This window comes from Cydia pomonella, unplaced genomic scaffold, assembly GCF_033807575.1.
Source record: "Cydia pomonella isolate Wapato2018A unplaced genomic scaffold, ilCydPomo1 PGA_scaffold_188, whole genome shotgun sequence".
Classification (NCBI taxonomy): domain Eukaryota; kingdom Metazoa; phylum Arthropoda; class Insecta; order Lepidoptera; family Tortricidae; genus Cydia; species Cydia pomonella.
Window position 1 is genome coordinate 505 of NW_026907829.1, and position 119,288 is coordinate 119,792.

General features: G+C 36.0%; 6 protein-coding genes and 1 long non-coding RNA gene across 10 annotated transcripts; 5 read left to right on the top strand and 2 right to left on the bottom strand.

Moving 5' to 3' along the window:
- Positions 1-9,216: 9,216 nt before the first annotated feature.
- LOC133533645 (D-beta-hydroxybutyrate dehydrogenase, mitochondrial-like) lies at positions 9,217-67,457 on the top strand. The gene is made up of 5 exons (XM_061872675.1): positions 9,217-10,015; positions 39,830-39,983; positions 46,402-46,589; positions 54,672-54,845; positions 63,255-67,457. The coding sequence occupies exons 1-5, from the start codon at positions 9,806-9,808 to the stop codon at positions 63,411-63,413; spliced, it is 885 nt and encodes a 294-aa protein (XP_061728659.1). The 5' UTR covers positions 9,217-9,805; the 3' UTR covers positions 63,414-67,457.
- On the bottom strand, positions 21,591-26,549 carry LOC133533648 (uncharacterized). 2 transcript variants are annotated; one of them, XR_009801912.1, is made up of 6 exons: positions 25,247-26,549; positions 24,709-24,821; positions 24,224-24,353; positions 23,927-24,017; positions 23,256-23,458; positions 21,591-21,815 (listed from the first exon to the last, which is right to left on the bottom strand). It is a non-coding gene; the product is annotated as an uncharacterized LOC133533648 (long non-coding RNA). The 2 variants fall into 2 exon arrangements; XR_009801911.1 differs by having other exon boundaries at positions 24,709-24,824; positions 25,247-26,548.
- Positions 67,458-87,750: 20,293 nt separating the features above from the next.
- LOC133533647 (DNA fragmentation factor subunit alpha-like) lies at positions 87,751-91,860 on the top strand. The gene is made up of 2 exons (XM_061872677.1): positions 87,751-88,400; positions 89,208-91,860. The coding sequence occupies exons 1-2, from the start codon at positions 87,922-87,924 to the stop codon at positions 89,320-89,322; spliced, it is 594 nt and encodes a 197-aa protein (XP_061728661.1). The 5' UTR covers positions 87,751-87,921; the 3' UTR covers positions 89,323-91,860.
- Positions 91,861-92,851: 991 nt separating this feature from the next.
- LOC133533650 (guanine nucleotide-binding protein subunit gamma-1-like) lies at positions 92,852-93,609 on the bottom strand. The gene is made up of 2 exons (XM_061872679.1): positions 93,464-93,609; positions 92,852-93,379 (listed from the first exon to the last, which is right to left on the bottom strand). Exon 2 carries the CDS (start codon positions 93,282-93,284, stop codon positions 93,072-93,074), a length of 213 nt encoding a protein of 70 aa, XP_061728663.1. The 5' UTR covers positions 93,285-93,379; positions 93,464-93,609; the 3' UTR covers positions 92,852-93,071.
- Positions 93,610-95,489: 1,880 nt separating this feature from the next.
- On the top strand, positions 95,490-99,821 carry LOC133533642 (uncharacterized). The gene is made up of 3 exons (XM_061872670.1): positions 95,490-95,661; positions 96,445-98,981; positions 99,631-99,821. The coding sequence occupies exons 2-3, from the start codon at positions 96,639-96,641 to the stop codon at positions 99,703-99,705; spliced, it is 2,418 nt and encodes an 805-aa protein (XP_061728654.1). The 5' UTR covers positions 95,490-95,661; positions 96,445-96,638; the 3' UTR covers positions 99,706-99,821.
- Positions 99,822-102,502: 2,681 nt separating this feature from the next.
- On the top strand, positions 102,503-110,453 carry LOC133533643 (uncharacterized). The gene is made up of 7 exons (XM_061872671.1): positions 102,503-103,019; positions 103,314-103,930; positions 104,611-105,170; positions 108,094-108,216; positions 108,587-108,649; positions 109,033-109,155; positions 109,919-110,453. The coding sequence occupies exons 1-7, from the start codon at positions 103,006-103,008 to the stop codon at positions 110,108-110,110; spliced, it is 1,692 nt and encodes a 563-aa protein (XP_061728655.1). The 5' UTR covers positions 102,503-103,005; the 3' UTR covers positions 110,111-110,453.
- Positions 110,454-111,839: 1,386 nt separating this feature from the next.
- Positions 111,840-116,074, top strand: LOC133533644 (uncharacterized). Of its 3 annotated transcripts, none has more exons than XM_061872674.1 (4): positions 111,840-112,445; positions 112,682-112,856; positions 113,720-113,887; positions 115,441-116,074. In XM_061872674.1, the coding sequence occupies exons 1-4, from the start codon at positions 112,366-112,368 to the stop codon at positions 115,876-115,878; spliced, it is 861 nt and encodes a 286-aa protein (XP_061728658.1). In that variant the 5' UTR covers positions 111,840-112,365; the 3' UTR covers positions 115,879-116,074. The 3 variants fall into 3 exon arrangements, 2 of the variants coding, with proteins under 2 accessions (XP_061728658.1, XP_061728656.1); XM_061872672.1 differs by having other exon boundaries at positions 111,843-112,578; XR_009801910.1 differs by having other exon boundaries at positions 111,846-112,598.
- The last annotated feature ends 3,214 nt before the right edge of the window (positions 116,075-119,288 follow it).

Here is a 119,288-nt window from a genome sequence, read left to right on the forward strand (position 1 = left end):
GAACAGCCTTATATTTAAGAACACCTGTACCTGCTATGTGATATGCAATAAATGATTTCAATTTCAATTCAATTTCAACATTGCGTGAGCGGCTCAGGGTGTGGAGAGGTGTACGCCGCTTTCTACCCAGTGGCTGTAAGCAGCCACTGTGCCAACTCGCGTCTTATGCAAATTTCACTTCCACCCTGCGAGCATATAGCTCTGACACCCCACTCTGGACGGCCGGTAAAGGCAAGCCAGAGGTGAGAGTCCTGCGGCCCCTGCTCAGTGTTCATTCCAGCCGGCCAATCAAGGCAAGCCGGAGAGAGGGGCCTGACCGACTCTCGGGGGTATGGGACCCAAGGGACGTCACTTCCCATTCAGCTCGCCACAAGCTGCCCTGGGGGCTTATTATTATTATTATTATTCATTTAGCAATGATGATTTGATGAAAAATTGTCTTAGAGGCACCTATGAAATAATGCGAGGTTAACACGGCTATATCTGTCAATTTATTTCCAATGACCCTAGGTATAACGGCCAATCAAATTAGATAAAAAAGAAAGCGTTTTGAGGAATTATTTTCCAACAAGCTGCGATTAGGCTACGCGCATCACACCTTAGTAGGTACGTATGTTTATATATATCTGGCAAGCATGTCTAGTATAACTATAAGCCCCTCTCAAAATAGCTGCGCATAGGACCGGGTAAGTGCTGCCTTGTAAGTATGTCAGAACAGTTGATTCAGTGGGTGGGTACTACCCCTGATATTCTTGAAATTAAATGCATGGCCTGCGGCGAGCGTGCAACCTTTTACCTTTCTAGGACGGGTCTCTGCCATTTTACAGGCATTACAAGATATTGTACTATGCATACATAAAAGATAATGAAGCCTTAAGATTATATTTATAAGGGATTTTTAAAATAAACTTCGTGAATAATTTTGAACTTAACTTGACCTTTTTGCTTTGTCAAGTTCATTTGTTTTTAGTTGAAGATATATTTGGGTCAACTCCGTAGATTGCGTAGTTTATGAGGTTTAGTTAAACTTCTAATTTTTACTGCAATGTATGTGACTATTACACCGACACGGTTTCCACGACCGGTCTGGCGCAGTGACCCTGCCTATGAAGCCGATGGTCCTGGGTTCGAATCCCAGTAAGGGCATTTATTTGTGTGATGAGCACAGATATTAAATATTTGTTCCTGAGTCATGGGTGTTTTCTATGTATTTAAGTATTTGTATACATATTACATATATTATATCGTTGTCTGAGTACACACAAGCTTTTTGAACTTACCGTGGGACTGAGTCAATTTGTGTAATAATGTCCTATAATATTTATTTCTTTTATTTATTATATCTACTTTATTTCGTTTATTTCATGTATTTTATTAATTTTGTTTATTTTATTTATTTTACTTACTTTATTTCATTTATAATCTTCATTTAATTATTTATGTATTTATTTATTCATTCAATATTATTTATTTATATAAGTATGACGGGTAATTTATCTAGATATTGTAAGGTGACATTTGGATGGCAACTGCAGCTGCATTACTGATACGACATTACTGCTGCTGCTTTGACGCGGCAGCTGCATCTGTCAATTTCCTTAATGAAGATTAGGGACAGATTGATTGATCATAATCAATTAAATAGAGCGATACAGAAACAGAATGCAGTTGTCACAACAGTAATGCAGCTGCAGTTGCCATCCGAAAGTCACTCTAATAGTTAAACCCTAACAGTGGCCTTACTAAAGAGCTAAACTAAGTTAGCCGTGTGGGTTTCAAAACCAGACGTCATGGGTCAAAACCCCAGTTTGTACGGTTTCACTTAACGTACGAAATACAGGCGCAACTGCACTTCGGCAAATGAAAATATTGTTATGTAACTGCAGGAATAATGTAATAAGATCTAGTTTAAAGAGCTTAGATGGCAATTCTAGGAATTAGGTTGCCACGAAAAATTGCAGACCCCAGACTTCTTTTGGATGCAACCGAGATGTTCGGTGTAATTCCTCGGTGAAACGCTTTGTATCTCTGTATCACTCTTCCATATCAGTGCAACAGTGACAGTTACGTTTGGTTCGCTACGGAGCGTAAGCGATTGACATGTTGGCTACACACCAGAGGCAACACGTCGAACGTGGTTCGCGGTAGGCCCTCTGGTATCGTAACGATACGAGTACGCGTCAAACTTCAGGGCGTAGTACGTATGTATGTACGTACGATTGTACTATACATATATCACATTAATATCTCAAACGATCACCTAGCGTAACGCTCAGACCAAGATTACACCCCTCAGGAGACTTCACTGGCTTCTTTATTATTTTTAATATCAGAAGGTCGACTGTTGCGGTAAGGAGCTTGTCTTTTTACTACCATAAAACGGTTTTATAAATACACCAATATTACGAGAGTTGGCACCAAAAATATTTATGTAAGTTTTAAAGAATTATTAAAAAAGTTGTGTCAGCTTCCACTTTGCTTTTTCACAGTTCAAATTCAAAGGAATAACGAAATGTTACGTAAAGTGGTTGTGTGCTAAAAAAATTTGGCATTATAACCGTCGGATAAAAATGAAATACTTACGACTGTTATGTATTTATAAAATGAAGACCTATTTGATCCCACGCACATCATGAACATGCGGTAAATTCGACTAAAACACAGATTGTACGGAGCACTAAATATTGAAAGATTCATAAAATTTAAACAAAAAAAGTACCTTGGTGCAGGAATATTCAGCTTTTTAATAATATTTGGAAAGTTCTTCTTAATTCAGAGCACATATGCGAAAGTAATTCTCTCTCTTTCTGTATGTCACTTACTTATTTCAATAAGTTTAAAGGCCTTGTGTTCATTTAGTAGATCGTATATTCTACAATATTATTAATATAGTCATCCTGAGGCTGAAGCGACTTACATGAGGTAAAATAAATATATAATTTAATTACTGTTTAAAAGCTTCAACTCGAGAAAAGTGAGCTCCACCTTCTTGTTCCCGTATAGTATGGTTGGCAAATTCTCCTCTCCTTGGAATTTTAAATAATAGTGCAGTGCCCAACAGGGTTCAGTGCAGTGCCCAAAGACCTAGCTTATAAGTTTACCACCTGTACAACTTTGTGAATTTGCAATAAAATATTGAGTATGTTGGGTATGGTGGAAATCATTCATAATACCATTACATACATACATAACATTTTCGTAATGAGAATTAATCATTTGTTGCTGTGTATTTACAGTGTGTAACTAGCGCAGGAACAGCGCATATTTGAGCATATATGCGTATTTAATTCAGAAAATCCCAGGTTAGATAATTATGTGACGTTCCCGAAGCCTGCCAATTTCAACCCTCCCACGCTCAGTACTTAATTAAAATGTTACTGTATTTAATGTCGCAATTTATATCAATAAACCTGCTTCTGTTTATTATATTTGTCTCCTATCTTTACTATACCACTTCCAATTAAGTGCTACAATTAAATTGTAATGGTTATTGTTTATTCAGGCACCACTTATATATAATTACAATCTTTATTGCACAAAAGAACGCCTTAATAATGAAAAAAGCAACCTTTAACAGAGAACGTAATCTCTTTGTGAGTCATAATTGCTTCTATATTTGGCGGTCTAAAATTATTTCATATTTTATTTACGTCCATAGAGGTAGTTAAACTAATTATCGATAGTTTTCAGAAGTACAAGGTGTACAGTGCTTAGTGGAATTTGCCTCATATGAATTTATATAGCTTTTATATTTTTTATTTATTAAGTGTAAAGAAAACAATATTTATTTTCTATCCTAAATCCATGATGGATACAAACATCTACCTATGGTCGGAATTCAAGCATCTTTGCATCTGACTGTACTGACATTTTTCTCGAGGTAGAGTAGGTCACTCTCTTAGGAGGCCACTTTCGAGTTAAGCCTCGTTCTGACGTCACTTTCGAAGTCACTTTCTGAGTTCGTCACTTTCTGAGCTCGTCACTTTCTGAGTTAATGACTTTTTTGGCAACCAGATTCGCTACTCTGGTTGCTGGTCCATTGTTTGTGCAAGTACATATACGGTGAAATCTTACTCTGCCAAAAAGTGACGAACTCGGAAACCAGATTAGCTAATCTGTTTGTTGGTATCCATACAAGTGCTAGTACATACACCTGAATGACATACGATCGCTTTTATGTCCGACATACTTTTTTTTTGTGGACATTGAAGGGAAATCCGTATCTACAAACGATATAGAAATCTCAGAATCCCTTATTTTGTATGGATTCTGGAGATCTCTAATGACAAATCTGAGGTCAAAATGTAAAAAACGGCCATCATCTTGAATTTATGCATTTTGAGTACCTAGACGAAGAGCCACAATACCCATAAATATTAACGCTTCAATAACTGTCCCTCGCTTTCGCTACTGGGGGCCTACCGCGAAAATTGAAATTCGCAAATTGCGGGGATCTTTTTCTTTTACTCTCACTAAGAAGCAATTACAGCGACAGAAAAAAATGCCCGTAATTGACGAACTTCGGTTTTCGCGGTAATAGCCCGCCTGACATGATCGATAAGTCCGTGCATGACAGGTAAAATGTATAGAGCCATCCATTTCCGATGTCGCGTAGACGTGACAGAGTTAGGTTGATGGTGTATGTCATGTACTCGTAATGCACCGACTGTAAAAGTGTTAATAGGCTTTAATTACATTGTGATTACAAGTTTGCCAGTTCAAAATTAGTTCCTCTACTGAAGCTACATACGTATGTCTCTTTATAATTAATTGGTCAAATTATTGATGTATTAATAATAATGCCCCGTGACCTTTCATTGATTTAGACCAAGGCACGCAGAGTTATCCCATGTTAACTATCGGTATTCGTAATCGTGTAAGCTTGTGACCTTTTCAGATACCTTTTATCGAGGTTATCGAAATTTGTTCCAATCCGACTTAATTTTTCAATGACTTTTTTAGGATTCCATACCTCAAGAAGAAAAAAATGGTCAAGTGCGAGTTCCGAGGGTATCGTACAAAATGTTGAGTATCTCACACGTACTCGTATCTCATGATAAGGAGAAAAGATTGTTGAAGTACATATACTAAGCATAATTGTGTCATCTATCGGCCAATTGCCTAACTAATTTGAGCGACGTGTATGTATGTTGGTTTTTGAAGAATAATTCTTTATCATTTGAACCGATTTCAACATTTTAAGTGTTATTACAAAGAAAATTGGAAAATATTTTTTGGTAATTATAAAAAAGTTATCAAGATAAAGGTGTGATTATATTATTCCTGTAATATTGATAATAATGTTATGTAAAAATTTCATAACTTTTCGTCAAAAATGTTTTGAAATATTCCATTCGAGCTCTATCAAATAATACCCCACTTGACTTGACTATCTATTGAGTGTCTAGACTTTGAAATTTTGCCCCCAAATTAGAAAATAAACAAAAAAGTGCTAACTGTATCGTGTGATGCAGTCGTGGTGTGATGTACAAGACGCCAAGTTGTTAAACGTTGAGTTGTTTTCTATCGGCCTAGGCGACTAATTAGCTGGCTAACTAACAAGATGGGTGCGTCATATATATTATGTTTTTTTTTTTTACCAAACTAATATTTATTGACAATAACAATATACATAATGGATATATACAGATGATTACTATAACTAGCTTATATCTAAAAAAGGCCCTTGAGGCGATACAACGAGGAAATGCCGCCAGCATCCTTGGTACAATGCCTCAAGGGCCTATTTTAGATATAAGCTAGTTATAGTAATCATCTGTATATATCCATTTTATTATGATTAAAATATTGGTAATTTTAAAGTTATTTAAGAAAATATGCGAAAATTTACCATCTCGCCCCTGTCTCTTCTCATTATCTGCTAAACTGCTAGTCGAACGTGACATCCTAAAGAAACAAAATATTTGTAAAAAGAATTGTGTGATTACGGAACCTTTGAAGCGCGAGACCTATACTCAAAATTGCCCGTGTTTTTTGCAGCCCTTCGAGACGCGTAGCAGTATCTATCAGCAATTATCGTTAGAGTAATTGTTTCAGTTCAGGCCTTAAATAGGTTAAATTTAATAGACAGTTTTTCCTGCTAATGATCTAATGAATTGGGTAATTCCACCCAATCTAGCTTAGTGCTTTGGATTCATCACTACATAGTCTTGCCATAAATTCTTTCTTAAAGTTAATTCTCCCTAGAGATTATGATTTCAAAGTTAGTTAATTGAGTTTTTTACTCTTAAGAAAGGAAATAATAACGACCATTACATAACTTAATTTTAAACTGTCGCGTTTTGTACACATATTTAATGTCATTAACGATTTTATCCGACGTTTCAGCCAGGTTGTACTAGCTGTAGTCACTGTGATAGCTGTGGTGTGATGGCTGGCTGAAACGTCGGATAAAAGATAAAATAATTAAATTTAATCGCGTTAGACCCGTAAATGATATTAAATACAAAGATCAAAAGCCTAATAATTACTCAAAGATATTGTCCCTCGCCTCAATACCTCTTGTTAAAGAGCAAGCGATTCGTCCCTCGCCATCGTCCAATAGTTGCCTGAAAATAATGAAATATGTTTTGTTCAGCAATATGACATTCGTGTTTTTGTAATTTTTTATTAAGTTACCCATATTTGTGCCATCGTTCATACATTTTTTGTCTGCATAAAAAGCTAAAAAAGCGGCAGACGTAGTTCACAAAGTTCTATAAGGCTGTCATCCCCGTTTAGCTATTTTATGGTTTTGTGAGAAAACCACGATGAAAGGGTAAATTGAACCCTAGGAAAAAGTGTTCCTGCCAGAATGTTAAAAATACCTTATCAAACGCTTATGTTTAAACTTTTTACCACATTTTATTCCAGGATTAAAATTGGAGATTTCAATGAAGGTCACATCGAGAATATGAAAATCCTAATCTTCCAACCTAATGATATCATATCATATATCCAAAGTTTATTGGGGCAATTCACATGATCCCGGCAAGCCAATATTACATTCTCTGGATAAAAAGTATCATGTACTTGTAAGGATCTTAGAGAACAAGGTCTGTTTTACGCGACACATTTTGTTATTGTGACACATTTTGCGACAGTTTGTTATAAAAATCTTTAAAGGCTAGAAATTCCCGACGGAAGTGGTGAAAAAGTTGACCCTACGTGTTTTTGAGGCATGTCGCTCGATCGCTCGCAGAAGATGGCAATATCGCAGAATCATTGGGTATTTTTTAATTTATTAAATACGAGAGTGACCCGTTGTAACATTTAATATGTTTGTGTCTCATGAAAGTTTTGTTATTTTTTATTTTACTTATCAAATAATTTACTTGATATGTACAATTGGATTCAATAACTTGTATTTGATAATTTTTCTGTACAGTTCACGAAGGGACATTTATGGCTAGACTAGGTAAACAATAGGTTACGTAAATTAAATTAACCTCTAGGACATTTTACATATGTGGTCAAGATTGCCGAACGAGATTTTAAAATGTATTTATTATATCAACCGGCAAGCACAAAGCGCTTAATGCGGAGAAGGTTTTCTATCAAACCGTTACAGTAGTTACTTTTTTATTGTAATCCGAGAATATATGGACCGCGAGCCATGGCCAACTCGTCAAGTACTTTTAAGGGAGATGCATCACAAAGCCGTCGTGTCAACGACCAACGTGATACTTATAAATTAGCAAGAGTTTATTTATACAGCTTATAAGATAGTCACTTTCCATCTGGCTTGCCGACCGAACGACGTACAGTCAATTGTAAAAATATGGAGGCACATAAGTTGTCGGTAAGTGGTCGGTCGTATGTCGGTGAATTAAGATCTATGGGACATATTTTTGAGCAAGTTGTGTGGACCCATATTTTACACTTGACTGTACATTAAATATAAGAATAATTCCAGGCTGTTCTTATCGTGCGAGTTCAGAAAAGTAATTTTCGCGGGAGTTTAATCTCTAGCTACATCAATATTTTGTCTCCGTAAACATCTATAACATAAATGCCATCAAAATCGTTGGAGCCGCCTGTAACTCGAAAAATAATTTACAAAATACATTTTACAAAAAAAAACTCCTTATTAAATCGAACATCAAACGATGGCCGTTTTCTGTTTTATCATAAAGCGAGGGTTATTTTTATAAAAAGTAAAAAAAAAAATTATCCATGAGATCTATATGGGTGCCAATGCCACGTTTTAGTTCACTTGGTATGTAATTAAGGTTATGATTTGCACTGGGTAGTTTTTACGTATCTACAGGCTATTTTATATTTGTTTATGTTACTCTTCTAGTATTAAGATTGTTGGTATAAGAACTAGCCAAGACAAATCCTAAACTTTAATTACATAGGTACCAAGTGAGCTAGAACTAGGCATCCATATTAGATCTTAGAAATAATCTGAATAGACCTCAGCGTAACCCAGTAGATAAATAGCTACGAAGGCTATTAAAAGTTGGCTCGATATAAAAACATCACACTGCATACCTTGGCATCTGACGAGCAAAATTTAAAACATACGTACCTAAGTATATTTTCACAGTAATTGAGATAAAATTTCACGTGGTTCGCCATATCTTTTGTTCCCTTGTATTTTCCTGGTTTTAAGACCCCCTCCTCAAAGACATCTTGCAGAGAACGGTAATTAATCTAGGTATGCTAGTAAAACAATGCAGCAGATTAAGAACTAACTTCTGCATGTAATAAAAAATATTTATTTAAATTTGAACTTTATTGGCTGTCAATAGAGTTGAATATCATATCAGCATGTATGGTTTTGTATGCGGTAAAGGGTTAAGATCGCGGTCATGGAATAGTTTAACCTCTAACGTTCCCGCGTCACGCATTACATCAAATGCCGTATAAAATATTCATTCAGCAGTTACCGGGAGGTCGATTCTCGAATAACAATTACGGCCCGATTCGAACTTTAAGATACGTCAAATATTAGGTCTAGATACGATATGGATCGGATATGTCAGTGTCACTTTTGACATCGACATATCCGTTTCGTCGTTTCTTCAAACAAAAACGTCACTTTTTACACTGACATATCTGATTCATATCGTGTCTAGACACGGTCTAGGTCTAGACCTAATATCTGATGTATCTTAAAATCCAAATCGGACCGTTAGGCTTATATTAATTTCTGCAGGACTGAAACCGCAAGAAATTAATCGCAATGCGTTCTAAGACTTAAAGGGATTGGCATCCGATTGGGTTCGCTTTAGATCGTTGGTGCGCATCGTTTCAGCTATTTCCGTGTTCTAATTGAAACGTCAAACGGCAGAAATGTCAGACCAACTATAAGATAGCTCGAAAGTGTTTGGAGATCTGAACAAGGATTCTTGTTTTGTCAAGGGACAATATAGGCTTCTTAAGATATTTGTACGCACCTTTTAGTTGTCGACTGCACCAAAAACGTTAGCCGGTACTGTTCCGTAAACTTTATTTTCGTGTTTAAGTAAATCTGTTATTAGATGCAACGTAACCTCGATCAATTCGATCGATTTTATGTGGCATTTTGCTGTCGACACAATGATGTCGATGTTTTGTCTTCGGAGGGTATACAAATCGTTATTTTTATAATCATAATTTTTTCTATAATTTGCTAGAATCTAGAACTGTTATTGGCTTATTATGTGTTACCTATAGACATAAGAGAGGACGGTAAAAACCCGCGCGACGGCAATATTTTCTGTCGTAAGTTTCGCGCGTCATCATTTGTTTCCTTCTTATTTCCTGTCAGTTCACCCTTAAGAGTGTTGCTGTTAGTAAATAAATCGCTTTAATTGTTATGCAGGTGACAGCAGCCGGTAAAGCGGTGTTGGTGACAGGCTGCGACAACGTCCTAGGCAACGCCGTGGCGAGAAGACTGGACGACCTGGGCTACCACGTGTTCGCCGGCTTCCAGAGCAAGGCTGGGAATATCGACGCGGACATGCTGAAGGAAGACTGCTCCGGGCGGCTGCATACTCTGCAGTTAGACATCACTTCTGAGACCCAGGTATTTACCCCGGCCATCCAACAGCAATTGCTAACAGCTGTGAGATGCCGCTTCTATCGCTTTCAATTCCACTTCGGCCTGCTGTTTTACATACTCGATTTTCTGTACCTTTCTAGGATTTTCTATATGTCTACTGGTTGCTTGCTTAACTGAGACGATTGAAAAGAAGTTATTTTTCCAGTCCAGCTGCCGTTATGTAGAAGGGATGAAGTTGATTTGAATTATGTTAAGTAGTAAAGCTAAAGAATCTTTAGTAAAGATTAGCTTTAGCCATAACGAGTCTACATCTTTACTGAAGACGTTGAAGAAATGTACTAGACATAGACACAGACATAGAAAAGTTTTATTTAACATCACAAATATCGCATTGGTACATTTGAACATAAAATCTTAAAACTACTAAAACAATTTAATACTAAGATGCGTTGGCTGACATATAAACAGCGTGATGTTAAAAAGGGGCTCGACTCAGCATAAAGTTGCAGTAAATGTACTGCAACGCTGGTTTTCAGTCGGACCCTAGTAATAAAAACAAAACATAAGAAAACAAATTTCAAAACAAAAATTATCATTAGCAAACGAGCAGACAACCCGCCTGATTGCAAGCGGTGATCGTCACCCATGGATATAAGCAACATGACAGGAGCCACTTAAGCGTTGCTGACCCTTGAGAACCCTAAATATCCGCTTAAGTTGCACTCAATCGCTTGAGATAAGTAGGTAATTGACAATTAATTACGGGGTCATACTTAAGTGTAACTTATAAAAACTTCTTAATTAACGATTACATGGATAGATTCTATATCCGGTTTAATTGATCGTGAGTATTGGATTAACACACTCTATAAGATATTAATGTCTGGATTTCTAAGGGATAAACGTCATCTGCGAGCGTAAGTGCGAACGTCTTGAATTAGAACAGGGTGATGTACGCCAAATATACCTTCCCCAGCCACGAAATATTACATTACAAGTAATCAATTCAGACTAAACTAAGTCTTATCCTCAATTATAATCTTCATCGTCATAGCGCTATTACGTCACAATCTATACGCTTTAAACCTACTGACTTCCCATCTTTATTTTATTAGGTATACTGAACAGATATCATATAATATCACGAGAAACATACAATTGCATATCATGGCTTAAAAACTAGCACGAGATCTAAAACGAAATGTTACAAATTAATTGAACACCATATCATAGCTACAGTGAAAAATATCAGAGAACAAATAACTATCTAAACATTCCAATATAAGAGAGTAATAAACTTTACATTATAGAGATTAAACCTCACAAATGAGACAAACTTAGAGAGTCAATGCAGATGTCATCAGTCAATGAGAGCAGAGAAGAAGAGGATGTCAGCCAAGCATTTCTTAAACCTAGCAATGTGGGGGTCAAAAATATCAAAGCCCCTACCGCCCTAATCCGGCTATTAAATCATTATATTGGCGACATATTCTTGTATTGTATTATAGAATGAAGTATTGATTTTATATACTCTAAGACCGAAAAGTTTAGTGTTACGATCTCTAAATGTAAGTGAGTTAAAGGTAATGGATGATAACAGTGCTGCCAAATCAATTCTAGAGTGTATAATTTACATCGTACTTAGTTACACGATTATTCGTTTTAGTTAAAAGGTTACTCTGCTACTTTTATATGAATGTCAATCGAGATATATACAACTTTGGGCTTAATGCGCCTATTTCGATATTTCTCTAATACGATTGGTCGGAACGCCCGCTTTATTACGTTCTGTTCTCCAAGATCGCTATATCCAAGTAGCTCAGGCTTTTATCACTAGATGACGGGAACTCTTGTAATTCACGTTGTTAAAAGAAAGACGCAACATAACGTGCCTTCCAATTTGCGGAAGTGATCTCTTAGTAATCTCACTGCACTATTGTATGATATTTTTACTCTGGTCACGTTTCTTTACTTTTGTTTTGTGACTTAAAGGAGGCTACTGTAGTAACTTACTTCAGCCATAGAATAAATAACAGTACTACCATACAGAAAGGAAACTTCCTACAAAACCAAAGTTTGACAGCGATTCAGGGCCGAAACATGTTGTCCCATTCTAATGTATGGATCTATCCCTTTCGGCTAATTAGGGTTGTCAAAGTTCATGTAATTATCTTATCTGTGGTTGTGCACGCAAAGGAATGTCAATAGTCACTGGACGGCAAATGTATAAGACTTTGTAAGGAGGAAATTCAAGGGGTTGGTGATGAAAACGGCACTACTTTTCATCCCTCATCATCAAGTTTCTTGAATCCTAGGAGAACCACTACAAGAATCGGATGATACTGAAGTCAAACTGCGGCTTAATAATTATACATATAGAATTTTTCTAGAGAATTTCGTCTATATTATAAGAGAAACGAAAAATATATTATACAAGCCTAGCTAGCCCCACAGTATAAGCTCAATAAGGCCTCTGTTATGGCCACTAGACGACGACATAGTTATATATAATACTTATAAACATAGAAAACATCCATAACTCAGGAACAAATATTTATGATAACACACACAAATAAGTAAATGCTCTTAGTTTACACTAACCACCAGCCACCACTCAGGCCTTACACTTACTCGTTGCTCCTGCTTCGTAGGCAGGGTCACAACTGCGACTAGGAGGCCGTTTAAAAGAGTATCGTCATCAGAAACTAAAACAGAGTTCGAATTTTGAATTAATTACGCTAGAACACGATAAACAATTGAATGAGTTTCCTAATGGCAATAACAATTACAGCCGTTATGCATGGTAGAAAGGTAGAAAAGGCTGGGATGCTATGCTATTTCAGCTCATATTATTTTTCACTATTTTAAGCTTAGAAATGTGGCCGTGGTCGATACTTTAAATTTAAAGCTGTCTTGAGCCACACTAACACTAAATAAATCATACGGTTTAACTCGCGTATTTTTATTAACTTCCGTGACATGATTTAGAGAGCCTAGTTCTCCCTTTTAAGAATAGAATCGAATAGTATAGAATTAAAAATCACGAACATAGGTCTAAACAGTACCTTGAAACTTGTATAAAAAAAACTCCTATAAATGCCCAGTTTTATTTTTTTAACTCATTGATTACTTTTTTTTGTTAAAACTCACTAAAAACATAAATTTAAAAACAGGCACGCACTCTCGCTGACGCTCACACTCACTTATCACTGAGAGACAAACCTGAACCTACGAGGCCTTAAATTGATTGAATTGATCAATTACTATGAAATTAACATGAGACTCACGCTATGACGTCACAAAATGTTATGATAATATCCCCTTATTTTGAGTTGAAGTTTTGATTATATTCTGGATGGATGACACACATCTCTAGAAACTCATAAATAGGAAATATAATAAAAACTCCAACTCAAAATAAGGGGATATTATCGAGTAAATATTGAGTATTTACTCGGTAATTACTGAAAGTACCCGATAAATACCCGTATTGACTCTTTTAGGTGGGTAAAATCGATTGCTAATATAATATTTAAACACATGAGATTTAAGAACTAAATTGATTTTTATAAAGGTGCAAAATTCAAATTTTCTATGGGACAATAACCCTTTGCACCTACATTTTTAAATTTGCCGCTTTTTTCTACTAGCGGAAATGGCTTGATAGACTATAAAAAGCATATAGGATGCTTAATTTTTGGAAAAAAAGGTTTTTGGAAAATTTGTTATAATGCGTAGTTAACAATTTTATTTATTAATAAGAAGGTATTTACTTTAAAAATATGGGACTTAAGCTATATCGATCTTCTCGATAGCTGTATTCGCTATGTGCACGACTGTCGCGCAACCTAGCGTCCGCAAGTCTAGGGGAAAACGTCAATGCACTACATCTTATAAAACTACTCCAAAACTAAAAACTACTGAACGGATTTTCATACGACTTTCATCTATCAATAGAGTGATTCTTGAGGAAGGCTTAAGTATATAACTTGTTAAGGTTTTGTGTTAATTGATTGAAATATAACGATGTTGCTCTAAGTATTTTTAGGGCTCTATTCTAAAGCTAATTTCCCGATATTTTTTCATATTTTTAGGGTTCCGTACCAAAAAGGTAGAAAAGGAACCCTTATGGTGCGACTCTGTCCGTCCGTCTGTCACATTGCTAAATATCTCGAGAAGTACTTAAGCTATCGATGTGAAATTTTGAATGGTAATGAATAACGTTAACCCAAACATATTGGATGTGTAATTTTTTTATTTTTTAAGTTCCCAATATAAGGAGGGGGCAAAATTTTAAAGTTTAGTTACTAGGTCAAGTGGGGTATCATTTGAAAGAGCTCAAATTGAACATTACAAAACAATTTTTTTTTTCATAGTGAAAAAAAAATTACTTATGAAGGAAAATGTTAAAAAAAATACCATTCCCCCCTTATGTCCGAAGTTTACGAATTATGAAATTTTACATAATAATAACATTATCATAAAGATTGTAGGAAAAATAAAATCAGACCTCTATCTTGATAACTTTTTTTTATTAAGAAAATAACATTTTGTAATTTAGTTTGCTACTTAATCCCATTTGCGGGTGTTTATTATACCTAGTTGATGAGATTACACTAAAGGCACCATCTTTCAAATAAAATAAAAATTATTGAAATCGGTTCACATGATAAACAATTATGCCTGAAAAACCAACATACATAGAGATCGCACAAATTAGTTAGCCAATTCGCCCATAGATGGCGCTGTACACAATTATATTAGTAGTATACTTCTGGTCAAAACTCTTTCATGAGAAAATTAAAAGTTTGTACGGAACCGGTGCGCGAGGTAAACGAACTCGTACTTGACTAGTTTTTTTTTTAACTTTGGTTCGAAAGCTATAGAGGGATAAACATTATTTCGGCCTTTAAAAACGGTTTTATTCCAAATATATTCAATTTACTACCGGACTGGCGGGATCTTGCTCAGCACAGGGAGGATTGGAAAGCTAGAGGGGAGGCCTTTGCCCAGCAGTGGGACACACAAATAGGCTAATAAAAAAATATATATATTCAATTTATTCAAAAAAGTTTTTAGAAAGATTTAAGTTATTTTTAAAGACGTGCAACACGTTGGTGGTTTCTGATTTTTTTTTGTGACATTTAGTTACATGTGCCCCCCTTAAAAATATATTTCTTACAATTTTGAGTACTTAATTCAGTAGCGGCTTACAAAATACACCTTTATTTCAAATGTATATGCCCCTTTCAGCACTTTAAATAGTTTATACCTGGGTATAAACGAGTAAATACTAATTTGGGCATAAACGATATTGGGTATTTACTGGGTATTTACTCGGTAAACGGGTAAGTACCCGTGAGTATTTATTCATTACCCATCATCGATGATTGATTGTGTGTCATGATTGAATGTGGTATAAATAGTATAGGTATAGTTAGAGCTGTAGTATGTAATGTAGCTGTGAGAAAGGAGCCAGTTTATTCGAGCAGTAGTAAACGGACCATTCTTTACCCCTCACCTCATGTTAATAATTATAGGCAATGTTTTTTTTTTTCAATAACCTTGGTAGTAAGTCTTGAGGCATTAAGTCGGCCATATGTGCAGTTTTATATCGTACAATTAAGTTTATATAAATAAAAGGAAAGAAAGTAGGAAGTGTAATTTCTGTACGGTAGTACTATTATTTATTCTGTGATGATGCCTTCAAAATCTGTAAATAATAGCCAACATTACGATAAACAGTTTTGTTACTATAAATAAAATTTCCTCGCTATATTGTTGACAGTCGCTACAGAAGCTGCCAGCTCTTCGATCTCCTGTGGCGTCTTACCCCCTTATTCATAAAATTTAACGGGCCTGGTTTAGTTAAATTATGTTTTATCCCTTTCTGATAAATACAGAAGTCAAAATAACAGACAAGACAAACGATTCATAGCTAATTCAGGCCAGCAACGCGTTCATGAATAACGCCGTAAGTCTTTTCGAAAGATATTTGGAGAGGCTCAGAGCGCCAGGGCCCCGTATTTTTCTACCCTGCGCTCTCCGCCGGCTCTGCCGCTGCCGCTGTATACACACGTTGAATCTCAAACCAGCACCGGTCCCATACTCTACGGTACATCCCATCCGGTCTCTTGCTGTCCGTTCTTGATTGTTCTGATCCTAAAGGGGCCTGAGGCCCGGAACTATAACTTCAAGTTCCGGGCCTCAGGCCCCTTTAGGATGCAAAGCGCTAAGTTAATCTTATAAATAATTTTAAAACCATAAGAGATAACGTTTGTATTTTTATTAGTTCAATTGGTAATATTAACCTTAATAGGTACCGATAATACGATCTTTAACAACACTTTCTCAGGAATAGTATAAATCAATACATCACCATCAGATACGATTCAAATTAAGAAAACACTCCTTATGCCAAAGGTCATCTGCGCCAACACAAGCGTTTCATTCGTATTAATCTCCCACGCAGTTTAAGGGGAGGGCTGACGCAAAATTGAAGTTTTTATATTAAATTGTTAACCATGAAAAAAGTCACAATAATCTAGACTATACTTGAAAGGGCAGACTCTAATCAAAACCTTAAAATTGTCTCGATAGAAGAAAAACACGATATTACGTCTAATTTTCGTTTATTTTGAATTGTATATCGTTACCCTGCATTCCAAAGCAATATAGTTTTAGTATAAAATATCTAGTGATATAGCTGAGGAATTTAACTATCAAAATATTAAACAGAAGCATACTTTAGAAGTTATTAAGGTAAAACATTAAAACCCGCGCGATCACCAAATCTTCCGTCTCAAGTTTTGCGCGGCGAATATGTTTTGTTTCTTTCAATATCCTGGCATTACGCCCCTTCTTGATTCTTGATTCTATTTGCATCCCTACTCGATGCGTCGAATGTCTGCACAAAGTCTTAAATTTTTGGCATATAGTCTTCCAAGGATGTCCACAACGAGCGGTTTCGTGCCGCCCTACTCAATAACGGCTATTCACGTCAGCGGCAGCACACAAACTACTGCCTTTCCTATCTTATTTATTTCAATAGGTATAGGTATAGCCTGTCCGATTTGTAAGATCAAGTTCGCCACACATTTACTATGGCGTACTTGATCTAAGAAAAACGGACAGACTATACGTCAAAATGGGGCCGGTACAGCCGTGTCTTGCACACGAATCGAGCCAATAGTGCAGTCTAACGCCACAAAGGTTGATAAAAGCGACCGGGCCGTTATCCCCTTCGATGGGTTTTTGAAGGGGTATTTCGTAAGGCTTTGCTTACCAAAGCCGTTGCTAACTAAAACTCTTTTATTTGGCTAAGCGCTGCATAATACGGGTAAGCTGATACCCGTTCCTAAGCGCTAACCCGTTGAAAGGGTATTGATTATAAATTATAACGCTTATGGCATTTTCAACTTTCTCTTGATAAAAATATAATCATCAAATATTGCTTATTTATTTTTAAAGACTAGGATTAGGTGTCTAGGGCGTTGACAGCACAGGCGTCATATATTTTGAATTAGGAAAGGCGATTCCTATTCATTTAGCGGTATCTCTGAAAGGAAAATCCCTTCCTAGAGCTAAATCAAATGAACGGGTAAGCCATTCAACGGGAAAGCCAATCGTTGGGGCTATTCGATGAACGGCTAAGCCATTTAAAGGCTTTTTCTGGGAAGCGGTGGACGGGTCCCTGATTGATGAGTTAGTATCACGCGCGTGATGGTCGCAACTAGTTTTTTTTTTTTTAATACTACGTCGGTGGCAAACAAGCATACGGCCCGCCTGATGGTAAGCAGCCTCCGTAGCCTATGTACGCCTGCAACTCCAGAGGAGTTACATGCGCGTTGCCGACCCTAAACCCGCCCCCCCTCATTGAGCTCTGGCAACCTTACTCACCGGCAGGAACACAACACTATGAGTAGGGTCTAGTGTTATTTGGCTGCTGTTTTTTGTAAGGTGTGTGACTAGCCATATGCCTATTTCGTAATATTGGCCTTGGTTTTATATTAAAACACATAGAAAATAATGAAAAACTACAGTACTCTTCGTTTGCATCTTTCAGTCATGATTTCACTCCGTATTCTAACAATTACAACTTGAAGGACACGTTTCCGTATTTTACCACTTGTGATTTCGATTAAATACATAACACTCAGTGAATTTTCATTTTTTTATTTATTTTAAAATGCTGCGAAGAATGATAATAATCAATTGAAGTTAACCTAGAATAAATGCATAATTATTGGTGTAATAAAGAACATTGAGTTACTAACTTAATAATAAACGTAAAATATTACAATACAGACGTTATTTTCAGAAAACAAAACTATAATACCTGAAGGTAAATAATAATGTTGGCATATTCATGCTTGATAGGTTTTGAAACGTTTCATTTTATCATTTTTTTGGTCTACTTAAACTGACTACTAAGCGAATACTGTCATTGTGTGCGTAAAAGTCGCTATTATGTCGCCGTTGTGTCGCTATTATGTCGCCGTTATGTCGCCATTATGTCGCTACTATGTCGCCGTTATGTCGCTACTATGTCGCCGTTATGTCGCTATTATGTCGCCGTTATGTCGCTATTATGTCGCCGTTATGTCGCTACTATGTCGCCGTTATGTCGCTACTATGTCGCCGTTATGTCGCTACTATGTCGCCGTTATGTCGCTATTATGTCGCCGTTATGTCGCTATTATGTCGCCGTTATGTCGCCGATATGTCGCTATTATGTCGCCGTTATGTCGCCAATATGTCGCTAGTCGCCAATATGTCGCTGTTATGTCGCTATTATGTCGCTAGTCGCCGTTATGTCGCCGTTATGTCGCTACTAAAGTATATAAAAGGGCCGTAAAGTACGGAGGATGGGCATTAATTTTTCACCCGTCGGACTAGCAGTATCTCTGGCTTTTGGTAAGTGAAGTGCCTCTACCATTCTTTCTATTTGTTTGTGTTTGCTGGGAATTATCCTGGTAAATTTAAACTTGTAAATTGTGTCTGTGTTTGGTTTTGCGGGGACAATGTCGTCGTAACGCTAAACTTAGGCTATGGTGGAGATACTTTACTTCCAGTTTGTGTTATTTTTATTGTGAAGTTTTCTGCACTGTGTCTTGCTGAGTGTTGCGGAAAGTAATTTCCGAGACATTGGGCTTGGATAATGGTGTCAGGAGGAGCTTCATTTTATGTTTGATTTACTAGTAAAATTTAACTTAGTTATTTTACTACCTTTCTATGGTGTTCGTTTGATATTTTATAAAGCCAGATCACTGTTTGGACTAACAGTTTGTCTATCTAAGCAGCTTCTCCCTAACGGTGGCAAATTGCAGCTGTTTAGAAGTCTTTTGTTCCAAGTTGAGAGGGCTTGGCGTCTCTTCTTTACCAACATAAGAGGCGAACATACTCTCCCTGGTCTCAAGGTCCAGCTGTTAGATGAATGTGAGGGCATCACGTGCGTGCCATTGAGAGTAATCTCTGCTCACTGAAGTCTGCAGTAATTGAGGCTAGGTCTCGTATTAAATATATTTATATATTTCGGTACTCTGGCTCATGCTAGTGCTGATCGCGGGAGAGCTTCTGTCATGATTGGTAACAAACACAGATAAAGTTTTAATCATGGCGGGGTATCCCATGTGACTGGTACGGGTGTGTGTGCTAGTGTGCTGATTACCTATAGACATGCTAGGGCGGTCTATTCTCATCCACCGTGCCCACGTGGCGATGAGGAGGGGGCCAATCACACAGACACTAGGGTTTGCTATACCTCGGTTTTGTCGGCCGAATGCTTACAGCTTAGACTTAGGGATACACTTGTGTATGTTCCAAATCACTAGATCAATGGTAAGTACGATCTGTGTTCTGGACATACTAGATTAGGGTCTAAGGGTAGGAATAGGGTAGAGTCACACACACTGTTATAGGGTCTCTCTTAGGTTTGATCTAGAAATTCGATTGGTTGGTGTATGTATGTATATATATATATATCTTTCAAAAGGTTCTAACGACGTGAAGCTATGGTTTTATAACGTGTACTAATGATAATATTAGTGAAATACTGGTAATGGGTTTTAATTACCTAAATCTTCCAGACTGTTACTCTGAGTGGAAAGTTGAGGGTTATCTGTAACATCTTATATCTATTTATTTTCTTTTCTGGGTTTTTGGTGTAGAGACGAAGTACTGAGTATTACGATCAGGTCCTAAGGTATTTATATATTCAATCCTTAAATATCAAGTTGGGTTTAGGAACACAGACTATTCTGGGATTAAAGAATGGTTTGTTTTAGAGACCCTTTGGCAGGCGAGCGCAGTCCATTGGAATCTTTGAGTGGAATAATACTCATCTTGATAGTTCGATCTCATAAAGTACAGTAATGAGTTGAACGTGTACTTCGTTTATACATTTAAAAGGCCTAGGAATTCAGCCTACTTTTAGCTATGGGGACTGGGATAATGGCTTAGTAGCCTTAGCTTTTGGATATAAAAAGATAAGTAAATGGTGTCTGACGAATACTTATCGCTTCTTTTCGTCAGTCCTTAGGTTTGCTTAGGGTTGCGAAGCGTTGGTCATAGCCCGTCTGGCTGGAGTAGGTGGCCCGATTGATATTGCTGATCGGAGTAAGAGTCTTCAGACCTGCATCTAGCATTAGAGGCAGCACGTGTGATCCATTCACACCTCGTTTAGAAGATGATAGGATCGATAGGTAATAATATTTAATCTTAATATAAGTGTGTAAATGGGCTTAACCCAGGAGTGCTGCTTCAATGTTACCCCGAAGACTTAATAGGAGTAGCAGGATTTTACCAAAAATATTTTTATATTTATATAATCATATATGCTGCAATAACTAAATATCTTCCTAATAAATTAATAAAAATATATCTTACATTACATCAAAAATCATCGAGTTTCTGTAACTTAAGGCTACACTTGTCGTCTACGACCTTGAGCATGTGGGCGGAGCCTATATTCTTTACCACAACACTGCTCATACCTTGTCGATTGTTATATATTTTCATTCTACTTATAAGGCGTCATATTTAATATAGAAAAAGGTTTGGAATAACTTAGTCTTACGGTATTTTGCTGAAGGTTGAATCTTAACATTAAATCCTATCGATTACTTCCTATCAACATAATAATTTATTTAGTATAGTAAATTTCTGAGTCTTAACATCTAGGTAATACTTAATCAGGTAGAATCAGAGTCCAAGATTTAGTTGTTACTCATTAAAGAATCTAGGGAACCGCGGTTCACTTCGAGGGGTCCTAACCTTTAACTAGACGATCACTTGGCCAAATAATTGTTAAGGTAAAATTATTGTTGGGGTAAATTTTAGGGGTAATTTTAAAGGTGGGATTGTTAACGATTAGGTACAGTATTTTATTAGGTCCGGGGTTTAATAGATGGGGTAGATTTGGGGTGTGGGTAGGGGAGGTTACATTTTGGTGCCGTGACCGAGGGATCTAAAGTGTACCACTTTTGGGGCACATTTTGGATACCAAGGTTTCTAAAATAAAGGAAAGTAAAAGTAGCCATTCAGGCTACATTTTGTTGCCGTGAGAGCGGAGTGGGTACACTGAATTTTGGACTCTGTTTTTATTGTGTTTTGAATAAAAGCCATGAAACCTAACGTTTATTTCTGAAACTGTTACTATGTACAAAAAAAAAAATCCTTAGAGTTATTGTCTAATTAATAAGTTTATCAATCTTCTTTACTCGTTCTTTTCTCGCTGTTGTTAGGGATTCTTTTCATATTCCTCAGCTAAGAATTGTCATCACATAATAATCAATTATAAATTCACCTTCTTGCGCCTTGATACCTGAAAAAAGAAATTTAAAACCCATGTAGTATAACTTTAATACATAAAACGATTACCTTAAGCGAAAATAATTATATTTGTTTCTCTCGCGTCATAGATTTGTTAAGAAATTATATTTATAGCAGGGACCAATAACAATAATGAAATAAATAAATAAATATCTTCAAGTCAGTCTTTCATATACTCGTATCGACCTATTCTTAGAGTAGGCAAAGTTTGTGCTATGGGTGCTAGGCAGCGTAGTGCATACTTCTATGGATAAGTATATACTTAGAACCTAGATAAATAGATAATATCCATGACTTAGGGAACGCATATTCGTGGTAGACCCGCAGCGCTTATGCGTGGTAGACGCGCAAGTGGCTGCTTTTGCCAGACAGCATTCATAGGCATGGTCGTTACTTAGTAGGCTAGGAGGCTGTTGCCAATAGTCTAGATATAAGAAAATATTACCTAAGACAATCTAGTATGTAGTTAGGTATAGCTTAGATAAGAGACAGCTACGTTAGAACTTATGCTTTAGTAAAAAAATCTTGGGGGCGTAAAATAGTTCCATTTCACGTAGATTTTCTTGAAATACTAAGGAACAGGGGGCGTATTCCGCATCTTTCTTACTTTTCTATCTTAAATGCCGGAACGCATTTACAACCCCTCACCATCGGGCGACTCGTTTGCCTTTTTGCTTTCTATATCATATAAATAGCTACTCGTGTGTGATAGTATAAGAGTTCGATCTATGTTACAGATAAAACATCTCTCACTAGGCTATGGAATGGATAGTAAAGTTCATACATTTTCTGCCGCTTAAGAAAAGTTTTGTCATTCATAGAGTAGTAGCAACAAACAGTTAATTCTGTTAGGTACAATTAATCGCCTAAGCGTAGATCTAAATGACAACTACATATGTTTGGACTATGTTTGGTTTGATTGTTGTATATAAAAATCATACATTTGTTATTGTAGGATAATCATGTATGTATGAACTAGGATCTGCTTGAGTTCATCTGACAAACAGAGATATTTAACACACATGTTAGGACATTTAGTCTAGGAAAGTAAACAGTCATAGTACGTCATAAAGGCATTATTAGTGGATTAGTAGAACATACACATATGTAAGAGAATTTAGCTACATAGGTATTCTTCAGAACTCCCGCTGTATTTATTAAAAATAGCACTGAAATATGTGCATAGTTACCATCTACAGTCATTGCTATTATTTACTAGTCTCTATGAGTGCTTTATCTTTCAAAAATCGACTGAGATTTGTAACGTGTTGTTGCCCTGATTAACGACACACATACAAAAGCATACTTATTTGTAGTACTAGACGTAGGTTGACTTAGGATTACAGTACTGATCTACTGACGGTACTTTTTATCGTATTCCGATTACGGTTGAATTATAGTACAAAATTGGTTAAGGTAGCATACTAAGCACCTAATATAAAGGAAGATCTTGAGTGAAATTTTCCCTATAAGTAGTATTCAATGTAGACCACTGCTGATGTAGGAGCAGTTTTCTTGTACTAGAGCCGTTGAACGGGAGCTTTCAAGTGTCAGAAGACAGCAGCCATTGTTGCAGCAAAAGTCGTGAAATAAAGTCATTGAACAGGAGTCTGGAGTGGTCTGCTTCTTCATAATCTGAAATGAAATAGGCAAGCATTACAAGAATTCAGTTAAATAGGTAACTTTTGATTTCTTAAAGGTCAGTTTTAGTTGGGCAATATATCAACAATTTTCTTAAGACATCCATTCGCGGGGGCGTGTTATTATTTTCAATTCATTATGAAAGGATATATTAACACATCCTATGGAAATATTAGTATTCATAATGTAAAAATAGTGGTACAAAATTTTTTGAAAATAATAATACAAAAAAGTTTGAGAACCTTTGCCTTGCAGGACATATTTCCATGAGTTAGGTCATAAATATACTAGAGTAAATTAAATGAGCCAACAGGATTAGAATAAGATAGGCTAAGAACATTTTTCATCTTTTGTTCATTCCTCCGGGAACGATTTAACAAATTTTTTAAGTTTTTCAAATAAAGGTGTTATTTATGACATCAGTTAATATTTAATACAATTAACTACAATAAAATAAAGTACCTTTCATAAATAGAAGCAGTCAGCAGGAGAAAGATTGAGGTCAGGTGGATGATAGACTCGCTGTGTGGCTCGGACAATGTCCCAAATAGCACTATAATAGGAATTATTTAGTTAAAATTAGCTTGAAATTGTTATAAGAGTTTATTTTAAACTAGAAAGGTCCTAACATTTAATAAATAAATAAATAAAAGAATTCAAAAAAATTTGAAAGCGAGAAAGGTTTTCCTAAGATTTATGGTTCTAAGTAGGATTAAGACTAAAACTTATGCTGTCCAGTGACATAGTTGTTATACTTACTTGGAGATTATCGAGAGACTCGGAAAAGCCCATGAAAACAGCAAATGGAAGTTTGCTCCACTCCGCATAAATATCACAAGATCGCTAGGTATAGGTATATATAGGCAGCCATCAGAGTTGACTCTGTTTGCTGAAAGATTAGACATATATTGTAAGGTTAATCGCAAGAAGAGGAATATTTATGACGGGTTCAAGTTTAGGTTCAGTTTTTTGAATGATCGGATAACTGCCGGGTTCTTTTTAGAAAGGAAAATACCAATTCACTAACAGATCTTCAGTAGCGCAAGAAATCCTGTTTATATTTAGCTGGCGTGATCACATAATTTTGATTTTCATAACATATTGCATTACCAAGTTCGAAAAGCTCGTATTTAAAAAAAAATATCACTCATGTCATCATATAGAACGATAACAGTTTTCAAATTTCAAGTATAGTATGGACAAGCATAAAAATAACTGCCCAGTAACAGAGGTGTTATACTTACTCTTAAAGCTCAGGAAAGATTCATCAAAATCAGTAAACGGAGTCTCACAGTGTAATTTCAACTTATTTTTCTTCAGTAATGACTTGTCCACACCACATTCAATAGTTGTCAGCCTGCTGAAAAGATACACATCGCTTGTAAGTCTTATTGCAATAAGAAATGAGTAGTGAAGGTTCAAAATAACATTAAATAGGCAGTATAAAACAAAGTTAGAAATGTCATCTTGTCAGCACTTTGATCGCATTCAATTTTATTTGAAAATAAATGTTTTTATGTTGCTGAACTGAGCCATAAAAATAGGGAAAGACAATACACTAGGCCTGACACTACATTAGACGTAAGCTTTTTAAGTAGAATAATAATAAATTTGGAAATTTTTTATTAGGTTATGATGGACAGGATCAATTAGAAAAGTAGATTTAATGCTAGATAGGTCAATTTGTGGCTAATTATTTTCTGATTGCTAACGTTTAAGTATATTTAACAAGATCTCAATAGCCTTGACTTTTCTAAAGCAGGAAAACGAACATAATCTTACCTTGCTTGTAGGAACAGTTTCCATATTTTAAGTTTATTTCACTCGCACTGTCAGTAGCACTGGCATATTAGTGAAACATCCGTGGTTCTAGATAGTTTAAACATAAGGTCATAGGTCATCTTACGGCACTAGATTCAATGAACATTTATAAATTTCTTGATGAAAGTAATAAACACATGGTCGTGGTTGAATCTGCAACTCTACTTCATTGTCTCGTGCAGTTATTGCAATATGTTACGGGTAGGATATTAAGAGAATCATAAAAAGCGCACTCGACTCGAAGACAACCTTTTCCAGTTCAGTTTAAACTTCTGTCATGGTAATGGTAATTATTATTTGTCAACTTTCTCTATGCAACTTGATGAATTACAATATGGTGGTTGGATATTTGTCACTTGTCTGCTTATTAAGGTGTTAAAAGAATTAGACACTGGTAGTTGAGGTAACTTTGGTATTTTTTACTTTAATTAATAATTTTGGGATTTAATAACAAATTTTAGGCAAGGAAAATGAATGCTGTATAAAAAAACTACTAATATGAATCTAAAAGAACGGAAGTAAATAAAGTGACAGAGCCTAGAGCTGCCAGGGGCAAAATTCCTTTGTAAGATTTGACACAGTCTAGAATGATATGATGTGACGTGACGTGATTGAATCAATTATTTTAATTTACTAATTGATTAAATGTGTCTTTATTATTCAAATTAATATAAAATATATATATTTAAGACCTCAAAACTAAATTTTTTGCTTTCTATTAAATTAATTTGATTCTAGTTAGTCATGCCATCTATGGGGAACCTTAACAAAGTTAGCCACAAGCCGACTAAATCGCGTAGGCTGCGTTATGCATGTTGTTAGGGTTCGTAGGACGTATTTTCAATTTTGTTGCATTATACGAGCGCACGCACATAGATCAACCTTAGAAAAGATATTGTCTATGACAAAAAGGCATGTTTACACGATCGATTTCATTCAGCATTAAAAATAATTAATAAGTATATTGCAAATTATATATTTTTAAGCATAAATAAATACGGATAAAATGTAGGATAGAAAATAAAGTAATATGCCAAACAAGCGCTAGTGAAACCATCTAGGGACGAGTAGGGGTACTTAGACGATCTATAAATTTCCGAAAAGCAAAGTAATTTAGGGATTATAGGCAATAGATTTCTCTCTTTAATAAATTTCACTCTTCTTATTATGTAATATATAATTATAAACATATAGTCGTAGTTTTTCGGGTCGTAAAATGAAATTTTCTAAAATATCATTACGACGCCATCTAACGGTAAATAGTAGCACTGACAGACATGATGTCGCTGCTCGGCACTAGATGGAGTTAAGATGAAGTTTCTAGTTTATAAAACATACGCTGGCGATTCGCTATGTCAAGGAAAGAACGCGCGAAATTCCCTTTCACGTACATTTTTAAAATTTACCACCTTTTCTAATGACAGAAAGGGTTAACAGACTACGAATGTCCTAAATAGTTTTGAAATAGATCATAGATCAATATTCTTCACTTTTAAGCTTTGTTTTGACAATTTAGTTTGACGTTTTCGAAATAAATAAAGAGCGATCTTACGGATTAATTATCGTTTTTGAAAGAAAGTAAAGTGATATTTGGTCAAAATTATATGGAAAATAAGTTTATGACCACTAGTAATCATCATTTTCATTTTGAAATCACAAGAAACGTAAGGCGGATGAATAAACAAAGTACAAATATGCTTGCTGTGGTTTCGTTCACGAAAAGAAAATTAGTTCATGCAGTAAATTTATATTGAAACAGTTATTATAGTGTACATTAGTGAGGTGTGATAGTGATGAAAAATTGCTTAATTTACAAGAAATGTGCATTGAACGTGAGTACAAAGTTTGACAAGCCGGAATATTTATAGGTTATGTTTGTATATGATGTAATTTTTAAAATCTCCTACTTTACAAACTCAAATCCATTGAACATTCCGGATTTTTAATTCTCTATCTACATGGATTTCGATTTATAGTGCGTTTCCAAAAAAAATCTGCATGATTTATTTTGCGTAGGTATTAACATTGTTTTTTCTTATAATTAGCCATTATGTGTAACTGCATTTCTCAGGGTAATGCATAAACTGCTCCTTCCAGTAGCAAACACAAATCTGCAAATGTCACTGTTTCCCTACTTAATCGCAGTATCCGTTGATCAATCAATAAACTGTTCTTATCAGAACAACGTCATTGTTTCTCGACAAAACATGCCATTTGTTGTACACATCTCTATGTATGTATGTTCCCACAAACTCATTGTTAAATTTGTCTGGTTTCTTAACACTCTCATAGCATACCAGTCTCGAAGGTAGACTAAGGTATATAGCATAAACGTTTCAGATCAAAGTTTGAATCCCAATGAGTGAATAAGTGAATAACAAACCGGGGCCATAAATAAAATTATGCTTAGTAAATTAGGAACCCTATGTATTTAATATTAGATTTTGTTTTATTGAGTCAAACGGAGTGTGTGTTTTAGTGCGAGTAAAAGTGTAAAATCGTTTCAAATGAAGTAAAAGCTGACTTCTAATTGAGTGAGTTAACATGTGTTTGTGTCAAAATGTGTGATATTTAATAGTGTTAAAGTGTTTTCAAGTGCTTTGTGAAAGCTGTAATACCGGATAATCTCGACAAGTTATTCATGCTGGACAAGTCAGAAGAGGAGATAAGACACCATCATCAGTTTACAAGCTGCTAGTATGATCAAGTAGCAACGAACACAGGCCTTCCTGTTGCAACTGTCCTGAGGTCTACTGAGCATCATGGTAGATGAAGAAAATTAATGCATGAAATCGTAAGCAACTTGCGTTAGTCCAGAAGAGATACTGTGAGTCTTAAAAAAATATATATATTGTTATAAAATTCTTTTCCTTTGCTATTAAACAATTTATACATGGGACTTTTATTCTTGCCATTATTTATTTATTTTGAATTTTACTAAGAAATACCTAAAATAAGAGGCAGATTTAAGCGGATATTTTTGTGTAAAGCACATTGTTGTTTCGAATCTTGTTTAATATAATTGCTGTAATTTGGATGTAATAATTACATATGTATAGGTATATTTGGTGTGATAAGTCAATAACTTATGTAAAATGCATTGTGTGGTAAAACGTTTTTAATTCAAGTCATTATTTAAATGATCAATTTTTTTATTTATTTATTATTTATCATCATCATCATCTCAAATGCTATTTGAGAAATGTTCGGAATTGTACAGGGAAAAAAAAAATCTAATTTCTGATACATTTTATGACACGGATTGTACAACGTTGGTTTTAATTTTTTTAATGATTCACTCTTGAGCATATTTTGAAATGTTGAAATGAGAAATGGCCTAACCATATAAAGGCAGATTACATCTAGAGTCAATTTAAAGTTTTATTGCAATAGCATTCCAATTTAGGCCAAGTTTTGTAGATGAATGGCTTTTGCCCGATGTGACAATTTTCCCAGTATCAAGTTAATGAAAACAAAATTGTATGACATTTAGCTGATATATAAATGTTGCATAATAGAGCGTGGTTTTGGGCTCTTGGTAGGGCAATAGTTAGACATTACAATTAGGCGCATTTCGGGATTACTTTTTCATTATTTGTAAGCAGTACTATTCACTTGTTTTCATTCTCGACTCTTCGGCTGAGGGTCGAGGCTACATGAGGTCGTTATTTCGCACACTCAAGCTTTCTATTCTTTTCAAATGCTTTCATTAGAGTAGGCAATGTGTTGATCACTATACTCAATTCTTCCATAATTGCTTAGGATTCTAACATGCAAACTTCTATACAGGGTGGGATACTTTTTTTTTTGTCAGCTAATTGTATATATCCACGGTGCGATGGTCTACTATATAATGGGTAGACAACACTGCATTGTTGAACGGTATTAGTGAGTAAAGGACATGGAGATTAGTTGCTGAGCGTTATCATAAAAAAATATTTTGGGTTTTCTCTCCGTGTGTCAGTTGAATTAAATATTTATTAAAAATATATATATGTATTCAAGTAGTAAATATTAAATAAATAAAAAGGGGTATTGGGCTAGTATTAGTGTTTTCGGAACCGGTATTCTTTTTGAGAACCGGGAATTTCGGTACTTTTGTATTACGGAACCGGGATTTCCCGGTTTTTTCGGTATTTTCGGTTCTTGCTAGTTTTTGTCATAGAAAACAAGGGTTATGCTTCAAAAGTAAACTAAAATTCTGTATTCAAGTAACTTTAATTCGAAATTTTTTCTTCTATTTTCTGTTCTCATACCTAGTAGTATATAAATCAGACTATAATTAATCATAGTGTTATGTTATTGTTAGGTACTAAAGTAAGTATTTACTGTCAATTAAAGGGTAAAAATAAGGCAGTCATCTTAGATTCCTTAACATTTAGAATTATCTTAAACATTTTTAAAGAAAACAAAATTAAACTATTTTCTATTCTCATACCTAGTAGTAAGTAATTATATATAAATCAGACTATTGTCAATCACAGTGTTATTCTTAGGATCTTAAGTTTTTAGAATAGAATAGAATAGAATAGAAAAACGTTTATTGCAAAACCATCTACAAACAGCACCACATTAGAAAACAAAAAAAAAGTAAGAAAGAAGATCTAATACACTAAACAGTTATAACTACTTGTAACTTATACTAACATGCAATAGTTACAGTGATGATGCTGTAATAGAGGCTACAATTGGACACCACTCAGCATATGCTCTAACATATATATGCTACATCGCTGGTCTTCCGTGGAGCCCAGGGCAAGAAGATAGCTCGGAACAGTAAAGGCAGTGTCAGACAGTGATTTAGCAAGTATTAATATTTAACACAAGTTAGAAACTAATGCACGGAAAAATTTCAAAGCGGAAGTGAGTGGGTTGGGAATATCTAAAAATATATAAAAATATAAACAGGTAAAGTCAGACATGTATTTAGTTTAATATATAGTAGAGCATATATACATAAAAAGGCAACTCGTTAAAAATAGATAAATAATTCAATTTATAACATAAAATAATCATAATCTAACTAAGGTGCATGGAACGCGAAGAACACGGCAGTTGGAAGCTGAAAAGATATTGTTTAAATTTAAGTTTAAAAGTGAGTAATGTTTTAGAGTTACGTATTGGAGGGGGTATGTTGTTCCAGCATTTCGTAGCAGAGTAGCGAAAACTGCCACGAAATGCTGCTGAACTGCCGTGTCTCGGACAGAGAAGTCGAATGCCATCTCTCATTGGACGGGAGGAGAACGACAACTTACTGTCAATAAAATGGTCAAAATTAGGTAGTCATTTTAAATTCCTTAAACATTTAGAATTATCTTAAACATTTTTCAAAAGCAACAAAATTAAACTATTTTCTATTCTCATACCTAGTAGTAAGTTATTATATATAAATCAGACTATAATCAATCACAGTGTTTTTGTTAGGTTCTTAAGTGTTAACTGTCAATAAAATGGTAAAAATTAGCCAGTCACCTGAGATTCCTTAAATACTTATTTATAAATATCTTAAACATTTTTCAAAGAAAACAAAATTAAAATTAAAATATTTAAATATTTCACCTCGTTTTGTCAGAAATTAACAACAAAATCTACTAAAAGCCTTTGAGGTTATCATCAAAATCACACACGCGCGCAATGCAATCCGAAAACTGAGTGAGTGAACGAAAGATCGCGGCGCGCGAGCGGGGCATGCGCGGCAGGCGCGGGGAAGCTTGACTTACTATATACTTACTTTCCTTCCTAGCAACAGTGAGCGAGTGTAGGTAGTTATTGGTAATATCGAGCGCACCATTAATTTCGCGCGTTATTTATTTTAACGCTGAATTATTCACGTTAGTTTTGAATGTTTGAATAGTAGAAAGTGTGGAAAATTAAAGTAAGAGTAAATAAGTAAATAGTAGTGTGAATCGCTTAATAAAAATAAAATTCCCGAAAGTACCGAAAGAACCGGGAATCAAATTTGGTTTCCCGGTTCCATTTTACTGACAAAAGAACCGGGAATTCCCGGTACTTTCGAGACCGGGATTTCCCGGTTCTGAACCCTAGCTAGTATGGGGCTAGGACATAATGAGATTTTTTTATTTCTTTCAATTGAAAGTACAATAGTAAATTTTGTTTGATTTTTTATTTTTGATTGCATCTCAAGAGTCTTGGCTGTCTGTAAAAATCGTACGAATGCGTAACTGAGGAGGAATGGATATGTGCAATGAGTGCTTATAATTATGAATATGTGAGGTTTTATGAATGAGATGTATGAATATCAGATGATGGACGTGTAGTAGACGGATGTACCTTTTTTAGAAAAAATGGATTGATACAGATAGACAACGGCTGGAGTGCAATCGAACTAGATTTGTCGGTGTTTGCAGGGGAACAAAAAGGGGGGGAAGGGGAAACACAACTAACTGGAAAAGTCTTATCAGTAGGTTAAAATCCATTGGATTAGACCCATTTAAAAGGGTAGATTTTTCTAGTTAGTACTCTACAAGGTATGAAGACACTTACGAAATCCACACACTCATCTTGGATGGGATATATCCGACATTCGACAAATTTTATGGGCCGTGAGCGTCTAGAACCGACGAGGCTCTTCTCAAGAATTGATTAAACATAATTATAAGGTTGTTTTATTGGTATAAGGTCTAAGGTTTAATAATTAGAAAAAAAAAAATTGATTCTTTAGTTTAGACAAAAATATTTTTACTGTACCATGTTGAGGTACTCTCTAGTGTCAACTAATGTCAATTTTAAGTTTGTTTAAAAACAAAAAAAAACACACCCAAACAAACTTAAAGGTCGGTGTATCTTATTTAAGTATGAGACACGCGCCAAGAACACGTGGCTGAGAGTGATAAGGCAGTGAAATTTGGTTTGAATTTTGGCAATGGAACTTGAAAGCTTCGTACTTATAAAAATTAAAGGTTTCTTCGTTTTGCATGGGGAGTTTTTGCTGTCTCATTAGATGCTCTTCTACGGAAGTGTACGGTCCACAGAGAAAAAGATCTCGCCGAGACCGGGGTGAGCTGGCAAGAACGGGTTAATAGGACCTATCGGACTCACAATCTGGTATCTCTGGCAGAGCGAGGTTTCTGGGGAAAAAGTTGTCTTGGATCATTGACGGAGTTCTGATGAACTGATTTCAACGCCAAGTCGTTAACAGTCACTTAGTATTGGAATACACACTACACGTTTAAAAAAGGGGGGGAAATTTTCCGACTAAATCTAGAGGAAATTGAAGTTTTTTATAAATTCCTGTGGTAATTCATAAAAACCTTAAATTTGGGGGCGGATGTGACTAGCCATATGCCTATTTCGTAATATTGGCCTTGGTTTTATATTAAAACACATAGAAAATAATGAAAAACTACAGTACTCTTCGTTTGCATCTTTCAGTCATGATTTCACTCCGTATTCTAACAATTACAACTTGAAGGACACGTTTCCGTATTTTACCACTTGTGATTTCGATTAAATACATAACACTCAGTGAATTTTCATTTTTTTATTTATTTTAAAATGCTGCGAAGAATGATAATAATCAATTGAAGTTAACCTAGAATAAATGCATAATTATTGGTGTAATAAAGAACATTGAGTTACTAACTTAATAATAAACGTAAAATATTACAATACAGACGTTATTTTCAGAAAACAAAACTATAATACCTGAAGGTAAATAATAATGTTGGCATATTCATGCTTGATAGGTTTTGAAACGTTTCATTTTATCATTTTTTTGGTCTACTTAAACTGACTACTAAGCGAATACTGTCGTTGTGTGCGTAAAAGTCGCTATTATGTCGCCGTTGTGTCGCTATTATGTCGCCGTTATGTCGCCATTATGTCGCTACTATGTCGCCGTTATGTCGCTACTATGTCGCCGTTATGTCGCTATTATGTCGCCGTTATGTCGCTATTATGTCGCCGTTATGTCGCTACTATGTCGCCGTTATGTCGCTACTATGTCGCCGTTATGTCGCTACTATGTCGCCGTTATGTCGCTATTATGTCGCCGTTATGTCGCTATTATGTCGCCGTTATGTCGCTATTATGTCGCCGATATGTCGCTATTATGTCGCCGTTATGTCGCCAATATGTCGCTAGTCGCCAATATGTCGCTGTTATGTCGCTATTATGTCGCTAGTCGCCGTTATGTCGCCGTTATGTCGCTGTTATGTCGCTACTAAAGTATATAAAAGGGCCGTAAAGTACGGAGGATGGGCATTAATTTTTCACCCGTCGGACTAGCAGTATCTCTGGCTTTTGGTAAGTGAAGTGCCTCTACCATTCTTTCTATTTGTTTGTGTTTGCTGGGAATTATCCTGGTAAATTTAAACTTGTAAATTGTGTCTGTGTTTGGTTTTGCGGGGACAATGTCGTCGTAACGCTAAACTTAGGCTATGGTGGAGATACTTTACTTCCAGTTTGTGTTATTTTTATTGTGAAGTTTTCTGCACTGTGTCTTGCTGAGTGTTGCGGAAAGTAATTTCCGAGACATTGGGCTTGGATAATGGTGTCAGGAGGAGCTTCATTTTATGTTTGATTTACTAGTAAAATTTAACTTAGTTATTTTACTACCTTTCTATGGTGTTCGTTTGATATTTTATAAAGCCAGATCACTGTTTGGACTAACAGTTTGTCTATCTAAGCAGCTTCTCCCTAACGGTGGCAAATTGCAGCTGTTTAGAAGTCTTTTGTTCCAAGTTGAGAGGGCTTGGCGTCTCTTCTTTACCAACATAAGAGGCGAACATACTCTCCCTGGTCTCAAGGTCCAGCTGTTAGATGAATGTGAGGGCATCACGTGCGTGCCATTGAGAGTAATCTCTGCTCACTGAAGTCTGCAGTAATTGAGGCTAGGTCTCGTATTAAATATATTTATATATTTCGGTACTCTGGCTCATGCTAGTGCTGATCGCGGGAGAGCTTCTGTCATGATTGGTAACAAACACAGATAAAGTTTTAATCATGGCGGGGTATCCCATGTGACTGGTACGGGTGTGTGTGCTAGTGTGCTGATTACCTATAGACATGCTAGGGCGGTCTATTCTCATCCACCGTGCCCACGTGGCGATGAGGAGGGGGCCAATCACACAGACACTAGGGTTTGCTATACCTCGGTTTTGTCGGCCGAATGCTTACAGCTTAGACTTAGGGATACACTTGTGTATGTTCCAAATCACTAGATCAATGGTAAGTACGATCTGTGTTCTGGACATACTAGATTAGGGTCTAAGGGTAGGAATAGGGTAGAGTCACACACACTGTTATAGGGTCTCTCTTAGGTTTGATCTAGAAATTCGATTGGTTGGTGTATGTATGTATATATATATATATCTTTCAAAAGGTTCTAACGACGTGAAGCTATGGTTTTATAACGTGTACTAATGATAATATTAGTGAAATACTGGTAATGGGTTTTAATTACCTAAATCTTCCAGACTGTTACTCTGAGTGGAAAGTTGAGGGTTATCTGTAACATCTTATATCTATTTATTTTCTTTTCTGGGTTTTTGGTGTAGAGACGAAGTACTGAGTATTACGATCAGGTCCTAAGGTATTTATATATTCAATCCTTAAATATCAAGTTGGGTTTAGGAACACAGACTATTCTGGGATTAAAGAATGGTTTGTTTTAGAGACCCTTTGGCAGGCGAGCGCAGTCCATTGGAATCTTTGAGTGGAATAATACTCATCTTGATAGTTCGATCTCATAAAGTACAGTAATGAGTTGAACGTGTACTTCGTTTATACATTTAAAAGGCCTAGGAATTCAGCCTACTTTTAGCTATGGGGACTGGGATAATGGCTTAGTAGCCTTAGCTTTTGGATATAAAAAGATAAGTAAATGGTGTCTGACGAATACTTATCGCTTCTTTTCGTCAGTCCTTAGGTTTGCTTAGGGTTGCGAAGCGTTGGTCATAGCCCGTCTGGCTGGAGTAGGTGACCCGATTGATATTGCTGATCGGAGTAAGAGTCTTCAGACCTGCATCTAGCATTAGAGGCAGCACGTGTGATCCATTCACACCTCGTTTAGAAGATGATAGGATCGATAGGTAATAATATTTAATCTTAATATAAGTGTGTAAATGGGCTTAACCCAGGAGTGCTGCTTCAATGTTACCCCGAAGACTTAATAGGAGTAGCAGGATTTTACCAAAAATATTTTTATATTTATATAATCATATATGCTGCAATAACTAAATATCTTCCTAATAAATTAATAAAAATATATCTTACATTACATCAAAAATCATCGAGTTTCTGTAACTTAAGGCTACACTTGTCGTCTACGACCTTGAGCATGTGGGCGGAGCCTATATTCTTTACCACAACACTGCTCATACCTTGTCGATTGTTATATATTTTCATTCTACTTATAAGGCGTCATATTTAATATAGAAAAAGGTTTGGAATAACTTAGTCTTACGGTATTTTGCTGAAGGTTGAATCTTAACATTAAATCCTATCGATTACTTCCTATCAACATAATAATTTATTTAGTATAGTAAATTTCTGAGTCTTAACATCTAGGTAATACTTAATCAGGTAGAATCAGAGTCCAAGATTTAGTTGTTACTCATTAAAGAATCTAGGGAACCGCGGTTCACTTCGAGGGGTCCTAACCTTTAACTAGACGATCACTTGGCCAAATAATTGTTAAGGTAAAATTATTGTTGGGGTAAATTTTAGGGGTAATTTTAAAGGTGGGATTGTTAACGATTAGGTACAGTATTTTATTAGGTCCGGGGTTTAATAGATGGGGTAGATTTGGGGTGTGGGTAGGGGAGGTTACAGGTGGAGGTACTTCTCCAGTTGGGCTCTGCTCTAGATCTGGAATGACATCCACTGGCTGTGCCCTACCTCACAAAGCGAGATGACATTCACAATGCCCATACCTCTCTTAAAAGAGTTGCGTTAGACTGCGCGATTGGCTCGAATTCGTTAGTGACACCACTGAACTAGTACCATTCTTAAATAGTGCCCGTAAGGTCAGTCTCTAAATATATGTCAATGGTTTCCGCTACAACTAAGCCCTCTCATTATTCCTTTTTAAAGTCAAAGATTTACGACACCTTGACAGCAGGTCAACGCGCTAGACACACAGTGCTTCATTTTAAACATAAATTTGCAATGTTAATCCTTTTTTTATGGATAGAAAAATCTAAATGGCATAAGCTTTGTAAGGTGTACCCCTTCAAGAGGCTGCCTTTAAGAAACGGTTTTTAAGCGATCAGGAGGAACGGGTATTAGACATTCGAAAAAAGAACTGCTTATCCGTAAGAAGCGCTTTAAAAGCTAAATGAAAGGGTTTTAGAAAGCAACGGCTGTGATAAGTAAAGCCTTACGAAAAACCCTTTCCAAAACCCTCGGAGGGGATACCGGACCGGTCCCTGCTTTTATACAAACACTACAATAGGTATTAAGCTAAAAGGTGAGCAGTTAAACAGTATTGTCAGAGATTACACAAGAGCAGATATAGCAGTTTCGAAAACTTGAGATAACCAAAGAGTGGCTATCAATTATACACTGGCAAACCCACTTTGCCAGTAGAAAAAAGAGTGAAATTCAATTTTTTTAAGCAAAAACCTTCCTTCCTAAAAAAATTTCGTGCTTCGCGCCTACATTCTTTTTCATTTTCAGCCGTTTTTTGCTGACGGAAATGGCTTGGTAAACTGTATAATTATTGTTATTTATTCCTCATGACACTAAACTGTCAGACCTCTCATCTTAACGTTTAACCGGTTGCATCCCCAGCTTACTGCTTCTGAGGCCCATACCACGCACAAACAGGTTCAGCATCTTCTGTTGTGAAAAGATTTAGCCTTCACTTCTTTTGAGGTTCACTCTTGTTTTTCAGGTTTGAGGTTTTGATGACCGGTCTGACCTTGGTCTTGGTGGGTAGTGACCTTGCCTATGAAGCCGATGGTCCGGGGTTTTGTGTGATGAGCACAAATAATTGTTCCTGAATCATGGGTGTTTATATATTATACATATCGTTGTCTGCGTACCCACAACACAAGCCTTCTTGAGTTTACTGTGTGGCTTAGTCAATCTGTGTAAGAAGGTCCAGTAATATTTATTTATTTATTTATTATTCTCCGTTTTGGCAAAGTGTTCCTCAGATAGCTTATTAATGAATGAGAAGGAAGGAGAATTCATGTCCATGCTGTAACATACCTTCTGTTGCTGTTGATGCTAATGGAAGCTTTAATAAAATGTAACGATAGTTTACTCGACGTAAAAGACTGTTCGCAAATCAAACCCCATGATATGGAGTAGGTACTGCTGTTGTCTGCGGCAACTGAATACCAATTAAGCCCATGTTCGCCGATTGGCGACAACCAAACTAACAAGCGATGCGTGTTCTATTTCTTGTTTTTAAATGCCTCGTACAGTCGCCATCAGATATATCGGAGTGGCCAAGGTGCTCACGAATATTTGAACATGTCTCTATTGTCAAGGCGTTAGAGAAAATTAGCTAACGTTTCAATCGTTTGCGCTCCGTAGCGAACGAAACGCAACTGTCTCCGTCGCATTAATATGAAAGAGTGATAGTGAGAGATCACTACGCTACGCTACGGAACGTAAACGATTATCACGCAACGGCGAATCTACATTTCATAAAGTTTAATCTGTAATTTTGTATACAACACAGAGGCTTTGATCTTAATAATTCTGCCGAGAGCGCGGCACTAATTTATCTCATTTAGTTGCGCCAATTTGAAACCTTCCATCTTTGTGTTGGTTCTTTATTGTAATATAGACATTAAAGCGTTTGTCCCTGGCTTTGAACTTCTGTTAAATAACTGAGTTTACGCAAATGTCAATGTACGAAAAATAGCTTGACTTATTTTACCATTTTATACCACTTGCGACTTCGTTTCTATTATAGAAAAATTTCATCATGTAATATTATCTTGAATAGGATTTAAATATGTAGGTATTTTAGGAAATATTTTTTTAAATAAACTGTATAATGTTTCTCATAGCGATAACAAAGTTATTTAGAGTACGTAGTGCTATAATTAGAAGAAGCGAAGACTTAACTTAGAAATTAGGCATATACCTACGAACTCAACAATATTTAGAATTGAGTGGCAAAGTTATGCATGTCGAAGATTTAATTGGTTCTTGGTAACACTAGTTAAATATATTGGTAAAGTATTACAAGGAAACACAGTACCAATAAGTAATATAAGTAATAAAAATCAAAACAGAAGTTACATACTTATTTACTAAGAAATTAACGATTTACGATTTAGAACAGTTTAACAGAAATGTGCTGTTTTTATAGTCCGGGAGCTAGCCGCTCCAAACCCTACCTTATCGTATTACCGGCAATAAGGATTTTACAGATAAAGTAGACCATTAGTGGTCCTAAAATAAATTGGTTTGCCGTGGCGCAACCAGGCACGTTTTGAACAAGATTTTTTTTAACACCCTTTTTTTATAAAATATTTTACACACTTACCGAATAAAACTAATATGCTGAGATAGAGACTATTAAGTAGAACGTTAATCAGCAAGTCTGCCACGTCAAATACTGGCGGGTGTTGCAGGCAGACCACATTTAGCAGTCAGCTGACAGCCATATGGCCCCTAAAGATTCTTAGGTATTCAAAAACTTACGGTATATAAGTAATTGACAAAACCACTCATATGAAAAACTGCCAGGCTGCGTACTGGCAGACCAAAATTTATGTATGCAGTTTTACTTGATCCAATGTAAAAAATTGGTTTCACTCGGTCGTCGATAAGGTAAAATATGGCTGTCAGGAGACTGCTAAATGTGGGCTGCCTGCAACACCCGCCAACATTTGACGAGGCAGACTTGCTGATTCACGTTCTACTTAATAGTCTCTATCTCTGCATATGAGTTTTATTCGGTAAAACTCTGCTTAAAAAAAATCTTGTTCAAAACGTGCCAGGTTGCACCACGGCAGACCAATTTATTTTAGGACCACTAATGGTCTACTTTATCTGCAAAATCCTTATTGCCGGTAATACGATGAGTTAGGGTTTGGAGCGGCCAGCTTCCGATCTATCACATAAAAGGGCACATTTCTGCTTAAATGGTATATAATAGTTATGCTATATTTGTTAATTGTTCAAAGGGACTGATAGTATGGAATCATTTATTCGTGGTAATTTGGTACTAACAGGTCATGCTTTGACTTCAAACTGATAATTATAATGATACTGGAATCATATCAGTTAGCTTCAATTCGCGCGGGCGTCTCGCTTGCACGAATACTTGTACGGAACGGTTTAATGTCAGTGCACGTTCGAATTGGCCAGTATATCTGTAAAAAAAATTGAAAAAATTTCCTTTTCATTTCATTAAATAAATATTATTGGTACCGCATCGCATTCCTGACAAGTAACTCTACTATACGTGCAATTTCAGCTCATGGGCTAAGGTCAAATTCCCTGTCCCGTATTCCGATTTGTTGAAATTGGATCTGTAATAAATTTAATTATGAAGGTTGATGTTATTATTTTGCCGTCGTAACGCACCCTATGAGCGGAACCTCTGTTCTTCAGATCCTGTCTGCGTCGCTGTACATCGTGGACCACCTACCAGAGGGCGCGCAGGGCCTGTGGGCGATCGTGAACTGCGAGTCGTGGTGCGCGCTTGGCGAGCTCGAGTGGGTGCCGTTCTCGGTCATCCGGCGCGCGATGGAGGTGAATCTGTTAGGTGAGTAAGCTACGCTAGGTGGTTGCTGATGTGATTACTTGCGGAGAGATGGCGCTAGTAACAATATTTTTATATTACCCATGATAGAAAACACGAAAAATCGGCATGACATGGCTATTTCCATCGTTCTTAGTTTCCAAGATACACTAATAAAAAACCTTATTTTAAGTTTTTGTACGCTTTTCACTCAGGTTTTAGGCATAAAGAAAGAGATCAAATTTCGTTTTTTACATACTCATGCTTCACTTTTACAGCTATTTCGTAGTTAGCAGAAAAAACGTTCGCTTCACATCTGCGAAAACTTATGAATAATAAAATCTGAAGCCACTTAACATTGCGTGAAAATAATGTGCAAAAAACGTTAATATTATAAAATAAACGCTGGGCACAGTAAAAGCCGCCCTCTTTTACCCGCCAGAATGTCATCAATCTAATTTAATTTTCCTCATAATTTCCCAACTAGCGGTGTTGACATCGCACGCACGATTTTGTAATCGCGGCCAAGAATTAAAATATGATTAGATCTGAACACGCTACGTATAGCGATTTTGTTCTTCAGGATTCGTTGACAATCGTTATTAATTTTATTTTTGCATACTTCATTAATTTTAAGAACAAAAACCACTTAGCAGTATTATTATATTACAGTTTCCCAATGAAATAATATATCCAGAACCTTAATATTCGCGGTGTTCAGTTTAAAATAATGTAGTGCAACAGTATGTCGGTTTCACAAAACTTTAGAAATAAATGAGTTTTAATGATTGCTGATTTTTTATAATATCACATTATGTTTGACGACTGTTTGATGTTATTCGTGTAAAATTAAATGTTTATTTGAGCTGTCTGCGTGTTTTAGATGATGTCACGGTCGGTTTAAATTCTCGAAAACGACTACTTAGCTTTTATGACAATGTGCAATAAAGAAAATATTTTGACGGGTTTTATGTCGTCAAATAAATAAGTATAGCTAACGATGAGACCAGACCTCGTATGAATATTTAGGGTTTTCAGATTCCCGCAATATTTTAATTCCGAGTGCCGCAATTGAGCTCTTCAGAAAATTGAAGACACTAGAGTCAATAATTATCTGGTTTACTATACTTACTTAGTCCTACAGTCACGTTAAATTATCAATTATAATGTAGATGTCGTAACAAGGATTCCACATAACGGATACATATTCGAGGATAGATCGCACAAACGAGCAGTATAATACTTTTATAGGCTTTACTATTTTAAATTTTGATGTTGATCTCATGATTATAGAGATCTGGTAGCTTTCTGTACTATTTTCTTTATATGGTTATCAAATAGAAGCTTTGGGTAATCAAATTGAACAACTAAATCTCTGGTTGAATATGAATTGACGATGCCAGTTAAGTTAAGTGTGTATTTGATTAAGATTGGGCTGGGTTTACGAGTAAACAACATGGAATGACACTTTTCAACATTAAGGTCTAATCTGTTTTCGACTCAGTATTTAGAGAATCTATTTACGAGTAGGTTATCCTATAATAAAAAACAGTCGTTAACATTCTTAACAGCTCTATATATTTTAGTGTCATCAGCATAAAGAGAAAAATTAGAGTGTTTAAAAATACAGTGGATATCGTTGATGAAAATGGCAAATAGCAAAGGACCTAACAAAGATCCTTGCGGCACACCGAAAGGAATGCCAACCAAGATGAAGTAAAACCGTTAACTGCAAGCGCTTCAGATTGTATTGATCCTAAATAGGCATATAACCGCTTCAAGTCTGCCGACGATTGTTTTTGTAAGTTAGGTTGTCTCATAAATGCCAAGTGATTTTAAATTTATAATAGAATAAAGGAACCTTGAGCGGTTTATAAGCAAGCCTTTAATTTTGTCTTTGAGTACTTAAATATTAAAAATAAGAATAAAACATTTTTTTTATATTGATACCAAATTACAGAAAAACAATGCTGTATATTAAAAGAAGGTAAAAATGCCCATTATTCTTGTTTGTAATATTTATGTATAAGGTACTCAGAAACAAAATTAAAGCATCATTTATAAACTCGTCAAGGTTCTTGAACTTGATTACATACTTAAAATACGTCAATAAAACCATGAATGACTTTTGAAATTTTATTGCTAATGTCGACTCCATAGCATGCTAACGTCTTACCATGCGATAAAATTCCGATGCCTAAACATCATAGTTAAGTCAACCAAACAATTGAAAACATGCCATATCAACATCATTTCGAACATCGATCATACAAATTACGCAAATGTATATACTAAACACTAATCAAATGTAAAAAGGCCCTCAGGCAAATGCACACGCTCGTAAAATCCTTTGCAGATAAAAATAAATTATTGATTAGTATCAAAATGGAGTTAATTAAAATGCCGGTGTCTACGAGAAAGTAACGTAATTTAACTATATTTAGGGTTCCGTAGCCAAATGGAAAAAAACGGAACCATTATAGATTCGTCATGTCCGTCTGTCTGTCCGTTTATGTCACAGCCACTTTTTTCCGAAACTATAAGAGCTATACTGTTCAAACATGGTAAGTAGATGTATTCTAGGAACCGCATTAAGATTTTTACACAAAAATGGAAAAAAAAAACAATAAATTTTGGGGGTTCCCCATACTTAGAACTGAAACTCAAAAAAATTTTTTTCATCAAACCCATACGTGTGGGGTATTTATAGATAGGTCTTCAAAAATGACATTGAGGTTTCTAATATCATTTTTTTCTAAACTGATAAGTTTGCGCGAGAGACACTTCCAAAGTGGTAAAATGTGTTTTTTTTTTAACTTTAAAATATAAAATATGTGTACCACAAAACCAAATATTCGCCAAACTGCGAGACAGTTTGTTGGCGATGAGCTCGCTCGTTATACTTATAAAAAGGTACATGATTTTGCACTGTCCTACCGTCCCGGCATGGCCAATTTTTATGTAGGTATTACAATTATGAAGTAGGTAAACGTAGGATTGGTGACTCAAAACTGGTGGCGCGGGCACGGGACAGGAGCACAGCGGTGCTTAAAAAAATTACCTTAACGCTAATTACTACGTTTGGTTATAAACTAACAACTCGTTACATTTTTACAACACAAGTGGCAAGAGGCACTACAATAGTTGATTTATATGAAGTTATTTTATGATACTAATATTAATGTTAGGTATTTAATTTACTATTCATGCTTTATGGAGTTATCGAATGTGTCTATTAATATTTCTTTCAATTTTTCTTTCAGGCTACCTATTTTTAATTTAGGGATATCTAGCAATATTGGGTATTGGGGAATCCAATGTGTGTCCCCCCCCCCCCCCCTGTAACTTCTAAAATAAGAGAATGATAAACCTAAAAAAAATATGATGTACATTACCATGCAAACTACCACCGAAAATTGGTTTGAACGAGATCTAGTAAGTAGTTTTTTTTTATACGCTATAAAATTAAAAAAATATATATCTTTTCATCAAACCCATACGTGTGGTAGTAGGTAGTAAGTAGTTTTTTTTTACGCTATAAAATTAAAAAAATATATATATATTCATCAAACCCATACGTGTGGTAGTAGGTAGTGAGTAGTTTTTTTTTATACGCTATAAAATTAAAAAAATATACATATTTTCATCAAACCCATACGTGTGGGGTATCTATGGATAGGTCTTCAAAAATGATATTTAGGTATCTAGTATCATTTTTTTCTTAACTGAATAGTTTGCGCGAGAGACACTTCCAAAGTGGTAAAGTAGCAAGTCTTGTGGCTATGACGATATGTCAACGATTTTACTTAAGAACAATGCTTCATACTTATGTTGTCCCATGGCACACTTGATAAATCTGTCATTTGTTCAAGGATTTTTTCCTGAACAGCTTATGTTTTCTATTGTAAAACCACTTTTCAAGAAAGGAGACGGGAAAGACCCAAATGATTATAGACCCATTACTTTGGTCCCTGTTATGTCTAAGGTTGTTGAGAAAGCTATGTTTGTAAGACTAATTGATTATTTAACTTTACATAACATACTATTGCCTGCCTTTTTTAGGAATGTTACTCGATAAACATAATTCATGGAAGCCTGAAATTGAAAAGAAATGTAAAAAAATTAATAGCTTTGTTTACACACTACGAATGCTTTCAACTCTAATAGATATACCAACAGCTCTCCTTGCCTACCATGGATACGTAGCGTCAGTTCTGCGGTATGGCCTTTTATTGTGGGGTAACTCTTGTGAGGTTGATAGGCTGTTTATCAGCCAAAAAAAGTGCATAAGAGCAATAAGCAATGCACCACCACTTACAACATGTAAACCCTTGTTCAAAGAACTCAACCTCCTTACTTTGCCATCAATGTTTATACTAGAAGTAGGTAAATTTGTAAAAACATATCCTGAACTATTCACACAGTTAAAGAGTGTATGTAGTTTTAATACTAGGTACCCTACCAAACTTGTGCTGCCTAAAGTAAAATCTAAATTATGCAGCAGGAATTGTTACTGCATGGCAATAAAAGTGTATAACAACATTCCGAGAGAAATAAGAGAATGTCCACAACCACTCTTCCTTAGAAAATTACATGAATGGCTCATAAACAAGCAATTTTACTCCCTACAAGAATATTTGTCGTATAAAGGTTTGTAGTAGCATGTTTTTATAATTTCATGACTAGATATAGCTAAATTAATTTAGTTCGTAGTCTTAGATATAGGTACTAGTACAATAAGATATTATATTGCGTGCTGGATCTCGGCAGATTGTGATGAACTTTTGTAAATACTAACACCTTTTGTACTCACTTTCATGCAATAAAAAATTATGAATTATGAATTAATTATGAATTATGAACAATTTGGATTTCGAAAGTCACGCTCTACTGAACTGGCTTGTTTTGATTTTATTAAGGAAATATCAGAGGTGTTAATGACAAACTACCAGTGGCATCAATATTTCTTGACATGAGTAAAGCTTTTGACTGTGTTAACCACTCGAAGCTCCTTTCCAAACTTAGTGGCTATGGCATTAGGGGTAATGCCCATGATTGGATAAGAAGTTACTTAGCCAACCGAATCCAATGTACTGAAATCTCAAGAACGGTTACTAAGGATAATAAACTTATAAGGGAGAAGTTCAGGTCTCAGGGTCGTGTCAATGGGTCAGGGGTACCGCAAGGGAGTAATTTAGGCCCTTTATTGTTCTTGCTATACATCAATGATCTTCCGCAAGCAACATCGCAAAGGTGTATACTTTTCGCAGACGACACAACATTAATAATAAAAGGAACTGACAAAACCATGTATGAGTCGAGCGTAAATAATGCGCTGACCGACGTTAACACATGGATAGAAAATAATGACCTTAAAATTAATATAAACAAGACTTCATTTCTACAATTCCATTCATATAACTCAAATCTAGTACATATAAATGTTAACCTTAATAATACTCCTATCGAAGAAACCCAAACTTCTAAATTCTTAGGTTTAATTATCGATCAACATTTAAATTGGAAAGATCATGTTGACCTGGTATGTTCCAAGCTATCGAGGTTTGTTTTTGCCTTAAGAAGTCTAAGAAATTCAATTTCTATTCGGGCCGCGTTAACTGCTTATCATGGGTATGTGTCGTCCACTCTCAATTACGGACTCTTACTCTGGGGCAATTCTGTTGACGTTCAGAGGGCATTTATAATTCAGAAAAAATGTTTGCGTGAATTAGGTGGGGTTAGATTTGACGATAGTTGCAGACCTCTATTCCAAAAGTTTAAAATTCTCCCCTTAGCCTGTATGTACATTTGAAAGGCATGCCTATTTACTAAAAGCCACCCAGGATATTTTAAAAAGCGAGAAGACATGTTTGCAAGAGAGCTACGAGCCCAGTATAAAAATATGATATACCAGCCAGCATGTAAAAGCGATATCTATAGGAAAAATGCGTATAACATGTGTATTGTTTTGTATAATAAGCTCCCTCAAGAATTGTGAATGTTGCGTGGAAATGAATTTAGGATAAAACTGACTAAATGGCTACAAGACAATTGCTAATAATAATAATAAATATTTAGGTTTCTAACATAATTTTTTTCTAAACTGAATAGTTTACGCGAGAGACACTTCCAAAGTGGAAAAATGTGTTTCCCCCCCCCCCCCCTGTAACTTCTAAAATAACAGAAAGAAAAATTTATTAAAATATATAATATACATTACCATGCAAACTTCCACCGAAAATTGGTTTGAACGAGATCTAGAAGTAGTTGTTTTTAATACGTCATAAATGGTAGGGAACCCTTCATGGGCGAGTCTGAGTCGCACTTGGCCGCTTTTTTTTATAATGGATGGCCCATTTTCTATCCATTTAGTTAAATTTTGTTATAATACATGTGTCAAGTACCCAATTGTAAGTTTTTAGCGAACTGTCATTGACTCCAGGTCCGTCCCGGCTGGTGCAGGTGATGCTTCCGCTGGTGCGGCGCGCGCGCGGGCGCGTGGTGCTGGCGTCGTCGATCCTCACGCACGTGGCGGCGCCGGTGCGCGGCGTGCACGCCGCCTCGCTCGCCGCGCTCGACGCGCTGGCCGCCTGCCTCCGCCGCGAGCTCAAGCCGCGCGGAGTGGACGTGGTCAGTTCATACAGCTACTATTATTAAATCGTTTCCAGGTCTACCGTTGAAATGAGGCGGTCTGTAAGAAGTTATTGTGATCAGCTACGGATTGGTTGAGGGCTTGGCTGCGTGAAGCTTATTTGTATTATGTTAAGTGAGTAAACATTTTATATATTTATACATATAATATAGTTTATAAACTAGTCCTAAAACTCAGCTACTTTCTACTAGAAAATTACCGCTTAATTTATTTACCAACCGTCTGAGATAAGTAGACCTAAGTAAAGTAGTTCGTATTGGCATGTACTTATAGTTACGCCGTTCGTCGTAAAAAGCATAGCGTCAAGGTGCTTTTTTATACTACGTCGGTGGCATACGATCGGCACCTCAACTGAAGTAACCAAGTATCCATACTAGTTATATAGAAAAGTGGATACTTATGTTAAGGAACCGACTGATTGACAGCGTGGTAGTTATTATTTATAAGCCATATCAAACAAGTTATTTAAAAAAGGTGCGATTCTTATTTTTGCTTATTAAAAAATTAAGCGCGCAATGTATCACAATAAATGCGATTTCAAAATTAGGACAAGTGATGATAGCAATGAGTGCACTGAAACGGGCTTCTATGTGACGGTACTTGTGTACAAATCGTAATGAAATAAAATCAACAGATTTTTTTACAAAGGCCCAAAGACAACCTAAAATAAATTACAGACACACAATGCTAGAATGTGACGCAACCTCGTGCGTGATGTTAAATAATTCGCAGAAACGTCGGAATTCGACTCCCTCCGGTCAAGACTTTTCTTTGTAAAATGAAAATAGCCTTTCAAGCATTTCACATCGTCCCTTGGGAAAACACGCTACAGTTGCACTCGTTGCTATGTTTCACTATATAAAGTATCCTCCTTTTACCTGACAATATTAATATCACTGAACCGCAAGAGCTGCAATAACTCTAGTCTCTAAGGTACAAACAAAGTTTAAAACGATATTTTGAAATAGAGCGTTCGACCGAGAGAGGTTATTTTTTGTTTTTATTTTATGCACCCCGAGACACCGGTAGAGAAAATTGCACTATTTTGAAATGTCTCTCTTGGGATGGAAAACACAGTTGTGAATAAAAAAGGAGAGCGTGAACAGTTCCTGCTGTGCAATGAAAAGGCTTTAGACCAGGAGTTTCCAAATAATGGACAAAGGTTTTATTTTAGAATAATACGTATTATAAAATGTATTAGGTATGCCTCGTATAAGTATTAGATATACGAGTAAAAACTTACATTTCGTTCCTGCAAAAGTACTCACGGCTACACGCCGGAGGTAATAAATTACGGAGTCTAAGGAATTAAAAACTTAACAAAGATATGAAAAGCATTTATTGTGGGCATGTTTATTTATTATGGCTCCTCTACACGATGGCCCAGCGCAGGCCAGTCCAAGGGACGCATTTATGTGTTAGAGGGAGTAAGTGATATTGCTATCTCATTCCACCGCATAGCTGCGTCCCCTAGACTGGCCTACGCTGGGCCATCGAGTAGAGGAGCCCTTATTTGTACCCTGCAAGGGCGCAGCGAGCAAGCATATTAAATATTTAACGACATACAACATAATATAAATGCTACTGTATAAATAATCTAGCATAGTTTTATTACATCATGATAGCCTATTTATTGTACAGTGTGTTTTCTTATTTGCAATAAAGATTAAATAAATAAATAAAATAGCCCTAATAAACCTACACTTTATGGAAAATACCTAAATGGAAATGTGAGGTGCAATAAAATACGAAATGTTATATCAACTCATAAAAATTCAAACATGTGCCACATCGACCGTTCACTACACATGTACCTCTGTCTTGACTACTCGTTTACCTACATATTTGAATGAGAGTTTCACATATATCTTTTTTAACAAAATACTGTGAAGGTGAAGGTGCAGATAACTGGCAACAGTTATAGATTTCGCCCTGCCAGATGAATAAAGATCTGCAAACGAGCATTCGGAAGGTGGCAACCATCAAGAGTAATCTTGCTGATTGAAGATAAAATATATAATATCAGAAATCTACGTCTGCATTTATATTCTCCACCACAACCTAGCCGCATTTCTTTCTTACATAGTGGAGGATGCTACAATTAGCGTAAAGATTCCGCCAGTTTCGCGTTATAGATAAAGCGTGACGAATAAGGCTAGAAGAGCCCCGACCTCTAATCGGACGCCAAGCGAAGAAGCGAAATAAACCGAATATGCAATAATAACCGAATAATGCATTCCTACATACTTAAAACAATAAGACTTCTTCCCTAGTTTTAGCTAACATATGGGATAAAATCATTGCAGATGGGTGTACTATATATACCTATTCTATATAAGGTATTATTATAGTTATGTGCTACACATATTTCATTAATTACCAATACATATTATATAAACATATTTTGACCTACAACATCTACGTTCGACACTCAATTAGGAATGTTCGAATAGCATTTCAACAATTTAGGTCAGTGGCTCTAATTTGAGGCATTGTTTAGTGAAACGTGAAGCCAGAACGCCAATGAAGATAATGTAGTGGTGAACCTTTGCTATTATCACGTTATTAAATTTTCTCCAAATATGTATGTGCCTCATAAATCCCATAATAGGTATTTATTTTACAAACACTTAGGAGATTATCTGCTACATATTTGTTGGTTACATACCTACATTTTCATGGAAATAGCCTCAAGTCCCAAAAAAGGACAAATTGGACATTTTTTATTTAACTCAAATAAAGGTTTTTTTAAGCATATAAATAATAAGTATTTACTAACTGAGAAACTAATTAATGGTACACGCCAAAAACTGATGGTAGGCACAGTCAAGGTAATATCGACACGGCCAACGACCCAAAAATATGCAGGCATCTGGTTAAGTTAGCCAGCTAATTAGTCGCCTAGGCTGATAGAAAATCAACGTCAAATCAACTCGACGTTTGACAACTTGGCATATTAAAAGTGAGCTCTTTGAAAAAGACTGGTTTACTCAGCCAAATAAAATGTAAGGTAAAAAACTTAAAGAATTGAAATAACATAAGATAAAATAAATACGGAACCCTAAAAAGTATAATACAATAAAAAAACAACTAAATGACTACACAACGTTCAGCCATCTGGTTAAACGTTGCGATCAGTGACTTGGCTGGTTGTTCTTTAACCAGTTAATTAGCTGGCGAATATAACGCGGCGGCGACATACATATACTCGACCTTATTACCCATGTCGGCGGCTGATCGTAAATTCTCTAGACTCAGGTCCTCCACAAAAAGCTCCGTCGACTCAGGAAATGAGATATTTTGACGATTTTCACGTTTCACGATATGCTTAGTAATTTCATGATGTGCCGGATTTTACGATCGGCTGATCTAGTGACTAGGTCAAGTGGGGTATCATTTGAAAGAGCTCAAATTGAACATTCCAAATCAATTTTTTAATGTACATTTTATAAGGAAAATATAATCAGATCTCTTTTTTTAATAACAAAAAACATTTCCAAATTCAGTTTACAATTTAACCAACTTTATGTGTGTTGAAATTTCTATGAGATTACATTAAAGACCTTTCAAATAAAAGATCAATTTTTGAAATAGGTTCACATGACAGAGAAATATCTTTGAAAAACCAACATACATTACATCGCGCAAATTAGTAAGCCAATTTGCCGATAGATGGCGCTGGACACAATAATACTTAGTATAGGTACTTCTGATCAAAAGTCTTTCGCCTGTATTCTTATTTGTTCGCCTACACGAGATAATTCGAAGTTTGTTCGGAACCCTCGGTGCGCGAGTAAAACGAACTCGAACTTGGCCCGTTTTTAATAACATTAATAATGTGTTGCCGATTGAGAGACTTTTTGTTGGATTAAACCGTTGTATTCTGTTAGTGAATTTATGAGTGATTATAGATTTTGACGATCCCCCGCAGGATTACCAAACCACCACATTATTTTGAAATCTTATTATTTTGTAATTATTTAATATTTAAATTGATATTTTATCGTTAACGTTTTTGTAACATCCTTGTATTGAGCATCATAATATGAATAATTGTAGATTGACATACCTGCAATTTATAATGTAATCTGTATTATGTAATAAATAAATCTATATTTATTTTCTACCAATTTAAGATACATATCGAGAAATCGATAACAGTTCTTCATTGTATCAAACCCTCGTTTTAGCCAGAAAAAAATATATGTACAATTATAACTTATAACAAGCATCCCGACTAGAATATACTTCTAGTGAACAATAACATAATATTAATTTCACGCAAACGAAGTTGCGGGTGTAAGTTAGGCCGTGGGTATAATAATTACATTATGGCACTGAACAAAAGGATCAAACGTGACTCCGTCGACTAACGGTGCTCCCACATTGGCTTTATATTATATAAATAAATATTATAGGACATTATTACACAAATTGACTAAGTCTCACAGTAAGCTCAATAAGGGTGTTGTGGGTACTTAGACAACGATATTAATGATATTAGGTATATAATATATAAATACATAGAAAATACCCAAGACTCAGGAACAAACATCCGTGCTCATCACACAAATAAATGCCCTTACCAGGATTTGAACCCGTGATCATCGGCTTCATAAACAGGGTCACTATCCACTAGGCCAGAGGAAAATGTTATATAACTTTGTGTAACAGAGCCAACATAATAAAACACACAACATTTTATAACAGCGAATGTGGGAACTTCCTTCTTCCTCGCGTTGTCCCGGCATTTTGCCACGGCTCATGGTAACCTGGGGTCCGCTTGACAACAAATCCCCAGAATTGGCGTAGGCACTAGTTTTTACGAAAGTGACTGCCATCTAACCTTCCAACCCAGAGGGTAAACTAGGCCTTAGATTAGATTAGATTAGATTTATTTATTTCTTAAAGTAAAAGACACAGTATTTTACACAAAATGATAAAACAAAGGCTTTCACTAAAAGATCGTCAACTTAACATTAAAACAAAAAATATAAAAATTTAAAATTAATAAATAAAGAAATGTCACGACAAAAAAGAAAATGTCAATGTATACATAGCTAGGGACAACCTAGGTATTGTCGAAAATACCTAAGTTGTCCCTATCGTACATAAGTTCCGAAAAACTTATTGGTACGAGCCGGGGTATGAACCCGCGACCTCCGGATTGCAAGTCGCACGCTCTTATCACTAGGTCACCAGCGCCACAACAGCGAATGTGAGAACACCATAAGTAAATAAAGTTGCCAAAAAATGGGAGTCTAAATACAGCTCAGCCCTTGATTAAATGTCAAAGGTAGTTAACAAGTCCCTAGAGGCGAGGGCGTGGGTGGGCGAGTGTCTGGATATTGCTTAGAAACTCGGGAATGGTAATTAAATTCAATCACAAGACAACTGGGCAGCTGGTGCCGGAGGTAATCAACATCGAAACTAACACTTTCAATGTTTAAGTAATAGGCAATAGCAATCACGGTTTTAATTTGTGAAAATATACGTCATCAATGAGCTAACATATTTTGGCATTATATCCGCTTTTCATGTAGATAGATAGATATATAGAATACTCTTTATCGGCACACCTTAGTGAAAGATACAACAACAACAATTAGTTTTTATTTTTAATTTATGTATGTACTTGCCTAGTCCACGCAGAATTGCAAATTATATATACTTACTTAGTGAAGTTAAGGACATAGACGCTATTGCTGCATGGAGTGAGAACAACCGCTTACAATTTAACGTCTCTCAATGTGTCTATATCACTTTCTCCAGACTCTGAACGCCGATTCCCACCACCGCATGACACGCCCCTACTTCAAACTGACGAAATACGTGACTTAGGACTATATTTGGACAAACAACTTGACTTCAGAGTCTTCAGACATTATATAACGATAAGATAAAGATAAAGATAATTTATTATTCAAGTAGGCATATTACAATGTGCTTATGAACGTCAAATAAAGCTACACCGGCTTTAACCCTACAGTCCCTACACCTCTAACCCGAGAAGATATAAATCCCCCCTTAATTGGAGGAGGGTATCCCAATATGGACCGGCAAGAAACTCGGCGGGACACATCTTTTCAAAACATTACATTTTATAATTAACATGCTTTAAATAAGAAAAAAAAAATACAATTTAGATTACTATAGAAATCATGCAATTACATACAGGACCTAGTTTTCATTATAGAATATGATACAAAAAATAATAATATGTCATATCAAATCGTACAAATACGCTTTCAGACAACATATCGAATTCTTACAAAGGGAAAAGAAAAATAAAATTAATAAAGAAATGAGAATATACATTATACGAGTATATAGTAAATCTGACAGATTGCATATCTACAAAAAATATTTGATGTGCTTTCTTACCAGGGGGCTGATTTTTGAATTTCGATTGATCGAATTCGTCACTCGAAAATCTGTGGAAAACGACGAATTGATATTTTAGAAATACGAGCAATAGAAATTGGGAATCTAGGGGTATTGACCAGTCGTTTTCAATTGTATTAGTAGAATTTAAATGCCTAGTAGAGGAGATAAATTGAAGGGAATTACACGAAATCGAGCACACGAAATTCAAAAATTGGCCCCCTGAGATTAAAGCATCGTCAGGTAACTTGTTATAAAAATGAATGCATAGTCCAACGAATGACTTTTGTACTTTGCGGACACGAAACTTTCTGATAGAAAGCTTATTTTTATTTCTAGTGCTGTAGTTATGGACATCTGAATTCTTAGTGAAGGAGTCTAGATTCTTAACAACATAAATAATACTATCATAGATGTATTGGGAAGCTACAGTTAAAATATTAATTTCTTTGAAAAGTTCACTTAATGATTCACGTTCTTTTAAGTTATATATAGAACGAATGGCTCTCTTTTGTAAAACAAATATAGTCTGTATGTCAGCTGCTTTACCCCAAACCAGAATACTATATGACATTACATTATGAAAATAACTATAATAGACAAGGCGAGCTCTCTCAACATTGGTCAATTGCCTGATTCTCCTAACAGCGTAAGCGGCCGAACTTAATTTTTTAGCTAGCATTCTTATATGAGGACTCCATTGTAAACCGAGAAATAGTGCTTTATCTACCAGCTCTAAGCATTCATTATTCAAAAGTATCTTAATCTCGACTGTTTATTTATAGGTAGAATTGCTTCACAGTTTGCTAACATTAAGGTGGCTATCATGCTTTACAACGACTACGAATGTAGGCGGCTTGAATTCGGTGCTGCAGTATGGGATCCCTATAAGACTAAATATATCACGATCTTGAAAAGAGGGCAAAAAAAAATTCAAGGCATATTTACAAACGTCTTTATGGATATTATCCATACATGTATCCGTCTCTATTTATAAGGGCACTGTTATTCTCATGTATAGGGTGACAGTTCAGTTTAGTATGAAAAATTTAGTTCCGAAGAAATTCGGCAATATGGCGCGTGATCATATATTACTGGTCAGGCTTAATATATTTTTCATATTTAATATTACTCAAAGTAATTGGTTGGATGGCGTACGGAGATAAAATCGTTAGATACTTTAACGTTGTAATGAAATATGAAAAAGCTTTTTGTTAAGTACATCGGGATCAAGATTGGAATAAAATATGAATAACAGGAAAACCTTTTATTCCAATACCTTTAGCAAAGTATCTGCTCAAAACAGGTAAACACGTGGATCATCCTGTCATATCAAGGCCGTCAATTTCATATCTTTTGTCAGGTTATCGAAGGTATTATTTACAGCCAGGCCCTGACAACGCAGTATGTTAGGTATATACTTTTTCTCAAACATGCGTGAAAATATCGTTATTACTTTTATAATAGTAGGCAAGCTTGAGTCTTAGCCTGAACGCATGCGATAACGGAATGTAGGGAAAATGACAATGCGCTTACCGCTGCGTTTACCTCTTAAAACAATATACGGTCATTAGATTATCTGGTTTAAAATGGGTGTGCGGCAAATGCTACGTTTATGGCAAAAACAACCGCGCGCTTTAAAGTTCAATATTTTGATTAGCCAATATTGTTGACAGGTGGTTGTGGCTGCTGGGGAATATACGACGGGTAGTGCCTGGTTGTCAGAGGAGAAATTGCTGGAGCAGGCCAGGGACATGTGGAAGCGGCTCAGCGACGAGCAGAAGGGTGCCTACGGCGAGGACTACTTCGAGAACGCGCTCCGCAGCCTGGAGAAATACACCAAGAGCGCTGTAAGTAACACGAATGAATTCAATTAGGTAGTGTCCTGGGAATACATTAGTCCGTCAAACTACCAAAAATTTTCGTACACGTTTTTTTTTTTTTATCTACAAAGAAAATAGCAAATCACGTCCTTCTAAAAAGTGTAGCACGGTGCTAAGTCGCCCGGAACTTTAACAGGATATAAATAAAATAGCCCGATATAATATATAGATACATATGTAATGTATGTGTGGTTGGTTATCGTATAGATATATTATGTAGTACCTAGCTCTCTCTTCAAAGATATTATATTCATCATTTGTGATGATAGGCATTCTTTTTTATTTTTAAATGACGGACTGATTATATTTTTAAGACCTCGTACCTACCTCGTTTTTTTAGCATTAGAAAAGACTACCCGATTTTGACGGGTCTTTTTATTGAAATACGCTTAAAAAAATGTTAGTATTACCAATAGGTAAGTAATAACTTATGAAACCAAAAGAATGTAAATGAACATAATTATTTATTTGATTTATAATGGTTAGGTACGTATTTGTGATAAATGCTATGAATTATTTTTTGAAGAGACATGTCAAGATCGTGTAGTCCTTATTCTAATGCTAAAAAACGAAGTATAAATAGCCTATCCGATTTTATTAAGTAGGTATGTCACGGTTTGGTACATAAACTGCTCGTGAGCGGGAAACAAAACGTACAAACCGATGTGATTCTAATCTAATCTTTATACGTCAGCGCTTTCTCAAACAAAACTCCAGACTTTTGGCATACGGAGCACCTACGCCTGATAAAGATGCCTGTCTTTGGCAGCTTTCTGATTATTATATCACGTTTAACCTTTACATAACAGATTTTTTTTCTTATTAAATATGGGCGACTAGACGAACACGTGATATATTCGTATTGCCGAAAAAACAAAAAACCTACAATCGCTTACTGTCTGAACCTAAATTAAAATTATTGCAAGCTCAGCTAACGACGTGACAGAATGACCTCTCATATTTCAAAGTGCTTAATATTAATCCAGACTACCAGCCGACGGACAAAGATTGGGCTGGTTTAGCTCGATGTTATTTAGATTGGAGTTAATTACGAAATGAAATAATCCGTTTACTGAAATTACCATACTGTGACTTTGATCTTCAATTTAGTACTTAGTAGGTAGAGTTAGATCAAAATAACTCTGCAACGAGTTTGACAGCACAGACTGTGCAAGTGTTGTTTATAAGTCATAGTTTCATAGAATTTGACGTTTAAAATAACACTTGTCCAGACTGTAGCTATCAAAATCGCTGCAGACTTATCTTGGTCTAACTCTACCGCCGTACAATATCACAAATGGCTTAGGCTCCTAATAACATAGGATTTGTAGATTCATTCATTAGGATATTTTCAAAATTTATTTAGAACTGTAACATTTACGTAATAAAAATACGGTAAAAATAAAAACATATTTCTTCAATTATTTTTTGATAAAACCCATCCAAACGCGACTTGAAGGAACTGTCACAGGGATCATCATGTTTTTAGGGTTCCGTACCAAAAAGGTACAAAAGGAACCTTTATGGTGCGACTCTGTCCGACCATCCGTCCGTCTGTTACATCGCTAAATATCTCGAGAACCACTTAAGCTATCGATTTGAAATTTGTAACAGTTATGAACAACGCTAACCCAGACAATTCGAAAGTATTTTTTTATTAACTATGGAAAATGCTCAAAATAAAGAGGGGGCAAAATTTCAGTTACTAGGAGTAGGTATCATTTGAAAGAGCTTAAATTGTACATTCCAAAACATTTTTTCTTTCTTTTCGTAGTGAAAAAAAAAAGATTATTGGAGGAAAAAGTGAAAAAAAATACCATTCCCCCCTTACGTTTTTACGGTTTTCATTACATCGCGCAAATTAGTTAGACAATTTTCCGATGGAAGGCGCTGAACACAATTATGCTTAGTATAGGTAGATAATTCAAAGTTTGTACGGAACCCTCGGTGCGCGAGTAAAATGAACTCGCACTTGACCGGTTTTTTTGTAAACACAGCCTGCAAGAGAGGCATGAGTTAAGTTTTTTAACACTTTTTTAACAACGTTGAGTTTTTAATCTCAAACGTCAATCATTTCTGGAATAAAGCCCGAGGGCTGTTTTCATGTAGCGCAGTAGTAATGTGCGAGTGCTAGCTAGAATATAACATACACACAAACTCTTATTTATATTATATCACTTTAATATTTTATTAATCTGAATTCACCTTCGTAGTGCCTTATAGTGCTATTTTATTCAATGGTTCGATGTGTTCGGCTCACGACTGCTCCGAGCAGTCATGAAGGCACAGAAAGTGAAAAAGAAAACGCGTCATGCGGCTACTGCGTTAGAGAGGGACAAGGAAATTCTCTCTAAACCCGTTTGACGCTAATCACGACACATTGTCATTTCCGCTACATACCGGGATGTTATCGGCTACGACGTAGCGCTACCACCGTAGCTCAGCGGTGAATGTGTTAAACTTGGGTTTTATTAGAAAGTGTGATTTCTGCACCTAGTATGATACTATTCATTGCGTTTAGATTGTTACTATTGTATCTCCTTGATATAAATCTCGGTCTTTTGATAGGCTTGATAGATCCAACACATAGAGGCCCCTTGGAGAGCTTTAATGTCATGTAGAACGCCTGCTGGAACCCGATCACAGACGCATCAATAGACACCCATTAACCGGTCGCAGCAGGCATTGGGACTATTGTAGAAATAGTAACCAGTATAATGGTTTATGGATTGAAGTTTGGGTGGACAATGAGACAAGGTTATTGCAAAGATGTCCGGACACCTGCCATAACAATGTATTCACTAGTTATCAAGGCAGGCGGTGACTCACCGCCCACTAGATGGGCCCCAGAAACTGCCGTCGTGAAGACGACCAGGAACAACACAGGTGTGAGCGGCTCAGGGGTGTCGAGAGGTGTACGCCGCTTTCTACCCAGAGACTGATAACAGCCACTGTGACAACTCCCGTCTTATGCAAATTTTCACTTCCACCCCTGGAGCATTTAGCTCTCACGACTTATCTCTGGACGGCCCATAAAGGCAAGCCAGAGTTGAGAGTCCTGCGGATCCCCTTGGGGTCCCCAACTGACGAAGACACGCCGGAGACGGAGACCCTGACCGACTCTCGGGAGTACTCGGGTCCGTGGGGTCGTAATCCCCAACAGCTCGCCAAAAGTTGCCCTGCGGATAGAGATTGTTATTATTATTACACTAGGCAATTCATTTCGTAGCATATTAAATGCCCACATCCCGTGTGTACAAAAAACTCTTCGTAGCGTTTAGACATTGTGGTTACGTAATGAGAATATTTTGACTTCAAAAGTAGCATTAAGCTAACGTTTTAATGGCATGCCATAACTTTGAATAACAAATTGTGATTCGTCGGAAAATCCTGAAGTATTTCGGGGGACCAACGCTGGAGCTGTTGTTGTCTTGTGACGTTGCAGTAAAAGGCTTGGTAATGGAATTATGAGCAGCGACGAAGTTGCCGATGAAAATTGGCTGTATCATCACTCCCGCCCTACCTACAAACCCTACCTTTCAGGCCATTTCAAAACGTAAATAGATTATGTACCTGTAAGTTACATAGAGGTTCTGTTGTGATAAAAATCAGTCGTTTGGGCGTTGTCGAAAATTATGATCTCGTTTCTTCCCCCACTTTATTTTATCCTTTATTTTATTTTAATATTTGTTTGAAACATTCCCTCGGCACGTTAGTCGTGGGCAGAGAGTAGAGACTAACTATAAGTAAATTACATTACAGACATTATTTGAAAATTGTACAATTCGTATATTGTCTGCATTAAGAAGGCAGGTGTGAGGAATGGAACGTTTTTCCCCTCTCGGAACGACGTCGACTGAATTGTAATCTTGTTCCAAAAATATCGTTGTTAAATAAAGCCAATGAATTAATTTGGGCTATTGTTTCAATATATAATAGGAGGAAAAATATGCAAACGTATTGTACCTATGTAGGCACGAGATACTCTTGGCTGTGTCCTCCATGATTTCATAACGGGCGGTTAATTAAAAAGCAGATCGGAGGCTTACACAGGGTTTTTACGATGTTTCACCAGAAGATTAATGCCAAAAGCCTTTACTAGGTATCATCCTATATTACAGTTTCGCTTGGGAGTAAAATAATTTCAACAGTTTAATTACATGGTTATACCCGGCTTAAAAAAAAGTAAAATTCTTGAAATAATTATGAAGAGTATTCTAGCCAATCTTGGAGTTATTAAATATCATAATTTTTACACTATTTTAAACGAATGATGCTGACTTTACTATGCTTTTAAATGTGAAGGTAAAATATATACCATTTTCTTTTTAATTTTGTTCTCTAAGGTCGATGTTTTTATTTTTTGTCTCACCTAATTGCATCATCAAACTTAAAAGTTATGAATCGCTTTTTCAGAATGTATTCCTAAATATGTAAATAAAAAAATAGGTATATCAACTCATCGCATATATTTTTGATAAAATTAAGTAATTACGAGGTACCTGCTTTTTAATCCTGTCAACCACACGACAGGGGTAATAATAACAACAAAATATATTATGCTTATACTTCATCGATTTATACTTACACCATTTGATATCACTACCTATCAGGGCCTCGCCATCGCCTCCCACAGAGTAGAATATAGACATTATAGACATGTCCCTAGACTCATCTATCAGACACTGATTGTGACATTAACATGTGATTTTCGTTCACGACTACATGGTTGTAATAGTCATCGAAAAAAAAATTATATTTTTTTTCCTTGCTTCTAGATGAAAGAATGTGAATAAATGAGCATTCTTGACATTAGTATTTGTTGATAGACTGTCATTTTGTATGTAGTATGCTGATATTATATTGACATAAAAATTGTGAGTATGCGTGCCTCGTTACGTTGACCTCGAATCCTACAGTCCGACGTTCACGTAATTGCGGGGTTCTAAAGTTCCGGAATTGCGGATTTAGATTCTAAGGGTCCCACATTCTTGTAGTCCCGGTCCAAAATTCTGGAAAATAAAACAGCTGTATTTTAATTTTAACTTGTTTGATTTATTGTAATTTAAACAAAACAAAACACATTTTCCTTTTTTACTTTCACACTCGTTTGTAATATTATCCAACGAACTTCTTACTTCACACTCATACTTTTCAGTTTCGTCGCGCATAAACATCGGTGATCCAATTTCAAAGCTCAGAGGCAGCTCATTCAAAAGCGACTTTGCCAAGTTTGTCTTTTTCACCCTCTTCAGGAATACTAGAAGAGTTTTATATTCCTGCAATATGGAACACGACGACTTGACTTAAATAACACAACGCCACAATATCTATCTTTCATAAATTAAGAAATCCTATTGGGAGCGTGCACGACTGTCACGCAACCTAGTGTCCGCAATTCTAGGGGAAAACGTCAATTCACTACATCTTATAAAACTACTCCAAAACTAAAAACTACTGAACGGATTTTCATACGACTTTCATCTATCAATAGAGTGATTCTTGAGGAAGGCTTAAGTATATAACTTGTTAAGGTTTTGTGTAAATTGTTTGAAATATAACGATGTTGTCGGAAAAAATCACGCTGGCTAGGAGCTTTAATCGAAAACGCTGCCTAATCCGTTTGAGCTATAACAACACAATGTATGGTGGGGTTGTTTCTCATTCATAGGTCTACAAAAAAGTCCGCGATGTGAAATGTCTATCTTTTAAGGATAACTTACTATATCCATTCTTAACTTCTAGAAAAAGATCACGTAATATGTGGCATTTGCAAAGCTATTTACATTATTAACAATTATCAAAATAAATACGTTAGTTATATTAAGCATTTCATACAGATTACAATGGTCCCTTACACCATACAATTTAAATGAATATTTCAGGAGTAATCGTAAATCAAAGTTTCATTTCGAGCCATATAATTGTACGAAATGTTAAAGACGCTATCCGCAGTTAGTTCAAATTTTTACCACCTTATGCGCTGGGATCGCTTTACTTACCCCCACCACGCACTTCGCACGGTCCCAATTCGTCGTTGACGACACTCTGTTGTTTTACTCGTAGTTAAGAGCAGTAAAGATATTAATACTTTACTTCTATCGATCAGCTTCAACTTCAACTTTAACATTTATTCAGCAAATAGGCCACAACAGGCTATAAAATCATTTACAGTGTAGTACGCCTTACTTAACAAGGAGCGCTTAATATGTGACTTAAATTTGTTAATTCACTATATCAGTGGGGACTATATTATAAAAACGCTTCAAACGCAAAAACGCAGCTTCTTTAGATTCCGATTTAACACAAATGATAAACCTACATTAAAAAACGCGGTACTAAATTGTAAAATAATCTTTTATCCAACATCTAAAACAGATTGTTTTAGTCTACTAAGTTATATATGTGTGAAATTATCCCTAGTCAGGGCCGAACCCCGTCTAGACAGTGCTCCTTAGGGCGTCCAGGACAGGTATTTATATTCTTTAGAGAGCTTTCAGACCATCAAATTATCGGGGTTGTACCAGGTGGAAATAATCTCATCGTTCCGCACGCTTTTTTTACTTTTAAGTAGTTTTATATTTTCTTAATGGACTCCGTCTTATTTTGCGTACACTCGCATACCAGTATTAAAGTATTAAAAAAGAAAATATTACGTTATTTGCGATTACAGCTTATAATTGCGCTGCTCTTTCTGAGACACATCTACGTTACGTTTAAACGCACACACACAAAACGCTGATAGTCTTATATGTCTCTCAAGTTTGTAGGTCTTTGTTAAACCGCTGTATGTTTTTTTACACTGTGATAATATTATGAACTGTGAAACTACATCAAAGTTGGTGTAATCTTGTGGCATCTTTTATTCAATGCGGTATATTTGAGGGAATACATTTATAAGATTATGTAAGATGTTTATGTAAGACTACTTTAACCCTTAACCACCTACCTACCGTCTCACAGACTCATTCAATAAAAAAAATGGTATAACTCTAAGTGTGAGCATCGGAGAAACGTGTGTGTCCTTGTACCTTCCTCCCTCCCGCCTCAGTGCCGCGTCACCGCTCGCCGAGGTCGGTCGTGCACGCGTTTAGTTTTGGTGAGTATATTTCTGCCTCGGCCCGTCTCTGAGACGGGTGGTAGTTGCTTACGTTTTTCTTTCTTGGGGTCTCGGAGACGGGTTGTAGGAGGCTACGTAACTATGCACTCTTATTTTCTTTACCAAGGCAACTGTTTGTCTAGTATAATAGTCGGTGACCTTGTCTTCGTAAAAGTACACTTATTATTTTATGAGCGACGAATATTACTTTAAAAGTTTTAAGTGTTTTTCTATGCATCTAAGTAGGTTTGTAAATACTTAAAAATGCTCTAAATCGCATACTTTTCCACAACTACAACGACCATTTGCCTAAACTGTGCGAATAAATTGTGCATTTGCTGCCGCGAAAAGTAGTAACTTGGTGGTCTGCAATTTTATTAAAATTGTGCCTTTTTTGTAGCGTTATATTGCTAATTAGCTTTGTTGATTATTAAACAATAAGAAATAATTACTTGGATCTCTATAAGAAGTTATAATTTTCGTTGATCTCACCTTTTAAAGGATATATTGTTCCTAGAGTAAAATTAAAGACTGGCGCCATATGTTTAAGAGAAAAATATGTTATGTACGTGTTTTTGATGTTATTTTTATATTAATAAACAATTTAACTTGGGTAATTGTTGTTTCTATTTCGAAAAACCTATATAAACCATAACATTTAAGATATAAGGTCGATATTATGTAGCCGTCCTAAGGACGGGAGGTAGGTGCATGTGTAATCAAAATAGTAGGTAGGTAGTTAAGGGTTAATGTATAATTTCAAATGCGATGTACAAGTTGCTTATGAATAAATGAAATGAAATGAAATGAAATGAAATATATGGATTGGAGTTTTTTGAAGTATACTTTTCTTGGTTGTTTTCGGTTTTTAGTCGTATATTGATTCTATGTGGTTTTAAATAGGTGGGTAATTTAAATTAAAGACATTATTAAGCTATAATGGGACTTCATTGCATAGGTATACATTTATTTATTATTTTTCCTGTAGTTTCCAGAGTAACATTATGTTGTAGTCAAGTGTAAAAATATGGTTGCATTCAACTTACTTAAGAATACGTCCCATAGTTCTTAATTCACCGATATATATCGCCGGCTAAGGGACATATTTTTGAGTAAGATGTGTGCACCCATATTTGTACACTGACTGTACCATCATTTTCTAGCAGCGTGCAATGAGTTTTTTTTTTTTCAATTACCAGGTTTCGAATTTGTGGGCAGTGGTCGGTTTCCTCTTGATTTCATATGTTTGTTAGTTTAAAATAGCATGTTATTTCCAGGATGCTGACTTGACGGCGGTGACCCGCGCCCTAAGCGACGGCGTGACGCGCACCTTCCCGCTGGCCCGCTACACGCCCGTGTCCCCGCGCGAGAAGCTCAAGTCCATCCTGGCCGAGCACCTCCCGCGCTCCCTCTACGAAGGGCTCTACACCGACTAAGCTAGATCACTGCTCTCCACCTGGCTCGCATTTCGCTTTCCGATATTTTTCTTACCATCCTATTCATTATTCATTACAGGTATCTGAATACAAGATATACTTATTTATGTAACGCTACCGCCACTTTTAGCAAAGTGTGCAAAGTGACCATTTACAACTACATACGTAAGGTCTAAGTATAAGCATGTTGCTACTATATTACTACATAGCATATTTCACAACTGTAGGTACCTATATAAACAACTGTGAACATTGGTTGACCTTTCGGTACGTTTTATTCAAGAGACCGATACAAGCTCAAACCGTCTCTATTGTATTCTGATATCTATATAATGCCATTATCTTCGAACGAGCGAAATTATAAAATGTCCCTGAAATTTCCTTTGTAAACAAAATTTATAGCCCAAAATTATGGCGCCGTTGTGTCTACACAAAATGCAAATATCCGAATACGGAAATTAATATGAAATCCATCAGCCCTGATAATAAGTTAGGTGAAGTTGGTCGTGCCAAAATGAGGCCATATAAAGCTCGACTCGGGCTTGCATAAGCTAGAAAGTTGGAGCAACTTCGTTGGTCATTTAACCAGCATCTACTATCCACTTAAACACGTTCGCGGAACTCCAACACGAATTGAAACGAGTTTTCTATTAAACTCGAAATTTCCGTTTAAATACAGCTAAGTAAATTTCACTTTTTCTTACTTGTAAAAGTGAAAATGTAAATTAGTGTATTTCCGATTAAGTCGAGTTATTTTCGATAGAATCATTTAGCCAAATACTTGATCAGGTGCACAGTCTAATATTTTTTCGTAAATCATTTGAATAAAAGACCCTCGTCAAATATATCAGATTACAAACGACTGTGGCTGACAGCTTCTAATTACGAAGGTCTGTAATATTTTTGTGGTCAGAATAAGTAGTTGTACTTTCCCATCATCCAACGTAATTTTTTCTCCGAATAACGTTAATTTCTCTTGATAATTCCTTAGATCTTAATATCGATACAGTACCGGCCAAAAATATATGACCTTCAGCTTCTACGGCAAAACTGTTTCTAACTAATGCGGTCAATGAGATAACCTGGCCACATATAATGGCAATGTCGTAGTTTTTTCTTGTTTTGTCACATACTTCATCGCAATATTAATTGATTTATAAGTAAATGTGAAACTGTCACTAAAAACTTGAATATTAATATAAACTTGTATATTAATAAACAAAGTATGTTGAAGCTTCATGGATGAAAGAACTCGGACCCCAGTCAATAGAAAGCTATTTTTGTTGGCCATTAACTGGGGCGTACCCATGAATGATACTTAAAGTCAACATGAGTTCGTTGTGGTGTGGTTGTTTTAAGTAATATAATGGGTCCACTGTCTACCCACATTGTTTCATTAAAATATTATTTATACAATTGGTAAACCAATGAGAATATAGGAATAGGCATACATACAATCTAACCAATATTTATAACCATAAACATTATAAACCAATAAAAACACAAAAGTATAATATATTTTTGCCCGATAGTGTATACAAAAGCAATGCTTAAAAGTTCATTTTAGTATTGATCTGAATATATACATGTATATCTAGAATTTACTATTACTTATTCTTGGAAACAATATTATTACACTCTGGAGTCTACAAACACACAAGAAGTTATTTCCCACGACCTAACATTGTTATTTCCCCTAAGTAATAGATACTTCCAGCTATGAATATCTATTACAGTAGCGAAGTAATTTCTGTTTAATAAGTTGGTCGGTATTTCACTGCGAAAGCTCGACGCTAAATGATTGCTTCCTTTTCCAACTTGCAACTGAAGCCTAACTCACGCTTTGTGACTATGGTAGAGCATATTTTACTATACGTATGTTTTTTGCTTTATTTCTGTAGAGTATTCGTTTGTAGTATTTTTATACTAGGTGTCTGGATTCATGATTAATTGCGAACTGCAAGCTACGGCCCGCGTTCGATTTTGACTTCATAATTAGCTCTCGATCAATGTCAGCGGCATATGTTTCGTAAAATTTTGCACTTAAAAAGCGTTGAATTTTAATTTTGCCGCCTTTGCCATAAATATTTAAAGCAACAACGAATTCTAATAAAACTATCACACTTAATATGAAAGCGTCATAAAATAACTTGCTAGCGCGTTTTAGACCACTTAGTCGCGTCGCAGATGCACAGAAGGCTAGTTTTCAAACTTCTTTGTGCTAAAACTTAATGTATAAGGGTATATTACACCTTTTACCATATTTTATAATTATAGAGACTAGTCACACCAGTCTTGAAAGAACAAAATTACCACCGTTTACGTATACACCGTTTAGCAAAAAAGTCTTATCCCGACGTATACGTTTCGGAGTGGTCGGTCCTAATTATTACTAATATATTACTTAACATGTATATAGCTACATTTTTATACCCGCTTTAGGCGAGGCAGCGTCAATCAAGCATATTGTAACCAAAAAATGTTGATTATTATGTTTATACCTTGAATACTCGTAACAAGGCGCAGGTACAACATATACCTACAACACCAACGAAAATAACCTAAAATTGAAATTATGTAAATTTGCCTGTTTGTGTTACACACTGTTCGCCGCCTCGCCTGCGACTGCAGTGTAGGTAGAAAACCAATTTCGTTATGTATTCACTTTTATGTGGTCATCAAATTTTATGTCGTTGAATTTGTTGATTGATTATGTTGTTTTTTAGAGTTTATGTATATAATTTTAGTATAACGACTTAGTAATCTACACTTAAGAACAGTGAAAAGTTTTCACTAAAACTTTGTATGAAAGTTCAATACTAATATTTGCCCGTGTTGGTTATTCTTGAATATAGATGTTGCATTTGTTATCTTATCCTAATATAAACATAGCTTATGTATTGTTTGTTTCCTCTTTTTTGTGCGAATATGTCTATTGTAAATGCCTAAATATAGCTACAAATGCAACAGAAACTTCTGTTGTTTTCCATTAACTTTAATATAGATTTGTGTAATGTTAATATATTTATAACATCTAAGTAGAAGTACATTATGAATGTCTAACTTGGGCATTGTGTGTGTCGCATGACATGTAACAGAGTAAAATTGATGAAGAGGTCATCAGAAGAACTAGAACATTACGGTATTACATTTGACAGTAAACGGTTGTTCATTGACATATTTTACTTTGCGTAGCATAAACACAACGCCAAAGTTGTTTTACGTGGCACACCGTTGAGTTAATCCTGATACATGTCTTAAAAGTAAAGATTCATTGATTTTATTAGATGTGAAAAATATGACGCTTGATTAGTTGTAACCACTAACTGTTATCAAATTCTAAGCACGAATCCATCTGTCTTTACACAACTATTACAATCAACGAATCTTTGGTTAAAATTAAATTCGCTGTTAAAACCACTTAAAGACCCTTTGGTTTGAAGTTTCTATTAAAAGTTTTTCTTTTTAACTAAGTATGTCGACACATAACGAGCCGTCTCACGAGGAAACTGCCACGCGAACGACGCGAGGCAGCTAGATCTGGGCAAGGAAATGCAGACCGAATATCCGAATAATAAATAAGACCGAACTATTTCGCGCGGCAATTACCTCGCGAGGCATCTCGTTCAATGTGGACCTCTATTGTAATTTTCTCTTACTAGAAAACCTATTACCAGTCAAGTAGATTATAGTTGTAGAGCCTATGTATATTAGCAGCTTCAGTAGCTGAACGGGCGAGGTGTTCAATACATCTTCACCCGCTCTTATTATCATAACATTAAAGTTTTATTGAGATAAGTTTGAACACCTCACTCTAATACCACTGTTGCTGACTGTAGTTTGCTCTGTTTGTATTTATAAATTAAAATGGAATTATAACAAAGAGCGTGAAAGAATTTCGTCATCCAGCCAAATCCATTTGGATGACTGCAGCATTTAACTTCCGAGAGAGCAATTGACAAGAGTTGATAGTTTTACGTGTGGATATATTTCGAATTATTGTGTTTGTATTTTTAATAAAATAATAAAGCTTAATAAAATGGTTTCTTTTGACACTTAAACACTAAAACGTAATAGGTCTCAGTAACTTCCCTGGGTGTATTAACAAAAATCAGGTAGCTGATGAGTCGCTTAACTCCTTTAATATCAAAGACCATGTTGTTAATAGTTTTCCAACATTTTGTGATTTGATTGTCAATGTTGTTAATAAAGGAGAGCGTCGATTTTGGACTCATCGCATATATCTTACAGACTATATAGGTAAAATACAAACGCAATTTATTACGGGAATAGATGTAGTATTGGGGGTAAATAAAACGGGAATTAAAAATAGGTACATAATGAAAAGACTAAAGAGTTTAATTCTCTTTGCACTAATCTTTACGGTGCTTTGTTTGCTTGCATTACATTTCTTTATAAGACGTCCATAGTATATTGCATACAAATTATTTATTATGTTTATCAAGCTGTGTCTTTGGCTTTGTGATTTTCGAATCGTACAAACTAGGGCTCCCGGTATACGTGTTACACGCCGAAACGAATACCCGTTTTCTTAAGCCCGGTGGTACTAAGAACACGGTTTACACACGATCCGTAAACGTGCCCAAGAAACATTTCTCAGAAACGTATCCCCGTTTACAAGGGTACTTAACTCCAGCCCAAACGAAACAGAATCGACGGTCTCTTTCCCATCAACGATGTGGTCGACAAATATCATCAGACTGGACAAGGGTTAATGGATTCTCAATCGAAATACGCTTTTAACGGTTTTACACTCTGCATTCCAATTCAGTTTGATAAACCCGCTGAATATCATTTCCATGGTATTATCTTAGTTTTCTTCCATTAAACGCCAATAATATCCACACTTCCCGATTTGGTGCCCGAAATCTGTTCCGATTTCGGGCCTAATAATCGTTTTCGTTTCAAAATATCAGCACATCGTTAAAAATATTCGAAATGTAAAAAATATTTTGTCTCTAATTGCCAAAAATGTTCAATGTTTGATATTTCTGCATGTGAACCCTGCGAACAAGTCCCGCTGACGTCCGTACCTGCAGATGTCGGACGGCTCTGGACCGAAAGCGATATCTGCTCGCCATCATTCACCACTATGCGACCTGCTCATCTCGCTAAACGGGCTCCTGTGTACCGATCCCCAAGTGGATATTTTTACTGACTGCCATCCATATACCTCACTTACTCCGAGACAGTGTGAAGAATGTGTGTTTTATATTATTTATACGCTTTAATTGTAATTGTCAGTACAAGTGTGTACAAAGCTACAAAGCCGTTCTTGTACATAAATCATTTACAATTCCGAGCGCTTCGTGGCGTAAAATATCTACCTACGTTATTCTTCCTTAAAGTTCCATACCAAAATGTTACCAGGAACCTACCACACAGAAACAAGAATATATGTATGTATGTATTTAAGTAAACTAACATGGTAAATATATTCACCACTCGTATCAGTCGAGCTCAACATCGAAGCATACATAGAACATGATTCCGTTAGAAACCCCAACTTTCCGAAGTGGAAACGGCCTACTTAAGAAGGCTGGATATTTTCGACTCGAGCAAGGCCTCGTATATCGTTGCCAAAAATATTACATACCTACTTGTATTAGGTAAATATTATACGATCCATATTTACGAGCAGTTTTTCAGAGGAATATCTAATCGAACTAGTTGTTAGAACGAATAGTTTCAACTATGCGAGAAAGTTATTTCAGGAAGATAATACTTAAAAGTATTGTATGTACTTAAGTAAAGAGAATTAAGTAAGTACCATAAAAAAACCATCAATGGAATATTGAATTTCTAGTTTCCTCCATATTTCAATTTTATTTGAGAGGAAGTACCATTCGTTTATTAATCATTCCGTCCCCTTTTATATTACAAGGCTTAATTGGTTAATTGAGTCAACTCGTGACATAAATAGGTACTTCTTACGGTTATTTAATGCACGCGCAAACAAGTACTAGGTCAGTAAATACAAGTGCGAAAATTAGGAAAATCGCTACGAGTGGCGATAAATTACTTAAAACACTACCGAAGGTAGTGTTTTAAATCGACACGAATTGCGAATCACCTATTCAAACATGTATCTTACGTTTTACAGTACTAGGCACGTAAAGTGCTGATTACCGCACTAGGGTGGTAAAATAGCACCATATGTAAGAATAGGATGCAAGGTATGCGAAACCCATCGCTGCATCTGCGGGACGATGGTCGAGACTAATGGGCACCAAGGCTTAATACCCAGACATAACGCCATCAACGAGCTGATCCGACGTGCCATGGTCTCGGCCAATATACCTTGTATCCTGGAGCCTCAGGGCTTAAGCCACACAGACAGAATGCATTTTGGACCTACGTTTCAAATAAAGCCCTAACTTTAAATTAAAGTTAAATAGAATTAAGATTACTTAATCACTCGTAGACAACATTTAAATACAAGTAAGTATGTACAGTATTTTATTTTATTTAATCCAAACTTAAATACTACGTGGTACTACATAGTTTAGTCGGTCCGCTATGCTTAGTGACAACATTATATTCCCGTATTGGATTTCTTTTGTCTTCTAGTTGCCTGTTATAGAAAGTAACACGAAACCAGCTCGTTAGTGCCGGCTCGCTTTCAGTAGCTACCAGGCAGAGATGGGCATTTCGTAATTGATTCCTGATTTCATGATTACTCGAAATTACTTTTGGAATCTGATTACCGGTTCCCAGATTACTTTGTAATCTGACTAGCTGATTACTAAGTACAATTACATTTGAGGAATCTGGAATCATCTGTTGGAATATTAAAATTACTAGTAATTGGGAACCAGTGTAGATTCCTTATTACATGAATGGATTACTTGATTCCTTTCAGATTACTTCAAAATATATTTTGTTATACATAAAGCTATATTTCTGACTACAGACGTAAAGTATATTTCGATTTACTATATAGATGCATCTTATTTGTATCCGGTGTGCAGATTTCGAAAATTATGCCCATTTGAAATCCAAAATGGCCATCATTTTCGAAATCTGTATTCCCTAAAACCTATAAAACGACATCCATGACGATTTTTATGGCATACTGCATGGCCGCCATCTTGGATTCCAAAATGGGCATCATTTTTCGAAATCTCCACTCCCTAAAACCTACAAAACGACTTCCATGTCGACTTTTATGAGATACTGCATGGGCGCCATCTTGGATTACAAAATGGTCATCATTTTCGAAATGTGCACTCCTGAAAACCTATAAAACGATATCCATGACGATTTTTATCACGTAGTGCACGGCCGCCATCTTGGATTCCAAAATAATCATTATTTTACAGTAATTATAGAGTTTCACACATAAAATGTATTTGTCTTCTGGGATAAAAACGAAGGAAATTATTTTGACATTAAGTAATTGTAATTTAGTCTGGATAATATTACGTAATCAGATTACTCGAGTAATTGATTACCGAGGAATCACGATTACACTTGTAGTTAGATATATTCAATTCCGAAGGAATCAATTACGCAAGTAATCGGCGGGATTGACTACAGTAATTTAGATTACCAAAGGAATCGATCACTAAGGAATCATGATTACTGTAATGTAATATGTAATTTAATTCCAAAAGTAATTGATTACGCCCAACTCTGCTACCAGGACGGAAATAACTGAGACTGAGTTACGGACTACTCAATAATATAAGCAACAATAAGTTTGTATTGATTATATAATCAATACATACTTAAGCTACATACAATACATACTTAATTAATATATATTAAACGCAGTCTCTTAGGACATAAAACTGTGTCAAAGTCTAGTCAAAGATCCCAGTTTGTCGCTAGCAAGCGTCAAACTGAGACTTTTTGCTTGGAATGACACAAATATTAGTAAGTTGATATTTGTACAGCAAGAAACTAGTAGAAAATTTTGGCATTATAGAAATAAAGACTTTGATATACAATTCTGAATGGTGAAAATCTAATTGATATGTTTTCTATAGCAGTATATTTATTTGATAGTGGTGTGCCTGCTATAGACTTATGGAATCTGTATCAGAGCACAGACTTGTTTTTAACAAACTTACCTAGCCATAAGTATCGAGTTTGGGTTTATTAGGTAAAAACGGCTCAAGGAGTAACTGAGTTACAATGGACGTGACAGTCAGAAATTATCCATGTAGAAACTTATCCAAGTCTCTGAATAAGTGAAATAAAGCTTGTAATTAAATGAGTTTTCAGATACACCTCGTTGTTATGGTTAAGTATTGCGGCAATGCTCTGATAACGAACGTAACTTTTCCCTACTGGTGTGCTACTAGCGAACTTGATAGAACTGTCTCTCTAAGCGCAGAATTGAGATAAATGACTGTACTTAAGAACATTTACAAGTTTATCTTAATGTACTCGGTAGACTAACTTAATCTATTTATTACTTTAAAAACCTATTTTAGTTTCCTCTCTTTACAAGTACAAATAATTCAAAATTTGGATTAGATAATTTGCTTATTAGCAGTAACAACAACTTGACGACATTTTACGTGTAATGTTTTGTCAGATTCATCTCAGACTTTTCTTGCTCGGTCTATTATCTACTTTCACAAGTTTTACATCTGACACTTCTATAGGACTTTATAGCTATCAACGGCGATGCGACCCCATAAACCCACAAGCGCTGCAAGAAACATCTACAACAGATGATGTGGCCAATGATGATGACACCTGACCGCTTAACATGACTTGCGTTGACGCGCGCGACTTCACACGTGAAGTCGATAATAAAATGAGTACCGAGGAGGCGGAGGAGTATATCCGGTTGTCCGGCTATTCTCCTCTACATGTCGCAATTTCCAACGATTCTTGAGAAATTTGGTGAGCAGGTTCGATAATTATAGAGGTGGAATATTTTATCAATTCTGTTTTTGGATTTATTCTAAATGGCGGAGGTTCGAGAGGTCCACTGCCTTGCACAGAGAGTTTTTTATTAAATTGGTTGCCTTTTCCCATTAAATACAAGTCTAATATAATTAAGAAATTATACCACAACCTAACTCATAATACACGCCAAACTTCTTTTGAAAAGGATCGTTTTGTTAACAAAGAACACAATAGATACCATTGTTTTGTTATACCAGCGGAGAAAGGCAAAGTCCATTTTAAATAATTTAGACCACCTTTAAAGACGGTTTACTGGATAAATACAATTAAAGCAGGATGTTTCAGACGGTAAACTTCTAAGATATTTTAGCGAATTACGAATCGTAAACATTTCATTATTTGATCCAACTTTGTCAGAACTTTTAGAATCACTTAAGAAGTAACATTACCTGAGCCTATTTAGAAAAGGTAAAGTATTTGAATAGGTATTGAATATATTTTTGTCGCACCGTAGTATATATTAAGCTTTACTCAAAAGAAAAAACCGATAGCTTTCATATTGAACTGGTTTAAAAAATATATTCAAATGTTAAAAATCATACAAGAAATAAATAGGCGACAACGTGTGTATGGAAATACGACTACTGTTTGCCCCTAAATAGATAATTTTTATCAAAGTGAATCTACAATTCAGGCAACTTTGTCATATAATATTAAATTTTTAACGGGAAAACTTTTGCAATATTTTCTCGTTTTCAGTTGAATGTGGGCCATAAGTGAGTTGAGCACAGACATACCTACATGATCTATATAGATCCATCCACCGCCATCTTACCGGGTATAGGCCAAAGGTAATGGCGCCATCGCTCGAAACGATGCCGAGATCGATCTATAGATGGCGCCACTTTTTGATATTTAACAAATTTAACATATATCAGTGAAAGAACAAGGATCAAAGTGAAATGGCGTTCTAAAAGTTTTAATCATGTGTCGAAAGATGGCAGTAAATTTATTGTGGCTACAAAGTTTTCTTTGACAATCCACCTCTATTTCAAATTCAGACTTAACGACCTTAATAGGCTCTGACCACGCTAACTTTGCACCAACATGGCAGTAACAATGCATACACATCCCTTACATAAGCTTGACTTAGCATGAAAACTTATCGTGGCCCGACTTTAACAGTTATACGACTATAAGTTTTTTTTTTTGTTCACTTTCCATAATATTATTCCAATAATTAGATGAACGATGATTCTATATTTTCCTTGTCCTCTTTTAGTGTCAAAATTCCTTAATAAATGAATAATGATGGATGCCTTGAAGGCAGCGGTGTTGGCCATGGAATTCGCGTCCCTGGGGTCAAATAGTAAGTACCTATATTAAAATAATCATGAAATCTCCATTACGATTGAGAATAATAACATGCAACTCCACAGTCAATGAATATCTAAGTATTTTTATAAGCAATGTAATTAGTAATTATTCTTCCTATTTTTATAAATAGGTACCGTAATATGTGCCTAAACTTACTCCAAAATTCGAAATATAATTTAAACTTTAAAATTATTATATTGTAGTATATTTATTCATATATATAATATAACCGTCCATATTGTAGTGTGAATGTTGTGATATATTTTTTTATATACAAAGCGTTAGACCACAATTACCCAGTGGGAAGCAAAGCAGGCACAATTTACGGTACTAATAATTTTTTTCAATGATGGTGTAATATAATAACTATGCGACTTCTAAGTATGTAGATAATTCGATAAATGTCTTTGTGTTGACTTTACATGAGGTGAGATAAAATATGATGCACTCCGCTGGGGGTCGTGTGGGCGAGTGCTGGAGCCGGCCTCGGCTAGAGTTGTAATAATCGGCCAAGAGCATGTCGGGCCCGGCTCATTATAGGGTTCCGTAGTTACCATTCTTTCAGAATAGGCTAAATGGGGGCTATTAGTAAGTACATTATCATTACAAGCATAAAGGAGTACCTTCGCAGTGCTTTGTACGTCTTTTCACTAAGACTTTTGCAATAACCCAAAAACGGCTGGACCGATCAAGTCCGATAGTTTTTGATTGAAAGTATTTATTAAGATTTTTTTTGTTTTTTGGACCCGTTTAAAAGTTAGAAGGTGGAACACATTTTTTTCCTTTTGGAGCGATTATTTCCGAAAATATTCACTCTATCAAAGAATGGTTGTTGAAGCCCCGTATTCGGTTTGAAACACACTACCAACCACCTTTCCAACGAAACCCCACACCGTTGGGTTAACGCGTATGTTTTTTTCCAAAAAAATACACTTAATGCTAATATGGGAGTACCCTAAAAAGATTTTCTTCCATTATATCATGCATGATTTATGTATCCACGCTAAATTACCACCAACTACCTTTCCAAACAGAAATGCAACTCCTTATTAGATGAACTTCAGGATAAAAGTAAATATTGGGAATGTCACCGTTCCTTTCAGGCAGTGTGCGTGCAAGAGTGACAGCCTACGATTCATACATCATCATCAATCACTAAATTCGACAGATTAACATATCACTAATGTACGATTCCCACCGACTGGCTGGAGTCGGGCTCGGGCCGTGCCTGAGTGCATTTCACAATGTTCTACATATATATTTTGTATAACAGACGCGATTGAGTCCGTCTGCATCTATCCGCGTCCATGAGGAGCCGACGGCTTGCGGTCGCATAAATGTGAAATACGCTCCGACGCAGCCCGGTCGGTAGTAATCGTACATTAGAAAACCTTTTTTTGCGGCAAAAAAGATTAAGGTATGAAAAATTACATTAAAAAAAACGTGAAACGTCTGGTTGACGTAACTGGTAACCGAAGAGCTGGCGGCTTCCTCGCACAACGTATCACTATTGTGATACAACGAGCGAATGCCGCCAGCATCCTATTTTAGATTTAAGCTATAGTAATCCTTTATGTGTAAATAAATATGTCACCTGTAGAGTAGAAAAAAAAGTTAAATAAAATAGTACCTAGGTACCTACTTACCGTATTGTAGTACTGATACTAAGAATTAAGTTTTATTGCGCACTAAATCCACCCCGGCTCGGCACGGGTTGGTATTGAGGTAATTCGCTAAATACGTCGGTACGCAATACGCAATTCTCTACCAAAGTACTATATATGAGAGAATTACTAGCTACGGCGTAGCACGTTTATAAAGCTACGCCTTGAAAAAGCAACAAGTTGAAAGCAGAATACAAAGAAAAACCGTTTAGTTTATAACAACACCGCGCATTGTTTGCAACGTTATCGAGGCCTGACCTCGACCTACATCTGCGCCGAAGGTCACTGCAGCGGCTGCGGCAGCCCAGCTCCTCGCTCTACACCGGCGATCATTTCATAATTAAACTTCGGAAAACATCTAGCATTTAGGTAACACTACTAAAATCGCCACTATTTTGTTATTGTGTTTGTGAAACGTTTTTGTTAATAAATATATTCAAATAAAGTACCTGCGCCAAAGAAGGCCCCTCGTTATTTTTGTTTTGTGTTTTTATCTGTTCAGCAGTTTAAGCCTTATTTATTTTTCCTGATCCCACAGGCCTAAAAATAAAAACAGATCTAATTAACTCATTTTTGTTTTATTTAAAGATAAGTTGACCCCCCACCACTGTAGCTGTATATAGCTTATTTATTACTATACCGGAGGTAAAGGAAATTGAATCAACTCTTATTTTACAAGGCATGGCGAACATATACGATTTCTCTGATAATTCTAGTGATCAAATTATACTTTGTATTTAAGAAAATTCTGCCTTCTGGGAAATATGTCTCAGTTGAGTACATTTTCTATAAGTATCCAACGTCCACTTAACAATTGGCAGGAACAATTGGAAAGTTAGTATGAAATATCGCATAAAATAAACAACAAAATTCGAGTACTACCTATTATATTGCTGTTATTACAGTAGGTATTATACCTAAACATATATAATGAGACCACGCGTTTCTAATCAATTTCATCTTTGGTGTTTAAGTAACTTTTCTTAATTTTAAAGTGCTTTGGGGCAAAATAACGAGAAAACTTGATTAATTACGAGTGGAAAGCGAAAGGAATGAAGAAACATCACGTACATTGGTTAGGCTCTTTGGCTGAGGAAATAAATAGCACGCCACGTTCTCGCCAATTGGGAAAACGGGTAAAGCTAAAAAAAGTACAACAAGTGACGTATCGACGACAGCTCGCTTAAATATGCGAAGGTATATGAACAATCAGAGGGTCTTTCGCAAACCACTTAGTTCTTTCGTTCATCTATTTGCCTCTTCCTATATGAGGTCATCATAATTTTAAGAGCCTGGCTCTTGTCGGTGGAGTAATGTACATTCCGTTCTTCTCTCTGGCTCTGTTTTGAGCTCCTGATATGTCACTACGTTGACTTTCTCTTTAGCTTGGTCCAGAAATGCACGTCTCGATCCTCCTCTGCCTCTCCTTTCCTATTGCACACCATGCTATAAATTATGACAAAATTAGATAATATATTTTTATGATGAAAACGCTATCTTGTGACGTTTTTAGAGGTCGACAATTGTTTGTTCATTTATACAAGCTGAGCTTACGCCAAAAATGTATAAATAAGAATTGTGGTAATTAGGTTAGTAAACACTTCAGGACCACAGGAGGAAAGGTTATTCCCACTAGTTACCACCAAGTTGTTACCAGTGGTAACTACTGGGATTTTTTTTCCCACCTTTTACCAGTGGTAACTACAGGGAAAAAAATCCCACTAGTTACCACTGGTAACAACTTGGTGGTAACTAGTGGGAATAACCCAATGGAAACGAGATCGAGTAAACAGGCTATTATTAAACATAGCTTCATCGTATTAGGCTCTCTATCGTCACATTTCATTCACACATGCAATTTGACTTCATTGTGTAAGGAAAGAGTTGGGTATTGAATATATAAATGTTTTGCTTAACTTCAAACTCAGATAAATCCATTCGGACAATATCTACCCTATTACCTTTTCTTAAGAGCCTCAGGAAATATCTACCCTATTACCTTTTCTTAAGAGGGAAGTATACCACGTGCCGTCCATATAAAACTAAGTTTATAGGTTTTCCTTTTTTTTTTCAAAATTTGTAAAACAACAATTTTTTTTTTCAAAAATGTGATCATTCCTGGAATTTATTACTCTGAAGCGATCGACATCAAAATCAAAATGATTTGTTATGATTTAGTTAGTGGAAACCCCGCTTCACCCGAAGTGGAATTTCATAGAAAAGTTACCGTTATTTCGTTAGATTCGAAAAGCTATTCTTCCCTCTTAATACCAAAATCGTAAAAGCTGACAGATGGATTTATCTGAGTTTGAAGTTAAGCGACTCAAATATTCTGCCTAATTTAAGAAAAAATGTGCATCCGAGTTTGACAACTGATCTAAATAATATACATACATAAGGCGCTTAATATTTTGTTGTAACCAACGTCAACTTTTGACAATCCGAGTTACCGTATACTACACCGTACACGGAGCCGTACAGCACGTATTCGAAGCACGTATTTATCGTATACTTTACACATTTAATTGATTCAATGAATCTTTCCTGTAACTAAGCAACACGTCTAGTCTTGAAAAATATTAAATAAATATTATTTACTACGAGAATAGACCAACTGATCTAGAGTTAGCGGTAACTTAACATGAATTAATCCCATTCGGAAGTAGGTCATTCATGCATATCTAAAACCACTTGGGCTGTTTCATTTTCTAAATGGAACACGTTTTCAATATTACTTCGAATTGTTGTGTTTACCAAGTAGGGATATTGAAATACAGAATCGAAATATACCGGTAATTTTAATATTCTTTGTTCTGATCAATTTACGTATTCGTTCTTCTTATTCACGTTGTTTATACCTATAATTATTTTAATTCGTGTTAACTTTTGTGTTAATAGTTAGCCTTGAATTTTTTACGTCGATGACAAAGGCATCTTGCCTACCTAAAATAATTTTGTGTAGCTTTACCTTTGAGGTACCTAAGTAGCAGCACGTGTCTCATTTTTTTAAGAAATCAGAACATTCACAACCATGATCACAACCAAAATGTTCAGCAACAAATCGGAAAAGTTTACGTATTCGTTCTTCTTATTCACGTTGTTTATACCTATAACTTTATATGGATACCTACAGTTACGTGGATAAACTACATCTTGTCCGTGACGACGCTTGGAACAAGGTTAGAGTTCTCGTATATGAAGAAATGTATAAACAAACCTCTGATAGAATGTAAAGCAAATATTTGGGATGCTATTTAGCTACCCATGAAATAATTATGTTTATAAAGTAACTTTCAAGGGAGTCGTCCTGTAACTTCTGTAAGAAGCGACAGAGCATACACGTGGCCACATTGAAGGTCATATTTCTGCTCCTTGAAATCCAGCAAATTCTTTCAGTCATTTGCAGACCGTTTTCGTGACACTACATCGAATCTATGAACTTGGCTATTAGCTAGAATTTTCCTTGCCTTTCTTTGTTCTTTATTTTCAGTACCTAGATTAAAGGTAAATAGAATTCAGTGGCAGCGGGTGTACTGCGGTCTCGCGGGACGGGATGTTTATTTCAGCGGGTATTGCAGATGCGTCGTTTGTTCTGGCCTGACCTTTAATAATGCAGGGGTTAATTCCAGCGGACGAGTGTGACAGCTTTCCTGCCATGAATACGTACACATTATATAATATGTATATGCAAAGTTGCAGCGACTCAAAGATTAGTAAATATTAAAGACTTAATTTCCTTACTTATTTAGTTGCAATCCAAAATGAAAAGTTTGTTTTAGGCGAGATCTTAATCTTCACTGTGAAGGGACAACGTTTTGTTCTGCTGGCGATGCTTTGCAGAGTTACATTATATATATAGTAGCATCATAATTTAAGAGACTGGCTCATCTTGCCGTTCTTTAGGTTCCTGTAAAACGCAACATTTGCTTTTCCTTTTAGTTATTGTGCTTGCTCGCTGTTTTCCTCTTCCCCTTCCAGCTTCGATCTTGCCTTTTAATATGGTTAATTAGGACAAAATACTTACCTAATAAACCTAAACCATGCGGTATGCGCTGCCAGCTATTTCACCACCTGACATTGACAAATTCATTTTCACCACACCAACTGGTAAAGACCTCTTGATTCTTCAAAAAGTAATTAATGAGAAAGGTGCATTTTATCCACATGTGGGGCAAAGTAATCAGATGCAAAGTTTGAGTTTTTTCTTATGTTAGCTGGTAGAGTTGACTTTAAAATAATGATAATGCTTTTTTTAATACGTTCATTTGGATTTGATTTTTTTGGGATTTCATAGTTAGTTTTATCCTCGCGTCGTTATGGTGAAAAAAAATGTGTTTCACTCGGATGCAAAGTTTGTTCAACTCTCGTGCCTTGCAACCCTCGTAACGCTCAATATTCTACGCTCGTGGTTCAATTTTGGAATTTCAGCACGAGCCCCCCCCCCCCCCCCCCCATTGTAAAACAAAGCGTCAATACATACTTACTTTACTCTTTGGTCAATACATATCTTAGTTATTTACGATACAAGTGCGAAAAATAGGAATATAAGATTATGAATATAGGATTTGTATGCCCGTTAGCTGGCTGAATACACTGTTCTTTGAAATGTATTTGATAACAGCCACTTGACTGTATTCTAACAAATAAATGATTTGATTGATTGATTGATTGACTATATATTTCTAAGCCTCTGGGTAGCTTACCCGCCATCAGGAACACACCTATTGAGCTGTGAGTGCTTTAGACTGTGTGCATATGCTGGTCTTCTGTTATGAAAGCGGAATAGCTTTTCCAGATACATTTTAGCTAAAACAGAGACAAGAGCTAAAGGTGCTTAGAGTACCTACCACAGCTAAAGAGCTTTTAGTCGAATAAGTATTTACAAGTCTTTGTTATTACCCTGCCTCCGGTATACCGTCGTGTCAGTAACGAGGCCGCACACCAGAACAGCGAACACTGCAACATATATTGCGAACATCAATCACAATGTCGATTTGTGAAATGCAGCCGGCGCTCCGCTTTGATGCACTCTGTAATTTCAGTAATTTGTGCAATGCAAATCCGGGGATAATTGATCTAAATGGAAAGCATCGTTCCACTGTTTGTGACAAACAAGGGATTGGAAGCCGTATTCGGTAAATGCGAATGAAACGGATGTGTTACATTAAAACAACGTGTTGACGGTTTTGACCATTTTCGCTGCTTGGTGATCGGTGATAAAGTCAATCAAGAGCGCACTTACCCCAGTGGCTACGATACATAAAGCCGTAAATAACGGACCTTATACCGCGGCAAACCTTTCCCTTTCTTTACTGGGTAAAGAGCGTTCACGAAGTAAAGCCAGTTTACCCAGGAAAGAAAAGGAAAGGTATGTATGGGGAGTAGGTACAGTTGCCATTGAGTATATGGAGTGTGGAATTAAGGGGAGTGACATCTCTTATGGTAGAACTGTTGCAAAAGTGTCCAGCTGTCCGATATAAATAATAGTTCCAAAACTCTCCAGAGTAGCGCTAGAGTAGCTAAGAACCTAGGCGCTATTGACGGAGTGAAGTACGCTGTATATGATTTGATTTTTTTGTTCAAGTATTCTAGGTATTGTAGCGCCACCTATTTAAGGTTTTTTGATGACACTTTTTAGTACATGGAGATTTATTTCCTTATCTCCACCTTCCGTAATTGAGTATACATAATTATTGTTTTTTGTGGCATCTCTGTCAAAATACAATGTGTCCATAGGTTTATATGAATAACAAGTATGTATGTAATTATTAGCATCTAAATATACACAAGCAGCAAATCTTACATATATCAGCAACCTGCAATATTGTTGGTTAAATTGTAAACATCTACAACGTTTTGCATTGCAATGAAACAAAACATAAAGGTTGATTCTCAAAGAAACTTTTCATCGACAACAGTGCAAAATGAGAAATATCCTCTCCGGTATCTCCACGAAGCTATAGTTCGGTAACAGAGGAAGTTTTTCACTTTTTTGCGGCGCGCTGCCGTTGCTGCATAAAAGCCCGTAGTCCTTTAGAAGTGCAACTAATCTCTTGGAGGTACTACTATAACAAACAATGCTTTGAAAATACTCAGTTTTACAATTATTACCGCACTTTCCACTAACAAACCATGGCATTCTTATGAGTACGTAGTTCAAATAAGTTATTTTTGTAGATGGCACATAGTAGGCATTAAAATGCCTCATATAATTAGTTAATTAGGTAGGTACCTACCTAAAACAAGGATAAAGATTTAGGCGGATGAAGTCATGGGTGGATGCTAATCTAAGCTAAAGCCCCCACAGGTACAAGGTACGATTAATCTCTTCGATCAATCTGACGAGAATCGTAAAGGGGTTCACAGCGGTAAACACTAGCTTCCTGGTAAGCCAGCTGATGTGGTCACCAACTTCACGAGTCGTCTCTATTCACTTTAATACTTAATTTACTGTCACAGTTTTGATCTCTTCAAGCCCGAACGACTAAATATTTACGTGTTGTTAGCAACCACAGTATTGTCAGACTAGATATAATTTTGATATAAACCTTCACGACACGATCCAATCCGAGTTAACTTGGTATCGGATCAGTCATGGCGAGAGGGCCTTTAAGTCTAATAAACAGTAACAATAAACAGATGAGGCTAGAAATTAGTAATAACGGATGCGGCACTGTAAAGGGGTTCACTCGTTTCGATCAATCTGACAAGAATTGTGATGATCAGGTGCTTCAAAATTGCCAGCCATACACGGAGCAATTTGTTGTTACGATCGGTGCGCCATTGAGGGATGCAGCGCTCATACACGGAGCAACTAGCCAAGGTGACAATCACTATCGCTACGACAACGAAACGCTTTATGTCTCTGTATCACTCTTCCATATTAGTGTGACTGACTATATTGGAGCGAAAGCGATTTGCATGATGGCTACGCGGCCTGGTCGTTTATTACGATCGATGCACGATCGATGGATGCAGCGCGTGCGGTGCCTGCGTCAAGAATGGAACAAAAATCAAATCTTTGATCGCAAAAATTGCACGGATTTTTGTTGCAATCTCCGATATCGTCTTCGGCTAAGTAAATTGATAAAGATAATTATTAATTTTCGTATGTATTACGTGATCGCTTCCTCACAGTTCCGCGCAGCTCCAGCTGTTTGTTCGTTTGTAGATGATCAATAGCTTAGTTATTATACCAGCAACATTTAACACTTTAATGAAATATGTGCTGCGTGATAGCCGAAATATATACTTATTTATACACTTTTCATGTCGCTGTACCTATACCTATAGGAGGTATAACTATTTTATTTAAAGTCCTAAACTAAAGAATGGTTCGACCACGAAGAATATATAAATTATAGAGGTGCCCATAAACCAACGATAAAACCTCTTCTTCACGTTTAGGTAGGTACTAAAGCTACGTCTTAAAAGGATAGTCTTTTCATAGTAGGCCGTACCTAATTTCTCGGGAACGTTCGTATTTGTCATGCTACTTTAGTCAACCTCAGTACTTTTTGTACCTACTAAGACTAGCTGAAATAGCATAAAATGTTCGTGCGTTTCCGTGAAAATACGATGGTTAAGGATTATACACTACATATGTATCCCTGCATGATATTTGGGTGCGTAGTCAACGTGCCGATCGTTAACGCTCAGTAGCGAACGAAACGCAACTGTCACTGTCGCACTAATATGGAAGAGTGATAGAGAGAGATGACTACGCTATGCTTCGGAGCGTTAACGATTGTAACGTGGCATCGCGGACTGGTTAAAGTACTGCAACTGCAACGGTGTCGCTAAAACGATCAAGCACGATCCGGTAATTAATTTAGGTATACTCCGAGAGTACGATTCGCTTTGCTTTGTTATTAGAATGTTGGTGGCAACAGCGCAGTCAGCGAAAAAATGGTTCGTGTTATATTCTTTTCAATGAAACAGGTTTCTTAGACAGTGATATGTTACTACCATACTTCGTTGGTGCTACGGCACAATAGCCTTCCTTTTGCAGAATCCTTAGGTGCAACGCGCGCTAGGCTTCAAAAAAGTGTTCTGCATCTTTTATACTCTTTTCATAAAGGAAGAGGGAATACTGAATATTAACACTGGTTCTAAAAGCAGTTGGCATAGAATTTAAATAGCTATATAGCGTGTATTTTTAATACAACCGCAAAATGTAACGAGTCATAATAGGTTTTAGTGGTATGAAACGAGATCTTTTTTTTATTTAGCCTTAATTAAAAGAGCGAATTTTTTTTTTTTTATTTACTGAGCGTAGTTTTTAGGGTTCCGTAGCCAAATGGCAAAAAACGGAACCCTTATAGATTCGTCATGTCCGTCTGTCTGTCCGTGTCCGTTTATGTCACAGTCACTTTTTTCCGAAACTATAAGAGCTATACTGTTCAAACTTGGTAAGTAGATGTATTCTATGAACCGCATTAAGATTTTCACACAAAAATAGAAAAAGAAACGATAAATTTTGGGGGTTCCCCATACTTAGAACTGAAACTCAAAACAATTCATGTAACATCAAACCCATTTCATGTAACTTCTAAAATCAGAGAATGATAAACCTAAAAATAATATATGATGTACATTACTATGCAAACTTCCACCGAAAATTGGTTTGAACGAGATATAGTAAGTAGTTTTTTTTAACACGTCATAAAATTTAAAAAAAAAATTTTCATCAAACCCATACGTGTGGGTAGGTATAGGTAAAATGATATTAGGTTTCTAATATCATTTTTTTCTAAACTGAATAGTTTGTGCGAGAGACACTTCCAAATTGGTAAAATGTGTGTGTCCCCCCCCCCCCCCCCCCTGTAACTTCTAAAATAAGAGAATGATAAACCTAAAAAAAATATATGATGTACATTACTATGCAAACTTCCACCGAAAATTGGTTTGAACGAGATCTAGTAAGTAGTTTTTTTTTTTAATACGTCATTAAATTAAAAAAAAAGTTATCAAACCCATACGTGTGGAGTATCTATGGATAGGTCTTCAAAAATGATATTTAGGTTTCTAATATCATTTTTTTCTAAACTGAATAGTTTGCGCGAGAGACACTTCCAAATTGGTAAAATGTGTGTCCCCCCCTGTAACTTCTAAAATAAGAGAATGATAAACCTAAAAAAAATATATGATGTACATTACCATGCAAACTTCCACCGAAAATTGGTTTGAACGAGATCTAGTAAGTAGTTTTTTTTAATACGTCATAAATGGTACGGAACCCTTCATGGGCGACTCGGACTCGCACTTGGCCGCTTTTTAGTTTTTATTTGCCGCCGAGTATAGTTTACTGGTAAATACAACTTGTCAGTCAGTAAGAACCAGGAAAATTATAGTCATACCTTTCTTTTGGGCGCTAATACTAGCGTAAGACAAAGACAGTATGATTCTCTCTGTCTAAGTATGAAATTAGACATTCCTGGGCCAATCTGTAGATATTGCGTAGTAGTTTTGAATAAAAACCAAGTAGTGATGATACAATTCGAGCTAAATTATTCTCGTAACGGTAGGTAAGGGATGCAATAGGTAAATATTCGTCTAGCTACTAGAAGATATTTATTACCTATTGCATCCCATGCATTTACTCTTGACCCATTTACAATTGCAACCAGTGTACTCGTATGTACGTTTATGATCACTTTACGACAAAAATCTTTCTAATTCTAGAGTCCATTAACAAACAGAGTGGACACGTAAGAACAAAAATATCTCTACTGTTCCCGGCATTTAAGGACGTTGGAGGCGTATCTCTGATTGTAACCTATATTAACCAAGACCGAACCCGATATTGTTTCAGATAGTTCAAAAATTGTGAGCATTTGTCGCCCTCAACTTTCATAATTTTCAGAAACAACAAAGAGAAACAAAACCTTATATCTGTGTACATACGACCCGAACGTTATAATAGTAATGGCTAGATAACCTATAAATAGAAAGTACTAGTTTGCGAAAACACAAAAATCGTTGGGACATCCATTGCGACAACTTTTAGCAACATCGTTTACTATAATGTCTGCACTTAAGTACCAGAAAAACATTAGTAGTAGGTGCCTAAGTCTGTAATACATTTTCCATATTAACTATACAAGCGTTAATTCTTTATTTTTCCCAGAGCATTATTCATTCATGACCTAAAACTGCCCTAAGTGAGTATCATAAAAGCCGAGCAAGGTAAAGGATAAGATAAGTTTAAAGATAAAATAATGGTCGGGTGAAAGTAGAGCAGGTGAGATACGTTGCAAATTGCATTCTAGTTTAAGAAAATGGTGGGATGGTTGGGGGGGAGCCCTTGGGGGTAGTCTATTGATCCCCGCCCGTCGCGCCGCGCTCTGACCGGTCGTGACCCCCGCCGCCCTTGTACGACTCGCATCGTACGACCGTCCGAGACCGCGAATCTCTCATTTAAATTTGTCCAGCTGTATTTCCAATTTGAGGCTGAATAAATGATGTCGTAGGTAATAGCCGTAATTGATGATCCGCGTCAGAGCTCTGTGATGAGACATGTGGAAATATTTATCTCTGGACTGCGGGCGACTGTTTAAATTTGGATTATTGAATTGAACTTTTATTAACGATCTTCTGAAAACTTTATAACATCTGTGTGGCATTTGGAGTCGAGACACTAGGGCCGTGGGGTCCAAGCGCCAAGGTACTATTTAAGGAATTAAGTAAAAAGCTCATCGATTCTACCGGTGACCAGAGAGCTGGCAGCTTTCTCTCGAAGCGCATAAGTATTGCCATTCAGCGAGGGAATGCTGCCAGCATCTTTGGCACAATGCCGCAGGGGCCTTATTTAAATATGTTTTAATTTAGATTAGTTTTTAATTTTAATATAAGTAGTTATTTTATATGATTGTATATACCATGCAATAATTATACCGTCTGTGTCTGGTGAAAATAAACATTACAACTCATCAAGATTGTAGGTTAAGGATAATTGGTTCTCATTGGATCTCGTGGTAGTTGTTGCAACTATAGGTGCTTTTCAAGGTCATGTACTGTAAACCATACAGGTTCCCAACCGATAAGCTGTATGAAGTAAGTGACCTCCTATCGGTAAGAAAACTGTATGTGTGGAATGTGACTTTACGGAGACATAAAAATACTAGGTACTGTCGAGAGGATACGTCAACAAGGTCCACAAGGAAAAGGAAACGAAATGTTATCCCCATTCCAACAAAGTCTGCATATGCTAGAAGACAGTATATCGCTCTATCTGCAAAACTATATAACCTTATAGATAATGCCATTGACTTATATTCCTCTACAAATAAAGAAAGTAAAAATAAAATATTAAACTGGCTTAAAACTAAGAACTATACAGAAATAGAAGATTTTATTAGTTAAAATCACGTAATATTTCGCCAATTCTTTCACACACACGCGCGCGCGCGCGCGCGCGCACACACACCCACAAGCACGCACACACACACACGCGCGCGCGCACACACACACACACACACACGCACACGCACGCACGCACGCACGCACGCACACGCACACACACACACACACACACACACACACACACACACACACACGCACATGCGCACACGCGCTCTGATGTGTTCATTTTATTTCTTTTACTTTTAATTTTTGAAAATAATGATTAGGTAAGGTACTTTAGATTTACAAATGCGTTGTCTACAATCTTATCTGCTTTGCCCTGAGGTTCATGATAGAGAATGCCTCATTGCATTAAGTTTGCCTTTTGTATATGAAGTTTTTCTTTTGTACCTACACACAATAAAGTTTAATTAATAGACATTATAGAAACTATCGTCTCGGATATAAAATTAAGCAGCTTAAGTACCCATACTTACTTGCCTACTAGGAAATTGATGTAATATTGATTTACCGAGGTTGAAACATAGAAACAATTATTGGAACATAGATCCTAGTGATCTCAGAAGACTACGCGTATAACATACCTCTCTGGTTACAATGTGGCTACAAAAACTTTTATGGGTGGTGGTAAATTTTTGGATCTTACAAAAGCTAATTAATTATACCTAATAAATTAGAACTTCAGTTAGCAGGCGAGACTTTGAAAGTTAGCGTCATGGACTGTCATGAGACTCATGAGTAACTACCAAATTACCTACCTTAGTACCTAGAGAGTCTATCTGTGCTTATTCAGGTGATTCGTTGAAGGGGCGGGGCGGTGCGGAGTGAGGCGGGCGTGAGATACACGGCAGACGCAGAGTAATGTTCGTCGGAGTCGCGTTTTTACGAGCATATCCTTCAGTCGTCTCCATGAAAATCTTTACTATTTCTTAAAAAAATATTTTTTTACTAATATTTTAAAACTTTTTAGGGCATTTGGTGAATTATCGTTTTTATTTCAATAACAGAATTTGTTGCAGTGTATTTATATATACTGGCAACATTTTAAAAACGTCAAATCAGTTCATTATTTGATTCTATCACGGTAGTTATATTAATGCTGATCATTCATAAAATAAATCTAAGAAAATTAAATTGTATTTAAAAAGTGAATATAAACAATATTATTTCAGTAAGTGAATAAATTGTTCTTACTTTCTTAAAATAAGTCGAAAGCCATGGAGAACGATATCAACAAACCATACAAAATATGTGATGTGAACCGAGACAAAAAGAAGGGTACGGTAGCATCGTCGTTAGAAGATTTACTCAGTAAAGTGCCCGAAAAGCTAGGACTGCCAGCAGAGAACTTGACTGTGGTGCTTGAGTCCGACGGAACTGAGGTGGACGATGAGGAGTATTTTTCGACATTAGAGCCTGACACATCTTTGATGATTCTCCACGGGACCGAGAAATGGACGCCGAACATGCCGAAGTGCCAGGTGTCATTAGATCAGACGGACGACGTGGCGCTAGGAGAGAAGGGGCAGGTGGCGAGCCTGGTGGGGCGACTGCAGCACAACCTGTGCCACATCTCACTGCTGGGCGGCCAAGACCTGGAGCTGCTGTCCGATATGGACCCGGACAGTCTCGCGGATATTGTCACGGATCGTGATAACAGAATTATACTGGAGCACATCAAGGAAGCCTCTGGAAGGTATGTAAGCATTGCTTACAATATTTATCTGTATTTAACATCTTGTGTAAAATAGAAGTTGAACTATTAATGTGAGGTGATCAAATGCTTCTTTAGCCCCTTGTTGACCTGAGCCACAATGACAATTTGTAACTAGTATTGTTGGCAAAATTGGCAGCATAGTTAGTTGTCACTGTGGCTCTCCGTAAATTTGTATTGCTAAGATTTCAAGTAAGCAGGAGATGTGCCACAAGTTAGATCAAATTATTATGTAGATATTGGTATGTTTCTTAAAATAAAGCAATAATGAGATACCATATATTGATTCTGTGACAAGTAGCGGAATACACGGGAAGCCTTTGCCTAGCGGTGGGATGAAATATAGGTGATATAAAAAATATATATCAAAGTAATAATTATTATTGCAAGGCTACATTCTCTGACATTGCATGTTCTTATGATTTTGCAGCTGTAAATATAACCCATCAGCATTGTAAATATGTAATTCTTTATTATTAATATAATTTACACTAATATCTAGTAACTATTTCATGTAAAAAAAATTGTAAACAATTGTTTTTGTACAGAATATGAATAAGATCAATTTTTTTGCAAAATAAATAGATTTTAGTGCTTCAACAGAGTAGAACAAATAAGTAAATATAATTATTGCATTTTATACTTTATTTACTAAAGAGCAATGAAAATGGGTCACTATGTATATTTACTGTCATAATCCTGTTAATTACACTCTGCAACTGTCAAATCAAATGAGACTAATATCTTTGATAAAATAAAATGCTAACATGTTCATTCTATCTATTTCAGGATCTTATTGGAGAAGCGCCAAGCACAGGACGCCATGGAGCTGTTGAAACTGTACCACCAAAGTGTTGCCAACGGCTCTGAGGATGTGTCACCGCCCAAACAGGAGAGGGTGTAGGGCACAACACATCCTTGTATGATACCTGTAACCCTTCATTCATTTGCATTTGGAATGGTAATGCTCAAAAGTTTACAAACTCACTTTTGTTCCTCATTGCCATGTTTCAAACATTTTCATGAAACATATAATCATTTAGTTAGAAATTAATTAACATATTGAATACACCAAATGAAAGAGGCCTTTTTTTCTATTAGAATTAAAATAATTTTGATGCTGTATTTAGTTGTTTTTCAATATGCAAGTAGCATTTGTCTTTTAAAACATTGCCTCAGTAATGATTTGCAAATAAATATCATGTAAATCAAGAAACAGTCATAGTTGATCAAAGTTAAGGTATGCAGGTACTTGGGTAGTTATAATATAATATGCTAATCTTATGAATATGAGCTGATACGGAATATGAGATGATATACATAACCACATTCTAAATATTGTATGTATCTAGTTGTAACCCTTAAGCAGTACATCCATTGTAGATATCTTGAGTTGAATTTATATTTTATAAATGTATGGAAAATTAAGAAAAGACTTCAGAACATTATTGACTTGATCTCTGCCATGATTAACATATTCCCTGCATGTAAACAAAAAAAAATTGGTTGTCCATGTTCTCTCTTTCATAAGAATAAAGGTAAGGTACAATTCAATAATTCAAATGCTCATTTGGTGTTAGGCATGGCAAAGATATCAAGAATGTTTTATTTTCGGTTATTTATATTTTCTTTAAGTATTACACATTACTATATTTTTTCACGCCTTCAATATGTTGCCAATACTTACTGACAAGATATTTTGGTAGCTGTATAGTAAAAGATCTGACAATAGGTATGCTAGAACTTAAGCATGTATACCCTCTAGATTGTTAAGGTTTCTTTTTTGTAAACTTTTGAGAGACAAATTGCCACGAGGTTGACAAGTCAACATCAATTTAAAAGACTGATAGTTGTTAATTTTTTTTGAATATTATATTTTACCCCTAGAATAAGAATTATTTGTTTAACTCCAAATTGCTCAAAAGGTTTCGAATATTATACCTATAAGTTTCCATTTGTTATTCCACTGCCAAATGTCAAAAGCATGCTCATATTGTGGTAAGTTAGAATGTGTAGGGAATGTATGGTCTGAATAGGTGTGGTAGAATAATTCTTTGTTGTCACTTACAGAATCCATTTACATAGTTTTCTTTGGCAATCCATACTTAATAATCCGGAATAATTTATATAATATCATATAAATGTAGTTGAAAGAATCTATATAGTCATGTTTGTGGAAACTTTAACAGCGATTTAGAGGGCTTGTCATACATCTCAGTCATAATTATGTAGCTTATTGTAATATCTAATGAATAAAATAGTGCACCTATTATTAATACTATTGTGTAACACCTTTGACATTGGGCACTACCTCTGCTACAGGAAATCGAGATAATTCTAAATACTAGGGTGATATATAATTTGATTAAGTTATTTATACATTTTTATATTATTAAATTCAGTGATTGCTTATAAAATTACACTCCAACATTAACCAATGTCACCCAAATATTCAAAGTTACCAGTATTAACTGTATCTGTAGGAATTTTATCTAAATAATGATCACAGATAAATATATATAACATATGTATGTCTGGTAGATTTGAGCATCATGTGCAAAAAAAGATTAAATTCATGTCTATGTTTCAAAATTGTTTACGAATAGCGAATTATTTAATTGATTGACCAACAAGAACTAGTCATTATAATGGAAGTAACACCACAATTGCAACAGTTAATTTAAAATGTTCCTGTACCTCAGGGTAGTATTATACATGTCCAATATCTTGGTCCAATGTTTAGTGCATCTCACACTCTTATTAAGCAAAATGTGAGACGCAAATACACATTGGACCAAGATATTGAAGAGATGGAATCCCCATTCCTAGTGTGTCAAATAATGTCAGGTAGGCAAGTGCGCCTACTCATTCTAAAATACATGTTCCGAGATGAATGTCGGCGTTACTTCCTTACTTGACTAAGAGGGGGAACGGGGAATTTTCCACCCTCTATTTAAACAATAACTTGGTACTTAACTTCATGTTTGTTGAACGTTTAAAAGTTTATGTTGCAGTATGTTGATATCTTTTCAGAAGATAATTCGTCCTAGTATAAACCGAACCGTCTATTCCATTTTTTTTCATGACGAGGACCCCATTAGTACGTACAAAATGTTTCTCTCATGTATTGTCTCAAGGTTGGTAGAGGCTTCACGACCCCCCGGGGGGTCGCCCACAGGAAAAACACTGGTCTAAGTATTCTAATGTGCAATCCAGTAAACTGTTTAAATGCGACCATTCGTCTTTGATTTTAACCAATTGTGATGGTTTATAGTGGCATGTGATGTTTTATTCCATAGTATGCTATGCTATATGTACTGAGTGCTGTGAATATTGTGTTTAACATTAGGAATTGTTGGGAGTTTGATTCCTATAGTGGAATTGAGTAGTAGGTTACTTCTTTTTACTGCACACTAATAATAGTAATAAACCATTTAGAAAATTATGTCGTTTTATTTTACTTCGATAATGTTGGATCACAAATTATATTGACCTAGGCCTCTAGGGGTACAGTCAGCATTGAATAGATAATGACATTAATGACAGCTAAAGTTGCAATATCCTTAAGTATGTACGTATCTATTCCTTTTTGTAACAAATGTGTGCCAATGTTTAGCCACTTTGATTCACTATGTAAACTTCGCAATAAATAATACCTACCCAGATAAGGTACCTAAGGTCATGTAGGGTAAGAGACAGTATGAGGATTCCTTACAAGTGTTTCTCACTCCCATTCCAGTCTTATCCCATCTAACCTTACTATAACTACCCATTATAGTTAGTAACTAGAAATATTATGACTTGAGACCCCACAAGTATTAATATTATAATTTTTGCCAGCTTAAGTAAACCATATTTTATTTTATAAACTTATCATATCTCACTAAATGACAGAAAATATTATGTCAAAATAAAGAATTTCTAAAAATAATCTGCTCATTGGCAATAGCACAGCAATAGTAAAGTTGGTAAATAGCAGTTTAAATGTTGATAATGTACTTCTGTTCGGTTTTGGATTGCTTTTATTGCCTTCTGATCAAAAACCATATCATATATGATATGATATGATAAATTATCATATATGATATATATAATTATTGTTACATACCTATTAGCTGCAACTTATTTTTCAATTAAATAGACATGTCAAGATTGCTTTCTAATGCAAAAAAAACGAAGTATAAGAGTTTGAAGTTGTTGTATTTATTAATTGAAAGTTGTTAGCAGTTAATTAACACATTCACTGCCGGGAACCCACCTGGTGGGCGCTCGTGAACTTTGTTCAGATGCTGGACAATCCGCTGGGCGGGTTGTTTTGTACGCAGCTATAGACCACCGGTTTCTGGGGTAGTGCGCCGTTTTTTGTCTGGCAGTGAATGTGTTAATCTTTATTATTGCTAAAAGGTTTCGGAAATGACACAATACAAAACGAATCATTTTTAAAATATATTTATGACCATAAGAGACAGTGATTTACATTATCTGAAGTACAAAATTGTTTTGCAAGCATAAAATCTGTTTTATGATGGATTAGAAACATAGTTAACACGTACCACTTGAACTTAAACAAATAGTTGAAACATGTAGATCAAGAACTTAGCTTTGATGAGGATAAGATTCAACATATTTCCAAGTTACATGTAAAATACTTTTTTAAAGAACAGTGCAAGAGCTTTTTTCGCGAAAAGGATTGACTTTTTGACTCGAGAAGCCGACGAGCAGGCAGTCCTCCTGCTCGTGCTCGTTGATGTACCGCACGATGTCGGCCACCGCCGACGACACGGGGATTCGCTTTATAGCTGCTTCCCTCCGCAGCTGCTCAGTCACAGCTCGCTGTTGTTGCAGTGTCGATACCATCATGTCCATAACGGCGGTGTCTGATAGGCCTATGTTGAAGGCAAATTAAACAATCCACAACAGAAATTTGGGCGTAGCCTCGCTACTTGAGAAGTGTCACCTGACTGAAACAACAATACGACTTTTGTTACGATTCTAATGTTCCTAAGAGAACTCACTGATATCTTGCTTGTACAAAAAATACTTACAATAAAATAGTTTATTCAAATGGATAATATTACGAATTTAGTAATAATATTTTGCAAATAATAAAATGGTGGCTGGAGATAATTTCACTTGCATGTGACGTATATTGACAAGTTTGACAATTATCATTCAACTCATCCTACGCTCGATTCACGTTCCAATACCAATTTGTACAAACAGGAACTAAATTAGGAAATAAATTTAAATGTATATTAATACAAAACAATTTTTGATATTTTGTACAACTCATGAAAATTATTAGTTTCTTGCCGGTTCCATATTGGGATACCCTCCTACAATTTAGGAGGGATTTAAATTTCGGGTCCCGAAAACCAAAATTCGCAAATTGCAAGGATCTTTCTCTTTTACTCTCACTAACACGTATTTAGTGACAGAGATAAATTCCCGTAATTTACGAACTTCGATTATCGCGGTTATAGCCCACGGGTGGAGTCTGCGGAAAGAGAAGAGTCGTGGAATGTATGGAGCCCAATCATAAAGGTTTATATTAAAGTGGAGAGCGCAATGACTTTTTTTGCTATACTAAATTGAACCTTATCACCGAGCCAGAAAGGTGTTCATGCCAGACTAAAGAAAAACCCACTTCACTTGAGATAGCAAAACCAGAGCCCTGTGTCTCACTCGCACATGCTGCCAATGTTAAAAAGATACCATTGTGGTAGTAAATATTACATCAATTTACTACTGAAATTAATAATCTGTGGCCCTAGTGAAAAAGGGTACAAGTCTCTGGCAGCGCAGGTGTAAAGGGGTGTAAGTTCCACGTAACACTTATGCCCTTATACACCTAAACTGCCAGAGACTTGTACTCTTTTTCACTTTACCTTCTTATGCTATTTTAGTGCTGTATTCAAATTACGTTTCTGATATATTTTAAGTAATTTCTTAATAATCGGGTAGATTATCTTAATGAGTTTGTGAAGGTTTATTTAAATAGTGCGGGCCTGCGGGGACAAAATAACATCCGTGTGCTGCTTGCGCCACTAACTACTTGCGCGACAAATAGGTACACGTGAGTAGCAACAGCTACGAAGACATTTAGATCATTTTTCTCAGTTTGATAATGATAACTAGCTCAAGAAAATTAATAAGTCAGGAGAACCAATGTTGTAGGAAATTTTATGTACAAACTTTTGATCGATGTAGTTATAATGCTATTTGTACAGACATTTTTGCTCATTCGACATATGAGCCAAAATCAGAAAAAAGCCACAACCCCCGAGGACTTTAAGTATGTCCAACAGGACACCGCAAGGTATTTATAACTGTACCAATTTACAAAAATAAACGAATATTTCCCCTGGTTGCCCATAATTACGGCTTAATTTGACGTGGCTAAAGCACTAAAGTGGAGTTCAATTGAGAAAATTACAAATAGGTAATGTAAACAACCCAATTTACCTTCATTACTTCGTAATCTCTCAAACTTTTAGGAAAATCGTGATCCTATCAACAGTTTATACACCTTATTATTTTATTTAGGTATATATCATTTTCTGGCTAAAATATATGATAATTATGAATATTTCTTAGAAAAATAGCCTTCGTAAAAAAATTAAGTTATATGTCAAATGCTAACAAAATCTGTCATATTTGTTTACATCATTAGTAATTTCTATTGAACTCCACTTAACTAAAACTTTCTAGTAAACTATGGACGGTAGAAAATGGACGACAATCTCTTATGGCAGAACTGTTGCCAAAGTGACCAGCTTTCATCTTTATAACCAAAGGGCATATAATCACTACGTTTTATAACATGGAGATATAATATAGATATAATCTTATAAGTCCGTGCTTTATAATAATAATAGTTCCTAATCTCTCCGGTGGCGCTAGGTATGCTCATGAAGTTGAGCTTTTCTTACATAAGTACAGATTTTGCTTCTTTTTCTACACTCCATATAGTAAGCCAAATATTCATAGACTGCCAATATACCTACTTAAATAACTCTTTGGATGTCTTTTAGGTTATGCAAATGACAACCAACTTTGAAGTACCTATCAAGTACCTATGCAAGAAATAAGGGGAATATTATGACTGCAGTCTGAATTGGTGATTTTCAAAACAATAACCGAATATTCAATTCAAACAATGTAACCTTAATATCAATATGATAGGATAGGATTAGGAGTAATGAACTTAATTAAATTTCTCTAAAAAAATGGACGACCACTAGTAAGTAAGTACTTTATTTATATTGACGAAATATAATTTGCACCAATTGGTCATAAAACGTTATCTTTACGAATATAAAAGGACAAAATAGCGGCGAATCAGCCCCGCCCATATAGTGGGAATAACTAGTTACGATACTTTGTGTTTCTAGGATAAAATCCATACCTATTATGTAAATGAAACTTTTCCGATCCAATTCATATTTACTTTGGACTTCATGTTTCTTTAGATTTATCATTTATTTAATTCAACAACAGACTATGAATTGAACAGTTGCAATACCTACAAGGAAAAGTATCTAGGATCAAGATTGTTTATCTCAAATATACTTTAAGCAAAACCTAGTGCTAATTGTTTTATTACCCTGTAAAACAGCCATTAGCGATAACATTTATCGGTGCAAATAATATTTCTTCAACTATACGAAGCATATGCGAAATACCTACTATAAGTACATATATCTATAATAACCACCTACTATTTTTCGGCACAGGCGAAAATGTAGGTACAATCCATGGTCTTTGAAATCGATCTTCCCTAATATTGTATGTTTATCTATTCTGTAATTTATGTAGTCTAAATGGGTCGATTGATTTTAACAAGTGAGATGACATACCCCCTAGCATGATTTATTGAGTTGTCGCGCGTGGCTGCATATACCTTCTTGAAGTCGCGCTAGGGATCAGATGTCGTTCGATTATCTATTGCGAAGTGGGGTAGGTACATTAAATTTATGTGATTATGATTACTGATAATTACCTAACATGTATTTTTTCTTCTCAGGTAATATAAAGCAAATTATTTAAAACTTACCTTAACGATAGTTTGTTAAATCTAAATATGCTGAACAGAAACGATCATACTCGTGATAACGCTCTCTTTTACTTTTCCTGAAACTCTTAACATTTTAAGTTCAAGCTAAAGAAGAAATTGCTTGTAATTTATATTAATTATTTTCTAATATCATACATCAGCTGATGTTTAAAATGGACACATTCAGTACTGAGATCATTAGCAAAAGCTATTCTAGTCTCACTGGCCAGAACAAGTACGAATTGAACAGAATGGATTATTATAGTATTACTAAAAATAATAGCAGTGAAATCGAACTATTTAACGAAAAAGACATCAATTCTACTAAAAGCGCATCTAACCCCACTATCGGACAACTAAGTGCACAGGTCATGAATCTACCATACAATAAATACGAAGAAGTTATTACGGACGAAGAATTTGAAAGCCCTATGAAATTTTCCTTAAAAGAATATGATATCTTAAAACGTATAAAAGAAGCATATGATGCGTGCTCTTGCAGAATTTGCAGGTGTCTTATGGGGCCAACGCTAACACCTCGTGAAGAATATTGTGATTGTGAGCCTTGCAAATGTAAAGACTGCACACTAAATAACCTAAAGTACAATACTATTAACGTACAGCCACGTTCAGGAAATGAGTTTCTCTATATAGATAACGTAAAAGAAACAAGTTGCGATTGTAAGCCTTGTAACTGTATGGAATGTGCCCACAGTTGTTATTTGAGAAGTAAACCTGTTAATTATTTAGGGAATAAGATGGACGCAGCAAGAAATGAGTTAACGAACTCAACTGCGAAAAAAATCAGTCTACAAAAAAAATACCCAACGCATGACATACCTGTTGGAATCAATAAACTTTCGGATCGTCCTATAACCACAAATAACGATCATGCTAATAATAAATGTGCATGCAGTAAATGCGAATGCGTCATATGTGAATCCCAAGGAAATGCTTTGACTTGTTACTCATCGTTGCGGTATGGCGATAAACCATTTCACAAATTGACACGTCCTAAAGTCTGTAAATGTGCAACATGTAAAGACCAACCTATCTTACAATCGATTGATTATGCCAATTGTGGATGTGATATGTGTCATTTTGTACAATGTGAACGGAGCTCTGAACCTCGAAGCCATTTAAACAAACTAAATCCGGATAACAATCATGGAGGCTCAAACAAACCCTTTATAGATCGCATAATGCGTGAACATCCATTAGCATATGAATGCAATGAATACGAGCATGATACATTTAAACGTGGTAATATATTTTACGTAAACAATGTGAAAACACACGATCCCTCTAAGATCATATTACGACCGGAACAAGCTAGAATAAAAGAAAATAAACTTGGCTTGCCTCTTCCCAAGGATACTAACCAAAATTCTAAGAACAAGAGTCAGAGGAAATTGACTCTGTTTAATAAGGATAATACTGTATTAACTGCAGTTTTTAAAACAAATTCCCTTGTACCCAAAAACTCACTTAACAATATTTCAGCTGTTTTTTATCCGTGTTTAAATGTACTTGAAGATTTACCAATGAATAATGTGCACAAGACAAGTTCATATTCATTTTCGTCGGGATTCAGCTCTACACGGACAATCACAGCATCGGTATTATCATATCAAAACAAAGGATGCAGCAAACGCACTATTTCCTTACCTGATACAAATATTTTTGATAACCTCACGGAAATTGGTTCAAATTCCAATGGTACTGAAGTTCGAAAATATGTTATATCTAATTATACGAATCAGCATAATATTTACCATTGCTCTAATATCGAATCAGATTTTAACAAAATCAATGGCGTTGGTGCCAAGTTAGTACGTAAGCTACACCATAAATATCCAAATGGTATCGGAAACAGAGTTGCTGGTAATGTGTTATTTGATCATTTAAACCAGTTTTTTACAAAAAGATGTTATGTAGAAGAAACTAATACAGTAAATTATAATAGTATATATAAAACAGTGCTGAATGCGAAGCAGTTTACTATTAATTTGACTAAGATTTTACATAAATACGAAAAAGCAAATTTAGAATTTAAAAGCGTTTCCAAAAAACTGAAAAAGTCGCTGTATATGATTTTAAATGGTTTGAGCAGTAGTAACTGTGACTGTGTTATAAAACAAGCAGCTGATGATGGAGAAAACAACAGGACATCAAAGGCGACTAAAGCAAACGAAGCAGACGCAGAGCGTTTTAAAGTTGTTTACCAATCTAAATTCAAAAATTTAAAAGGAGAAAATAAATCTGTTGAAGACAAAGCGGTTAAAAATGTTAACATTGATTCACTCAAGAACTATAATAAGCATTTATATCAACCAAAACATGTGTTAAAAATAATATCAAATGTTAAAAATAAATCACAAAATTATATAGAAAAAATGTGTGATGAAACTGATGATACGATAAATAGAAAGCGTGAAATTAAAAGCGCTCCTGTGGATAAATCACAAGTGCACGGCATTACAGGACAGGAACCTGTGGCTAGTGAGGTAAACTTTTTGATTCCTCCATATCTGAGGTGAAAACCTACAACTCCTACGTAGCTAGGTAGGGCCTTTTGTTTAAAGTTTGTCATATTATAATTTTTCCTTTACCATTTTTCATAGACTTGGAATCGGATGGAAGGATCAAAAAAATTATACAATCTTGGAGACTTTTTTCTCCTATTAGGATAGAACAATCTCATGTTTCTGAATAGAAATAACATAAAATTTTCCTAATTAAAAAAAAAGTATAGCATACAACTTCAAATAATTGGCCCAGGTATACTGTATCTACCTATTTCATCATCACTATCCTAGCGAGCTCCCGGCTTTTCCCACGGCATGGTACCCTGGGGGTACAACAACTTAATCCCAAGTTTTGACGTAGTATCTACTCGACCTTCCGGCCCAGAGGAAACACTAGGTCTTACATGGATTAGTCCGATTTCCTCACAATGTTTTCCATCACCGAAAAGCGATTGGTAAATATCACATGATATTTCTTACATACGTTTCGAAAAACTCGTTGGGTTCAAGCTAATTTGATTGTCAATGCTAATGGTAAGAAATGTCCAATCTAAAGTAAGCCCTATATGGCTCAACAATTAAAGTCCGTGACTATACTAAATGATAATGTAATATTACTTATTTTTAGGTAGAACTCCTAAGAGCGGAGAAAATACGTTATATTTTGAAACAAGATGTGATGCTAGATCTTTTTACAGAATAAGTCAATTACGAATGAACATGGCCATGATACAAATTGTGCAATTTTACGTAAATACTTCGTGAATAAAATTATATGTACCTATTTTACGTTCAATACTATTAAACATTTTATAGCTACCTAAGTACTTTACATTTTTGAAAGACCACATCATCACTAGACGGAACCCTAGTAGTAGTAGTAAGGACTTGAAACAATCATCATCATCGTCATTCTATTTTTTTTATATTATTTCATTGCAAGTTTGAGAAAAGCACTATACAAATCTCGGCGAGAAACGGGGTTGCCGGCCGCGTATCCCTATCCGGCCGCGTATCCCTACCCGTCCTCGCTACGCTCGGCCGTCTATATTAGGGCTCCTGATATCCGTGATACACGCCGATCCGTAGCTACGGGTTCTTAAGCCCGGCGGTACTAAGATCACGAATTTCACGAACACGGCAAGGTACGTACCTCGTACCTGCGTTCGCGTCCGGATTCACGTGACACGCCGTGACCGTGACACGCCATGATACGTAGCCCGTACCTGCGTTCGTGTGCGGAGCTTCGGGCTCGGTTCCGTTGGATAGGTACTTATTGCACGTCTCGTAGGTTCGACACGCCCGGGAGAAAAATAAATGAAACAATGAGGACTAGGTATTATTGAATTGAGTTACCACTTAGTATATTGAATACGGGACGTTCATCGGACAAACATTTACGTGTGAATTAAACTTAAATTGTATTTTTGCATCGATTTGAATATTATAATGGTTACTTATATCTAAATAATTTATGGGGTTATTCTGTTTTTTGTATAACCAGCTATTGATTTTAGTCAAAACTAGTGACCTGCTCGTTACATTGCACTAATATAAATATAAGGTGTAAAACTCCGGTGTAAGTATCATTATAAAATTATGAACTTAAGCAACGCTGTGCTACTGGTTGTCATTATTAAATCAAGGCTACTATCAATGAATATAACGTAGCCTAAATATAAACAAGGCAATCCTAATCCAAAGAAACAAAAGGGTAAATTTCTGCAAATCTTTGGTAGGTATGATAAAGATAATACAGGTAAACAAATTCTACAAAAACACATGTACGGGGCCACGGAAAAAAAAGTACGCAGCTGCAGTACTTATCAGTTTCGGACTTTCGGCACATTAAAGAGTACTGTTTTGTTTCTAGATTGAAGGTAATAATGACATATTATTGTTAGAGTGTTTTATTGTATGACTAACAAGCTAAGCCAACATACCGGATTTTTTTTGTAGATAATAAGTGCAGTTGCACGTGCAGACAAAGATAATAAGATTTGCGAGCGACTTATTAAAATGAAACAAACATTCATACATAAGTAGCTGTGGGCTTTACCTTTTGTTCGTGAAGTTGAAAGAAGTGACCGCGATGTTTTGTTTTACAAATTCGTGGTATTTGTTATTTAATCTGGAGGGGGCAGTTTAGAATTTTGAACGCACATTCATTGTCATTAGTTACTCCTGACGTCACAGTTGGTCTTCAAGTTTTAATTTAGCCGTGAATTTAAAGTAATTTTTTTTGTTGTTTCGTAATTTTTTTTTTTTGGTATTGTTAGTGTATGATTAGTGTTACTCTAATGGTGTGTTTAAACTATTAACAATGAAGAGAAGTTGGGTGTGGAGATATGCCACCAGAGTCGGAGATACAGCTTTATGTACCTTGTGCAATGATCGCACAAATAATGAGTTTTCCTGTCGTATTATTTGTCGTATTTTAGCAACCTGTTTATTAAAGTAGCTATTCATTGTAATCAATTTTTGGTTCTTTTCATTTATTACTCATTACTATTTATAAGGCCTTACTATTGGAAATTTGGAAATTTTAATTCAAAAGTAATGAAACGGAATTAGAGCTATGAATAAAAAACTCACGATACATTTTTATTCGTAGCTCTTAGAGACCGCATCGTATCTTCACTCAACGTCGCGGGCGGACCGAACCGGCGTGTTCTTAAGATACGTGAAGCCGTGATCACGCCTACACGGATTTACACGGATTCACGTACCCTAATTTCACGTAGCCGAATGTCACGTGCGGAACGGACCATAAAACCGTTGCCGTGAAACACGAAACCGGGCGCACGGCTACGGGTTCACGAATCGCGGACACGACCGCGAGCCCTAGTCTATATCTACTTGGCCTGCAACCCTTCGTTTCCCATCCTCTATAGTAATGTACTATTAACAAACACAAAAAAGAAAAAAAAAACACAAAAAGACAATAAAAAGAAAAAAAAACATAACGACAGAAATTTGCTTATAGGTTTTTTATGGTTGAATGCCAAGACGAACCATAATTTACAGGCCTAGGTGTGTAAGGCTGTATGAAATTCCTTTACATATCTTCACTCATCGCACCTGATATGTAGTATTTCCGGACCTAATTTGAAGTAAGTTATGTCAACATTTCATTACAAGTTTGAGAAAAAGTATATTTCGACTCTCTCAAGGGAATCAAAATTTATAGGGTACTTCCCGTTGACCTCGAACTATGAAATTTGTTAAGTAATATCGTCTTATACTACAAGTACTGGGAAAAATCATCATCATCATCATCATCGTCTCAGCCGAAAGACATCCACTGCTGGACAAAGGCCTCCTCCAAGTATCTCCACAACGAACGGTTATTCGCTGCCCTCAAACAACGGTTTTTCACAGTCATGGTACGTAAACCATTCTTTTGCACAATTCAATTATAAACCAATAAACCAACTCTTTGCACAAATTCGAATCGTAAATATCATAATAATGTGACAATTTAAACTCTGGTCTTGACGATCTGACAAGTAAAATGACAATTTTGGAATAAAACGTAAAAAATACAAGAACATCCTTTCAGAATCTAAATAATATGTGAAAATTACAGATTTCATTGAAAATCTACCCCATACTAAAAGCTCCCATGTAGGGGGGACAAAGCAAGAATAAATTAATCTTATGAGGAACTCATCTCGAGTTCCTCATAAGATAAGGACTTTACCGTAAATCTGGACAATCCCGTGTGACTAAAGGTATTTAGTAATAATGCGTTCTTAAGTACTTGTACCAACGGCCAACTATTCATACAACATAATTACTTCAAGCGTAGGTATATGTTATCTTAAAATACTATTCGTTTTTAATTTACAGAAATTTGATCACCTAAGTTATTTGATTGAGCTATGAGGACCTTCAAACAAGAAACTAAACCTATAACTCTTAAATTAACGCATACTAAGAATTTTTATAGTAAAGAAGTGAATGAATTAAAAAAAACGATGACACCGCTTTTTATATGTGAATGCGGGATCTGAGGTCAGTCTTCTGCATTTTTTAGTATTGGGTCATGATCCAAACTTCTCGCATTTTATTCAGCAGAAAAGCATATCAAGAGATTCACGCTATTGTGTATCTAAATATCAATAAATGGTCCAAGGAAATTCACAATTAGATTACTAGGTTGCAGCGATATTTCTCCTGTAGTGATAGCTCAGGCTCGATAATGAATTTGTCATCAAAATCAGAGGAATTTCATACATATAATATTATTACAATGATATCAGCAATTTGTAACGCGTGCGTGTGTACAATATGTAAATATTTGTCGAGGCGTTCAGTGCCTACGTTGGCTGATCCCTGCAACTGTAAGCCCTGTAATTGCGAGCAGTGCACTATGTTTGCCAAAAACTACGATTGCAAAAGCATTGAACATCGCTTGCAATGCGAAAATAAATCACACGATGATTTAATATTCAATCATCTTACTAAATCTATCATTTATGACGGAGAGAATCCAGCAACCATAACTCTTTTTGGAGATGTCGGACATTCAGACAACCAGTATTCCCCTTGCTCATGTACTAACTGCATACAGCATTGCCTTAGTTTACCGCTAGTGAACCAAACACCTGCTGTCAAACCTGGAATTAAAATGTTGAATAGTCCGCACAAGTGTTGCTTAAGCAACTCCTGCAGTCTTAGATGCGTATCCGGTGGTGATATGGTCGGAAAACCAACCGAGGAATATCATAACTTTTACACCTCTATAGTAGAAAACCATCAAGTGATACCACAGAATGTGGATTTTACGGACTCTGCAGTATGCAAGTGTTCGTTTTGTGAGTGTTCGTCATGTCCTTATCGAGAGCAAGCCGGAAATCAGGAAAGTTGTAAAACTATTAGTCTTTTAAAAAAATATATTGAAGATGAGTGGAAACGAAAGTTAAGTAAGTTGCGTTTTTGGTTCATAATGTGAATTTGAGTGTCTATCATTACCATTAGTATATAAATATGTCAGCAGCGATCGTAAAATCAGGAAGATCATGAAATTCCTGATATCGAGCATATCGTGAATTATGAAAATCATCGTTTTATGAATCGAAGGAGCCCCGCAATTTCTGGGCAATTTGCCCTTAGGGTATCTGAAGCAACCTAACAAACCTATCCAACCTATCTATTGGTTTAATCTGATCTTACGATCGGCCGCCAACATATAGATATTTTACAATAATTTTACAATATCAAGACATTGTAAACGCCATAAGTACTAATTAATAACTACATACTGTACCACAACTTTTAAATGTAAAATTATTGTGTATAGTTGTTAGCTTTGTAGCTGGCCCGCAACGGCTTATCCTTTGTCTATTGTTGACTAAAACCGCGCGTGCCACTTATCTGCAAAAAAGGGGCCGGATACATGTACATCAATGGCCGGATAACTTTAAGCGGTTACCGTGAATACTAAGGGAAACCAAATCGTTTTCCTACTACAATCTTCGTATGTACCATGTATTTAAGACCAATAATTTAATTTGTTACCTCATAATTTGACTAAATTTAGTTTTACACTTACTCTGTCCAACGATACCACGAATACTTTTAAAATTATATTTCTAATTAACAGGAAGTAGAACTCAAGATTATAATTATGACTACGGGCTTCATGGAGGTTGTCCAAAAAGTACAATCAGCAAAGTTGGTGTCATTAAAAGTTCAGAAAATTGTAGTAGGTGTATATCAGACCCTAATGCACGCGCGAGACCTTGTCATTGCTCTATAAAAGAAATGCTAAATAATCTATACGAGCACGAAATTGAAATTGATGGACGTGATAATAAATTACTGAACGAACAACTCTATAAAAATAATTATGTAAGTACAGTAGCAAATGTTGAAACTAATACTGAATATATCACAACCGACAAAAGTACTGAAACTGACAATCAGCGGTGCTTAGAAAATAAAGTAAAAAATTATGAATATACATTAAAAATTGATATTACTGCACCCGATCTTGGTAATATATCTAGGTATGGTACTAAACAAAAGATAAAGAAAATATCTAAAAACAAAATAAAGGAACAGACGCAGAAAGTGATGAATGATATTATAAACGATATTTCAAGAAATTCTCAAATGGAACAAACAAACCAAACGTCATTTACGGACCTTAAAAATCATAAGGTAAGGATCCATCTTTCAAATACCTAATCATATTCATAAGTCATAAGTCATTTATTCATAAAGTTAATTTACACGTTATAAAAATGGAACATGTTTAAATATGCCGTTAACAAATAAACAAAATTAATTAAAGATACATACAATATCACATTCTTTCTAATAATATCAAAATAAGAATTACTTGACATCCTTTTTGTGAAAATTTAGGTATTCATCATAAGCTGGTAAAAGTTAATGTCAATTCTTTAGCAAGGTCTTAGCTATTTTGTTATTGCCTATATTTAAACATAAATATATATGTGTCGGGAATCGTGGGCGTATCATACTAGATACAGTACATCAGAACCTTCGATAGTAGATGACGAGATGATGACGATGGCTTTAGAATTGCGATGATGTTGAGGCTAGAATTGAGGTTTTTTTTCAGTCTTGCCTTGGTTAAAGTTCTATGTTTTCTGAAAGAGTTACGTATTTGTATGATTTGATGTAAATATATATTTTTTAATCAAATTTATATAAAGAAAAGTAGCTACTGAACGTAATTGCATGATTTCTATAGTAATCTAAATGGTATTTTTTTCTTATTTAATGCATGTTAATTCTTCTTCTGCTTCCTCCTGCCCTTATCCCACGTTATGTGGGGTCGGCACAACATGTTCTTCTCTTCCATTCTCCTCTATCTTTCGTCACCTCAGCACTCACTCCTTTCTTTCTCATATCCTTTAATGCATGTTAATTATAAGATGTAATGTTTTGAAAAGATGTGTCTCGCCGAGTTTCTTGCCGGTCCATATTGGGATACCCTCCTTCAATTAAGAGGGTATTTAAATCTTCTCGGGTCAGAGGTGTAGTGTTAGAGCTTTATTTCACGTTCATAAGCGCATTGTAATATGCCTACTTAGATAATAAACTATCTTTATCTTTATGGAAATCGTCATCTCGTTGAAAAGCTTTATCTTGGAAAAAATATTTGGTCTACCTACAGAGACAATTAATGTCTCGTATTCTAGCAAATTTAATTTACTTTAAAAATGCCCTAAAAAGGTACTATCAAATACTAGTCCGTTAGGACTATAATCTCCCAAATTCAGATTTGGGAGATTATATTTGGTCTTATAAAGACCGAAATTATCGGGTTGTTTTTTCGATTTTTGAGAAAGTGGCGTTCATCGCTCGAGGTCACAAACTTATATATTTATTGGGCATCATAAACAAATCTGCAAAAAATCATAACCAGATTTGACGCAAAGTCTAATGAATAAAGCTACTGTATTAAAATATAACACTCGCAAAAAAACTTCGTCTCCCGTTTAGGCGACGCAAAATAGAACGTCTACCACTCAGTTCTCATCTACTCAAAGGTTAACTGGAAGAAATCCCGTATTCGCCTTTGTACTGCCTATCCTGTGCCATATTTATGTTTTGTGTTGTGAGCTAGGCTAGTTTTTACGTACATGCTATATTATGTTTTTCTATGTTGCTTTTGTGAAATTTAGTTTGTTGGTATAAACTATCCTAAACTTACATCTCAAGTGAACTAGAATTTGGCATCCATATAGATCTCAATTAGTTTGAATAGAATAGAAAACGAAAAGTTTGCCGGCGAAGTCAACAACGACGCATATTCTTAATATTGAACTTGGCTCTCATTTCACCTTTAAGGTTTTTATGGGATATAATTGCTTTTTGCAAAGAAGTTAGGTATTAGTATTCATCAAAAACGGTTTTTAGGGTTCCGTAGCCAAATGGCAAAAAACGGAACCCTTATAGATTCGTCATGTCCGTCTGTCTGTCCGATTCTGTCACAGCCACTTTTTTCCGAAACTATAAGAGCTGTACTGTTCAAACTTAGTAAGTGGATGTATTCTATGAACCGCATTAAGATTTTCACACTAAAATAGAAAAAAAAAACAATAAATTTTGGGGGTTCCCCATACTTAGAACTGAAACTCAAAAAAACTTTTTTCATCAAACCCATACGTGTGGGGTATCTATGGATAGGTCTTCAAAAATGATATTGAGGTTTCTAATATCATTTTTTTCTAAAATGAATAGTTTGCGCGAGAGACACTTCCAAAGTGGTAAAATGTGTGTCCGTCCGTCCCCCCCTTAACTTCTAAAATAACAGAATGAAAAATCTAAAAAAAATATATGATATACATTGCCATGTAAACTTCCACCGAAAATTGGTTTGAACGAGATCTAGTAAGTAGTTTTTTTTTAATACGTCATGAAATTAAAAAAAAAATTTTTTTTTCATCATACCCATACGTGTGGGGTATCTATGGATAGGTCTTCAAAAATGATATTAAGGTTTCTAATATCATTTTTTTCTAAACTGAATAGTTTGCGCGAGAGAACCTTCCAAAGTGAAAAAAAGTGTCCCCCCCCCCCCTGTAACTTCTAAAATAACAGAATGAAAAATCTAAAAAAAATATATGATATACATTACCATGCAAACTTCCACCGAAAATAGGTTTGAACGAGATCTAGTGAGTAGTTTTTTTTAATACGTCATAAAATTTAAAAAAAAATTTTTCATCAAACATATACGTGTGGGGTATCTATGGATAGGTCTTCAAAAATGATATTTAGGTTCCTAATATCATTTTTTTCTAAACTGAATAGTTTGCGCGAGAGACACTTCCAAAGTGGTAAAATGTGTGTCCAAAGTGGTAAAATGTTGAACAAGATCTAGTAAGTAGATTTTTTTAATACGTCTTAAATTGTACGGAACCCTTCATGCGCGAGTCCGACTCGCACTTGGCCGCTTTTTTGATGAATACTAATACCTAATCTGACCGACGTAGTCTTTCTTGAAGAGTGATAGAGAGACATAAAGCGTTTCGTTGTTGAAGCGATAGCGATTGTCACCTTGGCTAGGCCGGCAGATTAGGTACAAATTAGATTTACTTACTTTCAGGTGGATGATTTTATAATTGGCTGCATTACCCCAATTCATAATGGCATAGGCCATAGTATTGTAAAAGTTGCAGGAGTAAGCGAGTCTGAATTACCGTCCAAAGATGGCTCCTTTCTGTTTCAGGTATTTATTGCTCATTTATGATATCTACTAAAATATTAGTATTTTAATAACTGTAGAACTATTTGTGAACCCCAGGCTTCCATGAGCTGCTTCATAAAGCTGTGACAAAGCTAAAAAATTATACAACAATATTGTTTTTAACTTTATAGTCTATATGTTCGAGTTTCACGGGAGATTTATAACTCCCGTGAGACTCGAACATATTAGAATCATTAGGTACATTATCATTAGGTTTGATAGGATAGGCGGATAACGACTTTCGAACTTGAAACTGCCACTTTGCACTTTGGAGCAATGAAGTATAAGAAAAATATCGTAAATTGCCCTTTTTTTTATTGCACTTGAATGCATTATGCCTTCTTTTTTTCAGAATGAAACATTCAGTCCAACATCACCAGAAGAAATCTCAAAGACCGTCTCAATAATAGATTCGGTAAGATAACAACTGTTAGATCTCAATGATATCTGCGTCTAAAAGAGTCGGGCCAAGTTCATTTTGCACAAACTTTCACATTCCCTCCAGATTTTCTCATCTTTTACTTCTAATTCTAATTACTTTCTAAACGCTACGCATCTAGCTTTATCGTGCGAACGGCTAAGGAGTGGAATTCACTTCCTGCAAATCTATTCCCAGTCCACTATAATTTGGATCTTTTTAAATCGAGATAAAGATGTATATTCAACATCTTTTAAGTAAGCATGTTCCATCCTAGACTGCATCGGCACTTACCATCAGGTGAGATTGAGGTCAAGCGCTTACCTTTTCCTAATAAAAAAAAATCTAAATCCGTAATTGCTTCCATGACTTATTGACAGGAAATGGGAAGTTATTTGGATGAGCTCAGAGTCCAAGAACCGTGCGCTAGAAGAGTGTCACATCATACAGTTAGTCTCAAGTGGAAGCTGCCCAAAGCAATCGAAGGAATAATGGGATACGAAGTAAGTTTCACGGTCATTATTGTACAGAGGACCAAGGTTTTTTTTTTTAATAAATTTGTATTCCACCTAATCTTAAGATTCGATAAGAAGAAGGCGGCCAAGCGGGCCCGGGCTTTTTTCGCAGGAGTAGGAAGAGGGGGGATTAAACAAGCTGCATGCAAAACGAAAATACTTTTTTAGAGTAACTAATAGTTCCAAATTAAAAACAAAACTGTTCATGGATCTAAAGAGGTAAAACTGTTAAAAATGTCCATTATGATTTCATCAGATGGATTATCGTGACTAAATTACCACATTTACAGTTTGGTTGTTTGTATGTTAGCATATTAGTAGACGGTACAAGATGAGAAATGAATTTGAAAAATCATTTGAAATAAATATGCCATGTTTATTTTATTTTTGGCAGTCATGCTGTAACTGAGTAGGTAATATTAGAGCCCCTCTTGTATGTAGTCGGAATTTAGTCTAGAAGCGAGGAAACGCAATAAGCAAGTAAGTACAAATTCTGCGTAATAAAACTGGCAGGCAGAAACGTGTGTAGTGAAATGCAGATAAATACTTCAAAATGTCATGTATCTATGAGCGATTTTTTGGCTCTCCCATAAAAAACATCGACATTTGCTCAGCCAAAATGTATGCTTATTTTTCGGGGTTGGTCCGACCCATAAGTCATATTCACCTCGCAAAAATAGCCAAGGGTTAAAAATACCCTGTATAACGTACGAAAATAAATATCATAAATTCAAATTAACTTCTTTTTTAGATACTGGTGGACGGCAAATCTATTGAGAGGATAGGTAATCCAAGGCGTTGCATGGCGGTAATCAGCTGCCTCCCTCCCGTCCAGCGACTTCTGATCACCATCCGGACCATCACCAAAACCGCAGATCAAGGGTTCCTCCCTTGCACCACTATCGGATATCACCCACGTGATAATAAATTTATATGCGTTTAAAAGTTAACTGCTAATTATGACACTATTTATTTTCCGAATCTCTTATGTTAGAATAGAAGCGGTTGTTACATTTACCGTTACACCGCACCGATCTGTGCTTCGAAAATTTATGAAGAACGAAAACGTATCGTCACTCACAGGGGTTATTACGAACGGATAGACTTACGATAGGATCAAACTGCGGTAGTAGTTGCAACGGTAAATGAAATTACCGCTTAAGTCAAGCCCTTTCTTACCTTAATTATTTAAAATTTGTATACTTGTCTTAAATTTACATAAAATAGTTAAAACTTGTCTTATTATTATGTCAGTGAAAAATAAAGTTAAAATTGAACTGTAACAATCTTGTATGCATTTTGAGCTAATTTACCGCGTGATGTGATTCCATGGAATTTAGTAAGAGCGCAGTAAACATAAGCATGAAGAAGTACGGGTTTATGGCAAGTTTAGCGCCACTAGTTAACCCTTTACCAGGCCCCGAAGAACCAGCGTGTCTTAATACGTACTTTATATGCTGTTGCAACCGTATTGAACGCCTTGTAAAAAATGTATTTATGAACGTCGGAGATCTTCCTTTAAACCAGAAATAAAAATGTGGGTTAAGGTTATCCCATCGCCTGTCTAAGTAATGAACTGTCATGCTAGATTTTGTCTTATTATATTCTTGATCAGGCCAAGGGATATATTCCACCCACATCTTATATCGGTTATAACAGTCAAGGTTTAACTCCAAATCTCCTACGAAACATTATATCAATCACTGAAAAAAAATCACTTACTTACGTGAGTTTTTATGACATGACAAGACAATTTACCGGGCCATGGGAAATATAGCTCCCACACAGTTAAACTCTAATAAGGCCATGGGATACTGTCAACCCACATCCTAATTCTGGTCATACACAATAATGCATGAATATTTAGCAATGTTTCCGATTACATTAGCTTTCAACACTCAAAATCTACAAAATATCAAAAAATTGTTCGACCTATGTACTTCTGTTTCATAGAAATTATGAAAAGTGTTCGAATTTCTCCGTAGTTTACTGAAATTAGCGTTCAAGTGAATTTAAACGGCTGCCAAAGATATATTACCTACCTACGCAATTTAGAAGCGTGTTGTGAATGAAGATCATAAAATAATATTTTCAGGGATTGACAAAATATTTTGTAGGTGGTTTGGAGTTAAAACCTGACTACGGTAACCGATATAAGATGTGGGTGAAATATATCCCTTGGCCTGGTAAAGGGTTAACCGGTTAAACATGGCAGCGATTTTGATAGCCATAGATCAGCAAGTGATTACCATCAGGTGATCCGTCTGCTCGTTTGCCTCCTGTGTCATAAAAAAAAGTGTTAAGCAAACGTCATAATTTCATAGAAGTTTGACATTTAAAATTATAACTATGGAAGGTAGAGGCAAGGAACGAAATATCCATATACCAAAGAGTGTCCGAAACCATAAATAGGTGGCGCTACAATACCTATAGATAAAAAACTTAAGTAAGTCACCTGTTGTATATAGTTGTGACGTGTTCGAATAGACAATACATGTTTAAAAGACACACACAAACAAAACAAATGTCTATTCGAACGCGTCACAACTACATACAACAGGTGACTTACTTAAGTTTTTTACCTATAGAATACTTGAGAGGAGTTTCTGTTCCTTGCCTCTACCTTCCATAATTATAGTACCAACTTATCTTAGTGTGACTCTAGTCATATATCGCATGCTATTTGTTGCTAGGTTTATGGAGCCCTATTTGAGTTTGCATTTAAGGACAGCCCAGACGAGATGATCAAACGACCGATTTGATCAGAAAATAAATAGGCGACTAGAGTCAGACCAAGATAAGTTGGCAACGATTTTGACAGCCCATACAGTGCAGGTGTTATTTTAAACGTCAAATTTATATGAAATTATGACGTTTGCACAGGCTATCAAAATCGCTGCTGATTTAGATTGGTCCGACTCTATCTCTAATGTAATCATCAATTTTATACTTATTTGAGCGCTCTTAATTAAAAAATAATTATATATTAGTATTCTTGCGTCCGCACCTGCATGTTATCGTAATATCTGTCATAATCGGCAATTTAATCAGATTGGCGAATAATTGTTCCCGTCTGGACTGGCCTTACATGGGCCTTACATTGTGTCACTTTTGTTTACCAAACAAAAGAAAGATCAGGAGTATCCGAACGCAAACTGTCAATGTCAATGTGATACTGAGACGAGTGAGATCTGCGAGATGTCAAAGTCAAATCGATTTAGTTTGGTATGCTGTTGCTGCTGCAGCTTTTGTGATGATCGAAGTTCTATTCTATTGAAGTGTGTATTAAATGTTGACTGACCTGAATAATTTACGCTCGTTATATATAATTTGTATCACAATGAGCAAGTGTGCTGTAATTGGATGTAAATCAGAACACAATCCTTTTAATAGCGGTGTAACATTTCATCGGTAATTAATAATAATATTCGGTATTAAGTACTATTTGTTTCAACAATGTCTTTTATTCGATAAAATAATGATATATTTTATGATTATGCCATAATTATTGCAGTGTTACAAGAAACAAGAAATATTTGCCGCTATGGGAAAGAGTCGTAAAAATAAAACCGAAATCAGTACATGCCAAGATATGCAGTCTGCATTTCAAAGAGAAGGATTTTGTTGAAGGCAGAGGAAGCCGTGTGCTCAAACCTGGTGCTGTGCCGTCTGTAAATATTGTTAACAAGGTATTTTTTCCTACACATTAATACATAAAAAAATCCTGGTGGTTATATTCCTGAAAATTCACACGATACAATAACATTCTAACATGGAGCTGTTGACAATGCAGTCACAAGGTAACAGTACTCGTTGGAAAACCAAAAAAACGAGTTTAGGCTCATTAGATGGGTCTTGAGAAGTTCTTGATAGACATACTTGATGACCTGTCTGGCCTAGTGGGTAGTTACCCGGCCTATGAAGCCGATGGTCCCAGATTCAAATCCTGGTAAGGGCATATATGGGGGTTTTCAGAAAAAAATGAAACCATTTTGCCTTGATTTTCCATACAAAATTTAGTAGTCTGTGTTTCGTGTAAAGTGACAATTAAAAGCGGGACACTTTTTTTATTGTTTAAATTGATAGTGCTTGTGATTCGACGTAGAAACAACCCAAAATTTGTTAGGTTTAAAAAAAGTACTGGGTACACTTGTTTCTGAAAATGCCCATATTTGTGTAATGTGCATGGATATTTGTTCCTAAGTTATGGGTGTTTTCTATGTCTGAAATACATAAATATTATATATCTCTGCTTTGCCTAAAGGTTGACTGGTAGAGAATGCCTCATGGCATTAAGTCCGCCTTGTGTACTATAAGGTTGTCTTTTGTGCATTAAAGATTAAATATATAAATATACATATATATACTATCATTCTCTAAGCACCCTCAACATAAACCTCAGCTTACAGTGACTTAGTCAATATGTGTTGGGTGTAGGTAATTCCTATAATATTTATTTATTATTTAATTATACTAATGAGTTCAGTCAGCAATAAATGTAATGAAAAACTTATTTAACAGTAACTTGTTAATCTCATTAAAATTTACTCAGGACAGTTCAACAGATGATGATGATGACAATGAAAAGTTGTCTTTACTGAAGAGGGCACTTTCAAGAAGCAAGGGAGATTCTACTACCACTGGACGTGCGGAGAAAACAACTCGGTCAGATTCTGATGAATATGATCAGAATCCCAATTTACCTCAGAAGTTTCAAATGGTAGGTATTTTTGTGACTACACAAATAATATCTAAGTAGAAATATATATCATTACCTAAGCATGCTGAATTAGGTACTGCCTGTTTGCTTTACATTGGCCTCCCAACCCGCTTCCCCGCGCTACCCCCGATGACGCCTTATCCACTCGGCTACCACAGCTTTACAACTACTTTTATTACATACATTATATTAATACAAAAATTATTAATGAAGCAAGTGTTAAAAAATAAAGTAGGAAATTATTTTTTGTCAACAGTACTTCTACATACCTGTGATGTTCTCATGTAACAGTCTATGACTAAATAATTATATCTTTATAATAACCTCTGCATATTAGTACAACATTGAAATGTAACATTGCAATGCCACCCTGACACCCACAATACACACTGGATTAGGCGGGCGGGTCCACACAGAGCCAGCATACGCGCGAGGCAATCTCGGCCGAAGCACGTCTACACTGGCCGTTTTGTGCGCGAGGAGATTGCCTGCTCGCCGTGTGCATGTGGACCCGTTTTTTCAATTATAGATCGCAGTTGAAATTTAAATGATGTATGTAATTTTGATGACACTGCAATGTCATGGTATCATCAGGCTGGCCTAATGAAACATACATGCCAATTCGAATTTAGTTATTAAATCTCATTCCAACATGATACTGATATGATACCCCTAGTATAAATTTATTCGACAGCGGAACGTGACGTACGCGATTGCGTTAAGTCTTATTTTGTATGGGATTTTGAGTTTCTAAAACGTCCCGCTTGGCGCGCTGTTTTAAAACCCCATATAAAATGAGACTTAACGTAAACGCGTACGTCACACTATCGAATAAATTTACACTAGGGGTTCTGATCTAGGTATCAGTGTCAAAAGTGACGTTTTTGGTTGAAGGTTGACATAATGCGCACTTCAGCAGGTCCTCTAACTAGAGGAGATTGGAACCATCACATCACATATAGGAATGATGTCATATCACATTATATTGTTGAAAGTGGCCAGGGCTCTGTGTTAAAAAAGTAGCATAATGACTGTGTAACCCTTTGAACGCCACACCTATCGTGTGCGGTGCGTCATCGTGGACCTTGTGGCAATGAACGACGGTTGATATTGGACTGTAGCCAAGCGTGTCAATGTACATCTTTGGCGATCAAAGGGTTTAAGTTGAAAATGTATGATGATGATGATGCGATCCTGTTATCCCTGTCCGAGTCCGACTGTTGTAGCTCCAGGTAGTAGGTACGTTGTGGGCGACCTTGCCCCCCTTTTCCGAGAATGTTCAAAGTCAGCCCTTGCTTGGATAGGTGATGGCTTGGCTTTCGTAAAACATGAAATGAAGTATCTCCTTAGCTAAAGGGCTTTGTCCGGTCAATTCCCATAATTTAGTATTGGAGATGGTCCGTGGCTAGTAGACTCCTACGACTCGCCGCAAACACTTGTTTACAAACTCCTGGAGTCTACTGTGTCTTGTTTGACGCGCCATGATTCGCACTCTAACATGTTGGAAATTTATTGAACATGAAATTTTCTCAAAAGGTTTTTACTAATTACAGGTGGTGCCATGCACATGTTGCAATTCAGTCCAGTCTTCAAGCTCATTCCCAAAACAAACTAGCAACATGGGAGTACAAACCAAAATAAAAACAAATAAGGAAATATCACTACAAGCAAAAGTGAAACTCCTCGAGTTGAGACTCAGAAGGAGAGATGCAAAAATCAGCTACATGCAAACAGTTTTAAACATGATCAAGAAACATACTAAAGGTACAGATATGGAATACAAGTTATGTTGTGAACTCCAGAATATTTCCCAGTTTTCAGAGACAATAGACAGTAGTCATAAGGATAAAAGAAAAAGTAATCGAAGTAAAACTAGATATGGTAGGGTTGAAAGTCCTGTTAGCGAAGTATCAATCGGGGATGAAGATGCCTGCACATTTTATGAAGTGGTACATAGTCCTAATCTAAAGACCTTCAATGGTTTTAGTTGAAATCTGATTAGTTACGAATTCAAGGGCGTAGCCTGCCAGTGAACTAGGGGGGGCGGGGTCAAGTTGATAGCGCCGGAGATCTAGGAAGGCAGACGCGTGCAGCTTCCCCCCGCCCGTACCGGCCCATGGTTACAATTCTTATAGTGTAGTTTTATAAGAGACTTTTAGGCCTGAATAAAGAGACTGATTATTACTACTTTATTTTTCATTGGTATGTACATATCACGTATGGCTGTAGGTATGTTTTTGGCGTTGTTGCCAAATAGGTATTAAAATTGTATGAAAATCAAATTCGATAGGCTCTACTGCCACAGCGGCACATGTCAGACCTTGCAACAAATGCGTTTTTCGATACATTGCCAATTAATATTTAAAGAATTCTATCCATCAATCCACTGCTACAGTCAATCACAAATCATATGCGATTTGTTGCAAAGTTAAGTACTCCTACGTGCATTTCGACAAAGTGAACGATGGCGCGCCGCACACGATAGGCGTGACGTTCAAAGGTAAAGATATAATGTCACTCGATATAACGATGCATACGTTATCGTCCCTATAACGTCAATATTTGTTGTAGATAAATAGTTGGTTTACTTTAATATTAATTTATTTCTATATAGGATATAGGTAACGAAAACTCTATAAGGGTCATAAAATTGTCCGGTCCCTTCAGTGTGGGTATATTATATAGTATAACTGTATAAGTATATAGGAGTTTACACTGTAGTTGGACAACAATCCCTTTCCTCCCGGTCAAGTGTTTTAGGAAATGTACTTATCGTCAGTGTTAACAGTTAAATGCTTCACATACCTTACTTTAGTCGTCCTAATAGGCATCCTAAAAATTGTGCCTAATTACCTAGTGCCTATGCATACTTTTACTAAATGCGGCTGTATCTTTACGATTTAGGATTCTGCATTAAGTAAAATGTGTGAAGCGCTTTAGTGATTTATTCATACGAGATCACATGTAAAAGGTCATTTCTTTCGCGAGGGGAAACAGTAGATTTTAGTAGCTTTATCACCGACGGCCAGACGGCTGCCTTTAACACTGCCTTAGTTCACAATGCACGATGGCGTCCAGCTCTAAGTTACAGCTGGGATGCAGTCGGGTTACAGTCATGTTCGTAAAAAATTATGAATACCTATCGCCAATTGATAGGGATCGAAGAGGAAAAATCCGCCGACAGCACACGATGAAGCCTGAAGCCGAGAGCTCCGAATATTGCCGGAATTTACTGATTACCCTAGAGTATCATACAGGGTTAGTATGTGCTAGGTTGTTAGTAAAAACACGTAAGTAGTTAAATTTTAAAACAATTAGCTGGTTAGTAAGAGGTCACGTTGCCTCGAGACGTTGAGTTGAAAGCGAGGCGAGCGCGCTGCGAGTTCTCCGCGGGCGTACGGGTGCGCCTTGAGCGCGTAACGATCTCGCCGCGAGCGCGTAACGGTATCGCCGCGAGCGCGCAACGCAACAAATTTTCAAAGAATCCCAGTTTCTTTCTACGCAGCGAAATCGTTACGCACTCGAAGCGGGTCTAGCGCTAGCGGCGCCTTCGCCTCGCTTCCAAATTGCCTGCAATTTATTTGGACTGACTCTGTATATAGAAATAAAACAATGACTCCGATCTCCATACTTTATTTACTCTTTTTAAATGCAGATGAATGCATAAGGCGGAGATGAGAGGAGACGTGCGCATAAACCAATAGCATTGGTTGTAATGTAATCTACATTTGTGACCGCGTATTCGTATAAAGATACAAGCAAATCTCGTCCTTATGGCAAGCAAATCAATGCAAATGGTTGATTCCCGCAGTTATCCTCTCATCTCCGTTCATCGTTCTTATATTCAAGAACGCAGGCATAAAATATACCCATGAGAATTATATCTCTAAGTAAGTGAGGACTTATGCCAAAGTAGGTTTTTTTATTCTTCATCTTGATTGTTTTTCATGCTGGCAAAGGGTTTTTTAATCTCATCTATCGGTTCAGTTTCATTCGCGTTTAAATCCACATTGTTCTTTAATCTTGAAGTGGTATCCAAGTTTTTAGGAAGATAGTAGGCACCTATAAAGCATAGGTAGGACTTGCAAGCCAAGTTGGATTATTTATACAGGCCATATTTTAGAAAGATTTATAGGTATTGCACAGAAGTTTAGGATAAGTAATCAATGATTCAAATGTTGCTTGAATTACCGTGGGGCTTCAGATCTGCTGAAATTGTTTTACTGAATTGATTTTTTAAAATTACTTCATGCCATATTTGGTTACGACTATGTCGAGAATAACGCTCAATGATATTATTTAGCTATTTTGCTTGTAAAATTTTCGTGGTTATGTTTATCTCTAATGTACATGTCAAGGAGACAAGAGGAGTTACATTCTCTTTGGATGTCAATTGAGTTTGGTCGAAAGGGTTCATAAGTTCCATACCTACCAAAGAGCGCATAATCACATACCTACCTACAAAAGCTCTTGCACATGGCGCATGTAACCTTTTATATGAAGGTGCGAGGTAGGTTAAGCGCCAAATTACATCCACACTTCTCGATATCGGGCTCGAAAACATACAGTATTAATAATTATCAAATATAGCTCCTAGCCACTGTGATTTTTCCGACAACATCGTTACATTTCAACCAATTTACACAAAACCTTAACAAGTTTACCTAAACCTACCTCAAGACTCACTCTACTGATAGATGAGTCGTATGAAAATCCGTTCAGTAGTTTTTAGTTTTGGAGTACTTAGTTTTATAAGGTGTAGTGTAGTGAATTGACGTTTTCCCCTAGACTTGCGGACGCTAGGTTGCGTGACAGCTTAGTCGTGCACATCATAGGAAATAAATAGTACAAGCTTTTCTTAGTTCGGGCAAAGAGAATTTGAAATAGAAGTGGATTTCTATAGAAAATTTTGTAGCCACAGTAAATTTACTGCCATCTTTCGACACATGATTGAGACTTTCGGAACGCCATTTGACTTTGATCCTTATTCTTTCAGTGATATGTGTTAAATTTGTTAAATATCAAAAACTGTCGCCATCTAATAATAATCAAAGGCCAAAGGTATGGCGGCATCGTTTCGAGCAATGGGGCCACAACCTTTAGCCGATGCACGATGCCCGGTAAGATGGCGCCACTTTTAGATTTTTAAAAAATTTAACACATATCAGTGAAAGAATGAGGATCAAAGTCAAATGGCGTTCTAAAAGTTTCAATCATGTGTTGCGTTTGGAGCTAGATCGATCTGTGTAAGAATGCCCCCATTTTTAGGGTTCCGTAGCCAAATGGCAAAAAACGGAACCCTTATAGATTCGTCATGTCCATCTGTCTGTCCGATTATGTCACAGCCACTTTTTTCCGAAACTATAAGAGCTATACTGTTCAAACTTGGTAAGTAGATGTA

What these genes read in the sequence shown, in the direction of transcription:
- LOC133533645 (XM_061872675.1), top strand. Translation starts at nt 9,806, where the DNA reads ATGCAGGTGACAGCAGCCGGTAAAGCGGTGTTGGTGACAGGCTGCGAC. An exon ending in GATGGAGGTGAATCTGTTAG is followed by an intron (nt 39,984 to 46,401) that starts GTGAGTAAGCTA and finishes CATTGACTCCAG; the next exon opens with GTCCGTCCCGGCTGGTGCAG. An exon ending in AGCCGCGCGGAGTGGACGTG is followed by an intron (nt 46,590 to 54,671) that starts GTCAGTTCATAC and finishes TATTGTTGACAG; the next exon opens with GTGGTTGTGGCTGCTGGGGA.
- LOC133533647 (XM_061872677.1), top strand. Translation starts at nt 87,922, where the DNA reads ATGGAGAACGATATCAACAAACCATACAAAATATGTGATGTGAACCGA. An exon ending in ATCAAGGAAGCCTCTGGAAG is followed by an intron (nt 88,401 to 89,207) that starts GTATGTAAGCAT and finishes TATCTATTTCAG; the next exon opens with GATCTTATTGGAGAAGCGCC.
- LOC133533650 (XM_061872679.1), bottom strand. Translation starts at nt 93,284, where the DNA reads ATGGACATGATGGTATCGACACTGCAACAACAGCGAGCTGTGACTGAG.
- LOC133533642 (XM_061872670.1), top strand. Translation starts at nt 96,639, where the DNA reads ATGTTTAAAATGGACACATTCAGTACTGAGATCATTAGCAAAAGCTAT. An exon ending in AGGAACCTGTGGCTAGTGAG is followed by an intron (nt 98,982 to 99,630) that starts GTAAACTTTTTG and finishes ACTTATTTTTAG; the next exon opens with GTAGAACTCCTAAGAGCGGA.
- LOC133533643 (XM_061872671.1), top strand. An exon ending in CGGACCTTAAAAATCATAAG is followed by an intron (nt 105,171 to 108,093) that starts GTAAGGATCCAT and finishes ACTTACTTTCAG; the next exon opens with GTGGATGATTTTATAATTGG. An exon ending in AAGGAATAATGGGATACGAA is followed by an intron (nt 109,156 to 109,918) that starts GTAAGTTTCACG and finishes CTTCTTTTTTAG; the next exon opens with ATACTGGTGGACGGCAAATC.
- LOC133533644 (XM_061872672.1), top strand. Translation starts at nt 112,457, where the DNA reads ATGTTGACTGACCTGAATAATTTACGCTCGTTATATATAATTTGTATC. An exon ending in AGCGGTGTAACATTTCATCG is followed by an intron (nt 112,579 to 112,681) that starts GTAATTAATAAT and finishes TAATTATTGCAG; the next exon opens with TGTTACAAGAAACAAGAAAT. An exon ending in TACCTCAGAAGTTTCAAATG is followed by an intron (nt 113,888 to 115,440) that starts GTAGGTATTTTT and finishes TACTAATTACAG; the next exon opens with GTGGTGCCATGCACATGTTG.